The sequence below is a fragment of the Coregonus clupeaformis genome, chromosome 4, assembly GCF_020615455.1.
Source record: "Coregonus clupeaformis isolate EN_2021a chromosome 4, ASM2061545v1, whole genome shotgun sequence".
Taxonomy (NCBI): domain Eukaryota; kingdom Metazoa; phylum Chordata; class Actinopteri; order Salmoniformes; family Salmonidae; genus Coregonus; species Coregonus clupeaformis.
The window spans coordinates 5231306-5372911 of NC_059195.1; the positions used below are offsets into that span (position 1 = coordinate 5231306).

Here is a 141606-nt window from a genome sequence, read left to right on the forward strand (position 1 = left end):
TTTGGATAGCCAGAGGCGCACTCCAACACTCAGACATCATTTACAAAAGAAGCATTTGTGTTTAGTGAGTCCGCCAAATCAGAGGTAGTAGGGATAAAGTAATCCTTCTTCCCCCACCCCCCCATAAAAAAAAAAGTGCTTGTGCCACTGGCTATCATAAGTTGAATGCACCAATTTGTAAGTCGCTCTGGATAAGAGCGTCTGCTAAATGATGTAAATGTAAATGTTGATGGATGAGCAGGGATGTTCTCTTGATAGGTGTGTGAATTTGACAATGTTCATGTCCTGCTAAGCATTCAAAATGTAACAAGTACTTTTGGGTGTCAGGGAAAATGTATGGAGTAAAAAGTACATTTATCTTTAGGAATATAGTGAAGTAAAAGTAAAAGTTGTCAAAAATAGAAACCCCAAAAAATTACTTAAGTAGTACCTTATAGTATTGTAACGACCCTGTATTGTGTTCTGTGTTCATGGATGTGTTATCGTTCTCATGGGTACTAGCAGGGGTTAAATATGCCAGGACAGATGGAAAGGTTGGGGGGGTATGATGGGTAATCCCGCGGGGTTTTGGAATGATTAAATAGGGGTTACGGTCTCATCTCTCTCTCTTCTGTTCGGGACCATTGATTTGACATGTTCTATTTGTGTATGTTCGAGGTTTAGCGGCGTGGGCTGTGGCCTGAACAATAGCCCATTCAGGAATAAACCTGTGTTCTGCCTGTACACCTGGTGCCCGTCTCTCTTTTACTTTATGACCCAGCTGGGTCATTACATTGGTGTCAGAAGTGCTTTCGAACGACGGGATAGATCGAGATTAGGCGAGTTAGCTGTTTCAGTATAGGCCGTGGTTAGCTTTAGCGTGACTCGCATCTACGGGCAGGATGATCGGGCGAGGCGGAAAGTTAAGGAAGAGTCGGACAAAGTGTCCGTTGTGGGCTCGGGTGTACCCGGTCGGGAGGGTCAGGCGATGACGGCTGTAGGAGAGCTGGAGAGCCACATGGCGGGAGTTAAATTGTCAGTCAGCAAGATGGCAGAACGGGCGGGTTTTCCTCCAAACCGCTCGACCAGAACAGACGTCACGGCGACGGAGATATCGACGTCACCGCGTGCGGAAATGGCTGGACCTCCTTATGTAAACAGAGATGGCAGCGCCCTATTGCCATTAGCCACGGTAGCGGCTAAACTTCCAAAGTTCAATGGACAAGGTAAATGGGAAGTTTTTTTCACTCAATTCGAGTTGTTGGCTAGAGCCGGGAGGTGGTCTGACGAGACGAAAGGGTTACAGCTTGCCCTGAGCCTGGCAGAGGAGGCGTCGGAATGCCTGCTAACGCTAGCCCCGGACGAGAGGGGCGACTACGGTGCGCTAGTGGAGGCATTGGGGGTCCGTTTCGGCAGCGATGCACAGCCCAACTTGCTGCGGATTGAACTGAATAACAAAAAGAGACTTCAGGGGGAATCATTAAAGGCGTTGGCAAGTGATATTCTGAGCCTGACCAGGCGGGCTTATGCAAATATGCCGATTGGGGTGCAAGACGAGCTGGCACGGGACAGTTTTATTAGAGCGCTCTCCCCACCGAACTGGGTAAGCATGTGCAGATGTCGGACCCAGCATCTCTGCGGGCTGCAGTGGAGATAGCCAGGAAGAGGGAGCTGATCTGGGGTGAGGGGAGTGAGAGTGGAGGTTGCCAGTCAACCAGAGGTGAGAGCAGCGGCGGCCGGGTGCCGGGGGGTCACCAAACCAGAGTGGGTCGACGAGTTGGGAGGGTTAGTCAAGACCGCTCGCTTGTCATTGAGAAGGGCTCCAGACAACATCGCAGTGTCAGCTCAACTTCCATTGTCTGCTGGGGTTGTGGCCAGCCTGGCCACATTCAGCGGGGAGTGTGGCAGATTCCCCAGTCAACAGGGAAACGACAGCGGGTTCTCGCGCAGGGGGCAGCGCGGGCCCACCCCTCCGCCCCGAAACCACAGTAAGCAGAAGAGGTACCCAGCAGCGCAGGCAAGAGGGTGGGGACCTGCTTCCCCAGGGTGTGGCTGCCACCGTGTTTCCTAGTCCGGTAGTTGTGGTGGGACGTACCACCATTGGGGACTTCTGCAATGTCATCGTCAAGGTAGAGGGGGTGGAATGTTTGGCCCTGGTTGACACGGGCTCTACAGTAACCCTGGTGAGACCAGACATACTACCTGTTGGGGTGCGGGTGGAGCCGACCCTTGTCCAGCTACGGACTGTCACGGGGGAGCTAGCCCCCATGTTAGGGAAGTGTTGGTTGTCTGTGACTGTAGGGGGGAGAACTGTGGGGTGTCCGGTGTGGGTAGCAGCGGTACAGGACCCCTGTATACTGGGAATGGACTTTTTGAAAAACTGTGGGGCTCAGTTGGACTTAGCTTCGGGCACTTTGAGGCTGTCGGGGGTCCCACAGTGGGAATGTCGCCTTCGGGAGGTCCAGCAGGGGCAGGGCTGTCCCTCCGTCTTCCTCCAAGCTTGCCGAAACTCCACTGGTCGTCCCGGCTGCTCCCTTGGTCGTTGTGCCATCCCAGCAGCTGTCTCCGCGGCAACGACCTTCACTCCCCATAATGGTGCAAGCACAGGCATCCCAGTAGCCCAAAACACACTGGCTCCTTCACCCCATCAGCCCGACGGGGGAAGGAGGAAGTTATCGACGCCCGTTGAGGCTGTGTGGCTGAAAAACTGTCAAGGTCTGGATGAGAGACAACAGAGACAGTTAAAGCAGCTGCTGTTTGACTTTAAAGATAGCTTCGCTTGGGGGGAAGATGAGGTAGGGCAAACGCACCTGGTTCAGCACGACATCGACACTGGGGACAACCAACCCATTAAAATTCGGCCCCGTCGCATTCCCCTTGCCAAGAGGGAAGCAGCAGCCACAGCTATTGCTGACATGTTGCGGGCGGATTTCATTGAGCCATCAGATAGCCCATGGTCCGCGCCGGTCGTCATGGTGCCTAAGAAAGGGGGTAAACTTAGGTTTTGTGCGGACTACAGGGGTCTAAATTCTGTCACCACTAAAGACGCTTACCCCATACCGAGGATCGATGAGTCGCTAGACCACGTCAGAGGGTCCTCGTGGTTCTCTTCCCTTGATCTGCGCAGTGGCTACTGGCAGGTGCCCCTCTCGCCTGGGGCACGTGAAAAACGGCCTTCTCCACGGATAGGGGCCATTGGCAGTTCAAGGTGCTGTGCTTCGGGCTTTGTAATGCTCCTGCCACCTTTGAGAGGCTCATGGACAGAGTGCTGGCGGGGGTTCCGAGAGACGAGTGTGTCGTGTACCTAGACGACATATTGGTGCACGGCACATCGTTTGAGGGGGCACTGGGGGCACTTAGGCGAGTGCTGGAGAGGATCTCGGGGCGGGGCTAAAATTACACCCGGAAAAGTGCCATTTCATGCAAAGGGAGGTGGCGTTCCTGGGTCATCAGCTGGGTGGTGAGGGTATCAGCACGATGCCAGACAAGGTGGAGGCTGTGAGGGGGTGGCCAATTCCAAGTGGAAAAAAAAGAGGTTAAGAGCTTCCTGGGTCTGGCATCCTACTATCGTAGGTTTGTGAAAGGGTTTGCGGGGATAGCAGCTCCTTTGAACCACCTTCTCAAGAAGGACACTGTTTTTCAGTGGACCGAAGAGCACCAGCGGGCGTTTGAGGCCCTCAAACGTGCCCTGGTGGAGGCCCCTGTCCTGTCCTCACCAGACCCGAACCGGTCCGTTTATCCTGGACACCGACGCAAGCAATGAGGGCTTGGGGGCTGTGCTGGCTCAGCGTGGTTCTGACGGGGAGCACGTAGTAGCTTATTACAGCAGAACTTTTGACAAGGCTGAAAACGCTACTGCGTGCCAAGGAGGAGCTTTTGGCTGTCGTGGCAGCAGTACGCCATTTCAAGTACTACCTGGGGGGCCTGCCGTTTGTGGTGCGGACGGATCACTCCGCCCTGCAGTGGCTTCTCTCCTTCAAGGAGCCAGAGGGTCAGATCGCCCGCTGGTTGGAGGAGCTGCAACCCTACGACTTCCAGGTGGAGCACAGGGCCGGCCTTCGCCACAGCAATGCAGACGCCTTGTCCCGTCGCCCGTGTGCTGAGGACGGCTGTGGGTACTGCGCCAAACGGGTGGAGCGAGAGAGGGAACTGTGCATGGAGGAGGGAGTCACCGCCACGGTGAGTCAGCTGAGGGTGACAGAGTGCCGGGAGCTTGAGGCTGTGGACGTTGGGGAGTGGAGGCGTCGCCAGGAGGAGGACGCAGAGCTGCGTCCTGTGCTGGGGTGGGTGGAAGAGGGAAGACGACCGCCATGGGGGGAAGTAGCCCCTCTATCACCAGTCACCAAAGGACTCTGGGCTAAATTCTCAGTCCTTAGAGTGGCTGAGGGGAGTGCTCCAGAGGGGGTGGAAAAAGCCAGCTACTGGAGAAATGACGTGGCAGGTAGTGGTTCCCAAAAGGCTGCAAGGGAGCGTGTTACAGCAGCTTCACGGGGGAGTAGGCGCAGGGCATTTTGGGGTCTCCAAAACGTTAAAGCGCGTACGTAAAGGCTTCTATTGGGCCAGGCACAGGAGGGATGTGGAGGACTTTTGCAGGCAGTGCGATGAGTGTGCTGCTAAGAAAGGACCTCCAGGTCAGTCACACGCCCTCCTACAACAATTCCCAGTAGGGGAGCCCATGGAGAGACTGGGGGTAGACATAGTTGGACCGTTTCCAACCACAGACAGCGGTAACAGGTGGATTCTAACTGCTATGGACTACTTCACCAAGTGGCCAGAGGCTTACGCTCTCCCAGACCAGGAGGCAGAAACAGTAGCTGATGCATTGGTAGGGGGAATAATCAGTCGGTTCGGGGTGCCACAGTCTATACACAGCGACCAGGGGAGAAACTTTGAGTCACGGGTGTTCTCAGAGTTGTGTAGACGGTTAGGCGCGGAGAAGACGCGCACTACTCCGCTTCACCCCCAGAGTGATGGGCTGGTGGAAAGATTTAACAGAACATTAGCACAACAGCTGGCTATCGTTACCTCAAAACACCAGAGAGATTGGGACACCCACTTACCGTTTATTCTTATGGCATGTAGGTCGGCTGTTCAGGAATCGACTGCGTGCTCCCCAGCGCTACTAATGTTAGGTCGTGAGTTGCGCACCCCAGCCGAACTGACGTTTGGCCACCCTCCTGATAACGACGACAGGGTTTTGCCTGGCCCGAACTATGTTCGTCGACTGCAGAACCGGTTAGAAGCGGCTCACACCTTCGCAAGAGAGCAACTCGAGAACGCAGGAATGCGCCAAAAGCGCCACTATGACTCACGCGCGAGGGGGAGGCACTTTGGAGCGGGAGAACGCGTGTGGCTTCACAACCCCACGCGCAAGAAGGGGGCGGTGCCCAAAGCTGGACAGTGCCTGGGTGGGGCCGTGCCTGGTGATAGAGAGAGTGGGGGAGGTGACGTACCGGGTGGAGGTTCCCCACGGGGCAGGAGGGTGGTGGTCCACCGGGACCGATTGGCGCCCTACAGAGGGAGGAAAACGGTAGGGAATGGAAGTGAGGACTCTGATGTGAGCACACGGGGACAGTCTAGCGAGGAGACTCTAGTGCAAGCTGAGCCTGGGACGGGGGCTGCCTCTTCGGGGGTGCTGGAAATGACATTGGGGCAGATGAGTGTTCTGGGGGTCCACCAGTGAGAGTCAAGGGGAGGCACAAGAGACTGATGCGACCTCCGGGTCGTTTTAAGGATTTTGTTTTGTAACCCTAGGGGCTAGGGTTTAGAAAGGGGGGCTATGTAACGACCCTGTATTGTGTTCTGTGTTCATGGATGTGTTATCGTTCTCATGGGTACTAGCAGGGGTTAAATATGCCAGGACAGATGGAAAGGTTGGGGGGGTATGATGGGTAATCCCGCGGGGTTTTGGAATGATTAAATAGGGGTTACGGTCTCATCTCTCTCTCTTCTGTTCGGGACCATTGATTTGACATGTTCTATTTGTGTATGTTCGAGGTTTAGCGGCGTGGGCTGTGGCCTGAACAATAGCCCATTCAGGAATAAACCTGTGTTCTGCCTGTACACCTGGTGCCCGTCTCTCTTTTACTTTATGACCCAGCTGGGTCATTACAGTATTTTTACTTAAGTACTTTATACCACTGGTTGTATTTACATTGACATTTTAGTAATTTAGCAGACGCTCTTATCCAGAGCGACTTACAGTTTCAGTGAGTGCATACATTTTTCCTACTGGCCCCCCGTGGGAATCAAACCCACAACCCTGGCGTTGCAAGCGCCATGCTCTACCAACTGAGCTACAGGAGGCCCTATTCAGTTATTTATCCGAGGACCTCGTTAAACAACCTCGTTAAACAAGGTAGTGTAGCGGCTACACCTTTTCCGTCACAATTGGAACATCAAAACCATTTCACTATAAAAATTACTGTTTTTTGTTTATTGCAAAACGTTTTTGAATGGTCAACCCTGTGGTCTGTCTAGTCTAGATATCTCTCCGGTTCCTTGCAAGACATGTGACTAACACCAGAGGGAGGCATTGCTTATAGGCCAAGTAGATTTATGAGACATTTATTGAGAGGTTTCCAAGTTTGAGGACACCCAGGCCAGTAGCTAGGTTTCCATCCAATTGACGACAGATTTTCATGCGAATATTCAAAAATGTGCATAAAGAAAATATGTGAATTTTCTCACCAGTGGTGTTTCCACCAAACTAATTTATTGCGGATATAAATCAGTGCGTGATGACAGTGCACACAACATTTACTTTTTCGCTTAAGTGTACCGAATAAAAATCAAAAGGTCAATGTGTTTCCATCGCATTTTCAACTCTATGGATAGTTTTGTCACAAATACTGTTGCGTTACATAGCAAATGTGCCTACTCTGGTCTTGTCGAACGAACAAATTATCTGTCGGCATTGATCAAATTGTACCGAAACTTCCTGTTTCCATCACAGCTGTCATGAAATGTAGGTATGATGAAAAGGCATGGTATGTATGATTATTATGGGCATAAAAACTGTGGGTGGAAACATGGTTAATGTTCCGGGTTCCAATAACTTTAACTACACTTCTCAATATGTTATTGTCTGGGTTTTATCACGTCTATGATCAAGTCAATGAGTTTATCGGACTTCCTATAGTGATCAGAGTCAAATTAGGCAACACGGATCAACAATTAGGCAACAGTTTGGCTTATGGAGCAACAACCATGACTCAATAGAATTTAAGTTACCACAATATTACCTACCATATTTGGTAGTTTATTGCTAGTCTACAATCTGCATAGGCTACTACTTGGAAAGCACATGATATAATTCCAAATAAATACAAATACCCCAATCACGTTGAGATACTTCATAGGAAATTAATAGAATGAACATGGAGGGAAAGGATATTAATAACATTCTACAGAACATATAGTATGGGCACTTTTAACATATATGTGGATCAAATATAATGTTATTGTTGTTAAATATGCATAGCCATCAGTCATAGTCTATGCCTTTAAGAAGTAGCCTACAAGATAAGGTTTCTGTTTTTAGCTCTCACCACTCATCATTAAAAATAGCGGAGAGGGTGTGAGAGAGTGCGATAGCAGCATAGCCTCGCCGCCCTCTATGGCAATTTGGTGGCCGGAGAAGGCTGCATGAGCCCCGGAACATGTATTTCGCTCATGTCCTCATCCGGGACTGACTCAACTTTAGGATACTTTGACAGCATCGTGGCTCCTTCCAAGCGTGTTCACCAAGTGTATTATTATTTTTTTTATTGTATTTTTATGTTTTAAAAAAATGTTACATAGACTATAAAGTTATTTTGATTCCATATCTGAATAGATGTATTGCCAGTCAATGTATCTTTATGAAACGTGTTTACGAAGTAACGTTACTCAACTATTTGTGAATTCCTCTGGGAAGCACAGGTGTTACAAATGTGCGGATTCAATACAAACGAAGGCAAAAATTTGTTTTGGATAGAAACAACACAGGAAGAGGTATTGAAGACGGATGTAACTCCATGACCAATGTTGCGCTCGGTAACGAACGGTTTGCCCACTCATTTGTGATTTGACAAATGTTGCTCCCAACATTGTGACAGTAGTACTTTCCTCGAGACGTGCTTTGAATTTATTTTCTACGTTAAACGAATTGGACCAGTAGCCTAATTATCGGGCAGAAACCAAGACATGGGGACTCAGGGCACGGGACGAAAAAGAAATCCCAATAAGGACAGGTCGACGGCCGAGGATGATGCCCTTAATCTCATAGCAAGAGAGGTACGTCTTTTAGATGAGAACTTTACGAAAGATACTTTGCACTTCCATGCAACTTCCACTACTCTGTATTTGTATAATTTCACCCTCATCTTGTTCCCTTCCTTTCACCCAGCGGCAGGAATATATATTTTGGCTTTATTGACACAATGTGCGCACGAGGAAATAAAGTATAGCCTACACTGCACCCCAAAAGTGAACATTTCCTCCTCATACTACATTGGTTTGCTTTTCTCTAGCAGTCTAGCCAAATTATTGGTTTGTAAATTCACAGTTCAGGGTTGCCTTGGGTACACATTTAAAAGTGCCTGTCCAGTCCCAGACGTGCCCAACATAAAGAACAAATTGTGTGTATTAATGACTAATTCATTGGCTAACTCATAACTATAGTTTTAATCCTACTTTATGTGCACAAAAGCACTGAGATGTATAAATTCCCCTTGATGAATGTAGACTAGGCTACATGTTCTAGGAGCAGGTGGCAATGATCACACCTATCCTATTTGTGGCCATGTTTAATGCAAAATGAAAGTGAAATAAGAAGGTAGTGCTACATGTGCTAACCTCCAAGGATCCCTTCCCAGTATGGTTTAGTCTTGGCAGCAGTGACATGCGGTCATATGCTGTTGGTTCTCTGACAGGTGCTGAAGTCATGTTGTGACTGGCTCACTCACTCTTCCTGGTGGACCCGCAATTCAAGTCTCTTTGTTAAATTCAAAAGAAACTGGATCCCGCACACTGGTGATCTTGATGCTTCACAGATTAAACCCTGATGAAGGTCTATTGAGACCAACACGTTGGTAATAGATCCATTAGATCTGTGGAGCATCAAGATCTCTAGTGTGCTGGAATTTCTTTTCAATTTAACAGAACATTTTCTCTGTGCACGGTAATAGGGTAGGTGTGCGATCTACAGGCCTACGTTTTTTTAATCAGTCCCTGTGTTGTCATATCTCAACTCTTTGTTAATTTTAAATGTACATTTTTATTTCTTAAAGACATGCTCCGGGACTTTGCCGAATTGTGCTAAACTATGTCAGTATTTTTTTAAACCTCCCGCTTTGGGCTGGATGTGTCAATGTGTAGTTTGTGCATGCATAATCTATGAGCAGAATTACTGTTTTACCTCAATTAGCCATGAAATCACATGCACGGAAGCAGAGTTACAGCATTACCTGTAAACCAATGTTATCCTATGGCAGAAACTCAGATGTGTCAAACTATATGAACCGCCGAGCGCAGCTAGAATAATCACCCAACATCGGGCACTGATGTTGGGTGATTAGGCCTAGCTCGCAGTCTGCGTTCCAATTCATCCCAAAGGTGTTCGATGGGGTTGAGGTCAGGGCTCTGTGCAGGCCAGTCAAGTTCTTCCACACCGATCTCGACAAACCATTTTCTGTATGTACCTCGCTTTGTGCACGGGGGCATTGTCATGCTGAAACAGGAAAGGGCCTTCCCCAAACTGTTGCCACAAAGTTGGAAGCACAGAATCGTCTAGAATGTAATTGTATGCTGTAGCGTTAAGATTTCCCTTCACTGGAACTAAGGGGCCTAGCCTGAACCATGAAAAACAGCCCCAGACCATTATTCCTCCTCCACCAAACTTTACAGTTGGCACTATACATTCGGACAGGTAGCGTTCCCAGATTTGTCCATCGGACTGCCAAATGGTGAAGGGTGATTTATCACTCCAGAGAACGCGTTTCCACTGCTCCAGAGTCCAATGGCGGCAGGCTTTACACCACTCCAGCCGATGCTTGGCATTGCGCATGGTGATCTTAGGCTTGTGTGTGGCTGCTCGGCCATGGAAAACCATTTCATGAAGCTCCCGATTAACAGTTATTGTGCTGACGTTGCTTCCAGTGGCAGTTTGGAACTCGGTAGTGAGTGTTGCAACCAAGGACAGACTATTTGTTTGCGCTTCAGCACTCGGCGGTCCAGTTCTGTGAGCTTGTGTGGCCTACCACTTCGCGGCTGAGCCGTTGTTGTGCCTAGAATTTTCCATTTCACAATAACAGCACTTACAGTTGACCAGGGCAGCTCTAAAAGGGGAGAAATTTGACTAACTATCACTGTGCCACGTTGAATGTCACTGAGTTCTTCAGTAAGGCCATTCTACTGCCAATGTCTGTCTGGAGGTTGCATGGCTGTGTGCTCGATTTTATACACCTTTCAGCAACGGGTGTGGCTGAAATAGCCGAATCCACTAATTTGAAGGGGTGTCCACATACTTTTGGATATGTAGTGTATTAACTTTTCTTCCCTGGAGAAGTCACAATCATGTGATCAGTTCCAATGAAGTTGCACCATAGACATTAACCTTTTACATGTACCAACAAACGGGTGTGATCATTCTATAGTGGTCCCTGCAGCGTACGCTCAAACCGGTGTGCTTAGAACGCTGATTTAGAACGTCCAGTTTCGATTGACTCAGCATTTGAGCTAGCCACACTGTTTTTTCACAGAAACATTTTGCACAAACACACTTCTTACAAAGTTATGTCCTGAATGTGAGCAGTTTATTTTTGGATGCAATGTTCAGACATTCACAGAAGTAGTGACAGCATACACAATCCTCCAAACCGGAAAATGTAGGCTACGTTAGTCCTAGCGCTAACTGAGGAAAGATTGACGTAACACAAGCGGTCATATTTAGAGAACTCTCGGCTGACAGAAACCACAATATGAATTACTATTTATAGTTCATCACATCACGGGTGAGCTGAACATTGATAGAAATAATTGAGTAAAACACTTTCTAGAAATCGAAAGTAATCCGACGATGGGTAGTTTGTGCGCGCCGCCATGTTTGTTTTTTCACGTCGACCAAAGATAATAAGAGGAGACAAAATAAGTTGGTCTGTTTGCAGTATGCAAGTGGAAGGGGGTATGTCGTCTACGATCATTCATTTCCGGAAGTTTATTCGAAAGATGAGTGAACCATTATAACATCTTTGGTCTGACAGACGTTTACGTGACACCCAGAATGCATTGTATAATGTCAACAAACATGGCGCCACACATAGCTGGCAAATAGCTTAGCATTAGCGCATTATAATCAGTACAACCTTCAAAAAAGTATTTTACACACATCATAGGTGTTCATTACAATCTAGGCAATAATCGGAATGCATTATTTGTCACCAGTACTTGAAAACGTGAATAAAACTTTAAGTACGTTATGCTCCATGCATATGCTACAGTAGAAACGACAACACGATATACAGCAAATAAGGCACTTACTTTGATAGGAACGCACACATGTCTAAAGTTATTATTTGTAAGGAAAACAACAATGCAGCAATGTGAGCTCTAGCCAGAAAATGTGCCAGTTCGTGCAAGACTGCGCAAATGTCTGCATACTTGATGTGTGGGAAAAATGTGGAAGGGCTCTCCTCGAAGAGGGAAGTTTGTCCGGCTCAGTAAAGCCTCAAACATAAATTGGCTGCAACACTAAAATGCTACTTATATGTGAATTAATGAGGAGGTAGAACACACCTCAATTCAAACTGTTGTTAGAAAATACAACTTGTTAGAGAATAATTTGAACTTGACAAGTTGAAACATAGCCTGTAGATAATTAGCAGGCAGCACGTGTTAACTGTCCTGTTGCGTAACAATCACATTTTGGAACAGTGAGTGCATTCTGACATCACGTGCATAAAACAACTCACGCTGGGGCGACCGTTAGAGATATTTGGAACTCACATGTGAAAAGGTTAAAACCAGTAGATAGTGATTAGCGCTGACGTCATCCACGTATTCCTATGGAAAACTCCCGGTGGCGCATGAAGCAGGAAGTATTTTAATTTGAAGGGAGCCATTTTGCTGAATGATACCAAAAAATCGCTAAGGATCATGGTCAAAGTGGCCGTAACTAGTAAAGGATCATGGTCAATGTAGTCGTTTTCATCCTGCCTGAGAGAGTCAACCGGAACCTCCTCATAGCCTGCCGACCCGTGATTGGTCTCTCTCAGCACGTGGTCCTGTGTAACGACAAATGTAGTTGTCAGAATGGATCACTATTTAATTAAATATCTCAATTTGTAGCAAACTTCAAAATAATTCACAGTGGGGGATCGAACTTGATCATAATAAACTAATTTTAGAGGCCAAAACATCCGTAAATTTTTTGGGGGTTTGGCCGTTTTGGCGATCGTCATTTACGTAGGCATTCTAGGGCAGACCAGCGCTTTTGGCACCGTTAGGTTGGCACCGTTGGGTTGCACAGTGAAAGAAGGGGACCACTTTTGGCTCGTGAGCGCCACTTTAAGAACTACTGACTTACACTGCATTGGCTACAGGATTTCATGAAGTGTGATGCCTCATGCCACTCATTTGTGAGGTGAAAGGGCACTGCTTTCACATTTCAACTATAAACTCTGGGTCTTCGAGACCTCCCTGTTTGAAGTGTGAAGAACACAGGCTGAATGTAGCACTTGAAATGCAGTCCCATATGGTGACTTCCTGAGAGTGCCAACACACAATCTTTATAGTTCTTGTTGTTAAACAGTCATATCATGCTGTACAAGCCAATCATATTGAGTCACTGTCTTACAGGTAATACAGCTCAGGCAGTTTTTTTAGAAGTACATAATAATAATAATAATAATATGCCATTTAGCAGACACTTTTATCCAAAGCGACTTACAGTCATGCGTGCATACATTTTTTGTGTATGGGTGGTCCCGGGGATCGAACCCACTACCTTGGCGTTACAAGCGCCGTGCTCTACCAGCTGAGCTACAGAGGACCACATGTCTAGAGGGTGTACTTTACTTTACCAGTGTGCTTCCAGGGTAGGAACACCACTGTTGAATGGAAGGAAGTGCAGTCTGTTCAGACTCATACCGGATGTTGCATCACATTTGCATATCACCTCACACACAGACTCTCACTGGTGACTGTTGCTTCATCATTACCCTTGCCAAGTCGGTAGCAGTTGGCTATTTGAATGTTATCATTTTCTGGTATCAAGTTAGCAGACTGCTATTTACTTTACAGTCTGGGGGTATTTGTCTGGGGTTACACTTTCCTGCAGTTTAGTCATTGTTGCTTGCTGTAGACCATGTGCAGTGGGCAGAACATGCTGTAGTTGGTGATGTCTGCTAGTCGGTTTTAGGGTTTGATAAGGACAGTTTGTCAAGGGGCAGTTCCCCACAGCTGCCCTTGCACATTTCCTGAGTGGTTAAACAATCTTTGTCAGTGGACAGTTTGCTGTTGTCATAGAAAGGTAGCTTGATGTAGCTTCAGGACAGTTAATTTTAAAGGCAGTATACTGTAACTGCTATACACAGACAGTAGAGAAATACTGTGCCTTTAAGGGCAGGCTGGGTCGAGTCCCACAATGGCAGTATGGTATGTCAGTCCTGATGAGCAGGCCAATTCTGCAACACAGACTTTAAAAATAGAAAGCCCCTTAAAGATCAGCTGTTACTGCACCCTGTGTTCAGATTGCGTCTGTCGCGGGGGGTGGGGGTCCAATGGCGCATGCCGATAGTTAACTGGTCCACATGAAATGGCCACTCCATGGAAAAGGCATGGCAAATGACTCTTCGGTAATGGAGCCTTTTTAAATGCAGGCTTCGAGGCATCAGGAGCTTGAGCTGTTGTGGTGGTTCAACTGTATCTTGTTTCTATACGGGTTGTTGTGCAGAGCAGTATTAGGCTCAGGAAAAGTTCAAATGTATGGTTATAATATAATGTGTATCCTTTACTTAGTATGGACAAGGGAGAGGAGACCACACAGTAGGAAGGAATGTTCTGGCTCAGGAAGCTTGCACACTTGTAATTCTGTACTTTTTGCCAATCTTTTCTTTACAATGTCAAACACTTTTATATAATAATTCAAACAAGGATTTCTGGCACGTCACCATAATGAATCTAGCCAAGGTAAAAGTTCTTAGAATATTTTGAAATGCGTTTAATTCAATGGTGCATTTGAAAGATTAACCATGGCTCTAAGGCTGCATCAATCCAACTTTTCACGTTATTCTTATAAACTAACACCAAGAGGCAGTTGATCTGAATTAAACTTATATTTGTATGCCATTAATGATAGGGATCTTATGGCTACACCAGAGTTACTCATATTAACCATTCAAAACGTATCCACATGAACATTAGTGGTGGGGGAAAATTCGATACAGTTACATATCGGGATATAAATTGACGATATATCGTAGTTGGCTGTACCTGCACCAAAACGCTAGTATTTTTCCTTCATAACTTGTTCTCCATCTTATTTTTAATAAGAGAGACGATTTGTTTTCAGCACTTTTATTTCCATGACTGATCAAAACTCACTATTGTCCCTCGGCAGCAGACATGGTGAGCAATATGTTTGGAACATCAAATCACAATAAAATCACAGTATAGAGTCACTACATATAGAATCATGAGAATCACAATACATATCGTATCGGCACCTAAGTATCATGATATCGTAACGTGAGGTCCCTGGCAATTCTCTGTACCAATTGTGCGCTGCCTCATGGGTCTCCCGGTCGCGGCCGGCTGCGACACAGCCTGGGATCGAACCGATGCAGAGCCTTAGACCGCTGCGCCACTCGGGAGGCCCCAGCCTGTAAAACTGACATAGCAACCTTGGTTAGACATCAAATGCTAACCTAATTTGATTTGTTTCCAGTGTTCAGACCCTGAATTGAATGTCCTAAATGAGGGATTTTAGCAAAAGTTAAAATTAGTCACATTTTGACCTTGTTTTTATCTGTCTGTATAGGTGTCTTACATTCTGCAGTTGGAGTTAAATAGTGAAAAGTGTGAACACGAAAGCATGTATATTGAGTACCTGTCCTCCTACTGGATTATGTTTGTAGAGGGTGAAAGCTTTACAGTGGTTGAGGTTGATTGACCGCAGCAGTCCCCACACTCTACTGGGGATGTCTTTCTCAGTGATGGTGAGGGAAGATAACCTTTCTCTGGGTTTGAATGGTGTTAAAATAAGTTCCCATTCGTCCTGCTGCACCCGCGTGACACTTTCTTTACAAACCGGCATGTCTTGGATTGCGGTATCTTCTTTGCTGGATTAGGCTACCATTCACGAGAGTGGTGGACGGGCATCCTCAGGGCAGGGCATCCTCCCACCTTGCCAAGTACCTCAACTACACAATGATTTTATCCACAGAGTTGAGCGCAGACCACAGTTTTTTTTTAATGAACCTCCAACTGAGTCTCAATGCAGTCGATACTTTAACAATTTGAATTCTTAAAACCATACTGTGTACCAGTGGAGGCTCCTCAGATGAGAAAGGGGAGGACCATCATCCTCAGTGAATTAAAAAAAAACATTAATAAAGGTGTCCTTTTTAGATAAAACTATACTAAATATATATGTCACCAAATAATTGATTAAAACACACTGTCTACAGTAGGTCTACAGTAGCCTCAACAGCACTCTCTGGGGTAGCACCATGGTGTAGCCGGAGGACAGCTAGTTTCTTTCATCCTCTGGGTACATTGACTTCAATACAAAACCTAGGAGGCTCATGGTTCTTACCCCCTTCCATAGACTTACACAGTAATTATGATAACTTCCGGAGGACATCCTCCAACCTATTAGAGCTCTAGCAGTATGAACTGTCGACCCAGTCAAAGGATCAGAGAATGAATCTTGTACTGAAAGCTAAAGCTAGCTAGCGCTGCAGTGCATACAATATGGTGAGTAGACTCAAAGAGAGAGAAAAACAATAGTTGAACAGTTTTGAACAAATTCATTTTTTCAAAAATGAAGGAGAAGCGAGAGGGAGAGCTAGTTGTATTTTTTTTCACTTACCTAGCTAGGGAATGCAGCTAGCTAGTTTAGCTTCCTCAAACACCCGGCTCAAACAGAGAGCGATGCTATGATAGCTAGCTTGCTATGGCTATCCAACACTGGAACTCTTCCAAGTCAAGGTAAGCTTTTGGTTTTATTCGTTTATTGCCTCCGGGGCCCGCCAGTGTAACTGCTAAACTGCTTGCTGTACTCTGTACTGCATGATTGTAGCGGGTTTATTAATGCATAAGTTCTAGTAGCTAGCTAAGTTGAATATGACGTTAGCTAATATGGTGACAATGATGTAGGCTCTGTGTAGAGGTTAGCGGTTATGGTATGAAGGTTTGGCTTGGAAAGGTTTTTTTCACCTGTTCACAGACAGCTTTTGACAGCTTTTGTATTGTACTCTGAAGTCCACAAGCGAAGGGAAAAGGTGAGAGGAGGAGAGCACATAGATAGATGCGAGAAGGAATTATACAACGAGCAAATGATCATGCTGTTTGTATGTGGCTACTATGAAAGTGAACTGTGCGGTCATCAGGGGTGTATTCATTCCACTGATTCTGTTGAAAAATGTTTCTTAAATGGAAGCAAACGGAACAAAACAGGGATACCTGCATTTGTCCAATAGAAACTCACATTTACTAAAATGTTTCTCTCGACCAGTGCACCTACGTTGTAAACCTTAATTCGTAGGCTAGATTGTAGCAACCTCATGATGGGTATAGATATTTGTATCATGTAGTAGCCTAAACCTATCGATGTTACATTGAGCTGAGTGAATGGAATATGAATGACAGTCATCCAATATGCTGTAATAGAAATAAGGCCATGCTCATAAAAAAAAATGGTCCTCCCTCATCTTAAATGTCACCGACCGCCACTGCCATGTACCTATGCTTGTCCTGTTGTTGCATGCCTTTCTTTGTTTGCTGAAATCCATACTTTTTAATAAAACGTGAATCAAATACAACATTGACTGTTTCCTCATTGCTGTTGCTCTAAGATGGCAACTTAGCGTGAATGTGCATGTGCCAATTGAATCTCAACAAGGAAAGTTTTATTAAAAAGTATGGATTTCAGCAAAGAAAGGCACTCAACAACAGTGCCTTTCTTTGACGTATTGACTGCATAGTGACTCGGAGTCGGAGGTTAATAAAAAAAACTCTACTCTGCTCTCAACATCCGTGGATGAAATCCTCGTGGAATTGAGGTACTTGGCAATCTCCCGCCAGTCTCGCATTATCTGTCGAGGATTCTGTTGACATTGGTGTGTGTTGTCTCAGTGCGGTCGGGAGACAACGTAAGCCGTGGATTAAGTTGCCAGGTCGGCGTTAGGTGACAGACCAAGGGGGAGTAGAGAATCAAGGGAGAATCAAGTGTTTAGAGGATTAGTCTGGGACTCTGAAGCAAGGAGGGGCACAACCCCCATCTTCCTTAATGTCACTGTCATCAATGGGACAGGCCAGATAGTTGGCACATTTGAAAGTCCTAAACACACGTGCGTACGCAGTCACGCACACAGGCACAAACATAAACACAGATAAATGCAGAGATTCATTTTAAAACTGCATACACACAGACATCTAGGCTACATTGTGTCACAGAGACACAAATGCATGCATGCACCAATTACAAGTAGGCCATGTTTCTAAACTACTTGATTATAAAAAATTTATAAAAATTTTTAATGGAACAATGAGCTGTAATTTCACTCCTGTTTCAACTTCAGCATTTCCAAATCCATTAGCTCAGCTAAAAAGTATGCCAAATAAAGAAGCAAACTGAGGTTTACACAAACATGCAGATGCAAACATTAATTCTCTAAACATTTCCTCCATATTTCTTCATATGTTTAGACATGGACGAGTGGGTTCGGTTAGCCTAGCCAGCTCTGACCTCCAAAAAGGGACGTTTCCATAAAAGGATGTGGAGGCACTGTGCTTTTGCCTTCTCTTGATGACATCACACACAGGGCCCATAGAGATAGTTATCACACGCCTTCCTGTTTATTCACTTCTAAACCCAGGGAGCACTGTTCATTGGTCAAAATCTGTGCATGCTTGATTGGTTGGTAAGAAGGAAGAAAGGACATGTCAAGAATTGACAGTAGGGGAGGGTGGGGTAAGTTGAGACACCCTTGTTTCTAAGAAACCTTACCCAAAATTAGCTTACCAAATATATTTAGGAAGATCAGGTCATCATTTCATGGAGTCTGTGAAGCAAGAAACCACATGGAAAAGGTGGTAAGCAAGTTAGGTACAAAAAACTGATTTTCACCAAGTCATGATGCAAAGTATATAATTTTAAGATTGTTCTATACATCAGTTGGGGTCTCTATAAGCTTCAATATAGTTGAATCCTAGCATGAAAGTGCATCCTTGTAGCTCTGTGGGCTTATATAGTCAATGTTTGCCTTGGTGTAAGTTGAGGTATTGGCCATGGGGTAAGTTGAGCCAATGGCAAGATGAGCAAATTAAAGTGTTTTCTTCCCAGGCGTAATGCTAATGCGAGGCATTATGGCTGGGATATGAGATAACAACAGGGCCTGGCCTATGTTAAAAGTGTAAAAGTAAAAAGTGATTTTTTTTTTGTAAAGGTGTTACGTTACAGCCTTATTCTAAAATGTATTAAATAGTTTTTTGCCCCCTCATCACTACCCCATGATGACAAAGCAAAACAGGTTTTTAGATATGTTTGCAAATGTATAAAAAAAAAAAAAACAACTGATATCACATTTACGTAAGTATTCGGACCCTTTACTCAGTACTATGTTGAAGCACCTTTTGCAGCGATTACAACCTCGAGTCTTCTTGGGTATGATGCTACAAGCTTGGCACACCTGTATTTTGGGAGTTTCACCCATTCTTCTCTGCAGATCCTCTCAAGCTCTGTCAGGTTGGATGGGGAGCGTCGCTGCACAGTTATTTTCAGGTCTCCAGAGATGTTCGATCGGGTTCAAGTCTGGGTTCTGGCTGGGCCACTCAAGGACATTCAGAGACTTGTTCCGAAGCCACTCCTGCGTTGTCTTGGCTGTGCGCTTAGGGTTGTTGTCCTGTTGGAAGGTGAACCTTCGCCCCAGTCTGAGGTCCTGAGCGCTCTGGAGCAGGTTTTTATCAAGGATCTCTCTGTACTTTGCACCGTTCATCTTACCCTCGATCCTGACTACTCTCCCAGTCCCTGCCGCTGAAAAACATCCCCACAGCATGATGCTGCCACCACCATGCTTCACCGTAGGGATGGTGCCAGGTTTCCTCCAGACCAGGTGATGCTTGACATTCAGGCCAAAGAGTTCAATCTTGATTTCATCAGACCAGAGAATCTTGTTTCTCATGTTCTGAGAGTCCTTTAGGTGCCTTTGGCAAACTTTAAGCGGGCTGTCGTGCCTTTTACAGAGGAGTGACTTCCGTCTGGCCACTCTACCATAAAGGCCTGATTGGTGGAGTGCTGCAGAGATGGTTGTCCTTCTGGAAGGTTCTCCCATCTCCACAGAGGAACTCTGGAGCTTTGTCAGAGTGACCATCGAGTTCTTGGTCACCTCCCAGACCAAGGCCCTTCTCCCCCGATTGCTCAGTTTGGCCGGGCGGCCAGCTCGAGGAAGAGTCTTGGTGGTTCCAAAGTTCTTCCATTTAAGAATGATGGAGGCTACTGTGTTCTTGGAGACCTTCAATGCTGCAGAAATGTTTACCCTTCTCCAGATCTGTGTCTCGACACAATCCTGTCTCGGAGCTCTACGGGCAATTCCTTCGACCTCATGGCTTGGTTTTTGCTCTGACATGCACTGTCAACTTTGGGACCTTTTATATAGACAGGTGTGTGTGCCTTTCCAAATCATGTCCAATCAATTGAATTTACCACAGGTGGACTCCAAGTTGTAGAAACAGCTCAAGGATGATCAATGGAAACAGGTTGCACCTGAGCTCAATTTCGAGTCTAATAGCAAAGGGTCTGAATACTTATGTAAATAAGGTTCTGTATTTTATTTGTAATAAATTTGCAAAAATTTCAAAAACCTTTCGCTTTGTAAAGATGGGGTATTGTGTGTAGATTGAGGAAATGTTTTTATTTAATCCATTTTAGAATAAGGCTGTAATGTAACAATGTGTAAGAAGTCAAGGGGTCTGAATACTTTCCGAATGCACTGTATATTTGACATTTGTATTTTTAAAGCATAATTGAGAAATTATGAATAGAAGTTGGAATATTTGTGACATTTTGGCCTTAACCAGGCCTCTTTTAAGGCTCCATAATGTTTCATATGTAGGTGCTACAAAGCAAAACAATTGGCATCATATGAAGCTTTACCGCTTGCTCTGTAATATGAGTAGTATTTTGATTTCAATAACAATTTTTTTATATTAATTTATGAACATTGAACAATTTAAACATGAATATTGAGAATATTTTTTTTTTGATTTGGCAAATGTTTAAATATATTGCTGAACATAATGTACTCTACGGGCATATCAAAGTTTGAGTGGGATCTCTGCTACTTTTAGCGTTATGATCCAATTTGTAAGCATTAACAACAGAGTGAATGTGAAAATAGATTCAAAATGGTCTCCCTCTGCTGGTAATTTGTAGTATGTGTAATTATACAAGTCAAATCAAATCAAATCAAATTTTATTGGTCACATGCGCCGAATACAACAGGTGCAGACATTACAGTGAAATGCTTACTTACAGCCCTTAACCAACAGTGCATTTATTTTAAACAAAAAAAGTAAGAATAAAACAACAACAAAAAAGTGTTGAGAAAAAAAGAGCAGAAGTAAAAATAAAGTGACAGTAGGGAGGCTATATATACAATAGAATAAAGTGACAGTAGGGAGGCTATATATACAGGGGGTACCGTTGCATAGTCAATGTGCGGGGGCACCGCTAGTTGAGGTAGTTGAGGTAATATGTACATGTGGGTAGAGTTAAAGTGACTATGCATAAATACTTAACAGAGTAGCAGCAGCGTAAAAAAGTATGGGGTGGGGGGGCAGTGCAAATAGTCCGGGTAGCCATGATTAGCTGTTCAGGAGTCTTATGGCTTGGGGGTAGAAGCTGTTGAGAAGTCTTTTGGACCTAGACTTGGCACTCCGGTACCGCTGCCGTGCGGTAGCAGAGAGAACAGTCTATGACTAGGGTGACTGGAGTCTTTGACAATTTTGAGGGCCTTCCTCTGACACCGCCTGGTATAGAGGTCCTGGATGGCAGGGAGCTTTGCCCCTGTGATGTACTGGGCCGTACGCACTACCCTCTGTAGTGCCTTGCGGTCAGAGGCCAAGCAGTTGCCATACCAGGCGGTGATGCAACCAGTCAGGATGCAAGTAGGAGGGAGGCTGGGATTGCAGGGCCGGCTCCAGCCTTTTGCAGGGCCGGCTCCAGCCTTTAGTAGCCCCCCTCTTGATGGTGGAGAGAAATGTACATTTTAAAGTTAATCGCCTTGGGGCGTAGACAGGAGCGTAGTTTGCGGGGGGTTCATGCCCCCCCCCCCAGTGAAAATATACTCTACGGGCATATCAAATTTCCAGAGCGGGATCTCTGCTAGATTTATACTTTTTAAGTAAATGCCTGCAGTCAACATCAAGTGTGCAATACGTTAGGAGATAAAGCAGATTGCGTTCTTCATTTCTCCTGTCACAGTATTTTTCATGATGAAGCTTACTGGCAGTTTGTCAGAGACTGTATAAAATGTTTGCATGTGCTCGTTTGCATTTAGTTGGCATTCGCTATGGGGTTTTACGTGTACACTGAAAAAATATATAAACGCAACATGGAAAGTGTTGGTCCCATGTTTCATGAGCTGAAATAAGATACTAGACATTGACATTTTCCATACGCACAAAAAGCTTATTTCTCTCAAATTTTGTGAACAAATTTGTTTACATCCCTGTTAGTGTGCATTTCTTCTTTGCCAAGATAATCCATCCACCTGACAGGTGTGGCTTATCAAGAAGCTGATTAAACAGCATGATCATTACAAAGGTGCACCTTGTGCTGGGACAATGAAAGGCCACTCTAAAAGATGCAGTTTTGTCACACAACACAATGCCACAGAAGTTTTCAGGGAGCGTGCAATTGGCATGCAGACTGCAGGGATGTCCACCAGAGCTTTTGCCAGAGAATTGAATGTTATTTTCTCTACCATAAGCCACCTTCAACGTCGTTTTAGAGAATTTGGCAGTACGTCCAACCGGCTTCATAACCACAGACCACGTGTGGGCAAGAGGTTTGCTGATGTCAACGTTGGGAACAGAGTGCCCCATGGTGGCGGTGGGGTTATGGTATGGGCAGGCAAAGCTACAGACAACGAACACAATTGCATTTTATCGATGGCAATTTGAATGCACAGAGATACCATGACGAGATCCTGAGGCCCATTGTGAGGCCCAGATGCATATCTATATTCCCAGTCGTGAAATCCATAGATACATCCTTATATGAACTGTAACTCAGTAAAATCTTTGACATTTTTGCGTTAATAATATTTTTGTTCAGTATACTTGTTACCATTGCTAATCTTCGGATTAGCGGCTCAGTGGGTTCTGAAAATGGCACCCCTTCAGTGCCGTTATTACCGGATATCCCGGGATGGCACAAGGTCGGTATGAAGGTACTATATGACAATCTGGATTCCACCCAAGCCTAAAGTCAGTCATCAAGTTTGCTGATGACACAACAGTGGTAGGCCTGATTACCAACAACGGTGAGACATCCTACAGGGAGGAGGTGCGAGCCCTGGCGGAGTGGTGCCATGAAAATAACTTCTCCCTCAACGTCAACAAAACGAAGCAGCTGATCATGGACTACAGAAGACCGCACGCAGAGAGAGCACGCCCCCATCCACATCGACGGGGCCGCAGTGGGTCTAAAGCTTCAAGTTCCTTGGCGTGCAGATCACTAACAACCTGAAATGGTCCCTTCACACAGACAGCGTGGTGAAGAAGGCGCAACAGCGCCTATTCAACCTCAGGAGGCTGAAGAAATTTGGTTAAAGTTGATTAAATTGTTTTTTTGTCTCATCAATCTACACACAATACCCAATGATGACAAATTGAAAACAGGTTTTTACAAATGTTTGCAAATGTATAAAACATTTTTTACGTAAGTATTCAAACCCTTTGCTATGTGACTCGAAATTGAGCTCAGGTGCATCCTGTTTCCATTGATCATCCTTGATGTTTCTACAACTTGATTGGACTCCACCTGTGGTAAATTCAATTGCTTGGACATGATTTGGAAAGGCACACACTTGTCTATATAAGGTCCCACAGTTGACAGTGCATATCAGAGCAATAACCAAGCCATGAGGTCAAAGGAATTGTCTGTAGATCTCCGAGACAGGATTGTGTCGAGGCACAGATCTGGGGAAGGGTACCAAAAAATGTCTGCAGCATTGAAGGTCCCCAAGAACAGTGGCCTCCATCATTCCTAAATGGAAGACGTTTGGAACCACCAAAATCATTCCTTGTGCTGGCCGCCCGGCCAAACTGAGCAATCGGGGGAGAAGGGCCTTGGTCAGGGAGGTGACCAAAAACCCGATGGTCACTCTGACTGCAGCACTCCACCAATCAGGCCTTTATGGTAGAGTGGCCAGACGGAAACCACTCCTCAAAAAAAGGACTCTCAGACCTTGAGAAACAAGATTCTCTGGTCTGATGAAACCAAGATTGAACTCTTTGGCCTGAATGCCAAGCATCACGTCTGGAGGAAACCTGGCACCATCCCTACGGTGAAGCATGGTGGTGGCAGCATCATGCTGTGGGGATGTTTTTCAGCGGCAGGGACTGGGAAACTAGTCAGGATCGAGGGAAAGATGAAGTACAGAGAGATCCTTGATGATGATCTGCTCCAGAGCGCTCAGGACCTCAGACTGGGGCGAAGGTTCACCTTCCAACTGGACAATGACCCTAAGCACACAGCCAAGACAATGCAGGAGTGGCTTCAGGACATGTCTCTGAATGTCCTTGAGTGGCCCAGCCAGAGCCCGGACTTGAACCTGACACAACTTCTCTGGAGAGACCTGAAAGTAGCTGTGCAGTGACGCTCCCCATCCAACCTGACAGAGCTTGAGAGGATCTGCAGAGAAGAATGGGAGAAACACCCCAAATACAGTTGTGCCAAGCTTGTAGCGTCATACCCAAGAAGACTCCAGGCTGTAATCGCTGCCAAATGTGCAGTAAAGGGTATGAATACTTTTATGTAAATATATTTTTTAAACCTAATATTGTGCAAGCCATTTGAGCATTTGAATGCTGAAGGTGCCTCGCAGATGTGCAAGATCAGGAACAGGCCGTTGGTTAGCGTGCGAAGCTGAGCAGAGTGCTCAGTTTGGTTAGGCTACTGATATTTATTTTATTTTAAACCTGTTTTTGCTTTGTTATTATGGGGTACTGTGTGTAGACTGATGATAAAAATAAATCCAGGGGTTTGAATACTTTCCAAATGCACTGTATTAATATTCCGGTCTGTTCTGATATTTCTAAATTTTTCTGGATTATGTGTGTTTTTCATAATTTTTTTTATTGCTAGGTATTGCTGCACAGTTGAAGCTAGAAACACAAGCATTTCGCTGCACCAGCGATAGCATCTGCAAATCTGTGTACATAACCAATAAACTTTGATTTGATTTGAAATGTTGCAGTTTTAGAACACATTTCCTGCCATTCTACTCATTTTGCCATGGTTTTGAGATACATTTTTGCAGTTTTAAAGCAAATTTCCTGCAATTCTACACATTTTGTAATGACTTATGCCATGTTAATATGATATCTGAGTGAGAACGACTAACAAAATCAATGGGGGCTCTCTGGAGGTCAGGTGCCCTGCACAGGTGCCCTGTGTGCCGGTCGGTATTCGGCCATGATTACTACAAGTTCAGATAGCTGGCTAGACTAACTACCAATCAAAATAATGTTAGGTGACATGGCTAATTGAGTGATTGTCAGTGACTGAAAAACTATTATTTCGAAATTGCACTTGGTGTTTCCTACTATTCTTACTCTCAATAGTAAGTTGAGACCCCGACTACAAATGTCAAATATATGTCAACAATCCTTGCTCCAAAGGACCATTTAATGGATTCAATGTTCAAGGTCACATTGTCAGTTGCCTTGGTGATAAGCCTGTTTTTCTGATAAGTGGAATGCATTTCTGTCTTGTTTTGTTATTTTAATAAGCACGCTTCTCTCCATCAAGTTGCACAAAACAAATTATAAGAAGAAGCAAAGCACCAGTGAGGGGAAAGCCTATAACTGGACAATGTCACGGATCATCCCACCCCTCCTAAAATCATATTTCCTCTTATGTCCCTTTATGCATCTCTAACCTTGGGTTCCCCAATATCAGACACAGTGCCTTCAGAAAGTATTCACACCCCTTGACTTTTTCCACATTTCGTTGTGTTACAGCCTGAATTTAAATTTGATTACATTTAGATTTTGTCACTGGCCTACTACATAATGTCAAAGTGGAATAATGTTTCTCAACATTTGTGCAAATTAATTCAAAATAAAAAGCTGAAATGTCTTGAGTCAATAGGTATTCAACCCCTTTAAGGCAAGCCTAAATACGTTCAGGAGTAAACATTTTGCATGGACTCACTCTGTGTGCAATAATGGTGTTTAACATGATTTTTGAATGACTACTTCATCTCTGTACCCCCCACACACAATTATCTGTAAGGTCCCTCAGTTGAGCAGTGAATTTCAAACACAGATTCAACCACAAAGACCAGGGAGGCTTTCCAATGCCTCGCAAAGAAGGGCACCTATTGGTAGATGGGTAAAAATGTTTTTAAAAAGCAGACCTTGAATATCCGTTTGAGCATGGTGAAGTTATTAATTAAACTTTGGATGGTGTATCAATACACCCAGTCACTACAAAGATACAGGCGTCCTTCCTAACTCAGTTGCTGGAGAGGAAGGAAACCACTCAGGAGAAAATTGAGGATGGATCAACAACGTTGTACTTACTTCACAATACTAACCTAATTGACAGAGTGAAAAGACAGAAGCCCTTACAGAATAAAAATATTCCAAAACATGCATCCTGTTTGCAATAAGGAACTAATGTAAAATGGCAAAACATTTGGAAAATAAATTAACTTAGTCCTGAATACAAAGCGTTATGTTTGGGGGCAAATCCAACACAACACTGAGTACCTCTGTGCACAGTTGCACACTACAGCACTGTGCACAGTTGCACACTACAGCACTGTGCACAGTGATTACAGTGAGGAAAACAAAAATACCCCCAAAAAATCCACTCTCAAATTGCTTCCTCTTACCAATCTCCTGTTTTTCCACCATAGCTTTTAGTACCACGTTTGAGTAACTTCCTGTGTGGATTGATACTAATGCTTTGGCGACTTACCCCAACATCGGTTAAAATCAATCAAATCAAATTTGATTTGTCACATGCTTCGTGTAGATAGACTAACAGTGAAATGCTTACTTACGATTCCTTTTCCACCAATGCAGAGTTAAAGATAAATATAAAATAAAAAATAGAAATAGTTGCACAAGGAATAAATACACAGTGAATAATGAATAACAATAACAAGTAAAAATAGCATGGCTATATACAGGGAGTACCAGTACCAAATCGATGTGCAGGGGTATGAGGTAGCTATGTACATATAGGTAGGGGTAAAGCGACTAGGCAACAGGATAGATAATAGACAGTAGCAGCAGCATGTGTGTTGGGGTGTCAGTGTAAGTATTTGTGAGTGTGCTGGTAGAGTCCAGCATGTGTGCATAGTCAGTGCAAGAGTTGGTGTGCAAAAAAGGGTAAATGCAGGTAATCCGTGTAGCCATTTCATTAGCTATTTAGCAGTCCTTTTTAGCAGTCCCCCCACTACTTTGGTTCTGAAATTACCATCGCCCACTAATTAACTTTTCATTTTTGCAGATTAAGTGTTTGAGCTATATGCCAATGAACATATAGTACAACTTTGGATTTCACCCCCATCTCAAAATTGAATGCTTTTGACCGTTTTTGAAGTTTTTAGTGAGATTCTTTTCTCCTCCCGCTTTGGCCATGAGTGTGACTAGTAAAAGTTATTCCTCGTTATGAAATTATCAACTTTACCCTGTATATCTAAAAATGTCCATATACTATGATTGTTTAAAGTAAAACTACCAAACCTATTGCTGATGGTGAACCTGAACAATCAAAATAAAATCTATTGTAAGCCCCGTTCAGCAGGTATAGCCAGATGAGAGTTGTATCTGGTAGCTTACTTTTATTCCGGTAAAACACAATTTTCAACAGCGTATAGATAACATTAACCTAGCAAATTATACTGAACAACAATATAAATGCAACATGCAACAATTTCAACGACTTACAGCTCATAAGGAAATCAGTCAATTGAAATGGTAACACATGGTCTGCGGTTGTGAGGCTGGTTGGACGTACTGCCAAATTCTCTAAAACGACGTTGGAGGCGGCTTATGGTAGATAAATGAACATTCAATTATCTGGCAACAGCTCTGGTGGACATTCCTGCAGTCATCATGCCAATTGCACGCTCCCTCAACTTGAGACATCTGTGGCATTGTGTTGTGTGACAAAACTGCACATTTTAGAGTTGCCGTTTTGTCCCCAGCAAAAGGTGCACCTGTATAATGATCATGCTGTTTAATCATCTTCTTGATATGCCACACCTGTCAGGTGGATGGATTACATTGGCAAAGGAGAAATGCTCACTAACAGGGATGTAAACAAATTCATACAAAGAATTTGAGCGAAATACACTTTTTGTGCATAAGGAACATTTCTGGGATCTTTTATTTCAGCTCATGAAACATGGGACCAACACTTTACATGTTGCGTTTATATTTTTGTTCAGTTGTCAATAAACTAATAAAGCCTAATATTGCGCAAGCCATTTTAGCATTTGAATGCTTAAGGTGCCTCGCAGATGTGCAAGATCAGGAACAGGCCGCCTACCCTGCGTCGGTCAGTGCGCGAAGCTGGGCAGAGTGCGCAGTTTGACTAGGCTACTGATATTCCTTAGGGTTGTTCTACAAGTCATTTTGCATGCTGATCAATGACTGTCAACATAGTTATTTGCTTAGTTTGACACTGAAGGAGAGGATGCATCAGTTATTTTAATAAAATAGTTTTTTTCGGAAGGTAGAAAAAGTAATATGAGCGATTTCGTAACGTTTGAATAGATTTTCTGATCAATGCATGCTACATTTGGATCGGTTTGGGGTCCGTGGACCAATGTAGTCGTATTTTAAACATTTGAATTGGGACCGATGTGTATCTGTGAATCGTTACATCCCTAGTGGTCTTTGACAATTTTTGAGGGCCTTCCTCTGACACCGCCTGGTACAGAGGTCCTGGTTGTAGGGAGTGTTGCAATATAAACCGCTACTGCCTTAAATCTAATGCCACTCTGTCTTTCCTCCCTACCCTGAAATGAAAGGCCAGACTGAGTTATGTAGTTTCTCCTCCTGGACAACAGGGAGGCCCGTACTGTGTGGTATGAGAAACATCTGGACAACCTTCCCAGAACTATTTTTAGCTTGGTGATGCTCGCCTTGGTTGCAGTACCTTCCGCAGTAGCCGCAACTGCTTTTCTGCCAAATACTAACATGCCAGCTTCATGTTACGACTCTGTATTATACCACGCATTGAAGAATTTTCCAAAATAAGCTCCATTGTCTGCGGGTGAATGTGCTATCAAATTGGGAAAATAGGTGAGCTATTTTTGTAAGCACAGTCTTGTGACCATGCTTGGATGCCAGAGCACACTTCAGTGTTCCACTGAACCTCATCAAAATACATCAAAAACTTTCACTGCTGTCTAGTTTTGTAAATTGCACTGGACTATTTCACAGATTGAATTACACTGCCCCCTTGACGGAAGCCTGAAGCCTACTATTTAATTTACCCTGGTGCACTCGCGCACACAGTTTCTGACTAGTTCTTCTGAAGAGCTGAGAAAGCGGAAGCTGGTGTGTGTGTGTGTGTGTGTGTGTGTGGTAAGGCCTCGGGTGACACGTTCTGTCATTGAAGATCAGGGGGGCAGCTGACAGTTTATTTTCCGTTTCCTCTGACCCATGGGCCTGTACAGAACTTTTGCACATTCTATCCTATCCTACCCTAGACCAGGCCTAACCATCATAATACCAGCCATGCCTAACTATTAGGCTGATCGGCATGCTGTTCATGTTCAACAATGCATGTGTCAAGTGGGTTCCGCTACAAAGCTCTTTTCTCATCCACAGAATGAATTATTTGACCGTGACGAAACCATGTGAGATAATCGTTTTTTAAACCTCTGCGCTCAGGGACTGGCACTTTGTTTTGGATGTCCCAGAATCCAATTGTGTTGTGTACCCTGGCTCTGTTTGTCCAGGCAGGCTGGCTCTCTTACCTGTCCACGTCCCTACGCAGCCATATTTTGGTCATTTAAAAAGGTTAGCTTGTCAAAACAAGGAGTTGTTTTAGCCAATATTGCTCCTTGTCTGGGTGTGACACCGTCTCTTGGTTAGTGTCTGGTATAGAACCTTGAGTCACTATGTCTGTGGGCATAGAATAGGCTGGGACTTGGCTGTACTGGGCAGCTATTGCTAGGTCATCGCTAGTGCCTGCTCAGCGCCCACAACCTGTTGGAAAGCAACAGAGCTTGTGCAAGTTTGTAGCATTACCAGTACATCTATACTTGGTAATCAATGTTATATTATAGACAACCGTGTCGGAGCAGTGTTTCAGCCTCTGTGGGTCTTACAAATAGGCCCTAAAGCAGGTTATAATTATACTCTTGACTGTGCCAATCAAAGATACTCTGCTGCTTGAATCCATTTTGTGGTTTGACCTCATTTTCCAAGTTATTTTAACCTCCACTTAATCGAATATCGGAGTCGTTTCTGTGTCCTCCCTTTGTCCAGTCTGTCAGCGCCCTCTCCCTTTAAAATGCCCGGACATGTTGGTAGGCTGGCAGTCAGGGTGGAGGGGCTTGGGAGTGAGCCTCACTGGGGACACAGGCCAGACTGGCATTCAACTGTGGTGGCACTGAGACCTGCGATAAGGGCTCTGCACTCCCTGAGAACGGTCAACGACGGGATCAGAGTGACGGGACCCAGGTCAACACCCCTGCCCCTAGAACCAGATGCAAGGCACTGAAGGCAGCAGGGCCTCATTTGAGAGCCATGGTGTTGAGAGCCATGGTGTCTTCTGGTTTTGCTGATCCTCCTTGGCACTCTAGTATTTATTTGGTGTGGGGTCACCCACCACCAGGTTATTAATTGTTGATCAAAGTTAAGGATTAAAGCTAGTTATCAACGAACCTACCAGGTACAACCCTAAATCCGTAAACATGGGTACCCTCATAGATATCATCCTGACTAACTTACCCTCTAAATACACCTCCGCTGTCTTCAACCAGGATATCAGCTACCACTGCCTTATTGCCTGCGTCCGTAACGGGTCCGCGGTCAAACGACCACCCCTCATCACTGTCAAACGCTCCCTAAAACACTTTAGCGAGCAGGCCTTCCTAATTGACCTGGCCCAGGTATCCTGGATGGATATAGATCTCATTCCGTCAGTAGAGGATGCCTGGTTGTCCTTTAAAAGTAATTTCCTCTCAATCTTAAATAAACATGCCCCATTCAAAAAATACAGAACTAAGAACAGATATAGCCCCTGGTTCTCCTCAGACTTCACTGCCCTTGACCAGCACAAAAACATCCTGTGGCGTACTGCATTAGCATCAAATAGCCCCCGCGATATGCAACTTTTCAGGGAAGTTAGGAACCAATATACACAAGCAGTTAGGAAAACAAAGGCTAACTTTTTCAAACAGAAATTTGCATCCTGTAGCACTAACTCCAAAAAGTTTTGGGACACTGTAAAGTCCATGGAGAATAAGAGCACTTCCTCCCAGCTGCCCACTGCACTGAGGCTAGGAAACACTATCACCACCGATAAATCTACAATAATCGAGAATTTCAACAAGCATTTTGCTACGGCTGGCCATGCGTTCCACCTGGCTACCACTACCCCGGCCAACAGCTCTGCACCCTCCGCTGCAACTTGCCCATGCCCCCTCCGCTTCTCCTTCACACAAATTCAGACAGCTGATGTTCTGAAAGAGCTGCACAATCTGGACCCCTACAAATCAGCTGGGCTAGACAATCTGGACCCTTTCTTTCTAAAACTAGCCGCCGAAATTGTCGCAACCCATTACATTACATTTGACATTTTAGTCATTTAGCAGACGCTCTTATCCAGAGCGACTTACAGTTAGTGAGTGCATACATTATTTTTATTTTATTTTACCCACAACCCTGGCGTTGCAAACGCCATGCTCTGAGCCACATCCCTGCCGGCCATTCCCTCCCATACCCTGGACGACGCTGGGCCAATTGTGCGCCGCCCCATTGGTCTCCCAGTCGCGGCCGGCTACGACAGAGCCTGGATTCGAACCAGGATCTCTAGTGGCACAGCTAGTATTGCGATGCAGTGCCTTAGACCACTGCGCCACTCGGGAGACCAACCCCTATTACTAGCCTGTTCAACCTCTCTTTCGTAACGTCTGAGATCCCCAGAGATTGGAAAGCTGCCGTGGTCATCCCCCTCTTCAAAGGGGGTGACACTCTAGATCCAAACTGTTACAGACCTATATCCATCCTGCCCTGCCTTTCGAAAGTTTTTAACAAACAGATCACCGACCATTTCGAATCCCACCGTACCTTCTCCGCTATGCAATCCGGTTTCCGAGCTGGTCATGGGTGCACTTCAGCCACGCTCAAGGTCATAAACGATATTATAACCGCGATCGATAATAGACAGTACTGTGCAGCCGTCTTCATCGACCTGGCCAAGGCTTTCGACTCTGTCAACCACCGCATTCTTATTGGCAGACTAAATAGCCTTGGTTTCTCAAATGACTGCCTCGCCTGGTTCACCAACTACTTCTCAGATAGAGTTCAATGTGTCAAATCGGAGGGCCTGTTGTCTGGACCTATGGCAGTCTCTATGGGGGTGCCACAGGGATCAATTCTTGGGCCGACTCTTTTCTCCGTGTATATCAATGATGTCGCTCTTGCTGCTGGTGACTCTCAGATCCACCTCTACGCAGACGACACCATTTTGTATACATCTGGCCCTTCATTGGACACTGTGTTAACAAACCTCCAAACGAGCTTCAATGCCGTACAACACTCCTTCAGTAGCCTCCAACTGCTCTTAAACTCTAGTAAAACTAAATGCATGCTCTTCAATCGAACGCTGCTGGCACCCGCCCACCCGACTAGAATCACTACTCTCGACGGGTCTGACCTAGAGTATGTGGACAACTACAAATACCTAGGTGTCTGGTTAGACTGTAAACTCTCCTTCCAGACTCACATTAAGAATCTCCAATCCAAAGTTAAATCCAGAATCGGCTTCCTATTTCGCAACAAAGCCTCCCTTCACTCATGCTGCCAAACATGCCCTCGTAAAACTGACTATCCTACCGATCCTTGACTTCGGCGATGTCATTTACAAAATAGCCTCCAACACTCTACTCAGCAAATTGGATGTAGTCTATCACAGTGCCATCCGTTTTGTCTCCAAAGCCTCATACACTACCCACCACTGTGACCTGTACGCTCTTGTTGGCTGGTCCTCATTACATGTTCGTCGTCAAACCCACTGGCTCCAGGCCATCTATAAATCACTGCTAGGCAAATCCCCGCCTTATCTTAGCTCATTGGTCACCATAGCAACACCCACCCGTAGTATGCGCTCCAGCAGGTATATCTCACTGGTCATCCCCAAAGCCAACACCTCCTTTGGCCGCCATTCCTTCCAGTTCTCTGCTGCCAATGACTGGAACGAATTGCAAAAATCTCTGAAGCTGGAGACTCTTATCTCCCCTCACTAACTTTAAGCATCAGTTGTCAGAGCACCTTACCGATCACTGCACCTGTACACAGCCCATCTGAAATTAGCCCACCCAACTACCTCATCCCTATATTGTTATTTATTTTGCTCATTTGCACCCCAGTATCTCTATTTGCACATAATCTCTTGCACATCTATCATTCCAGTGTTAATACTAATTGTAATTATTTTGCACTATAGCCTATTTATTGCCTTACCTCCATAACTTGCTACATTTGCACACACTGTATATATGTTTTCTGTTGTATTTTTGACTTTATGTTTTGTTTTACCCCATATGTAACTCTGTTGTTGTTTTTATCGCACTGCTTTGCTTTATCTTGGCCAGGTCGCAGTTGTAAATGAGAACTTGTTCTCAACTGGCTTACCTGGTTAAATAAAGGTGAAATATATATATTTTTTTGAGCAGTGTATATATGGTATACCGCCCTCTGCTAGGCTTGGGCGGTATACCATATATACACTGCTCAAAAAAATTAAGGGAACACTTAAACAACACAATGTAACTCCAAGTCAATCACACTTCTGTGAAATCAAACTGTCCACTTAGGAAGCAACACTGATTGACAATACATTTCACATGCTGTTGTGCAAATGGCATAGACAACAGGTGGAAATTATAGGCAATTAGCAAGACACCCCCAATAAAGGACTGGTTTTGCAAGTGGTGACCCTAGACCTTCTCAGTTCCTATGCTTCCTGGCTGATGTTTTGGTCACTTTTGAATGCTGGCGGTGCTTTCACTCTAGTGGTAGCATGAGACGGAGTCTACAACCCACACAAGTGGCTCAGGTAGTGCAGCTCATCCAGGATGGCACATCAATGCGAGCTGTGGCAAGAAGGTTTGCTGTGTCTGTCAGCGTAGTGTCCAGAGCATGGAGGCGCTACCAGGAGACAGGCCAGTACATCAGGAGACATGGAGGAGGCCGTGGAGGGCAACAACCCAGCAGCAGGACTGCTACCTCCGCCTTTGTGCAAGGAGGAGCAGGAGGAGCACTGCCAGAGCCCTGCAAAATGACCTCCAGCAGGCCACAAATGTGCATGTGTCTGCTCAAACGGTCAGAAACAGAATCCATGAGGGTGGTATGAGGGCCCGACGTCCACAGGTGGGGGTTGTGCTTACAGCCCAACACCGTGCAGGACATTTGGCATTTGCCAGAGAACACCAAGATTGGCAAATTCGCCACTGGCGCCCTGTGCTCTTCACAGATGAAAGCAGGTTCACACTGAGCACATGTGACAGACGTGACAGAATCTGGAGACGCCGTGGAGAACGTTCTGCTGCCTGCAACATCCTCCAGCATGACCGGTTTGGCGGTGGGTCAGTCATGGTGTGGGGTGGCATTTCTTTGGGGGTCCGCACAGCCCTCCATGTGCTCGCCAGAGGTAGCCTGACTGCCATTAGGTACCGAGATGAGATCCTCAGACCCCTTGTGAGACCATATGCTGGTGCGGTTGGCCCTGGGTTCCTCCTAATGCAAGACAATGCTAGACCTCATGTGGCTGGAGTGTGTCAGCAGTTCCTGCAAGAGGAAGGCATTGATGCTATGGACTGGCCCGCCCGTTCCCCAGACCTGAATCCAATTGAGCACATCTGGGACATCATGTCTCGCTCCATCCACCAACGCCACGTTGCACCACAGACTGTCCAGGAGTTGGTGGATGCTTTAGTCCAGGTCTGGGAGGAGATCCCTCAGGAGACCATCCGCCACCTCATCAGGAGCATGCCCAGGCATTGTAGGGAGGTCATACAGGCACGTGGAGGCCACACACACTATTGAGCCTCATTTTGACTTGTTTTAAGGACATTACATCAAAGTTGGATCAGCCTGTAGTGTGGTTTTCCACTTTAATTTTGAGGGTGACTCCAAATCCAGACCTCCATGGGTTGATACATTTGATTTCCATTGATCATTTTTGTGTGATTTTGTTGTCAGCACATTCAACTATGTAAAGAAAAAAGTATTTAATAAGATTATTTCATTCATTCAGATCTAGGATGTGTTATTTTAGTGTTCCCTTAATTTTTTTGAGCAGTGTACTAGGCTTGGGCGGTATCCAGATTGTCATACCTTCATACCGACCTTGTGCCTTCCCGGGATATTCGGTAATACCGACACTGAACACAAAGGGCACTATTTTCAAACGCCACTGAGCCTCTGTAATCCGAAGGTTAGCAATGCTAACAAGTATATGTAAATGTTAAGAGATAGATGGGAGGTATTGAATAGAGTTGAAGGATGGGACTAATAACAAATAACAACAAATAATAACAAAGATAGCTAATAATGTAAGCATACTGTGTCCATAATAAGTATATAGGTTGTATGTTGGGAGCTTTTGGGAAAGAGCACAGTTAGAAAGATATGGCATTTAGAAGCAAACCGGATGGACATCATGAAAATGATCGGAGAGGTTGAGAGTAGAAGAAGTTTAGGAGCAAAAAAATAAATATATATATATATATATAGATATAGATATAGATATAGATATAGATATAGATAGATATAGAATTATTGTAAAATTAACTCTGTCTATAAGGTGTAGATAGTAAGTATAGACCGGAAGTAGAGGCCTGGGCGTTGTTGTTCACTAATTTACTCCAAGTAGGGAAAGGATGGTGGGGTTGAAAAGTAATAAAGGGGAATATATATATAAAAAAAACATGGGGGATTGGAAGTGATGCAGACAATTACATTGATAGAAGATACAATCTATCTGCAATATTAAGCTGATCCATCCCCCCGAAGAAAATTAAAAAAAAAAAAAAAAAGTATCTGTAAATGTGAATGCTAGCTAAATGCTAACGAGTGCATGCAAACATTTTATACAGTCTCTGACAAACTATTTGATGGACAGACATCCCAGCTCATAAAGTTATAAAAGTAACAAAAAAATGCTACTCACAGTTTGCTTCACACACAAAACAAATATTAGACAGCAAGGCTCTTCATCCAGGAGGGGATTCTCTGCTGTTACCAAGAAAAGCTTGAAGCTATCTAGCTAGATAACTAGTTACTAAGTTAGCAAACCAAATGCACAACTGCAGAGCATTTAGCACATTTTAGACAGTTAACTTAATAGTTAAGATATCTAGCTCGCAAATATTTACTTTTGAATTCCATGCTGTAACTAGATCACCTGGCGCTTGCTGTCTCTTGTTGTTGTGTGCATGTAAACAAACAACGTGACTGGGGACTACTGGTAAGCTTCATAATGAAAAACAATGTGACGGGTGAAATGAAGAACGCAATCTGCATTTTCTCCTAACGTATTGCACAAGTTGACTGCAGGTATTTACTTAAAAAGTAGCTACAAATATATAAAAAACTTCAATGGTATTGAAGGTATTGAGAAAACCAGTGTTTTTTTTGACAAGAAGTTATTGAAAATCATACCGTCTGTATTTTTAAATACCCCGGTATGCAGTATATACTATGCTTGGGCGGTATGCTGTATATACCGTATACAGGGTATTTGGAAATACTGATGGTATGATTTTCAATACTGTACAAAAAAGAAAAAGATCAAGTTTCTTGTTTACAGTAGAGACAATTCCCTCCAGGATCAGGATCCCTGCCTAAAGTTTGATAATTTGATAATTTTGATAATTTTTTTTTGGAAAGAAAGCGCCCCTTGTGTGCACTGCCGGTAATACCGTATACCCCAGTATTGTACAGGAACGGTATGTAGGTATGAAAATATCTGGATACCGCCCAGCCCTACCCTCCGCACATACTCACAACGCCCACCTTCTCGACCATGTTTTTTTTCCAAGGTCCCATCTCAAGTGCAGCATGTTTATGCGCATCCTATCTTAGATGTTCTCCATGCATCCTTGAACCCATCGACAATACCTTTTGGCATGCACTTTGGATCTCACACCAAACGTAGATAATTGAGGGACAGGTGAGGTTACGGTTCCTGCAGCACTTCGTGAAATGGCACCGAGGTGTGTCAGCATCACCCATTTTTGATGCAGTGAACTAACGCTGGGTCTCCAGAGGACAGTCACGCTAATGAAATCCAACTGAATTAGAGCGTTTTTTATGGAACTCAGGTCCATGTAGGTCATTAAAAATAGCTGTGCAGAAGGGGAGCAGTGGGAGGGGGAGAAAGAGATTATTTCTCTCTGTCGCTCTTCTCCGGCCCAGTTAGATGTGGCGTTTGTACTAAGTAGCAGCCATTAAGAGACTTGTTTATGTTATCATACCTGCTGTGTGATGCAGGTTTTGTTGGATAGGTGTTGTTACAATACCAGAATTTTTACTTTGATACCGATACCAAGTCTAGTACTAAAGTACTTGATATCATCACGATACTCGATACCAAAACGATACCACGGCAAAAAAAGCGTATTAGCCAGTCACAGAATGGCACATGATCCAGACAAATCTTTTGAGTTCAATATCATTACCTTTTTGAGATTTTTAAATGTATGCATTAAAGAATCAATTATACAATAAATTTGTCTTCATGTTTTTATGGAGTTAGATTGGTAAAAAGCAATGGTAATTCTTTATTTGAATGGTAAATCTCTAGTCTATTGATAAACTGGGTAAATCAAGATGTAGCCTAGGCCTATTCATAATGCAGGTGAATGCATACTCAATGGGAGTGTGTGCATGCATTATTGAGCTTGTTCTGGCTGATTTCATGGGGCTACAGATGACAACCAATCTGTTTCCCTTCCATTTGGGACTTATTTTATTGAACTGATCAACAAAATTTGCATAGAAAATGCAATCTCTTTTTTTAGTGTGCGCCGTCTCTTTAAAACCCATGATGTCATTCACCCACAGAGTCAGTTCGAGGCTCAAGCACTAAGGTATAATAAGAACTGGAGCATGCGTCCAAGATGTCCGACCATCGTTTAAGATAATCTACTCACGTTCGCATACGCCGATTCATGGACTGTCTATATCCAGGTTGCATTCGGTTTATGCAGACCAACATCACATGCGCAGACATTGGATGAATTTAAACCGTTAATATCTGAGAAGGGGGAAGCTACATCCTAATATGGCGACCGGAGTATGGGCGAGTAGGTGGGTCGAAATGAAAGTAGTGGGCATGTGGAAAGGAGTGGGTGTGTCAAGTGCTCTGCTATAGGTTACAGTTTTGATTGAGCAGTGGGTTTTTTTCTTTCAGTTTCTTGCCACGCAACTACCGTACATTTAGCTAGCGTATCGTCAGAGTTTGGACTTAGTCGAATTTCACTGTTAGTTTTTCACAAATAATTGTATGTTTTGTTATAAAATTGACGATTGTTAATTTTTCGGATTAAAAGTTTGATGTTATACTGTTACTTCATGCATTGTATGCGTGTGTTTACTGTGACTGTCACCCCGATATTGGCTACTAGGTAGCTACTTCCCACGCCGTTGCCTGACAGTAGTGCTTGTCAAGTGGGAACGAAAGGCACTGTGTCCCGGTGTTGCCGTTCATGCCCTCTCCATTGAGAAGTAGACTGTAGGCTATGTATCAAAGTGACATCTAGATATTAGTAATTTTTTGTATAGGCTGCTATCCTACTTTAAATAAAATTGTCTGAGAGAAGAAAATGCCACCAAGACACGACCGTGATACCCAGTAGGAAGCACTTCGAATCGGCAGGCAGGCCGATACAACACCGGTGCACTGGTCGGCGGCTTATCGACTCGTCGTGCAGCCCAAACAGCAACGCAAAACTTCTTGATTGGCAACAAATCTGCCCAATTAGTTGTTTCGCTTTCCATACACCCACTCCTTTCGACACACCCACTCGCGTACTCCGGTCACCATATTGGGCTGCAGCTACCCATACTTGTAATATCTTCGGCTGTGAGTGATGGAAAAAGAATTGGCCTCAGCAACAATTATTTGAATAATTCACTGGATGTTTTGTGCACAAAGGTGATGACTAAAGGGTCTTATTAGGAGTTTTCTAATCTGACTTGTCTATATGGCCGTCTATGGAAATTGTCTTTCTGGGCGAGAAGGGTCTATCTGCAGACTGTGTTTACTACATGCCACTACGCGTCACTTACTACAGGCCGTGCCCACTGCCATTAAGGCTGCTAGCTAGCTAGGACACCGGCACACAGTGCTCGGCAGGCGGGGGCGAAGGACACTGTGTACTGGTGTCCCCTACCTAGCTAGCAGCCTCCTTCTTCGTTGGGGTTTTTCGACAGTTGGCATCCACCGTTGGTGCATTACCGTCATCTACTGTGCTGGAGTGTGGGCCAGAGACAGTGCCAGCAGCCTCATTCGTAATGGGCGCGGCATGTAGTAACTGCAGTCTGCAGATAGACATTGTTCTGGGCCGGACGTCAGTTAAACTGCAGTACCGACGCCAAAGTGTAGGAGCATTTGAAGCTGTGCTTCTAGACCAAAACCCTGGACCCTTGGGCTGGAGCAAAGATGATCTTGACTGGGAGAGACGTGAGTCGGGGGAAACTAAGTGAATGAATAAAGCTTTTGGTGACAATCAGCTTTGAAATCAGCAATATTTTGCATTGTATCACAAACAAGATGCTAGGGTAGTGAATTGATTTTAGCTTCAGCTGTAAGCTAGAAAGGAAAGTTGGCCTACAAAGCTGGAACCGGTATCTTATTGCATTGTAAAGTGATCTAGCCTGTAATGGACATTGTTTTGCAAACATGAATTAAAGCTGCAATATGTAACTTTTTGGGCGACCCAACCAAATTCACATAGAAATATCAGTTATAGATCTGTCATTCCCATTGAAAGCAAGTCTAAGAAGCGTTAGATCTGTTCTATGTGCGCTATGTCAATGCTTCCCATTTTTGTGTCTTTTACTTTCGATTTTGTACACCAGCTGAAAATACAATATTTATGGAAAATATATTTTACAGCAGTTTAGATACAATGATTCTCTACACTATACGTGCTTGTTTTGTCTCACAAACTGAAATTAGGCAAACTATTAGAATTTTAGCAACCAGGAAATGGCGGAGCGATTTCTGCATAGTGCACCTTTTAACAGTTTCAACATTTCTACATGCCATGTTGCATTAATGAAGTATTTTTGTTTATTTTTTATTATTAAAATGTTTTTCCAAAAATTGCCCCTATGGAAAAAGGATAGGAGCAGGATAATGCATATGACCGGAGCAGGTATTTGATCCATACAAATCAAATAAATGGAAACAAGGTTCACTAATAAGAAGTACAAAATGGCAAATTAGTACTAAAGACCATCTACCAAGTATGCAGCTATGACCATATAAAAAATATCCATAATTATATACAGTGCCTTCAGAAAGTATTCACACCCCTTGATTTTTTCCACATTGTGTTGTTACAAAGTGGAATTAAAATGGATTTAATTGTCATTTTATATCAACAAACTACACAAAATACTCATGTTAAAGTGGAAGAAAATTTCTAACATAAAAAAGGGAAAATAACACTAATATATCAAGATTAGATCATTATTCAACCCCCTGAGTCAATACATGTTAGAATCACCTTTGGCAGCGATTACAGCAGTGTCTTTCTGGGTAAGTCTCTTTGCACACCTAGATTGTACAATATTTGCACATTGTTCTTTAAATTCTTCAAGCTCTGTCAAGGTGGTTGTTGATCATTGCCAGACAGCCAGTCTTGCTATAGATTCTCAAGCCTATTTTAAGTCAAAACTGTAACTAGGCCACTCAGGAACATTCAATGTCATCTTGGTAAGCAACGACAGTGCATATTTGGCCTTGTGTTTTAGGTTATTGTCCTGCTGAAAGGTGAATTTGTCTCCCAGTGTCTGTTGGAAAGTAGACTGAACCAGGTTTTCCTCTAGGATTTTGCCTGCGCTTAGCTATTCTGTTTGTTTTTATTCTAAAAGACTCCCTAGTCCTTGCAGATCACCATAATACCCATAACATGATGCAGCCACCACCATGCTTGAAAATATGAAGTGGTACTCAGTGCTGTGTTGGATTTGTCCCAATAACACTTTGTATTCAGGACATAAAGTTTGTTTCTTAGGCACATTTTTTTGCAGTTTTACATTAGTAACTTATTGCAAACAGGATGCATGTTTTGGAATATTTTTATTCTGTACAGGCTTCCTTCTTTTCACTCTGTCAATTACATTTACATTTTAGTCATTTAGCAGACGCTCTTATCCAGAGCGACTTACAGTTAGTTTATTTTTTTTCATACTGGCTCCCCTTGGGAATCGAACCCACAACCCTGGCGTTGCAAACGCCATGCTCTACCAACCGAGCTACATCCCTGCCGGCCATTCCCTCCCCTACCCTAGACGATGCTGGGCCAATTGTGCGCCGCCCCATGGGTCTCCCGGTCACGGCCGGCTACGACAGAGCCTGGATTCGAACCAGGATCTCTAGTGGCACAGCTAGCACTGCGATTAGGTTAGTATTGTGGAGTAAGTACAATGTTATTGATCCATCCTCAATTTTCTCCTATCACAGCCATTAAACTCTAACTATTTTAAAATCACCATTGTCCTCATGGTGAAATCGGGGAGCGGTTTCCTTCCTCACCGGCAACTGAGTTAGGAAGGATGCCTGTATCTTTGTAGTGACTGGGTGTATTGATACACCATCCAAAGTGTAATTAATAACTTCACCATGCTCAAAGTGATATTCATTGTCTGAACCCTGTCTCTTTGGAGCCAGAGACAGCAGGGGGTCAAACTGTAAAACCAAGTTCCTACACAATGGATTTTATCAAAAAAAACTATGCTACATTTTATCTCTGGGACCCTCAGGATGACAAATCAGAGCAAGATTACTGAATGTAAGTACATTATTTACCTTCAGAGGTGAATGTACCAGTTGCCGTGACAAGTGTTTTGTTGTGCACTATCCTCAAACAATAGCATGGTATTTTTTAGCTGTAAAAGCTACTGTATATTGGACACTGCAGTTAGATTAAGAATGTAAGCGTTCTGCCCATATAAGACATGTCTATGTCCCGGAAAGTTGTCTGTTGTTTACAACTCCATTCTAGTCACATATCGCATATTGAGCAGCAATCCTGTAGAGCAGTGGTTCCCAAACTTTTTATAGTCCCGTACCCCCTCTAGCACCAGGGTCACCGCACTCTCAAATGTTGTTTTTTGACACCATTGGAAGCCTGCCACACACACACTATACGATACATTTATTAAACATAAGAATGCGTGTGAGTTTTTGTCACCACACGGCTCGTGGGAAGTGACGAAGAGCTCTTACAGGACCAGGGCACAAATAATAATACACTGCTCAAAAAAATAAAGGGAACACTTAAACAACACAAAGTAACTCCAAGTCAATCACACTTCTGTGAAATCAAACTGTCCACTTAGGAAGCAACACTGATTGACAATAAATGTCACATGCTGTTGTGCAAATGGAATAGACAACAGGTGGAAATTATAGGCAATTAGCAAGACACCCCCAATAAAGAACTGGTTTTGCAGGTGGTGACCACAGACCACTTCTCAGTTCCTATGCTTCCTGGCTGATGTTTTGGTCACTTTTGAATGCTGGCGGTGCTTTCACTCTAGTGGTAGCATGAGACGGAGTCTACAACCCACACAAGTGGCTCAGGTAGTGCAGCTCATCCAGGATGGCACATCAATGCGAGCTGTGGCAAGAAGGTTTGCTGTGTCTGTCAGCGTAGTGTCCAGAGCATGGAGGCGCTACCAGGAGACAGGCCAGTACATCAGGAGACGTGGAGGAGGCCGTAGGAGGGCAACAACCCAGCAGCAGGACAGCTACCTCCGCCTTTGTGCAAGGAGGAGCAGGAGGAGCACTGCCAGAGCCCTGCAAAATGACCTCCAGCAGGCCACAAATGTGCATGTGTCTGCTCAAATGGTCAGAAACAGACTCCATGAGGGTGGTATGAGGGCCCGACGTCCACAGGTGGGGGTTGTGCTTACAGCCCAACACCGTGCAGGACGTTTGGCATTTGCCAGAGAACACCAAGATTGGCAAATTCGCCACTGGCGCCCTGTGCTCTTCACAGATGAAAGCAGGTTCACACTGAGCACATGTGACAGACGTGACAGAGTCTGGAGACGCCGTGGAGAACGTTCTGCTGCCTGCAACATCATCCATGACCGGTTTGGCGGTGTGTCAGTCATGTTGTGGGGTGGCATTTCTTTGGGGGGCCGCACAGCCCTCCATGTGCTCGCCAGAGGTAGCCTGACTGCCATTAGGTACCAAGATGAGATCCTCAGACCCCTTGTGAGACCATATGCTGGTGCGGTTGGCCCTGGGTTCCTCCTAATGCAAGACAATGCTAGACCTCATGTGGCTGGAGTGTGTCAGCAGTTCCTGCAAGAGAAAGGCATTGATGCTATGGACTGGCCCGCCCGTTCCCCAGACCTGAATCCAATTGAGCACATCTGGGACATCATGTCTCGCTCCATCCACCAACGCCACGTTGCACCACAGACTGTCCAGGAGTTGGCGGATGCTTTAGTCCAGGTCTGGGAGGAGATCCCTCAGGAGACCATCCGCCACCTCATCAGGAGCATGCCCAGGCGTTGTAGGGAGGTCATACAGGCACGTGGAGGCCACACACACTACTGAGCCTCATTTTGACTTGTTTTAAGGACATTACATCAAAGTTGGATCAGCCTGTAGTGTGGTTTTCCACTTTAATTTTGAGGGTGACTCCAAATCCAGACCTCCATGGGTTGATACATTTGATTTCCATTGATCATTTTTGTGTGATTTTGTTGTCAGCACATTCAACTATGTAAAGAAAAAAGTATTTAATAAGATTATTTCATTCATTCAGATCTAGGATGTGTTATTTTAGTGTTCCCTTTATTTTTTTGAGCAGTGTATAATAATAATCAATAACTTTGCTCTTTATTTAGCCATCTTACATATAAAACCTTATTTGTTCATCAACAATTGTGAATAACTCACCACAGGTTAATGAGAAGGGTGTGCTTGAAAGGATGCACATAACTCTGCAATGTTGGGTTGTATTGGAGAGAGTCTTAAATAATTTTCCACACACAGTCTGTGCCTTTATTTAGTTTTCATGCTAGTGAGGGCCGAGAATCCACTCTCACATAGGTACGTGGTTGCAAAGGGCATCAGTGTCTTAACAGCGCGATTTGCCAAGGCAGGATACTCTGACCGCAGCCCTATCCAGAAATCTGGCAGTGGCTTCTGATTTAAATTCAATTTTCACCCAGATAGGCCAGTCGTGTGAGAAACTCGTCATCATGCAAGCAGTCAGACAAATGAAAATTATGTCAGTAAAGAAAACTTTAAGCTCATCTCTCAATAAAAACAAAACGTGTCAATTCTTTGCCCCTTGATAACCAGTGCACTTCTGTACGTTGTAAAAACATTACATGGTCGCTGCCCATATCATTGCATAATGCAGAAAATACACAAGAGTTCAGGGGCCTTGCTTTAACAAAGTTAACCATTTTCACTGTAGTGTCCAAAACGTCTTTCAATCTGTCAGGCATTCCCTTGGTAGCAAGAGCCTCTCGGTGGATGCTGCAGTGTACCCAAGTGGCATCAGGAGCAACTGCTTGCACGCGCGTTACCACTCCACTATGTCTCCCTGTCATGGCTTTTGCACCATCAGTACAGATACCAACACCTCTTGACCACCAAAGTCCATTTGATGTCACAAAGCTGTCCAGTACTTTAGAAATATCCTCTCCTGTTGTCCTGGTTTCCAGTGGTTTGCAGAAGAGGATGTCTTCCTTAATTTACCCCACATAAACGTAACGGACATATACCAGGAGCTGTGCCAGGCCCGCCACGGCTGTTGACTCATACAGCTGTAATGCATAGATTTCACTGGCTTGTATGCAAAGCAGTAATTGTTTCAAAACATATCCTGCCATGTCACTGATGCATCGTGAAACAGTGTTGTTTAATGAAGGCATTGTCTATAGTTTTTTTGGCCTTTTGCCCCCAGCATTGTCCCAACCATATCCGCGACAGCAGGAAGAATTAAGTCCTCCACAATAGTATGGGGCTTGCCTGTCCTAGCTACTCGGTAGCTCACCATATAAGACGCTTCTAGCCCCTTTTTATTAATGGTATCTGTTGCTTTTATAGATGTCTTACTTCTCGAAAGTCATCTTAAAAAACTCCAGTGGCTTATTTTTCAAATTGGCATGTTTCGTATCTAAATGTCTGCGCAAGAGGGAAGGTTTCATGGAGTTGTACTTTTGCACATATAACACACTGTGGCTGAGGAAAGGCACTACTCCCAATATAAGTGAATCCCAAATCAATGTAGTTCTCATCATATTTACGCCTCTTCGATAATCCAACGTCCCTGTCTGTTGTTCGGTGCTTTCCTGGGTAAGGGGGCAGTAGCTCTTCGGCTGAATCAGATTCACAACTGTCAGTGTCCATGCTAGCTGGGCTAGCAACAAATGTAGAATTACTGATGCTAGCATTGGATGTGCTCGTGGAAGCAGACCAACTTGTGTCGTCGACAGGTGCAGGTGTAGTACTGCTGGTAGTAGCAGTACTACAAGTAGAGCTGGTATGTGTCTCTATGGACGCGGGCCTTACTTTTTATAACCATTTATAAATTTTCGAGCAAACGGAATGAGCAGCAGCTACGTTTGGCTACATACGGACCGTTAGTGGAATTACCGCGAGAGAGTAACGGTTAATGTGATTGGATGTTAATTATTTGACTAGGCTACCTGTATTTGACATTGTGTTGTTATTTGGCTGAACAGTAGATGGTTTAATTTTGTTTTTGGCAGTGAAACGAGGCTACTCAGGCGAGAAAAAAACATCACCCAAATGTATAGCCCCGTTGGAAAATCTAAATGGACTGTTTGAAAATGTGAATCACATTTTTATTTGGCGTACCCCCGACGTCATTGCGCGTACCCCTGGGGGTAGAGGTTATAATCAAGTGGTGATGCAGCCCAGACTCTCAGTGAGTGCATTGGTTCCTTAGGACAGGCTAGAGCTAGCAATGAGTGGAGCAGGGATGGTGCCCTCACACTAGAAGGGGACATCAGCCGCGCTGATAAACAGACTTGATCCTCTCTCAATCAGTAGAAAACAGACACATTTTACAGAATTACCGAAAGTAACAAATTCTAGTACCGAGTTTGTTCTACTATCAAAAAAGTACAAACGTTTCAGTATACTGTGCAACACTAGTGTCTGTGGGTCTACATTGTTTTTGCATAAAACGTGAAACCCTAATAGAAAGATTGGGTGGGAGACTACTGTTAGCATGTTTTTCTCTCTAAATAGTATAGGAAAGGGTGTGTTAGTGTGACTGGTTGCGAGACCTGACCACTGTATGTGTCAGCTTTCTAACTTCCTTCTAATGGTTACAGTACTTGAATAAACAATGGTTTTCTGCCAGCAGGACCAAGAAACAAGTGTTCGGCAAAATGATACTTGGGGGAGTGAAGTGCAAGTATAGTTTATTTTCATTTTATTTTTTTATTTTTTTTTGGGGGGGGGGGTCGAGGTGAGGAGGGGGATTATTTAAGATACTCTTTGAAGAGGTAGGGTTTCAGGTGCTTTCGGAAGATGGGACTCTGCTCTCCTAGCTTCAGGGGGAAGCTGGTTCCACCATTGGGGTGCCAGTACAGAGAAGAGCTTGGACTGGTCTGACATGGTAGAACTTGGGAAGGTTGAAAACCAGGCGGGCTGCAGCGTTCTGGATAAGTTGCAGGGGTTTGCTGGCACAAAAGGGGAGCCCAGCCAACAGCGAGTTGCAGTAGTCCAGACGGGAGATGACAAGTGCCTGGATTACTACCTGCGCCGCTTCTTGTGTGAGGTAGGGTCGTACTCTACGGATGTTGTAGAGCATGAACCTGCAGGAGCGAGTTACTGCCTTGATGTTTGCAGAGAATGACAGGGTGTTGTCCAGGGTCACGCCAAGATTCTTTGCACTCTGGGAGTTGGCAACTGTGATGGAGAGGTCTTTGAGGAGGCAGGCTTCCCTGGGAGGAAGAGCAGCTCCGTCTTGTTGAGCTTGAGGTGGTGGGCCAACAACCAAGCTGAGATATCTGCCAGGCACGCAGAGATCCGTGTCGCCACCTGGGTGTCAGAAAGGGGGGGGAGGAGAAAAGTAGTTGTGCCATCTGCATAGCAATGATAGGTGAGACCATGTGAGGATATGACGGAGCCGAGTGACTTGGTGTAGAGAGAGAAGGGCCAAGAACAGAGTCCTGGGGGACACCAGTAGTGAGAGTACATGCTGCACACACAGATCCTCTCCACGTCACCTGGTAGGACCGGCCTGCCAGGTAGAATGCAATCCAAGAGTGTGCAGAGCCTGAGACGCCCAGCCTTGAGAGGGTGGAGAGGAGGATTTAATGGTACACAGTGTCGAAGGCAGCAGATAGCTCTAGGAGGATGAGAACAGAGAGGAGAGTGAGTCTGCTTTGGCAGTGCAGAGAGCTTCCTTTACACAGAGAAAAGAGTGACCTGTCTTGAAGCCTGACTGGTTAGGGTCAAAAAGATCGTTCTGAGAGAGATAACGAGAGTGGATCAGTGTTTTGGAAAGAAAAGGGATACATGTCTATAGTTTTTAACAGAAGTGTTTATTTTTTTATGTGATTGTACCCCATTTTCTCCCCAATTTCATGATATCCAACTGGTAGTTACGATCTTGTCTTCTCGCTGCAACTCCCCAACAGGCTTGGGAGAGGTGAAGGTCAAGTCATGAGTCCTCCGAAACGTGACCCGCCAAGCCGCACTGCTTCTTAACACCTGCTCGCTCAACTGAGGATTGAATTCAGCTTTCAGGCGCCTGGCCCGCCACAAGGAGTCGCTAGAGTGCGATGAGCAAAGGAAAGCCCCCCGGCCAAACCCTCCCCTAACCCGGACGACGCTGGGCCAATTGTGCACCGCCCTATGGGACTACCGGTCACGGCCGGCTGTGACACAGCCTGGGATCAAACCCCAGCCTGTAGTGATGTCTCAACACTGCGATGCAGTGCCTTAGACTGCTGCGCCACTCGGGAGGCCATGAGTGTTGGTTTCTTGAGGGCAGTGGTCAAGGATGAGCTGATGACGGAAGTGAGGAATGGTAGAAGGTCTCCAGAGATGGTCTGGAGGAGGGGATGGGGTCGAGCGGGCTGGTTGTCGGGTGGCCAGACCTTACTAGTCGCAGGATTTCATCTGGAGAAAGAGGGGAGAAAGAGGTCGAGGCGCAGCCCTGTTCTGTAAGCTCGCAATGAGTCCCTCTGCCACGGAGCAGGAGGGGAGGGCCGAGCCGGCCGGGAGGAAAGGGGACAGTGCGAGTCATAGGATGCGGAAAGGGAGGAGAGTAGGGACGAAGAGGCAGAATCAGGAGGCAGGAGGGAGAGATATAAGAAAAGAGTAGTGGGAGAGAGAGAGAAGATTGCGACGGCACATGACCATCTGGGTAGGGGCTGAGTGTCTAGGGTTGGAGGAAAGGGAGACAGAAAAGGAAAGAAAGTAGTGATCAGAGACCTGGAGGGGGGCTTGCAGTGAGATTAGAAGGCAAACAGCCTTTAGTGAAGATGAGGTCAAGCGTATTGCCTGCCTTGTGAGTTGGAAGGGATTGGGAACGGGTGAGGTCAAGAGACAAGGAGGGGCAAGAGTTGGAAAGAAATGAATCGAAGGCAGACATCAGGAGGTTGAAGTCGCCAAGTACGAAGAGCGATGAGCCATTGTCAGGAAATAAGCTTATCAAGCTGTCAAGCTAATTGAGGAACTCTCCAAGGGCACCTGGTAGGCGATAGATGACAACATTAAGCTTGAGTTGAAGTGTCAGTGACAGCATGACATTCAAATGTGGAGATGGACAGGTGAGAGAGTGAGAAAATAGAAGATCTCCAGTTAGAAGAAATGAGTAGCCCAGTGCCACCACCGCGATGACCAGATGCGGTAGTCAGATGAAGAGAGAGCAGCTGCTGTAGCAGTGTTCTCTGGGGTGATCCATGTCTCCATCAGGGCCAAAAAGAGCAGCAAGGGACCGAAGGGCAGCAGAGGTTGAAATGAATTCTGCGTTCTTAACCGTAGATCGGCAGTTCCAAACGCTGCCAGAGACCAGGAATTCCACATTGGTTGTGCACGCAGGGTACACTAAATTTAGAAGGGTTGCAGGTTAAGGGATGGGGAGCGTCTGTAAAGCCTACAGGGAGAGGAGCGAACAGGTATAGAAAACACAGATAAGTTGCCAAAGCTGCAAATGAGAGAGTGGTGTGGAGCCTTCCTTGAAGAACTCTGCAGAATAACTCTGCAGAACCGTCTTTGTTTCAGCAACGGTCTCAGTTTTGCCAACGAGATAGCTACTGACACGAGCACCACAGCTGCCGTTCTTGAAATCCTTGTGCTGCCGCTGTGAAACCAGGGGAGACTGTAGTAATTGCTGATTGCCTAAGAGAGGAGAAACCACTCCCCCTCCAATAGAGCCAATGATTACCAAAACAAGTCACAAATTGCTCTGCCCCTTAATCCTGGTTGATGTGTCAACAATCATCTGCAAGTTATGAGCAGTCAGCAGTTCACACACCAAGTAGGATGCTGGGAAGACAAGCAGCACTTAAAGGAGATGGCCCTAGCAATTAAAAAGACAGTACTAGAAAACTGATAGACAAAAATTATACTTATTACTCCTGGAGATATCAGGAGTCCTCTAGCAATAGAAAGACTCTAGACCCGCACTTAAACACACCAAGTATAATGCTATAGGTCTACACAGAATATATCAACTAGATGTTAACCAACATGTTTCACATTTACATTTTAGTAATTTAGCAGACACTCTTATCCAGAGCGACTTAGTTAGTGCATTCATCTTAAGATGGCTAGGTGATACAACTACATACACTGCATGACCAAAAGTATGTGAACACCTGCTTGTCGAACATCTCATTCCAAAATCATGGACATTAATATGGAGTTTGTCCCCCATTTTCTGCTATAACAGCTTGGCATTGCGCATGGTGATCTTAGGCTTGTGTGCGGCTGGTGATCAAAAACTTGTCCGGGACAGCTAAATTGTGGTCAAAATCATGTAGTGTACACCCCACACATTTTTTTTTTTTTTTATAGCGCCCCTTCCAGTAATAACGTATACCCCGGTATGGTACAGAAACTGTATGAAATGCGGGATACCGCCCAACCCTAAATACCTACAGTATAGCTTACTGGAGATTGGAGAATGCCAAAGAGGAAGAGATCCACCAATCTTCTTCCTTGAACTGAGCGCGCACGCACACACAGACATAACACACTCCCACACTCTGCTTTAGAATTACAAGTACACTGACCAATGATTAACTGAGGGACCAACAATTAAACCATAAAAAAAACATAAAAATTGTCAGTACTATTCAATTAATGACCACCAATGATCTGAATGAATACCTTCTAGCCACTTAGCATCGCTACCGGTTGTTCATGGAGGTTTACCACTTTCCCAGAAGTGGGTCTCTCTTGGCAGGCACTAGGCAGCTTTCCACTTCTCTGGAAAATGATTCTGTGCCAGACGCTTCCAAGCGCAGACTAAGGCGGATGGGCTTGTCAGAGTCCTATTTAAACCCCCTGAGCTGACATTTACACATCCGCTAACTACTACTACGTCATCCACCTTTCCTCAATTGGACTCTGTGTCCTCTGCCAGTGGTGTATGCTGGTACAGAAACAAAGGCCCCGTTCGAATCCTATCGTAAATGCATCCTGCTTCCTTACAGTAATCCCTGATCTCACACGGTTGAATAGGTGAAGGCAGGGCTAGCTTTCATCTATCTAAACATGTGAGATCAGTGATTACGTCAAGGAAACGGGAAGGCAGAACTAATTTCAACAGGGCCTAAATCTGCAGTGTGGAGTTGACAGTTCAAGGCAGTGGAGCGTAAACTGGTCTGGTATGTGTCACAACGACAGGGAGTTCTCTTTCACTCTGGCCTGTATGTCACACCCATAAAAAATTATGCTAACAAAATAAATAAGGAGGACCTTTTAAACACATTGAAATGTATATATAAAATGCAGGGCATAAGTAATATATTTCTGTTTCAGTGTATGTGGGAGTGTGTTTTTGTGTGTACCAGACTGTTGCTTTGTGGGGTTTTTCCTGTTACTTGGGCAAATGGGCCGGAGTTGGGGAAACGCAGAAGGGCGAGGGAGGAGGGGTTACAGCACTCTGTGCATGTCTAGCTTGCACAGTGACCCCGCCTAGAGGCAACATCCCCTGGCCACATTCTGACAGCCTCAGGGGCAGGAAGGAAGTGCTTACTCACTCTCTCTTACACACACGCAGACTCCTCTCTCTCTCTCTCTCTCTCTCTCTCTCTCTCTCTCTCTCTCTCTCTCTCTCTCACCCTCTGAGACAGAGCCTTTTAAGGAAAAAGCCCTACTCTCACTCAAGTGGAGCCAAGTCAACACACACAAGTACACACTGCTTGCGTAAACACACACACAGACACACAAACATAAAGCATGGCCACACCCAAAGTAATGCTTTCACGTACATATACAAACAGGAATACACAATATAAATGTGGAGGACTGCATATAGATTTTTTAAAATCAAGGGTTTCATGTAGGGCTGTGATGGTCATGGGATGACGGTAATTGGCCAGCCAAATGGCCGAGGTCTCCGTAATAATCGTTCAAATCGATTTTCTCCTCTCATCTGCTCCTGACTGAATGTCCCACCATATGAATAGAACGGGCGTCACCATTCAAGTCAATGGTGGCATGTTGGGCGGACAGGCGGCCATTGCGAGTGAACCCATAGGAGCAGAGCAGGAAGTAAAAGCAGGATGTGTACCCATCAGTATGTACTGTGATTTGTTGATTCAACTCAACTGACATTACAAAAAATGCATTCCATTGCATGAGCCACATCAGTTAACATAATTCTAATGAACATTCTACATTTCAGGAAGGAGGAACAAAGTTTCATCACGTTGTGAAAAGTCTGTTACCGCAGAAACTAAATCAACTGCACGAATGCCCCGCCGTCCTGTCTTCAGTCAGCTGTTCGTTTCAAATGTTTTATTTTAATTTTAATTAAACGGTTAGGACAGTTGTTTTATTTTCATGACGGTCTTCATCCATAACCGCCGGTTACACGTTATACATTAATTGTCCCAGCCCTAGGGAACATGAACCCTATCTAGGAAAATAATGTCTGGTCACATCCTCTCCATTAATAGATGTTGGAGTTGATGCTAAACTAACAATCTCTCTCTCTCATTCTCCTTTGCTTTCTGTTCATCCCATCTCTCCCTCTGTTTTCATCTTTCTCTCTAACTTAGGCAGAGGCCAGGCTGGCAGCGAAGAGGGCAGCCAGGGCAGAGGCCCGAGAAATCCGTATGAAGGAGCTGGAGAGACAACAGAAAGAGGTACAACTAGAGGGCACTATATTCCCAATACACACATAATGTACACACTTACCTTATACAGCACATAGACCACATCCACACAGACATGCATGCAAAATAGTATCCATACCTTCAGAACTTCAATACAACTACAGTTCCAAATGACAGACATAACAGACCAGGTGCAATAATGTACCTTACAAAGACTTGGTCCAAAAAATACACCAAGCTTTAGGCACGGGGTCAGGGTTGGTCTTTAAAGACGAAGGCATTTCCTGTGAACACAGTGTTTCATTCTTAAGCTGAGGGGCCTTTCATCCTGTGCCAGGGTGGGGACAGAGGTCACCAGTGTTAATGGTGTACCGTTATCACCATAGCACAGCCCAGCACTATGAGTGCACAGCTGGGGATTTCTACCAAACAAATTAGCATACACTCTTAACATCATGAGTATTAACAACAAGCAAAAACATTGTCATTAGAGATCCAGGGAATAGTATTTTCTTAATAAGATGATTCTAATCTTAAAAAGTGATCTTGAAGTTATGCAATCTTTACATCTAGAATATTCTGGAACACATGGTGCTAGCTAGTTGCCAACCCTGATTTTGGTTTACCCTTTGTACGTACGGTAGCAGAAGCTGTCAAATTGGTGGGAAATAGGGCTGCTTATACTCTTTGACCCAGTGAGAGAGCATGATGAAATCCAGTTGACCTGGATGTCTTAAGCACTTAACCCCCACCTGAGCTTGACCAGTGCTTGACCAGTACCTGTACTGGCTGAACTCACCAATTAGCGTCGCTAATTGACCCTCTTGTTCAGTTGTCATAAACTCAGCAAAAAAAGAAACGTCCTCTCACTGTCAACTGCGTTTATTTTCAGCAAACTTAACATGTGTAAATATTTGTATGAACATAACAAGATTCAACAACTGAGATATAAACTGAACAAGTTCCACAGACATGTGACTAACAGAAATTGAATAATGTGTCCCAGAACAAAGGGGGGGGGTCAAAATCAAAAGTAACAGTCAGTATCTGGTGTGGCCAACAGCTGCATTAAGTACTGCAGTGCATCTCCTCCTCATGGACTGCACCAGATTTGCCAGTTCTTGCTGTGAGATGTTACCCCAGTCTTCTACCAAGGCACCTGCAAGTTCCTGGACATTTCTGGGTGGGGATGGCCCTAGGCCTCACCCTCCGATCCAACAGGTCCCAGACGTGCTCAATGGGATTGAGATCCGGGCTCTTCGCTGGCCATGGCAGAACACACAGAACGAGCAGTATGGCTGGTGGCATTGTCATGCTGGAGGGTCATGTCAGGATGAGCCTGCAGGAAGGGTACCACATGAGGGAGGAGGATGTCTTCCCTGTAACGCATAGCGTTGAGATTGCCTGCAATGACAACAAACTCAGTCCGATGATGCTGTGACACACCGCCCCAGACCATGACGGACCCTCCACCTCCAAATCGATCCCACTTCAGAGTACAGGCCAAGGTGTAACGCTCATTCCTTCGACGATAAACGCGAATCCGACCATCACCCCTGGTGAGACAAAACCGCGACTCGTCAGTGAAGAGCACTTTTTGCCAGTCCTGTCTGGTCCAGCGATGGTGGGTTTGTGCCCATAGGCGATGTTGTTGCCAGTGATGTCTGGTGAGGACCTGCCTTACAACTGTCCTACAAGCCCTCAGTCCAGCCTCTCTCAGCCTATTGCAGACAGTCTGAGCACTGATGGAGGGATTGTGCGTTCCTGGTGTAACTCGGGCAGTTGTTGTTGCCATCCTGTACCTGTCCCACAGGTGTGATGTTCGGATGTACCGATCCTTTGCAGGTGTTGTTACACATGGTCTGCCACTGCGAGGAGGATCAGCTGTCCGTCCTGTCTCCCTGTAGCGCTGTCTTAGGCGTCTCACAGTACGGACATTGCAATTTATTGCCCTGGCCACATCTGCAGTCCTCATGCCTCCTTGCAGCATGCCTAAGGCACGTTCACGCAGATGAGCAGGGACCCTAGACATCTTTCTTTTGGTGTTTTTCAGAGTCAGTAGAAAGGCCTCTTTAGTGTCCTAAGTTTTCATAACTGTGACCTTAATTGCCTACCGTCTGTAAGCTGTTAGTGTCTTAACGACCATTCCACAGGTGCATGTTCATTAATTGTTTATGGTTCATTGAACAAGCATGGGAAACAGTGTTTAAACCCTTTACAATGAAGATCTGTGAAATTATTTGGATTTTTACGAATTATCTTTGAAAGACAGGGTCCTGAAAAAGGAACATTTCTTTTTTTGCTGAGTTTATATGTAAATAAAAGCCTTGGGTGGCAAGTTGATACAGTTCCAAGTCTGGAAGGTTAAAACCACCCTCAGACTTTGAGTTTTATTTGCCCATATAAAGTTTGTTATGACCGAGTATACTTTTTAAAAGAATGTCATCGGTAGGGTAATTGGTATTACCGAGAATAGATATAAAAGACAGGATCCTGAAAAAGGGAAGTTTCTTTTTTTCCTGAGTTTATGACCAAGGACATATCAGTGATTGTGTATTATTTTCTTAATGTAACGAGGTACTCTAAAGCATGTTGCTTTGGTCCACTAGATGTTTACATTGTGTTCAGCTGTTGTTTGGGCTGGGGATGTATTTGGAGTGTTTTTTTTTTATTGGCTGAGATTTGTATTTGTAACATCTCTAGGTTAGTTTCCAGCTGTGAGATTAAGTAATGGCTCTGATTGGACCATAGGATATTGTAAATCCCTCAGAGTCTCAGTAAGTACTCCATTAAGCAGGGCTGTGGTCAATTCCATTTCAGTCAAAATTCAATACTTGAATGGGACATTTCCTATTAGAAAATATTGGGTAATTTTCAGTTCATTAAAGTTCTGTAAATCAGAGTGATGTATTACCTGTGAGGGACTAAAGCATTGCATTATGCTAAATGCTCCCTGCTAGCTTTGCCTCCCTCTTGGTTCTGCAGACTCAAGCACCTTTTTAAGATTCATTAAATCACGATTGGGCTCGCTCTCTGCTGATAGAGGCTCTAATCTCTAGATTTTGACGTGTGTGTGTTCTGATGTGTTACATGGGGTGAATGTGTCTTGCTGTGGTTTAGCACCTCTGATCCCTACCTAAGGGAGCCTCACCTTTCTCGGGTCACTATTCTTAGACAACAATAATCCTACAGAGAGCTTTACAGTCACTGCTCACTCTCACTCCAACATTGCTACCCTGCACTAAGAAACCATATGTTCTTGCCTTAACGTACAGAATGATCACTATGTGATAGTATTTTAGCGTGTTGTTTAGTGTACAATGATGTGAGTTTCTCATTTATATTTAGCATTTGTCCCATTTTAGATGTGACATTTGCCAGCAATGAGACACATGACATATGCTCACACATTTATAACACATGTGGTTGAGCAAACATTGCACCATCCCTGTGTTATGGTAGACATGCATGAGCAGGCACACCCCCTCGTGTCATACTCACCAGATTAACAGTCAGTGTTCAGATTAGTCTAGTCAGGAGGTGTGTTTGGTGTGTGTGTATGTGAATGTGTATGTGTGCGCGGCTTAAACCCTCAACCCAAGTCCCAAAGTAGCTTAGCGGGCTGTCCTCCTTAGTGAAGCCTCTAGTTGACTAACAGTGGTTTGTTTTGCTGTTCCAACGATGTTACGTCTGGACAACACGAGCAGCAGGTGGCTATGCTTTCCACTACTGTCCGGATGATAACTTTAGGAGATATCCTCTTCAATTGAAGAAACACTCAAGCCAGAAGAGTGGATTGCTAGCTGTATATCTACAGTAGCGCTAACCTAAACCATCAGGTTGTCTTCGTAGCATCGTCTGAGCCTCTGAATTGGGAACTTTTAACCTCCTTGATCCTGTCTGCATGGCAGGCCATCGTCATTGGCGACATCTGTATGGGACACCCTAAGTTTGCATCGAGACCGCAGCAGGACGGCCGGGCGGTGGTTGGCGGGGAGGGGGTTTCGGGCTGCCCTTAAAGGGCGTCCGGGGACCCCTCCAAATAGAAAGGTGAGATGGTATGTTTGAAGATAGTTGGGACAGGAAGCGGGAGGTACAGTACCTAAGCTGATTGTGTAACTATAACTCATCCGATGAATGGTCTTGCACTGAACGAGGCAAGTTAATTGTTTACGTGTTTATTTACACTTAAAAAATGTATAGTGATGCTTTTAGTTCTTGACCATTTATCAAATACTTTGGTCGGACCTCGATATGAAGTGTTACCTTAATTTGCAATAATCTCTGCTTTGAAATCATCTTAAATCCAAAACAATTTTTGTAATGGAATCACCAGAACAATCTGTATTCTTGATTGACATGTTGCTGTGAGGCACTTTAAGCATGCTGGTTCTCAGAACAACTTTTCTAGAATGCTGACTCCAACGTGCCTCACAGACGCAGAGCCGAAAAGCTGATTGTCACGTTTTTTTTGGTAGAAGCTAGGTATCTTTTGCTCTGAGGTCAAAGCGAGCTCAGCTGTCAAAGCTTGGTCAAGCTTGGAAAAAGAGGTTCCAGTATCACCTTTGTTTCGTAATGTTTTTATCATAAAATGTGGCATACCTGTAGCAATGGGACATCAGTTTATGTACTGTAAGTACACATGTTCCTTCAATATATTTTGGAGATGAAATGGCAAACGCATTTGTTCAGCTCTCAGGTCCTTGAAGGTGACCAACTTCAAAAGAGAATCGCTGACACAAAGGCTAACTCTAACAATAAGTGCTTTTCCGACAGGTCTCAGGCATTACCCATAACAAAGGGTCAGTGAATCTGCCGTGAGGGGAGTTTCCCAAGGTTGGGGCAAGATCTTTTGGCCAGACCGATGGAGCAAGCACGGACATAGACAGTCAGAAAAAGCATTAATTGAGACTGATGGACTGGTGGGGTCAAGAAGTGGTAGGACTTTGTCTGAACAGCACTGTTAGTTAATGAATGAAGAGTAACAGTGGACAAAGGGTCAGCAAAACTGATGATGGAGCTGTAGAACTGATAATCGCACACCAGCCAAAGCATGGACTGTGCAGGGCTGAAAGCGAGAGAGTACTGTTAAATCTGGATTAGTGGTCCACTGACAGGCCAGTGAAACTGGAGGGGTATGGTGTCTTTAAAACCAGGAGAAGCATTGTTGGCTTGGGGATTGGGGGACTGTATAGAAGAGGTGGCACATTTTTCATGTAGTTCGTAGAGCGATTTTGGTTCATCAACCACAGCTTCTAGACTGAGCTCAAAGGTACAGCATATAAAACATTGAAACATGTTGTTTAACAAAATCGGAAAGAGTTAGCTTGTTTGCTCAAGTGGATCTCCACTGGGACCAGATCATACAATTTCAAATACTTTAAGGAACTCTTCAAGTACTTTAAGGAACCACTCATAAGAAGTGCATCAGACTTCGCTTGGGGAGTGCAATCACTAATGCATTTCATGATAAATAAATTTGTAAGCTTGTATGAAGTGAATGCATCTCATAGTGTGGTGGGAAGGTTTGGTCTCCATCTTTGTCTTTGGGGTCTGTTTTGGACAATTTAACGCTGTAGTTGCCTTTTTATTTTATTTTTACTGCGTGTACCTGCTAACGAAGATGGCTGGTGCCGTTCTGAGTGAAAACTGTTTTTGTCTATGTACAGTTGAAGTCGGAAGTTTACATACACTTAGGTTGGAGTCATTAAAACCCGTTTTTCAACCACTCCACAAATTTCTTTTTAACAAACTATAGTTTTGGCAAGTCGGTTAGGCCATCTACTTTGTGCATGACACAAGTAATTTTTCCAACAATTGTTTACAGACAGATTATTTCACTTATAATTCACTGTATCACAATTCCAGTGGGTCAGAAGTTTACATACACTAAGTTGACTGTGCCTTTCAACAGCTTGGAAAATTCCAGAAAATGATGTCATGGCTTTAGAAGCTTCTGATAGGCTAATTGACATCATTTTAGTCAATTGGAGGTGTACCTGTGGATGTATTTCAAGGCCTACCTTCAAACTCAGTGCCTCTTTGCTTGACATCATGGGAAAATCAAAATAAATCAGCCAAGGCCTCAGAAAAAATATTGTAGACCTCCACAAGTCTGGTTCATCCTTGGGAGCAATTTCCAAACGCCTGAAGGTACCACGTTCATCTGTACAAACATAGTACGCAAGTATAAACACCATGGGACCACGCAGCCGTCATACAGCTCAGGAAGGAGACGCGTTCTGTCTCCTAGAGATGAACGTACTTTGGTGCGAAAAGTGCAAATCAATCCCAGAACAACAGCAAATGACCTTGTGAGGATGCTGGAGGAAACGGGTACAAAAGTATCTATATCCACAGTAAAACGAGTCCTATATCGACATAACCTGAAAGGCCGCTCAGCAAGGAAGAAGCCACTGCTCCAAAACCGCCATAAAAAAGCCAGACTACGGTTTGCAACCGTACATGGGGACAAAGATCGTACTTTTTGGAGAAATGCCCTCTGGTCTGATGAAACAAAAATAGAACTGTTTGGAAAAAGGGGGTGGCTTGCAAGCCAAAGAACACCATCCCAACCGTGAAGCACGGGGGTGGCAGCATCATGCTGTGGAGGTGCTTTGCTGCAGGAGGGACTGGTGCACTTCACACAATAGATGGCATCAAGAGGAAGGAAAATTATGTGGATATATTGAAGCAACATCTCAAGACATCAGTCAGGAAGTTAAAGCTTGGTCACAAATGGGTCTTCCAAATGGACAATGACCACAAGTATACTTCCAAAGTTGTGGCAAAATGGCTTAAGGACAACAAAGTCAAGGTATTGGATTGGCCATCACAAAGCCCTGACCTCAATCCTATAGAACATTTGTGGGCAGAACTGAAAAGGCGTGTGCGAGCAAGGAGGCCTACAAACCTGACTCAGTGACACCAGCTCTGTCAGGAGGAATGGGCCAAAATTCACCCAACTTATTGTGGGAAGCTTGTGGAAGGCTACCCGAAACGTTTGACCCAAGTTAAACAATTTAAAGGCAATGCTACCAAATACTAATTGAGTGTATGTAAACTTCTGACCCACTTGGAATGTGATGAAAGAAATAAAAGCTGAAATAAATAATTCTCTCTACTATTATTCTGACATTTCACATTCTTAAAATAAAGTGGTGATCCTAACTGACCTAAGACAGGGAATCTTTACTAGGATTAAATGTCAGGAATTGTGAAAAACTGAGTTTAAATGTATTTGGCTAAGGTGTATGTAAACTTCCGACTTCAACTGTATAAGCTATAAATATCCCAGTGCTTAAGATGTTCACAGGGGTATACTACGTAGCGGGATTGAGGAGCTAACTTTGCTCAGTTCTGAGTTCAACTTGGGATAACCGTTGACACAAAGGTGGCTCACCTTTTAGCCAGGCCAATTTCTATGGCAACGAATACTTCAGCTCTAACCTGTTAACTCCACTTTATCCTGAATGAAGTCACTGGACTGCGAGTTGAGGACCAATTAAATCAGATTCCCTCCCTCTCACAAAGACTGCATTGTCATCCCTTCATCTGGATAATATTTTATGTTATTTTATGTAAAAGTAAGTAATATTCAAAGACCTGTCACACTACATATTTAGTAATGTCAGGATGCATTTGAAACTTCACGTGTAGTAAAACCTTCGTATGACTTAATACAATTATTTTATCAATAGTGGGGTAAAAAGGGTCCTTGTTCATCGATAAGCACAAAGGCTGCATTAACACGTAATAAAAGAAAGACAGCACGTCTAATAGCCTTTGTCTCACCATAGCCTGAATTTGCAGGATAACTTTTCTTACACGCAGTTACTAGCTTGGCTTGAGTTAGCAACAAGTGTGGGATCAATATCCACCTTCGTGACATGAGTTGGAATGTGAAGCTAACTGAAGCTGGCTAGCTTTAGAAAATCCTGAGTAGATCTAGCTAGTGTCGTAGTATACCCCTTCGTTCTTTAGGAAATCTGGCTATGAAAGTCTAGTTACTGGAGTTTTGACTGCTACCAATTTGTACAGCAGCACTGACTGAAATGCATGTCGTTTTTTAGGATCTCTTTCTTCAAAGGTAATTGAGATTTATAGTAAGGCAATATTGGTGAATCATAGAATAATGTGTTGACACTGTCGCTGAGAAACATCCCCTCCTAGAAAGAAACAGGCCATGTTTTGGATCTTGTCAAAACATGACTTGAGAAAAGTGTACAGGATTTTGGCTGATTGCCTCACGAGCCAGGTGACACGGGTCATGCTACTGTTGCGATGCCAACACGCTCTCACTAACCTGAAGGAGCCACGGTCGGAAAGAATCCTGCTTACCCTGGCGACTCCAATTACATGTTCCCTCCCGAAACCATCATGTGAACTCTTGAGACGCTCCTGGGATCGGTTACTGTTGGCCTGCCACACTATGTCCATGGCACATTCCACATTCCACAGCCATGTCCCTGTCATAAGCAATAACCTGCCTCTGTGTGGACACCACCCTAATTATTGTACTGTTCTCTCGCTTTGTATGTAGCTTTACATACTGTATACAGCTTTACATTCTCTCTCTCCCTCTCTCTTTGCGGTGGTCTATCATGTTTTATCGCTCTGTTTCCCAATGTCACTCCTATTTATTTTATTCTTTACCTTTCTGTCCCTGATTCCTGGTTCCTCTCCTCTCCTCCATTGCGCTGGCTGCTCCTCCTGTGGTGTTAATATATAGATCTATCAGGTTCAGAAGGTAGGCTTCTTGCTTCTTGTCCCCCCCCCCACACACACACACATTTTCTGTACTGTTTTTCTACTTTCAGTATCATCTTATCAGTAGTAAACATTATTGTCAGTTTTTTTTTCTTTAGTTTAGACATGCATTCCAGTATAAATTTGTTAGTTATTTGTTACAGCAATTTATATGCAATATAAAGTCACCATGGTTTAGACCATGGTTTAGACTACTTAGTACATATAGCTAGATAATAATGATTGTTCGATGAGCTGTGAATCTCCACCCTTCCTTCCTCTCCTCTCACGCTCTTTCCTCAGAAATATTACGGCTTGGACAACAAATCAGACAAAGTAGACAGTGAATGGGGACACATCGAACAATGGATGGTACAGTCACCCCCTAGTTATGGGAGTCAATAACAAGAATGAATCTTTGACAAACTAAGCATCGTTAATGAATTAGCTGTACTAACAGTTGTGGAATAATAGCTTGTTTGAATAATGCATGAAGGTAATTCACTATCACTCTTTTTCAATATTCAAAGCTGTTAATAATGCCAGCGAGGCCGCGGTATGTTGTGAATGTTCTTAGCCAAGAGGAATAGCTGAGATTTAAAACCTATATGGCATTTTCTTTTCGTCTTTATTTGAGAGACTTTTGTGTGCAATATACCTTTAGCTTACGAATTCTAGAGTGTATTGTTGATTTATTAGGCCGCATATCTAATGATAATCCACATAATTGATGTGCATGTTGAATGGGTTTGGAACTGCATGTCCTTCTATCCCTTTCGTGTAGACTGCATGGATTGTGATGATCCCCTTGACTGCCAAGCGGCAGTCTTATTCTTGCAGTTTTCCTGGATGCTTCAGATTCACAAGACTGGACACTGTGTAACATAGGTCTCTCCTGTCATTGTGTTTTTAAAAGACAAATGCTGAATTATGTGAAGGTATTGGATAACAATACCAAGTAACCAACCACAGCATGTAGCAGTGATGAGAGCTACAGTTGCAGGACAGGAGCTAATCGCTGTGTGTGTGTGTGTGTGTGTGTGTGCGTACCTGTGTGTGCGTGTAACCATGTCTGCCTGAGTGGTTGGGTGACAGGATCAGTATCTATGGCCACAGTGATGTGTTGAACTGGATGCATGGCTGCTAAGGGAATGGATGCAGTGCACTTGACCATTGATAATTGTTCACTTTCAAAGGTTAGCAGGCAATTACCCTTCACTTTCAATTCTCCTCAGTTTAATAGCCACAGTTGAATTGGAAAAGGTGTGGGAAAAAAGTGAGGGAAAAAAGTATTTGATCCCCTGCTGATTTTGTATGTTTGCCCACTGACAAAGAAATGATCAGTCTATAATTTTAATGGTAGGTTTATTTGAACAGTGAGAGACAGAATAACAACAAAAAAATCCAGAAAAACGCATGTCAAAAATGTTATAAATTGATTTGCATTTTAATGAGGGAAATAAGTATTTGACCCCCTCTCAATCAGAAAGATTTCTGGCTCCCAGGTGTCTTTTTTATACAGGTAACGAGCTGAGATTAGGAGCACACTCTTAAAGGGAGTGCTCCTAATCTCAGCTTGTTACCTGTATAAAAGACACCTGTCCACAGAAGCAATCAATCAATCAGATTCCAAACTCTCCACCATGGCCAAGACCAAAGAGCTCTCCAAGGATGTCAGGGACAAGATTGTAGACCTACACAAGGCTGGAATGGGCTACAAGACCATCACCAAGCAGCTTGGTGAGAAGGTGACAACAGTTGGTGCGATTATTCGCAAATGGAAGAAACACAAAAGAACTGTGAATCTCCCTCGGCCTGGGGCTCCATGCAAGATCTCACCTCGTGGAGTTGCAATGACCGTGAGAACGGTGAGGAATCAGCCCAGAACTACACGGGAGGATCTTGTCAATGATCTCAAGGCAGCTGGGACCATAGTCACCAAGAAAACAATTGGTAACACACTACGCCGTGAAGGACTGAAATCCTGCAGCGCCCGCAAGGTCCACCTGCTCAAGAAAGCACATATACATGCCCGTCTGAAGTTTGCCAATGAACATCTGAATGATTCAGAGGAGAACTGGGTGAAAGTGTTGTGGTCAGATGAGACCAAAATGGAGCTCTTTGGCATTAACTCAACTCGCTGTGTTTGGAGGAGGAGGAATGCTGCCTATGACCCCAAGAACACCATCCCCACCTTCAAACATGGAGGTGGAAACATTATGCTTTGGGGGTGTTTTTCTGTTAAGGGGACAGGACAACTTCACCGCATCAAAGGGACGATGGACGGGGCCATGCACCGTCAAATCTTGGGTGAGAAACTCCTTCCCTCAGCCAGGGCATTGAAAATGGGTTGTGGATGGGTATTCCAGCATGACAATGACCCAAAACACACGGCCAAGGCAACAAAGGAGTGGCTCAAGAAGAAGCACATTAAGGTCCTGGAGTGGCCTAGCCAGTCTCCAGACCTTAATCCCATAGAAAATCTGTGGAGGGAGCTGAAGGTTCGAGTTGCCAAACGTCAGCCTCGAATCCTTAATGACTTGGAGAAGATCTGCAAAGAGGAGTGGGACTAAATCCCTCCTGAGATGTGTGCAAACCTTGTGGCCAACTACAAGAAACGTCTGACCTTTGTGATTGCCAACAAGGGTTTTGCCACCAAGTACTAAGTCATGTTTTGCAGAGGGGTCAAATACTTATTTCCCTCATTAAAATGTAAATCAATTTTTAACATGCGTTTTTCTGGATTTTTTTGTTGTTATTCTGTCTCTCACTGTTCAAATAAAACTACCATTAAAATTATAGACGGATCATTTCTTTGTCAGTGGGCAAACGTACAAAATTAGCAGGGGATCAAATACTTTTTTCCCTCACTGTACATGCTAGAAGTCCTCCTTTGGAATAATTGTGTGTATGAGTTTTTGCATGTAAGTGTGCCCTTGTGTGAGTTTGAATTTGGGTGTGTTTGGGTGCTTGCTGAAACCCCTCTCTGACATGCCTATATGAACATCTATGTTGACCTTGTCCTATGTGTTTCATCCTTCCCTCTCCCCCCTGTCATTTGAACCTTGACATCTCTACCTGTGTCCTATTTTCCTTTTTCATTCCTCCAGGAGGACAGTGAGAGGTACTCTCGCCCCTCACAGAGACATACCTCGGTGTGTATTCCTCTCCCCCTATCCACCATCTCTCTTTACACCTTCCTCTCTCCATCATCTGAAAAAAAAGCAGCTTTCATTTCTTTGAACAGTGACTTGATACCTTGGAAACTCAGGTGCTGGAGAGTCACAATGTCAAAAGGCTTTTGTTCCGGTCAGAAACTGATCCACTTGATTCAAGTGATGATGATATTAGTCTCCTATCAGTCAATACACTCCAAGTTCCAATATCCAATCCATACTAGCATACTATTTAGTATGGGTTGATTGGCAATATTTTCCCTTATATCATATAGTATGCTTGTTGGGATATACAGTGGGGTCCGAAATTATTGACACCCTTGATAAAGATGAGCAAAAATTACTGTATTAAATAAATAATTTAAATACTGAGCTATATTGTATGCTCAAAAAAATAGGGAAATTATTTTATACTAATACAATTGCTCAGAGAAAGAGATTTTGTTTAACAAGTAATACTTTTTTTCTCAAAAAGATAAGGGTCAAAATTATTGCCACTCCGGTTTTCAATACCTTACCTTGCGAGGATAACGGCACTGAGCCTTTTCCTAAAATGTTTTATGAGTTGGAGAACACATTGGGACCATTTCTCCATACAGAATCCTTCCAGATCCTTGATACATTTTGTCTGCGTTTATGGACTGCCCTCTTTAATTCAAAAAGGTTTTCAATGGGTTTCAAGGCCGGAGACTGAGATGGCCATTGCAAATTGTGGATTTTGTGGACAATTAACAATTTATTTGTGGATGTTGATGTGTGCTTGGGGTTATTGTCTTGCTGGAAGATTCACTTGAACCTAGTTTCAGACTTCTGACAGAGGCAAACTGGGTAAACTTCATGACCTTAACAAGGGCCCGGGACCAGTGGAAGAAAAATAGCCCCATAACGTCAAAGATCCACCACCATATTTTAACGGTAGGTATGGGGTTCTTTTCTGCTCATGCATTCTCATTTTGACGCCAAATCCACCGCAGGAGTGAGTGGCCAAAGAGCTCTATTTTCATGTCATCCAACAAATGTAAATCCTGGAGTTTGCTAAATAGCTTTGGCACTTGGATTGGAACTGGTGCTTAGGTCAGATGACATGAAAATAGAAACCCGTTGAAAACCTGTGGTTTGAATTGAAGAGGGCAGTCTATAAGCGCAGACAAAGGATATCAAGGATCTGGAAGGATTCTGTATGGAGGAATGGTCTAAGATCCCTCCCAATATGTTCTCCAACTCATGAAACATTTTAGAAAGAGGCTGTGCCGTTATCCTCAAGGTGAAGTATTGGAAACAGAGGTGTCAATAATTTTGACCACTAACTTTTTGAGAGAAAAAAAACAATACTCGTTAAAGACATGCTCCGGAACTTTGGCGACGACTAAGTATTTTTCAAACCTCACGCTTTGGGCTGGATGTGTCAATGTGTAGTTCATACATGCATCATCTATAAGCAGAATTACTGTCTTAACTCAATTAGCCACGAAATCCCTAGTTTGAAAGCAAATGTTTTTCTAGAAGGTGTGCTGCTCCATTTTCCCCCGCGTGGGCCAGCCCCCTAGCAATTCCAGTTGTAGCCAATGCGGTTCAGCCCTTCGCCATTTGAGTGACATCTAGCAAGAGGCACATCATGCACCCACAGCAGAGCGAAAGAAAGACCAATGATGTGGTGCACATATCTGCACAAGTGACATATTACGCAATTGTCGGGGACCACTTTTGGCTTGTGAGCGCTACTTTCAGAACTACTGGCTAAAAAGTATACAAAAGTACCGGAGAATCTCTTTAAACAACATCTCTTTCTCTGAGCAATTATATTAGTATAAATAGTATAATTTCCCAATCTTTTTGAGCATACAATATAGCTCAGTAATTATTTATCATTAATCATTTTTGCTCATCTTTATCAAGGGTGCCAATAATTTCAGACCCCACTGTCATTCACAAGTAATTCAGTGCCCACTCTGACTCCACTGCCCTGGGCCATTGAGCTGTGTGCTCAGGCACATTATCTGGGCTGTACAGCCAGTTGGGGAGCACATAGAAAGAGGTCAAAGGTCACAGTCAAGTCATTTACAGATGGAGGAGAGAGAAAATAATTTCTGCAGTGGTTCAGTGAACCATGTTAAACACCAGGGTTGGGGTGAAATTACATTTCAATTCAGGGAGTAAACTGAAATTCAATTTTCCTCATTGTGTTTCAAAAAATGTATTTGAATTTCAGTTTATTTCTTAAATTGACTGTTAAACCACATGTGAATATTAAACCTTTTTTCCCCAAGTACAGATGTTGTACTGGACAATCGAAGAACAACTACTTATTCTTAGATTTTTTTGTTTCCCACACAGATCTCAGACGATGATGAGCGGATGTCTGTGGGCAGCCGAGGCAGTGTGAGGGTCAGTATCACTCAAACGCCGCCATCTTTGTTTTCAATCCAATTGCAGAATTTCTGACTATTGGTAAAGAGGCTTGAGGTAGAAGTTGCCCCTAAACACAGATCTAGGATCAGATTTTCCAGTTACAAATCCTAACTGTAACCATTAGGGACAGTAAACCAGTAGTGGTTAGGGCAATTTCTACCAACTTGTGTAAAGAGGTAAGCATGAGTGTTTCCATAGCTGCTCAGAAGGGGGTAACATGTACAACCATCATTTGGTACTTAAACCCTTGGTGACAATGCTCTTATGTCTTTGGGCAGTCGGATCTTGATGCAATAGGGGCCTACGGAAGAGGGGTAAGAGTTATGAGATTAACCTGGAGTGATTATCTAACCTTACTGCATGCCATAATGGTCTTTGTCAGTTTTTAGTAAAAACATTTAGTTGTTAGTTTACCATTTAAACTCTATTCAGAGCAAGGCAATGATGGAGTACCAAAACATGACAGTCCTCTTAGGAGAAAATCAAGTATACCAGGATCAGGCACCAACCATGTAGTTTTGTCCCTTAGCGACAGCAAAATAGTTTCACAGGAAAGCCTACAAATTGTTGGGTAGATGTTGGCTCATTATTTACATTGTTAACTCATCGATTTGATTAACTGCAGACGTGATAGTTACGAATCGTGGTTTAATGTGTGTTGGGAAGATTGCAATGCATTTTTAACCTATCCAGTCTTTGGTTTGTGTGTCTGTGTGTGCCTGTGTGTGTCACAAACATTTGCATGGACAACTTATTGTAGCGTGTTGTTCAGACATGGTGTGTACTCAGTGGAGAAAGTTGGCATGAATGTGTGATGACACAAAGTCTGACTAATTGACGTTTGTGTTCTAAAGTTGTGTTGCATGTTCTATTTAAGCAATAAGGCCAGAGGGGGTGTGGTATATTGGCCATATACCACAAACCCCAGAGGTGCCTTATTGCTATTATAAACTGGTTACCAACGTAATCAGAGCAGTACAAATAACTGTTTTGTCATACCCGTGGTATACAGTCTGATATACAACGGCTGTCAGCCAATCAGCATACAGGCCTCGAACCACCCAGTTTATAATACTATTTACCATCTGAACCACTAATGATTGCCCTTCTGAGGCATGTGCTTCAAAGCTTAATAACCCTAAACAAGCACTTGCCTTAGATGTTTATTTAATCAAACCATAATTAGCTTGTTCGGTTACATTATTTAGTCATCTTGGGTGTTAGTATGGTTAATTTCTTCAGTGGACTACTATGTTTGTCCCTGGCTAGTGTGATGGAGTAAATCGACTGTTATAGAGCTGGCTAGCCTGACTGCCAACTGTCTGTTCCAACACAAACACAATTAGCATCCTAAATGGCACCCTATTCCCTTTATAGTGACTACTTTTGACCAGGACACATAGGGCTCTGGTCAAAAATAGTGCACTATATAGTGAATAGGGTGCCATTTGGGACTTATCACAGACTCTGCACTCTTTTAGGCACTGTTGTCTGAGTTCTCATAGAGAATTGTTTTATGGTGGGTAATCATGGAAAATATTGTAGTGTTAAAGAACTGTAGTTGAGTGAGACATAAATCCATAAAGGGAGACGCACGTTTTTAAAACCGAAAAAGGTCTAGGCCTAGTTGTCAGTTTGGGGTTTTCTTGGCTGATGCAATGGTTTGCTTGTTTGACCCAAACCAGAAAGTAACGTGTGGCTAATGTCTTTATCAGTTGTTTGGTGATGATGGGAATCAATAACCACGTTTTTATGCGAGTAAAGTCATACCGTATAAAGAAAATGAGGACAGCTGTGATGGAAACAGGAAGTTTCGGTACAATTTTATAAATGCCGACAGATCATTTGTTCGTTTGACATGGTGGGATCTTTTTGTGTCCTTAAAATGTATTATGCAAGAAATGGCAGTGGAGTCACATAGTGTATAGTCCTCCCACTACGACTCGGGAAACCATGCAGTTTATTAGGCTACAGATTAAATTAATTATGATGAACATCACAGGGTGGTGAAAGTGCACAGTGATCTTCATGCTCCTTTCCAATAAATATTGAGGGTCTTATTCTGGTGACATGATGATCGACGCTTGACTGCCGTTTGACAAAAAAAAATATTTTCTCCATAATAATATCATCATGTAGACTAGCCTACCCGCACTGTATCTGCTGTTGGCTAGAGCGCACGTGCCAAGACCAGAGTAGGCACATTTTACTATTTAAAGCAACAGTTTTTGTGATAAAACTATTGGTAGAGTTTATTTTTATTCAGTACATGAAAATGTAAGTGAAGAAGTACATTTAGTGTGCACTATGTCATCACGCACTGATTTTTATCTGCAACAAGTCCGTTTTGTGGAAACACACCACTGGTGGGAAAATTAGCATATTTTCTTTATGCGGATTTTAGAATATTCACATTAAAATCTGTTGCCCCATCCTGTCTTGCGCATGTGTTGTATTTTTTCTGTGACATTAATTTGACATATCAGTAATTCGTGGGTGTGGCTCCATGTATGCTGTTTCCATGATGGCTTTTCCCATGGGCGGAGAGGCGTCCTGACACACACCTTTACCCTCCTCTCCTCAATCCCCCTCTATCAGGGCTCCTCCTCCCTTTCACAGGAGAAGGACAAGAAGTCCAAGAAAAAGAAGAAACACAAACACAAAGATCGAGACGTATGTAAAGACTATGACCGTTACGAGTAGCCCAAATTGAAAAATGATTGCTGTTTTTTTGCTCATTTGCATGTCTTTTGTCCCTTACAGAGCAACGGCTATGACAATGAGTACAGTGCTATATCCAGTCGGGTTAGTAGTGTGTCTTTAACCTGTAGTACCTGGCTAGTCTCCAGCAGGGTAAATGGATGAATGCCAATAGGTTCAAGTGGACATGTTTAAAGTTGATTTCAGTTAAATGATTGCTGACGAAATGTGTGTGTTTACTACGTACGCATTGAGGGATTTTCACGATACTGGGGTTTCCATACCACCCAATTCCATACTGTTTGTTTCCGTATTCCTTATTCCATCAGTAGACTGTTTATATTGACAAAAAGGTCATTCTTGACCACACTGAACTATTCCCAAGATACTTGCAGTTTCTTGACTGTTTCGTTTTGTTCAAATTCGGCTTCAGTTAGGGTAGTTCTGGTTATTATTTTGCAGGCAGGGGGGTGCCGTGTAGCATGGTGTGCTGTAGTTAAGAGCCCTGCAGTTAATTAGGCTTTATCTCTCTCTCTCTCCTCTTCACCCACTCTCAGAGCTCCAGACTCGTTGATGAGAGCACTAGCAGGGTCTCTCGCTCCTCCAGACTAGATCTGCAGCCGGTGGGTTCCCTCTCTTCCTCTTTCCCTCTTTCTTTCTTTTAGAGTTCTGGCAATAGCCCTACTGCCAATAAGGAACCATTTGAATTCAATCATTTGAACTGTATAAGATAGAGTTAACTCCGCAAGTTCCGCTTTCTAAGGGCATGAATTGAGGCAGAAATGTGGAGTGTTTGGTAGCAGTCTTTTCTTTAATGTTGTTGTAGACACCAGGGGTTATCTCTCCCTCTCCTCCTCACCCACTCTCAGAGCTCCAGACTCAGTGATGAGAGCATTAGCAGGGTCTCTCGCTCCTCCAGACTGGACCTGCAGCCAGTGGGTGTTGTGTGACTGACTATGCATTAACACTTTGGTGTTAACTACTGAATGCTAGATTCCACTTCTGACCCCAAATGTATTGAGCGATATGTGTATCTTACTTTATACTCACTCCTCCCTCTTCTTCTCTCTTTCTCCGCATGGCTTGTCCACTAGCCATTGACTCAAGTGATATCTGCAAGTCTGACTCCTCTCACCCAGTGTGTTGTTTTTTTCTTCCAGTTCATCTGGGTGTTTTTTGTTGCTGTAACACTCTCTTTAGAGTAGCAGCCTTTAGCTTTAAATGGAGATATGTTCTCTTGTTCAGTATTTATGCCAAATGTATTTATGCCAAAAGTGTGTTTGACATGAATTTGGCTTAGTATGAGTCGGCATGGTTTCATTTATCACTATTGAAACTTTGGAAAGACACTATAAATTTGTGTGAATGTGAAATTACAGCTGCAAAAATAATGGTCATGGACAGAGACACCCCTTGAATTCATTATATACACTGAGTGTACAAAACATTATGAACATCTGCTCTTTCCACAACATAGATTGACCAGGTGATTGATGTCACTTGTTACATTTTTAAGCCTTGACAGTTGTGGCATGGATTGCGTATGTGTGCCATTCAGAGGGTGAATGGGCAAGACAAAAGATTTAAGTGGCTTTGAATGGGGTATGGTAGTATGTGCCAGGCGCACCGGTTTGAGTGTGTCAAGAATTGAAACGCTGCTTGTTTTTTCACGCTCAACAGTTTCCCATGTGTATCAAGAATGGTCCACCACCCAAAGGACATCCAGCCAACTTGACACAACTGTGGGAGCATTGGAGTCAACATGGGCCAGCATCCCTGTCGAAATCTTTCGACACCTTATAGAGTCCATGCCCTGGCGAATTGAGGCTGTTCTGAGGGCAAAAGAGGGTGCAACTGGGGGCAAGAGGGTGTTCCTAATGTTTTGTACATTCCGTGTACGTTCTGTAGTGTTGTTGTGTGGAGTGCCACTGAATGGTATTGTCATTGGCCGTTTGCCTTTACATCAAAACACATATCGACTAAGGTTTCTTAGTCATTTCTGTTTCCTCTCTCTTGCTGTGTTGCTTGTTTCTCTTTCAATCCCTCCCCCTCTCCCTCTTTCCCTCATCTTAGGCATCCTATGCTTCCTCTGACCTTAACAGCAACAATGGTCTGTCCTCTTCTAGGCAACGGCTTTCTTCCTACGAGGTCTGTTCACACACACGCATGCATGGGCACACACCCACACACATATACTTAAAATCCTATATCAAGGCAATATTACCTCTCCTGAGGCGTGCACTCCCAGAACTGCTCCCAGATCAGTTTTTGCAGTCTTGCCAACATGTTGGGCGTGACAATTACCGTTGTAGTTGGCAAGGCGGCACATACAGATCTTGGACCAGGCTAGATCACATGGTCTTAACATTGTTGTTACCCAGGCACTAACTACAGTGTGAATACATGTTGTGACAAGTATTCTTACCCCCTCCCTACTATACCCACACTCCATTTAGTCATCCGGGCTACTCAGCCAGATCTCCTACCGGCGCCATCACAGGGTTTGTGATGCCATTCATTAGTGTGACATTTGACCCCACCCATTATGATACTTAATATGCTACCTGTAACACATGCGTTGCTCACCAATGTGCCTATTGTCACCTGAAAGACACGGTTTTTATCACAAGATCATCTTGAAAATAAGCACTCTAGTACTTTTTTAGTTTCATAGTGTAACCAATGGCTATAGGAGCCATTCTGTAATTATCAAGAAGTTCTGATCGCACTTATAGTAGCAACAATTTACTTTTGGGTGTTTGGATTTTACTGGAGAAGTTACTGTGCACTGAAGAAGCGGCTATGATTATGTCACTGTGTCGTGTGGACTAGCAAATATGTCTCTGAGAGCACTGCTGCGAATATCGTTATGTTGTTTCAATCCTGTTTGTGTGTGTGTGTGCGCCTGCGTGTGTGTGTGTGTGTGACGTCCGATCCCACCCCTGCAGGGCTCTTTATATGAGGACAGTCTGTACAGTGGGGCTCGACGGGTCACCGGCTCCAGCTCTCGTGTAAGCCTCCCAATGCATTGTGGGATTGTGTTTGTGTGTGTGGCAGTAAACCCACGTGTCCTTACCTTGTAACATCTTATATCCCCTCTGCACCTAATAGATGACTAATAGGTCACTAACCTTTCCGTTTGAGTACTCAACCGAAAGATTGATAGGAATATTTTCTTCCGGGCCTATAATTTGAGATAGAGTTGAGGAAATTGCTTCACTAATTGCAAAGCAAGTGTTTGAATTGGGTTAATACAGTGAGGGGAAAAAAGTATTTGATCCCCTACTGATTTTGTACATTTGCCCACTGACAAAGACATGATCAGTCTATAATTTTAATGGTAGGTTTATTTAAACAGTGAGAGACAGAATAACAACAAAGAAATCCAGAGAAACGCATGTAAAAAATGTTATGAATTGATTTGCATTTTAATGAGGGAAATAAGTATTTGACCCCTCTGCAAAACATGACTTAGTACTTGGTGGAAAAACCCTTGTTGGCAATCACAGAGGTCAGATGTTTCTTGTAGTTGGCCACCAGGTTTGCACACATCTCAGGAGGGATTTTGTCCCACTCCTCTTTGCAGATCTTCTCCAACTCATTAAGGTTTCGAGGCTGACGTTTGGCAACTCGAACCTTCAGCTCCCTCCACAGATTTTCTATGGGATTAAGGTCTGGAGACTGGCTAGGCCACTCCAGGACCTTAATGTGCTTCTTCTTGAGCCACTCCTTTGTTGCCTTGGCTGTGTGTTTTGGGTCATTGTCATGCTGGAATACCATCCACGACCCATTTTCAGTGCCCTGACTGAGGGAAGGAGGTTCTCACCCAAGATTTGACGGTACATGGCCCTGTCCATCGTCCCTTTGATGCGGTGAAGTTGTCCTGTCCCCTTAGCAGAAAAACACCCCCAAAGCATAATGTTTCCACCTCCATGTTTGACGGTGGGGATGGTGTTCTTGGGGTCATAGGCAGCATTCCTCCTCCTCCAAACACGGCGAGTTGAGTTGATGCCAAAGAGCTCGATTTTGGTCTCATCTGACCACAACACTTTCACCCAGTTCTCCTCTGAATCATTCAGATGTTCATTGGCAAACTTCAGACGGGCCTGTATATGTGCTTTCTTGAGCAGGGGGACCTTGCTGGCGCTGCAGGATTTTAGTCCTTCACGGCATAGTGTGTTACCAATTGTTTTCTTGGTGACTATGGTCCCATCTGCCTTGAGATCATTGACAAGATCCTCCCGTGTAGTTCTGGGCTGATTCCTCACTGTTCACATGATCATTGCAACTCCACTAGGTGAGATCTTGCATGGAGCCCCAGGCCGAGGGAGATTGACAGTTCTTTTGTGTTTCTTCCATTTGCGAATAATCGCACCAACTGTTGTCACCTTTTTACCAAGCTGCTTGGCGATGGTCTTGTAGCCCATTCCAGCCTTGTGTAGGTCTACAATCTTGTCCTTGACATCCTTGGAGAGCTCTTTGGTCTTGGCCATGGTGGAGAGTTTGGAATCTGATTGATTGCTTCTGTGGACAGGTGTCTTTTATACAGGTAACAAGCTGAGATTAGGAGCACTTCCTTTAAGAGTGTGCTCCTAATCTCAGCTCGTTACCTGTATAAAAGACACCTGGGAGCCAGAAATCTTTCTGATTGAGAGGGGGTCAAATACTTATTTCCCTCATTAAAATGCAAATCAATTTATAACATTTTTGACATGTGTTTTTCTGGATTTTTTTGTTGTTATTCTGTCTCTCACTGTTCAAATAAACCTACCATTAAAATTATAGACTGATCATTTCTTTGTCAGTGGGCAAACGTACAAAATCAGCAGGGGATCAAATACTTTTTTCCCTCACTGTATGTGTGTGTAGGGCATGTCTGTGAGTAACTGGAATGTATGACAGGTGTGTTCTGTTCATGGTTATTTTATTAGCATTTGTATGATGTGTTCTGTTTTTCAGTCATGAGTTTTAGTTTCCAGAGTGTGTTTAGCTCTGGTGAAAGTCTGTGTTTGTGCTGTTGATATGACACACATTAACTTTGGCGCTACATTTCAGTTGGTTGGAGCATGGTGCTTGCAGGTTGTGGGTTCAGTTCCCTGTGAATGTTAATGTAGTGCACTGAATAACTCTGTTGGGCTTAGGAGTTCTCTACTTGTCGCCTGGTGTGCGTATGTGAGTGGGTACTGCAGACGTGCACGTGTGTGTTGTGTGCGTTGTGTGCGTGCACACTGATGATGGTGTGTATGTGCCCTCCCCAGCATTCGGAGTACAGTAGTTATCGCGGCAGCAGTTCAAGGGCCTCCTCCAGGGCCAGCTCAGCCCGTGCCAGCCCAGTGGTGAGCTCCCCTCCTCAGTCACACTGTCCAGCCATGGAGCATTAGAGTGGCACGAGCATTTAATCACAAACAGAGTTTTCTTTTACAGTGGACTAGTTATATTGTCTTAAGATTTAAAGGTAGACTCAGCGAAATGACGTTGCCATGAGCAACGATGGAGATATTGAGATGAGCGAGATGCAACATTTCGCTCTCACACAGTTACACACAGGATCTGCGTATGTGTATGTTTCGCTTCACGCTGTGTAAAGCGTGGTAGCCAGGGCACCAAAACAGCAGAGAAGTTAAGACTCGCGCTTCAACGCTCTTAGTAGTTGCAGAAATTGACCCATTATGCTGTTCACTTTTTGCATCTACGTCATATCGCTGAGTCTACCTTTAAAGTAAACCTTCATCGTTTTTGTTTGTTTTATGTATGGTGTTATACGGTGCATTCTGAAAGTCTTTGTCTTTTTCCACATTGTTACGTTACAGCCTCATTCTAAAATGGATTTTAAAAAATATATATCCTCATCAATCTACACACAATACCCCATAATGACAAAGCAAAAACAGGTTTTTAGAATTTCTTGCAAATGTATTAAAACTAAAAAACTGAAATATCAACTTTACATAAGTATTCAGACCCTTTACTCAGTACTTTGTTGTAGCACCTTTGGCAGCGATTACAGCCTCGACTCTTCTTGGGTATGACGCTACAAGCTTGGCACACCTGTATTTGGGGAGTTTCTCCCATTCTTCTCTGCAGATCCTCTCAAGCTCTGTCAGGTTGGATGGGGAGCGTCGCTGCACAGCTATTTTCAGGTTTCTCCAGAGATGTTAGATCGGTTTCAAGTCCGGGCTCTGGCTGGGCCACTCAAGGACATTCAGAGACTTGTCCCGAAGCCACTCCTGCGTTGTCTTGGCTGTGTGCTTAGGGTCGTTGTCCTGTTGGAAGGTGAACCTTCACCCCAGTCTGAGGTCCTGAGCGCTCTGGAACAGGTTTTCATCAAGGAGCTCTCTGTACTTTGCTTTGTTGATCCTTGCCTCGATCCTGACTAGTCTCCCAGTCCATGCCGCTGAAAAACATCCCCACAGCATGATGCTGCCACCACCATGCTTCACCGTAGGGATGGTGCCAGGTTTTCTCCAGACGTGACGCTTGGCATCCAGGCAAAAGAGTTCAATCTTCATTTCATCAGACCAGAGAATCTTGTTTCTCAAGGTCTGAGAGTCCTTACAGTGCCTCATGGCAAACTCCAAGCGGGCTGTCATGTGCCTTTTTCTGAGGAGTGGCTTCCGTCTGGCCACTCTACCATAAAGGCCTGATTGGTGGAGTGCTGCAGAGATGGTTGTCCTTCTGGAAGGTTCTCCCATCTCCACAGAGGAACTCTAAAGCTCTGTCAGAGTGACCATCGGGTTCTTGGTCACCTCCCTGACCAAGGCCCTTCTCCCCCTTGATTGCTCAGTTTGGCCCGGGCGGCCAGCTTTTGGAAGACTCTTGGTGGTTCCAAACTTCTTCCATTTAAGAATGATGGAGGCCACTGTGTTCTTGAGGACTTTCAATGCTGCAGAAATGTTTTGGTACCCTTCCCCAGATTTGTGCCTCGACACAATCCTGTCTCGGAGCTCTACGGACAATTCCTTCGACCTCATGGCTTGGTTTTTGCTCTGACATGCACCGTCAACTGTGGGACCTTATATAGACAAGTGTTTGCCTTTCCAAATCATGTCCAATCAATTGAATTTACCACAGGTGGACTCCAATGAAGTTGTAGAAACATCTCATGGATGATCAATGGAAACAGGATGCTGCGTCATGCCAAAATAAATATTGGATTTGCCCTGTGCTTTGGGATTTGTGTTTTGTTAGACAACAGGGATAGAAATACATAACTTTAGATAAATACTAGAGCTGTGACGGTCATGGAATTTAGGATGGTTACTGGCCAGCCAATTGACTGCAGTCACCGTAATAACAAAAATACAGATTTTTCTCCTCTCCGTTCGTGACTGCATGTGCTGCCATAGAAATACAATTAATAGAACAGGTGTCCGCGTTCAAGTCAATAGTGGTGTAATGGGTGGACTGGCGGCCATTGTGAGTGTACCCATAGGAGCAAAGCAGGGAGCAAAAGCAGGAAGAGTACTCATCAACATGTTATTCAACTCAACTGACATTACAGAGCCACAGTAGTTAACATCATTTGAATTAACATTCTACGTTACCGTGGAATGTAGAATGTTTGCTACAGCATCTTGCTTGTTTCAGAAAGGAGCAACAAAGTTTAATCATGTTGATAAGAGTCCATATTACCGCAGAAATGGACTCAACCACTCAAATAACTGGCCGTCCCGTCTTCAGTCAGCTGTTCGTTCCACACACAAAAAAAGTATATATACAATTTAAACAGTTATGACGGTTATTTTATTTTCCATAACTATCGGTTACGCGGTTATACAGTAATTGTGCCAGCCCTAATAAATACATAACTGGCATCTTTCAGACTGAGATTATTATTGTAACAGACAAGGTGATATCTGAGACCCAGTACAACTTCTTGCTGTACCTCATTTGTGTTGAGAGGTTGCCCAGAAAAGCCTCTGGTTTGAATAGTCAACTCTGGGCAGATATTTTATTAACCAGTGGCAAGAATATGAAGACTAGTTGACATCTGGTATGCTGGGTCATCCTCCCTTAACAAGTAATCTAACTTTAAAGTATTTCTTTACAGGAATTAATTTGCATGTGGGCTACTGTGTCTACTGTTTAGTATGCTCATTATTCTATACAGCTGTAGGCCGATCCTTGTTCCGTTTGACACAGATTCTCCATTTGGCCATGATTGTGTGTTCATTCATACACAAGTTTTGGTTGGAAAGAGGCAGTGTGAGAGATAGGGATTCATACAGTGCCCTACCTGAATATACTTTGTCCTATTGCACTCCCTGGTGGGCCACTAGGATGATGACTGCAACTCTGTGGCCAGCTTCCTGCGCAGCGTGGCCACCAGCAGTGGCCTGCCCAGAGACCTGGATCACATGACCATCCCCAATTTATCCAACGTGAGTGGGGCAGCCCTGCCCGCCCAGAGTCATGCCAGGGCATGGCTGTGTGGTCTCAACTTACATAGAAAGACTGGCTGCTTCTGTGTGGAGTGGAGGGTAGACCTAAAGAGACTAATTACTGTCTGACTTGCTGTGTGAACTGGTAGCCTGGATTGTGCTGTCAACTCCAACTGTATGGTCGTTGTCACACCTGGAAGATGGGTGAGAGGAGACCTTAGAAAGTGCTTTTAGAACTGAAGAGATTTCATCAACAGGGGCACTAGTGAATAAAAAAGATGAATTGCTGTTCTATAGCATGCAGTTGGATGGTGTCTTGTAGATGAAACGAGAGTCTTTGTAGAATGGGACAAATGGGACTAACAACAGTATGGTCTGTGTTGTGGACTAGAACTACCATGAACTATTTTAGAATGTAGGAACTCCTGTAACCAGTATTGATGCTGATTGATACTCATATTGTTCATTTCCCATACCTAACATAGCATACTGAATACTCAGGTACAGTTTGATTGTAATATGTTGCAGTTGTCATATGTGACGGAACATAACAATGAACATTGCAAGGCATTGAAATTCAGACAGCTGTAAAAAAATATATATAATTAGGCATGCACTCTTAACTTACCCAGTAATTGGTGTGTTATAACAACATTTAAACTGCTCATGGTTTATGATTGAATGAAAAGATTACTGACTTCCCCCTACAGCTTGTGAGGGATAATGTGATTAGACAAAGTGGAGTAAGGTAAAACAGTGATGGGGACATTGAGTGTGAATCCAAGGCCTTCCGGCCGCTATTCTAGGCCCTAAAGTCATGATGTGGCCCCTGTTCTAACAGTATCTCCCCGTTATTCCCAGGTGGAGGACAGAGATTACCTGGAAAAGGGATCTCGAGCCGCTTCCACCCTATCAGCAGCCACCCTCGCCTCGCTGGGCGGGTCTTCCTCTCGGAGAGGAAGTGGCGAAACGTCCATCACTGGCGACACAGAAACCTCCATACGAGAGATCAAGGTAAAGGTTACAAAAACATGGGGGTCCTAGCACCATTTTCCATCACTTCCACTCTTTAAGAGCCCATCACTGTACAGCACACACTGCTCTGCACGTCATTCTCTACCTATCATTGTGCTTGTCACATCACCTATCGAACCCTGTCGCAGCATGCTTCTGTCTCTCTCCTCAACCCTGCCACGCTCTTCACCCCAGGAGATTCATGAGCTGAAGGATCAGATCCAAGATGTGGAGTCCAAGTACATGCAGAGCCTCAAAGAAGTCAAGGTACATTACTGGACTGACCCAACGCAACCCAGTCTGAGGCCCTGTTAATATTCATATGATTTTAGTCTTCCCTTCCCTAGCTTTTGAGTTGACCAATGATAGGTTTAGTCTAAACTTTAGACTACCCTACAATTAACCATTAATAGTTTTGCACTTCCTCAGAATTAACCAATGGTAGTTTTAGTTGTCAGTGTTAAAGTACCTGAGAGCCTCCTATTAAGCAATGATTAGTCCTCCTGACTAATATTTAATGAATGTTTTAGAATTATTTTCTTATGTATCCCTTCAGGCTAGATGGCTTGCTTGTCTTTTCCTATGCATTTTTCAGCTTACTTTCAAAGCAGTCAACAAGTTAAGCTGTCCTGATGTCAAATTCAATAACCCCACAGGCATGTAGTAGGCAACTGTTGCTTGTGTCCTAACATCATCACATAATTTCCCTCTGAATACGAATTATGTCCATGGAATTCTATCCATGCCCTCCATTCTCCATGTTTCTGATCGTTCCTCCCAGTTGAAACCATCAGAACGGAGTATAGAGAATGGAAGTGGCAGCGATGTTACAATACCTCCTTGGATATTGGTCTGTGTGAGGGTCTGTGTGTCTTTCAGTCTGTCTGTCTATGTGTCTGTGTTCCCATGTGCATACACCAATGGGCATGTCTTCCTATAGGATACCCTAGTGGAGGTGGAGGAGAAGTACCGCAAGGCCATGGTGTCCAACGCCCAACTGGACAACGAGAAGAACAACCTGATGTACCAGGTGGACACGCTGAAGGACTCGCTCATGGAGCTAGAGGAGCTGCTGTCCGAGTCACGCCGCGAGTACGAGGGGAAGAGCAAGGTATGGGATAGATCAGAGGGAAGGAGAGATGGAGAGGGAGAGAAAGGATAGGGCCAGATCTAGAGAAATATACAATTACAGTAAGATGAAGGGGAAAGTTAGGATAGAAAGAGAAAGGGGTATTGAGGAGGGCGATATTAGGTGGAAACTGGGATTGACATTAGCCAGATGGTACCTTTTGGAAACTATAGGTGCCTATAGTAATGCAATAATGGATGATTATAAACATGAACTGTATATACAGTGCATTCGGAAAGTATTCAGACTCCCATCACTTTTTCCACATTTTGTTACGGTTCAGCCTTATTCTAAAATGGATTAAATTGTTGTTTCCCCCTCATCAATTTACACACAATACCCTATAATGCCAAAGCAAAAAACGTTTTTGAATTTTTTGCAAATGTATTAAAAATAAATAAATAAAATATTACATTTACATACGTTTTCAGACCCTTTACTCAGTACTTTGTTGAAGCCCCTTTGGCAGCGATTACAGCCTCAAGTCTTCTTGGGTATGACGCTACAAGCTTGGCACACCTGTATTTGGGAAGTTTCTCCCATTCTTCTCTGCAGATCCTCTCAAGCTCTGTAAGGTTGGATGGGGAGTGTCGCTGCACAGCTATTTTCAGGTCTCTCCAGAGATGTTCGATTGGGTTGAAGTCCGGGCTCTGGCTGGGCCACTCACGGACATTCAGAGACTTGTCCCGAAGCCACTCCTGCGTTGTCTTGGCTGTTTGCTTAGGGCCGCTGTCCTGTTGGAAGTTGAACCTTCACCCCAGTCTGAGGTTCTGAGCGCTCTGGAGCAGGTTTTTATCAAGGATCTCTCTGTACTTTGCGCCGTTCATCTTACCCTCGATCCTGACTAGTCTCCCAGTCCCTGCCGCTGAAAAACATCCCCACAGCATGATGCTGCCCCCACCATTCTTCACGGTAGGGATGGTTCCAGGTTTCCTCCAGACGTGACGCTTGGAATTCAGGCCAAGGAGTTCAATCTTGGTTTCATCAGACCAGATAATCTTATTTCTCAAGGTCTGAGAGTCCTTTAGGTGCCTTTTGGCAAACTCCAAGCGGGCATGTGCCTTTTACTGAGGAGTGGTTTCCGTCTGGCCACTCTACCATAAAGGCCTGATTGGTGGAGTGCTGCAGTCAGAGTGACCATCAGGTTTTTGGTCACCTCCCTGACCAAGGCCCTTCTCCCCCTTGATTGCTCAGTTTGGCTGGGCGGCCAGCTCTAGGAAGAGACTTGCTGGTTCAAAAATTATTCCATTTAATAATGATGGAGGCCACTGTGTTCCTGGGGACCTTCAATGCTGCAGGAATTTTTTGGTACCCTTCCCCAGATCTGTGCCTCTACAAAATCCTGTCTCGGAGCTCTACGGACAATTCCTTCGACCTCATGGCTTGGTTTTTGCTCTAACATGCACTGTCAACTGTGGGACCTTATATAGACAGGTGTGTGCCTTTCCAAATCATGTCCAATCAATTGAATTTACCACAGGTGGACTCCAATCAAGTTGTAGAAACATCTCAAGGATGATCAATGGAAACCTGAGCTCAATTTCGAGTGTCATAGCAAAGGGTCTGAATACCTATGTAAATAAGGTATTTCTGTTTTTTATTTGTAATACATTTGCAAATATTTATAGAAACCAGTTTTCGCTTTGTCATTATGGGGTATTGTGTGTAGATTGATGAGAAAAATATATATTTAATCCATTTTAGAATAAGGCTGTAACGTAACAAAATGTGCAAATGTATATTATGCAAATCCATTCAAACATCTGTCATTTCTCCCAGGACTTTGAGCGTGAGAAACATGCCCACGGCGTGCTGCAGTTCCAGTTCAACGAGATGAAGGAGATGCTAAAACAGAGCGAGGAGTTACTAACAGTGAGTCTGGGGGCATCCTCGAAATTAAACCCCCAAGCTTGTCAGGACAGCCAAAATGACTTTACCTGTCACCTTTCAGTTTTCTTATTTCTGAACTTCCCTGTCTCCTCACCTCCATGCTGATCATCTATTGTTCTCACTCCTTTCAAACACACTTCCTTCTCTCCTGTTTATTCCATCACATCTTGCTGCGTTTCCGCTGTCCAGGAGATCCGTCAGATGCGTCTCAAGCAGGACAGCTTTGTTAGGGAAATCTCTGACCTGCAGGAAACCGTGGAGTGGAAGGATAAAAAGATTGGGGTATGCCCTGTGAACTCTAATCCATTAGTTTTGTTAGTACATGTTCAATTTGGTAGCATTTGGTGTATGTATGCAAGTGTAAACCCCCACACATTGTGATATGTTCACCTGCTTTGTGGTGTTAAAATACACTTATTTACTTAGGCAGAGAAGTTGATGCTAGCTAAGTGCATGAATGCTTGATACTGTATACTGTACCTTCCCTCACTTTCTCTATGCTCACTTTCACTTACTTCACCCATATCTTCCTTTGTTCTTCACCTGCACTTCCTCCTCCCCCACTGGGGGCGCTGCTCAGGCCTTAGAGCGGCAGAAGGAGTATTCGGATGCCATCCGAAATGAGCGGGATGAGCTCAGGGATGAGGTGGTCCAGCTAAAAGATATTCTGAAGGTACTTTGTCATCTCATGGGAGTCGGAGCTCGGAATATGCAACAGTGGCCCCTGAAACAGGGTTTCTCTATTGTAGTTATGTGGCTAAAATGTACTGTTGTGAGATTATTAAGCCTGTCATCAGTTTGTGTTCATGTCCTGCCCAGAAACATGGAATTGTCCTCAGACCTGACCTGACCACCAATGGGGAAACGCTGGAGTTGGGAACTGAAGGGTCAGCCAGTGGAGATCCAGCTTCTCAATTGGTTCAGGACTCCCAGACGTCGCCCATGGAAGGGGGAAACAGCATGCTTGGTAAGCACCATTACTGGACAAAGATCGCTACATGTTGTAATCTCCTGCTTACCTCATAGCGTTTCCAAATTACACCTAACTTGTAAGCTTAAATCATGCCTAATGCAAACCTGTAGACTTAACCTGAGTTTGGTTGACTGACATAGGTTTTGGACTTCTTCTGCGACTAACTTCTAAGCTTTCACCACTGATTCTCCTCCCAACCCATTGCAACCCTTGCACCTGATGCATTTAAACTAATCCATGTATCTGAACCATGATTAAAGCAGATGGTGTAAACACCCTTGTTTTGGTGCCAAAATGTGTATCCTACATAGTGGTTTAATATTGAGGTAAGTCCAGGGTCATTAGGCTGATTGCTTTGGTGAAATTATGTTGACCTTGTGTTTATTATAAACTCTTTGCTTCAACCTGATAAATGTCAAAAGTGTTTTCTGTGGTGTTATAGTTGGTTGGTGTTTACACCAGATCATTACATGGATCACAATGAATAAATCCATGAATTGGGCTATTCAATGTAGGTTATCAATTATTTTTGTTTGTGTTGAAAGTCACGAACCTGTCCATTTCTGGCCAGTCCCAAAGCAATATAACACCACAGCAGACATTTTCAGAGTTTAAGATTTGCAGCTTGCTAAGGTACCTCTGACCTGCTCATCTGCCTTGACGATTAATCTGGGATCAAGGGCTTTGTTTGGTGCTCTCCTCCTGTTCTTCTTCTTCTTCATTTTCCACCTCCTCTTCCATGCTGGTTTGATTTTACCCAATTCTTTCAAATTCCGCTTTGCGCTAATTGGCCCAGGTTCAACTGAGAGATCTTGATCATCAGAAAAATGTCAACACTTGAAACTCCAGGTCACACTGTTTGGCCTATATCACCCTCATGGTATCCCCTCATGGTCTCCTAGGCAGAGCTCAGGAGATGGAGTTGGAAAGTAGAGGAGATAAGGTGGTGGATCCAGGAAGGTCCAGGCAGCAAGAGGATACATACGAGGAGGAGGCTCAAGAGAACCATCTGATCTCGCCCACCCCCTGTAGCCTTGCTGGTGTTTCTGAAACAGAAACATCAAGGGAGGCTCAGCCATTCTCGCCCACATTGGGGGAAGAGGTTGAGATTGAAAGCAGTGATGTCAACAAAGACTCTGACAATGGCATACCAGTAGTAGAGGTCAAACGTGGACCGGTCTGTGATTCTGAGGTACTTGGGCTTGTAACAGGTCCTGAGGAAGAGGTTACAGGAGCGGGGGAGGGGTACGAAGCAGCAAGTATAAAGGAGACAGGGCAAGGCAGAGTAGAGGTCGCAATTGAAGGGGAAATGGGAATAAAAAATGACAAGGCAGATGATGCAGAGACCAAAGTTGCCAAGAGTAGTGATGACACCAAAGAGACGTCCTCAAAAGAGCCTACCTCAGAATATGGTGTAGCAGCTGAACAAGAGAAAATCGAATTGAGTAAAGAGGTTGTGAAAAGTATAGATTCATGTCCTCCGCCTAGGGAAACCATTGAGGACACCATGAAAAATGGCACACAGATTAGCCAAGGGACCGACCTTGATACTAGTAAGAGCCCAATCAAATCAAACCCTGAGCCTCAGAAAACAAAAAAGGCTGAAGCGTTACCAGAGATAACTGACCTGCAGCCACAGGCCCAAGCAGGCAACAAGAAGAAGAAAGGCAAGAAGAAGAAGGGAGAGACACAAAGCGATGAAAAGCAGGAAGACCATAAGAAGAGCACAACAGAAACGTGTGTAGTCTCCATGACAAATAGCACACAGATTAGCCTAGGGACAGACCTTGATACTAGTAAGAGCCCAGTCGAATCAAACCCTGATCCTCAACCTGAGCCTCAGAAAACAAAAAAGGTGTGTGTATTACCAGAGACCACTGACACGCAGCCACAGGCCCAAGGAGGCAAGAAGAAAAAGAAAGGCAAGAGGAAGGGAGAGAAACAAGGTGATGAAACACACAGAGATAAGATGAGCAAAACAGAAAAGGATATGGTCTCCACCCCAACAGATAAGGAGCCAGTAGAGGAGCTAGGAGAGGGGGTTATCACAATAGAGACACAGCAGCTTCTAGAGGGGACCAGTAGATCACCAGAACGAGAGCTCCAAAGCCCTGAAGAAAAAGCACAAGAAGAAGAAGAACAACTAGCAGAAGAACGAGTAGAGGTTAAAAGCGAGGAGCCTACCATTGAAGTATCTCTGACTGACCAAGCTAAGAGTGAGGAAGTTGTCACGAAGAAGAAAAAGAAGAAAATTAAAAAGGACAAACAAAAACCTACCATGGAATCAGAGAAATCAGAAGGCAAGATATCAGTAGTATGCCTTGAGTCCAACATTGGTATTGCTGATCCTGTTGACCACTCCAAGTGTATAACCAGCGCTGAAAACCCTATGGAGGAATTAGAATCGACAACAAATACTGGTACCCAAAAGGACGAGTCAGGGTACACAACCAACCCTGATAACTTTATAGACTGCTTGAACTCTTCAGCTGACCCAAAATGTCCATTGGACTCGAAACAGTCCACAGCTGGGAATTCAAACAATGTCAAAGAAGAAGATGTAATCAAGGTCTCAGTTAAAGAGGCTCAAACAATCCAAGACACAAAGGAACAGGGGAATAACTTTCACAGTCCCATCGTTCTAAGACTGGAGCTCGAGAAGAGTGTGGAACCTGAAGACCTTATCTTCCATGATGGTGTCACTACTCACCCAGACCATGCTAGCGAAAATGCGACACAAGACCTAAAAGAGGCAGGTCAGGATAAACAAATTGGGAGCCCAGAAGAGTGTACAAATGCACTTGAACATGAAGACATGGCAAATGTAGAGAAATGCAACAATTCATCAGATGAGAAATGTTGTAGCACATCGCTCGACAGCAACTGCCCTGCTGCTGAGACCATAAGACGGCCTGAACAATTGGTGGATCTACCTGGTTGTCCAGTCACTGACAAGCACTTGCATGAAAACAACAAGCTAGAAACACTTGATGCAGAAGAGGCATCAAATGGAGGGATCTCTACAGAGACTGAGCTGAATTATACAGAAACACGACCACAGGACCCTTTAAAAGAAACTCTGGTGACAATTGACTCTTTTAGGGAACAGAGCCACAATGAAAGTGGACCATGCACTATGGTGGCCAAAGCAAAAGAGCAAGATGATCCCATTGAGGCCAAGCTGGAGAGTAACAAGGTACCTGGACCCAGTGAGCAGGGGAATGACGAGGAGAAGGACGGTGATGAAAATGAGAAGGGTCAATCGTTTGACTTTTCTGACATATATTCGGTGGTTCCTGCAAATGTATTCCCAATAATATCCCAAGAGGAGGTCAGCCAGGAGGTGAGAACGATGTCGGTAGGATACAAAATAGAGGTAGAGCCAGGTAGAGCGAAGGCTAACAATAAAGAGGAGGACGACAAACCGCAGCACACAGTAGAGGGAGTTAGCACGATAGTGGCACAGCAATCAATTGAAGGGTGGTCAGATAGTGCACCAGAGGAGCTCCAAAGCCCTGAAGAAAAAGCACAAACCATAGTTGAGGGCCAGAACGTGAATGAAGAACAACAGCTAATCACTGTAGAGGAAGGGGTTAGTGTAACATATGAACAGAAAGACATTGCACAGGAGGGAGTGAGTGTGACTGTTGAACAGCATGGTGTAGAAGAGAGCGAGAGGCAGCAGAATGCAACAGAGGTAGAGGCTTGGCCACTAGAGGAGGGGGAAGAGGCAATCCAGTATGGGTCACAGCAGGGTAGAAGAGAAAGTAGTCAAAGTACAGAGGATTCAGCAGGGGGCGACAATGAGCAATCTAGGACAGGCTTGAAAAAGGGCAGCAAGAAAGGAAAAGGCAAGGGGAAAGAGGACTGCCGGATGGCCTAGTTTTTAGGTCTGCCCTCAATATAAACAACAGCAAATATTTATGAAAGTAAGTGCAGAGTCTCAACTACTACAGCCAAAGCAAGAACCATTCAAATTCCTTCCAAAAGTATTATTCAATGTACTATATAGTGAGGTCCAAAAGTATTTGTGACATATTTTTTGTTTTGGCTTTGTATTCCAGCACTTTGGATTTGAAATGATACAATGAATATGAGGTAAAGTGCAGACTGTCAGCTTTAATTTGAGGGTACTTTTTGTTCAGCACTTTTTGTACATACTGTAGTCCCCCCATTTTAGGGAACCAAAAGTATTTGGACAAATTCATTTGTGTGTTAAAGTAGTCAAAAGTGTAGTATTTGGGCCCATATTCCTAGCACGCAATGACTACACCAAGCTTGTGACTCTATAAACTTGTTGGATGCATTTGCAGTTTGTTTTGGTTGTGTTTCAGATTATGTTGTGCCCAATAGAAATTAAAAATTGTAAATAATGTATGTCACTTTTAATAGAATATGTTTCTAAACACATGGATGCTACCATGATTACGGATAATCGTGAATAATGATGAGTGAGAAAGTTAGAGGCACAAAGACCATAACCCCAAAACATGCTAACCTCTCACCATTACCAATAACAGGAGAGGTTAGCATTTCTGGGAGGGATTATATTTATGCCTCTAATCCATATCCATTATCATGGTAGCATCCACATTAATGTAAAAGTGTTTAGAAATATTATATTCTTATTTACAACAAAAGTAAATGACACAATACATTATTTACCATACATTTCTATTGGGCATAAGCTTGATGTAGTCATTGCTTGGAATATGGGACCAAATACTACACTTTTGACTACTTTAATTCACACAAGTCAATTTGTCCAAATACTTTTGGTTCCCTAAAATGGGGGGACAATGTACAAAAAGTGCAGGCATTTTTAAAAAGGTACCCCGATCTGGATGAAAAACCCTCAAATTAAAGCTGACTATGATGGACATTAGAAATATGATGGCCATGCAACAACAAATATGCCACTGTCCAAATACTTTGACTTCACTGCATGTGGGTATTTTAGCTCATTTTTAGGGAAGTTTGCCATAAGGGGTGAATAATTACCAGGCAGGCTTCTTTCCCCAAACAAGCAGCAACACACCTGATTCAACTAAGAACCTTGACTTAAGACTAGTAGTAGTTCATAAGTAGAATCAATCAAATGTGTTACTACTTGCCTGGAACGCATTGGCCCTGGTAGGTTACATTGCCCATACTCTCATATAAATCTGCAGCACCTATATACCTATACTGTAATAATATAATATTGATTGATTGCCTTTTTTTTTTTTTTGCATTTATTCAAGGCACGATGTTTACCTTACAATGCATGATATTCAGATTTTCATATTGTCATACCGTCCTTCTCTCATCCCGTGATTTACGGAATTACTTGCCTAGTACACAAGGGGGTGCCAAAAAAAAAAAAAAAATGCCTGTTGGGCGTCTTACCAGAATGCTAACAAAATTAGCACAAGTAATAGTGAATTTCCATGGAGGCTGCTAGATAAATATGTTAACAAGCCCAAATGAAAATAAACTAATTGCAAAGACAGGCAATCCAGCTTACAAAGTTATACATATATCGGTAGGAGCTACCAAATGTCATTCTTGGTGAGTTTGGACATTTACAAGCGAATGTGAACGACCGACATTGTGCAAATGAATAACGTTTTGTTGCATGCACGGCAGAAAGCTAACGCCATACGTTGCCCCGTCACCTTACTAATTCAGCCACTTACTTAGATAACTAACAAGTTAAACTTAGGTGTCGTGTTAACGCTGAATTCTGTGTTTTTCATGCAGGAAAAAAATATAAAACACATAAGACATATCTTGCTGCATTTTGTAAACGCAGATCTAAAATGCTTATTATAATTTCTGCTCAGCATCAGACTACTTTTGTGCTTCAGTTTCACTTCTCCACTCAGATGAGAATTCTGTATTTTCTGTGAAGGAAAACTATAGTTGCACCTCCCTGATCACTCTTGAAGCAAAAAAAACACTTGACTTTCCAAATAAAACGCGACCCTTGTCAATACACAGCTGGACTGCTCCCGCTTTCTCCCATTGTGCTATTTACAAACAAACATATTAAGAGTAGGGGTGTTAACCCCGGTGTCCTTGCTAAATTCCCAATCTGGCCCTCATACCATCATGGCCACCTAATCAGCCCCAGCTTCCAATTGGCTCATTCATCCCCAGGACGTTGCTTTAAATGAGAATGTGTTCTCAGTCAACTTACCTGGTAAAATAAGGTTTAAATTAATAAAAATAAACTGGCTCAACTGTTCTGGGGGAACTACGGTAAGCTTCATAATGTAAAATAATGTGACAAGTGAAATGAAGAACGTGATCTGCTTTATCTGCTAACGTATTGCACAAGTGGACTGCAGGTGTAGCTACAAATATTATGATTATTTGAAAAACTTCAAAGAAATAGTTTCAATGGTATTGACTGTATTGAAAAACCATCCCCTGGCTATTTCCAAATACGGTATACCGCCCAAACCTCGTCAAAAGTTTGCCCAGAACTAAAAATATATTCTAGCTTGGTGGCTTTTGATGAAGAGAAAAACGAACCGATTGGGATTAAGTCTCTCATGCCATTAAAATAATTGGCAGAAAGATCCTCCATGTTACAAGTCAATTCCATGTAGGCTATGATATCAGGTCAAATCCAAGCCCTAGGCTGTCATGTGCACACTGTACAATTGCTTTGTGTTCAGTATATGCCATGGCTCCTGAATTCATATGATATGACTGCTAGACAAATTGTATACAGTGTAAGAATATGACTCCCTTGTTAATCACTGGTCTAAATGTTTATTCATGTGCACTTTTTGTAAGGAAATACCTTGTGACCCTTTTCATGATTGAATAAAATAAGTCATTACCAACTTTGAGAAAGAATCTTTAGTAATGTATCACAGTATAATACTAATTATGTAGTGTTATATTATAAGTGTTGTCTGCCTGTCAATAGAAGTCTCATTGACTCACAAACATAATATCTTAGGCTCAACTTCTCTCATCCATTAGCTGTTTAGCCCTAGAGGCTGTGTACCCTCCTCTTCACAGTTTCTGCATGCTAACCATAACCCCACCCCTCACCTACACTCTCCCAATGGACACCTGCTCCATTGCATGCATCTAGTGACTAAACGCCTCCCACCCTGACTCAGCCCCTCCCCGTCCATGTACTTGGCTCCTCCAACCCCTGGTATGTTAACATTGGTTTTACTGTATGCTCAAGTTCTTATGATTGTTCTTGCATGAACGTAATGAAAGTGTGTATTGATTGAGTTATAGATGCTTACTCAAAGTTATACAGATAATGCTGAGAAGTTATGTGAGACATTTAATACTGTAAGCAGTTGTCCAAACTTGTTGCAAACATTCTCAGCAATACTGAAATGCAGCAGATCAGCTCTAAAGCCAGTTTTTCTTTCAGAGATCCGTCTGAGGAAGCTGGTTGACGAGCGGGAGAACTTGATAGGACAGGTGAGTAAGGACATCCATCCATAGTCTGTCACCCATTACGCTAGCTGAACTCACTGAATTGGCCATAGACCTACAGGTAAATCACATAAAATCAATAGAAAAATGTGACATCCGCCAAATATAACAGGTGTAGACCTTACCATGAAATGCTTACTTACAAGCCCTTAACCAACAATCCAGTTAAGAAAATGGTTAAGAAAATATTTACTAATTAAACTAATTAGTTTAATTAGTAATTAGGGGGGGGGGGGGTCAATGCAAATAGTCCGGGTGGCCATTTGATTAATTGTTTAGCAGTCTTATGGCTTGGCGGTAGAAGCTGTTAAGGAGCCTTTTGGACCTAGACTTGGCGCTCGGGTACCGCTTGCCGTGTGTTAGCAGAGGGAACAGTCTATGACTTAGGTGACTGGAGTCTTTGACAATTTTTTGGGCCTTCCTCTGACACCGCCTAGTATATAGATCCTGGATGGCAGGAAGCTTGGCCCCAGTGATGTACTGGGCCGTACGCACTACCCTCTGTAGCGCCTTACGGTCAGATGCAGAGTAGTTACCATACCAGACGGTGATGCAACCGGTCAGGATGCTCTTGATGGTGCAGCTGTGGAACTTTTTGAGGATCTGGGGACCCATGCCAAATCTTTTCAGTCTCCTGAGGGGGAAAAGGCATTGTCGTGCCCTCTTCACGACTTTCTTGGTGTGTTTGGACCATGATAGTTTGTTGGTGATGTGGACACCAAGGAACTTTAAACTCTCGACCCGCTCCACTACAGCCCCGTCGATGTGAATGGGGGCGTGTTCGGCCATCTTTTTCCTGTAGTCCACGATCATCTCCTTTGTCTTGCTGACGTTGAGGGAGAGGTTGTTGTCCTGGGACCACACTGCCAGGTCTCTGACCTCCTCCCTATAGGCTGTCTCATGGTTGTCGGTGATCAGGCCTACCACCGTTGTGTCGTCAGCAAACTTAATGATGGTGTTGGAGTCATGCTTGGCCACGCAGTCGTGGGTGAACAGGGAGTACAGGAGGGGACTAAGCACGCACCCCTGAGGGGCCCCCGTGTTGAGGATCAGCGTGGCAATGTGTTGTTGCCTACCCTTACCACCTGGGGGCGGCCCGCCAGGAAGTCCAGGATCCATTTGCAGAGGGAGGTGTTTAGTCCCAGGGTCCTTAGCTTAGTGATGAGCTTCGTGGGCACTATGGTGTTAAACGCTGAGCTGTAGTCAATAAATAATATAATATAAATAATATACCATTTAGCAGACGCTTTTATCCAAAGCGACTTACAGTCATGTGTGCATATATTTTTACGTATTGGTTGTCCCAGGGTTCGAACCCACTAACCTGGCTGCTCTACCAATTGAGCTACAGAGGACCAATGAACAGCATTCTCACATAAGTGTTCCTTTTGTCCAGATGAGAAAGGGCAGTGTGGAGTGCGATTGAGATGAGGGTTCTAGTGGCTCTGTTATGGTGTGGGGTGCATTTTCCTGGCATGGTTTAGGTCTACTCAACGCCTTAGAGGGCAAGATAAACGCCAATAAATACACAGCCATTCTGAGTGATCACCTTCAACCTATGGTGAATAATTTATATCCTGATCGGTGTGGTCTCTTCCATGATGACAATGCCCCCATCCACAGGAAACGAGTGGTCACTGAACGGTTTGATGAGCATGAAAACGATGTATGCCATAGCCATCTGTCACCAGATCTCAACCCAATTGAACACTTGCCTGTGACTGCGTTTTCTACCACAATCAACAAAACACCAAATTATGGAATATCTCGTGGAAGAATGGCGTCGCAACCCTCCAAAAGAGTTCCAGACACTTGTAGAATCTATGCCAAGGCGCACTAAAGCTGTTCTGGCGGCTCGTGGTGGCCCAACGCCCTATTAACACACTTAATGTTGGTGTTTCCTTTATTTTGGCAGTTACCTGTATGTTCGTGTTGCTGTTTCATACAACTGCAATTTGAATATGTATGACCTAAAATGAACTTGCTGCTAAATTGTGTAGAGATTAACTGATAATGCTTGACTCAAATGATAAGCCGATAAGCCTAGATTGCATGGGTGACTGGTCCGAATTGTGAAGTCACTCACTTACATACAGACAGATGTTTTAACTATGTCCTGAATGTGATCCTCCTTATAGGTGAAGAAACTGAAGGCCCAAGTAGAGCAGAAGAAACAGAGGAACGGGACTGAGGAGGACTCCAGCCCGGAGGGCGAGGTTCTGGAGAACGGCACATACCCACACATACAAGACCTGCAGAGTAAGATCCACAGATACTGTAACGTGTTTTGACTATGAAATTAATGACTCAAGACAAAAATGAATGTTAGTTCTAGCAATGTTATTTTAATATGATTCATATTCAGTATCTACTGCATTGGCACATCAGACCTTGTTTTCTTTTTTCCCACATTTGCAGGAGATGCCAGCAGGCAACTTAGTGACCTAAAGTTCAAACTTGTCAAATCGGAGCAGGATGTGACAGCTTTGGAACAGAATGTAAGCGTACTGTCATTAACCAGGTTGATTGGAAAGAGATAATTATCACAGATCCAATTACTGCTAATTTGACTCGTTATTGGCTGAGATTCTCATGTACTCTATCCAATCACCAATCTGCAGGTTACTAGGCTAGAGGGTCAGGTGACCCGCTACAAGGGTGTGTCAGAGAACGCAGAGAAAGTGGAGGACGAGTTGAAGGCTGAGAAACGCAAGCTGCAGAGGGAGGTATGGCCCCCAGCTGTCAGTTATGTGGCTTGAATCAAGCTCCTATGCAGAGACCAGATGTCAGGGGTCTGCAATGTTCAGAACATTGCTTCTGATATAATTTAAATAGATAGAATTCCATGGTCATGTGGAAGAGAATAGAATGGAATAGTTTCTCCCTCATTTACCTGAACTGTACACTAATAGACTTCCCTGCATGGATTTAAAAGGAATGGACTAATCCTTTAAAATCTTAAGGGGAGTGAACAAGTGCACACTTGGGTTATAATGTACACAATTTGTTGTGTTTTTGATTCATTGTTGATTTTCTGAATTCTGAATAAAGTCTAATGATTGATCTTTGTTCTTTCTGTTCCTTCCTTGACGGCAGTTGCGGTCAGCGCTGGACAAGATAGATGAACTTGAGTCGAACAACAGCCACCTCTCCAAACGGTTGGACAAGATGAAGGCCAATCGCTCCACGGCAACGACTCCCTAACGATGACCTGGCAGCATAACTCCACCCCTATCCTGTCTGTCCACCAATGGCTGCCCACGTTGGAGGGAGTGTCCCGCCTTGCATTGGGCTTGCCTTTCCATCTGCTTCGCAACCATATGAAAAAAACTTTAAGAAACTTGAGTTATCCTAATCGCTAGCGCACAGAACAGAAACACGCGCAATGTGCCATTTTCTTAATGTCTTTGTTTTTGTTTGTTTTTCCAATTATGAGAATTCTTCATAGGTGTATATATGACACAGTAAATGACACCCAGAAAGCCCCTACCAAGCACTAATTGGCGGGGAAGAGTAAGTCTATATGTCTAATTTTCTGCTACCAGGGGATGGTGCTGCTCTGCACCAGAGAATTGTGGGAAATGCGGTGCGACTGGGGGCGACTTGGGACTAGATGGGTTTTTTTGGACCGCGACTGGCTACATAACTTTCCTGTCCACCCCCCAACCCCAGTGTACAGACTAACACTGAATGTCCCTCTGTCCGGAACCATCCGCCGCCTCACTCAACCCCCTATGTTCACCTTTACTTGGACATGGCCCCAAGTCTCAGTGGACTGAACTGAACTGGGTTAACATGGTGTGCTGTGGATGTGAGAGCATTTTTGTGTGTGTATTTACATTTTTTCTCTTATACCCTGCATTTCTCTTATCTGTGTCCTAAAGCCAAAGTATGAGCACATTTTACCATGGTTGGGTGTGTATGTTTACCTGTTGTCTCTTAAAGGGCAACTCCACCACTTTTCAACCTCGTTTTCATTATCTCCAGCACAATACCAGTGTCAACATATGTGAAAATGGTGCATTTGTAAATTTAGTTAAAAAATTTAAAATAAAGTTAAAAGGTGACAAGTTAGAACATTTTAAAAACAGTGATTTTCAAACAGTCGCGATGACGCGGGGAGCAAGAAAATACCCTACCTTTCGTTAGAAACTCTGAGGTTTTGAAAATCAATTTTTACTTTTAATCCTACCCTGTAATGTCACATAGAAACATTATTTTAGGACCACAGGTCATAGAAACGTGCTGTTTTCACATACGTAGACACTGGTTTGGTGCTGGAAATTATGAATTTGAGGTTAAACTGTGGTGGAATTGCCCTTTAAATCCAAGGGCTTGTGTAGTCGATAGGCCACAGGAGATTGTGTGTGCATACCACCTTCCCAAGCTACACCTTCTCTCTTACCACAATTGATATAATCATTGTCACACAAACAGAATGTACAGTATTTAACTTCACCTGTGATTTCACCCGCTTTCTACGTTTTTTGGGGGGGGGGACAAAATAATCTAATTGAAATAAATATTTGTCTTTGAATGTACCTAGATCACGTTCATTAGGCGCCAAACAGAAGAAAATTGTCAAACAGGGAGGGACTACCTGGAATTGTCCAATAAGATACGCTTATTTTAGTTTTCTGTTGCCATCGGTTTGAAACGTTTTGCTACAGTGTGCAGGTGCCCTAATGAACACGACCCAGTTGTTAGGTCCTAAACAGCCTGCCTAAACTAATTAACCAATCTGCTACAGCCACAGCTATGAGTGAGACTCAAAGCAGCCAATGACATGAAGACTCAGAGCAGCCTGCGTATCTCCCCCCTTCCAATCAGGTAGAGCCTCACTGATGTTTGTCTGTCTCAAGCAATAATGTAGAAAGGCCACTGGTTGGCCTTCAACCTCACATACTCTTGCTTGTTGAGACATGCTGCTGATGATGACGCTTATGGTGATGAAGAAGACTACACAAATAGGGAGGAAATGTTGATAGGATACCCCCTCAAACACACACACTCTGGGGAGACGCTGCTTCACTGTTTACAAAGCTTTAAAATGTTTGTAAGGAGACTTAAGGAATTATAATATTTGTGCAATAAAATGTCCAACCATGCTGTACTGGCAGTTGTGTGTTTAAATCATGGACCTCCAATAGATGAGTGATCGCTGTGCCCACTTTCAATGTATTGTTTTCAACCAGTACAAGGGCCAAATCTATTCTTCCCATATTCAACATGAAGGAATGTGAAATAGAATTTATGATAAGCTAGCTCACTTACACACACATTCACAGAGGCTTCTTTAATTCAAAGTCCATGGTGCCTCCAATTCATATTTTGAAGTCACTTGTGGTATTCATGTGAGCCTCCGATTTGGAAATAAAAGTGGGAATTTCATGTTTCGGTTTTGTACTCCAAGGCCATGTCCAGAAACAACCCCTAGCTCCTACCACTTACATATCTATTAAAGCCGGTCAGATATAACTGCAAACATTTCTCACCACCCTATGGCAAAATGTTAGAATTGCAGGAAATTAGCTGTAAAACTGCAATATTTTCTCTACACCCTGTGGCAAAAAGCTGCCACCGGGTCCTTGTTCTTACCATAGGGGTCCTTCTTGTTGTAACCTTCTGCAAGCAGGTGGCACCAGAAGATGTTGACACCCACACCAATCTGTAACGCCAGGGTCTTATGAAACCACAGGTCTGAGGGAGAAACAGGGACAATATTGAACTGATGTAACTCATGTACAGTAACTGCACACTGCTGTTTACAGTGTAGATTCTGGTAATTACACTGTTACCCAGGACATTCCATACTATTTAGTATTGGGGCCAAATTCAATTTGTTTGACTTGTGTGTAATCAGAATTTAGGGCTCTATTCAATCCGCATTGCGGAAGTTCAGCTTTACAACGTGATTGAAATTTAAAGGCAATGTTCTCCCTTTAGTGGAGACAGCATTCACGGTAAACGCTGCATATGTCTGCTCAATCGTAAATTACCTTTACATTTCTAGTGTGGGGTGTGTAACTCTTCAGCTTTACAGATTGAATAGAGCCCTTAATTTCCTCATCCAGTCTGCCCATACCAGGGATGAAAAGCAAGTCTCCAGGTTCCAGTATACTCGTACCACCGAGCCTTCACAAACTCTGGGAACCACCCCAGGTCTGGAGAGTCTATGACCAGAACCTCAGATTTGTCACCTGATACAAAGTTAGATGTGAAAGAAATAGACAGGTATGTACACGTAGAAAATTTGCTTTAGTTACTGTGGAAGTATACCATTTTCCTGACAGAAGGAGCTCATTTTCCTGACACAAGGAGCTGCAATCTCCCTCCAGGGGACTCACCCGACAGGTAGAGGTGCAATGCATCCTGTGGGGCTGTAGAGCACCACATGCTTCCTCCCCATCGCCTGGGCCAGCAGCTTGTCCATCACCTGACCACGAGGATAGACAGGAGGACACCACAGAACAGAGAGCGGAAAGGACCCAGAGGTAATGATTGAGTAGCTTTGAAGTATCCTATTAGGGATCATCCTATGAAAGTGGAACTGACAGTGTTTTAACTACTTTGCAGATATGAAACAAACAGACAATCATAATAATCAAAAATATCAAATTCCCAGTTTATGCTTCAAAACCAACTATTTGACTACAAATTCCATGACATACAGTTAGGGATTGTTGGCAGAATAGATATATGCAGTTCATATCATTCACCAATACATTTCTTGGTAGTCCAAAAATTATTGCTATCAGGTTGTAAATCACAGCTGGCCTGGAACATTGTTTGCTGCCACAACGCATTCGGGATACACCATTTCAGTTTCAATGACTCAATATTTTGAACAAAAATGGACGACTAACTAAGGCTTGGAATGTCAATACAATCAAACTAGCAAGGGCAATGATCACAAGTCAGTCATTACGTGGCTAATAGGCTAGCGCACATCTACTTAATGAAATTACAGACTGGTGCTCTTGCGTCAATGAATTCAACTTCTTGTGTCCCTTTTACTGGGCGCATCGGAGGGAAAATGTACAGACATGCCACAGTCCTAGCTAGGACTAAAATGTTGCAGTCTGGCTTCAGTTTTTAAAGCTTGACAATGAATAACCAAAAAACAAAACACCATACAAAAGATTAACGTAGGCCTATTGCAGCAACATTTGAGCAGTAGCCTAGATTGGCTACTCAACTACAATAGCTACATATTGAGTGCACCATACAGCAATGCTGCATTCAACCGCACTGGTGGTGATCCATGCAGTGCAAAAAAATTAATAACATGTTTTAAGTTCACATTTTACAACAACCTATAGCTACATTTTTGTTATTTGGAGTTATTAAATACTTTTTGATTAGGGTCGTAGCATATTATGCACATCTGCAAGCATAGCAGCAAAGGCTGGACAAATAAGATTTATCTATTTTATTTTAATATGTTAAAATGCTATATACAGCATCCTATGTACATAAGTGGACATTATAAAGGGCCATATTTTTCAAATAAAACAATGGCCAGTTTGAGTCGCAGTTGCTATGTCTGGCATGCGAATTCAATGTGTCTTTTCAATATGGCCCGTGCGCTGATTGAGTTTGACACCCCTGGTCTTGTATTTATGTAGCTAGCTATTTATTTAGCAAGCTAAAAACATGGAGCCTAACGTTAGCTAGCTAGCTGCTGGGAGGATGTCATGTCATTGGAGGAGTGGGTGAATGACCGACTTTCCCCCCGTTTTTCATTAGCTAGCTAGCTGCTGGGAGGATGTCATGTCATTGGAGGAGTGGGTGAATGACCGACTTTCCCCCCGTTTTTCATTTGCTACAGCTAGAGATGCAGGTGTCATCTAGCAATACATGGGAATCGCTTGCTAGCTACTAACTAGCTATGCTGAACTTGAACGACTGTTATCCTAAATTAGCATATCTATTAGTTGTCAATCAAATGTATTTGGCATCGATCAAATGGGTGGGAAGGCAGGCTAGTTCCCATTCAGTTGTCAAAACGTCGGTTGGGACAAGCATGCATTGGCAGGTAAACTGCATAAGGGCGAGCAGGCTACTTGCTATTTATTCCCCATCGTTTCATTGCAATTTTGACGAGCAACTAGCTTAAAAAGTTTGAGAGGGTTTATCAATTCTTCCCTCATTAGATTTTTAGCTTATCTCACTCTGGCTCACATTAGTTGTTGATCTTGTCGTTGTTGGTGTGCCTAGGCAACTGAGGGAGAGAGAGCCTACCTTTTCATGGTTGTTTGATCAATAGGACTGTGATGTTCTCAAGTGTAAGAGGACTCCTGTGGTATTTATATATTTACTCTACAAGATCATCTGCGGACTCTATCACCATCATCTACCATCCTCTGACCAGCTCTCTCTGCTCAAGCCATGAACGGACCCTCTCCATCTTCGGAGGATGCAGCTTTCAAAGACATCGTCTCTATTGGTTGACCTGTCATGATATATTGCTTGTTTGTTTTTTGGTCTTGAAGCGCTTTGAGATTCTATGAAAAGCGCTATAGAAATATAATAAATGATTATATTTGCAGAAATCCATTCAGGTGTATTTTGTGGCTTTTGGCTAATGCATCCTAATTATCTAAATTTGCGCTGTTGCTACTGCCTGTAAACACACAGTCCAGTTCAAAGAGAATGATGGCAGGCCCGTGTGGCAAATGACTTATTTGCATATAGGCCTACTGTAGCTCTGATTGGCTATGGCGCACCGGTCTGTGTAGACTCAGGTCCTGGACAATAAATGTTTTTATTAGGTTTTATTTACTGTCCAAACGCACGGCCGCTTTCCTACTCTATATTGCTAAAGAATTTTCAGAAATGCCTTACTATATGTAATTCCCAAACATTCTGTGGGTTTATGAAAAAGTGAAAATTACCATATCTAAGTGCTTGCTTGTCAGGAAATGTAAAACATTTTTTTTTAAGTGTTATATTCATCCTGGGGGTGTATATGAACAGATTTTAGGTTTGGCCGGTGTAGGCCGTCATTGTAAATAAGAATGTGTTCTTAACTGACTTGCCTAGTTAAATAAAGGTAAAATAAAATAAATAAATTGCATGCTCCCTCAAAACTTCAGACATCTGTGGCATTGGGTTGTGTGACAAAACTGCACATTTTAGAGTGGCCTTTTATTGTCCCCAGCACAAGGTGCATCTGTGTAATGATCATGCTGTTTAATCATCTTCTTGATATGCCACACCTGTCAGGTGGATGGATTATCTTGACAAAGGATAAAATGCTCACTAACAGGGATGTAAACAAATTTGTGCAAAAAATTTAAGAGAAATAAGCTTTTGTGCGAATGGAACATTTTGGGGATATTTTATTTCAGCTCATGATACATGGGACCAACACATGTTGCGTTTATATTTTTGTTCAGTATAGGTTGCCCAATCGTCAATACTGCTGCTATCAAAAGTGGCAATAGTTCCAATATATCCCGAAATGTTTATTCAGGTAAAGGTTTTCACATTCATTAGCTAACTTTCATGCAAAGTCATTCTATGCTTTTTCACTTGATTCACGCATCCCTCTCCTTAGAATAGACAGCGCATTCTGACGCTGCATGTATCGGGGTGGCACATCGGTAAGATGCAGGTTCAATCTTGTCGTCAATTAACCCTAACCCTTATCAACACATCTACATGAAATAAATAAGACCTTGCTTCAATGACACACACAATAGATAAATAATTCTGAAAATCACTCCACTCTCTGTAGCTATGGCTACTATGGCAAACTGTGGCAAACCATGCTTGATCAGCTGAGCAAAATTGCTCCAGCTAGCAGCCTAGCGCAAGCTTGTTTGAATGGCCATATGGTAGCTAGTTTGCCAGCTTGTTGATGTTGATGAAGTTGTATGGCACCAAAGTTATGAGACTGTTCTCAGAAATCAAAATGTATCTGAGTCTGTGCCTCGCTACTTTGTAACATTTGGCCAATGCAATAACGTCACAGAGAGCAGTCAGCTGTGCTGTAGAACTCAGCGCACTAATCACGGCAGAACAGATAATGAAAAATAATTTGTTTATTAGCTAGAAGTTAACTACTTGTTAAAATGGCCAGCTTCTGTCAGGTGATTTTAGCCATCCCTTCTGGTAAGTTCTAGTTCTGGCAGGTTAGTCTCCCATTCAGAGGACCCCCACTTTTGTTAGTGTCTTATTGGTCAAGGTCACGCCAAAAATGTATCACCACATCTCCTATAGCCTATCAATGGCCTTGGTTCCCGGGACTTCAGTTTCAGTTAGTCTATGACCCCAGCACGCTGTGTGGTTAGAAACGTGCTTTCCCCATTCTGATGAGCACTTCCACAGTTTCCCTCCTGCTGAACTTTCCCTCATGTGGACTGAATCCCTGTATGTCTGATGTTTAATTGTGCGTGCATATAAACCTAAGTGCCTTGAGATCTGTGTCATATTATGTGGAGATTAGTTTTGTGGTCTATTGTGTATAATTACCATGTGTTGAGTTTGTTAGATAGCTCGCACTCCCACTAGAGTTAGCACCACCGTTAGCATTTTGCATTGGAATGCATGAGCATTTTAGCATGACTTAGTGATTAGTCATTAATTAGCATTGCTCATTTATAGTGCTAGGCTATTTTCTATTCTATATATATATATATCACTCATGCTCATTGTAATTATATTATGTATACATTTCAACATTACTGTAATGTTTATTTGAGTGCATTTGCCTGAGTTTCATGTGTACAAGTCCAATAGTCTGTTTAGTCTATTGCCATGTGATTAGGCCTTATGCCTGCTGTAGTGTATAGCCCTTGCAGTTACCTGTGCTAGCCTATACAGCTATGTCATTCATATTATAGCAGTGCTATAGCCTAAGTTTTCTTTCTCCTCTTTCCTTTCAGAACCATAGTTAATGTCAGTTCTCACTTGACAGAATGGCACCGGAGGAGATGGCTGCCGTTTTACGGGCTCCTAACCAATTGTGCTATTGTGTGTGTTTCTTTGCGTTATTTGTAACTTATTTTGTACATAATGTTTCTGCCACCATCTCTTATGACCCAAAAAGAGCTTCTGGATATCAGGACAGCGATTACTCACCTCGAACTGGATGAAGATTTTTTTTCTTTAACGAGTCGGACGCAAAGGATTTTCTTCAGACACCCGACAAGGCCCAAATCCCCGTCATTCGCATGAAAAGAGACTGAGATATCAGGGACGTAGGTCGGGTGCCTTGTAAGGATCCGTCGGTGAGTGCGTAATCTGTCTCAACCATCAGTCCTATTAGCCAACGTACAATCATTGGACAACAAAATAGACAAACTTAGATCACGGATATCCTACCAACGGGACATTAAAAACTGGAATATCTTATGTTTCAGAGAGTCGTGGCTGAACGACGAAATGGATAACATATAGCTTGCGGGATATACGCTGCATCGGCAAGATAGAACAGCTGCCTCCGGTAAGACAAGGGGTGGCGGTCTGTGTATATTTGTAAACAACAGCTGGTGCACAAAATCTAATATTAAGGAAGTCTCGAGGTTTCGCTCGCCTGAGGGAGAGTAGCTCATGATAAGCTGTAGACCTGTAACGAGTGTCAGTGTAATGCGGTGGATCGAAGTCAGGCGCAGGACACAGAACTCGAGGAAACGTACTTTACTGAACTTGAGTAAAGAAAACAACACAGCAATACCTTCACGCAGGAAGGAACTAACCCGCTCACCAAACGACACACACGAAACGAAAAACAACCACGCACAAGACACATTGGGAGCACCTGGGTTAAATAGGGTAGGCGTGATTACACAGTGCAACATAGACACATATAACATAGATCGGCAGTAGCTAGTATTCCAGTGACGACGAACGCCGCAGCCTGCCCGAGCAAGGAGGAGGGGCAGCCTCGGCAGAATCCGTGACAGTACCCCCCCCCCGCCCCCGACGCGGGGCTCCAGCCGTGCGTCGACACAGGTGCCTCGATCTGGCTCTGATGCCAAGGTGCCAGAACCGGCTGATAACCTAATACACACTGGAAAGAAGTAAGGTTAGTGGAGGAGTGGCGGAGTGAGTTTTGGGCTATCTCTGCCCAGGGGAGGAACGCCGACCACTCCCCCCGCCGGTCCTGGCAATACGACCTCAGAAACCTACCCACCTCCTGGTTGACTCTCTCCACCTGCCCGTTACTTTCGGGGTGAAACCCTGAGGTAAGGCTGACCGAGACTCCCAGACGTTCCATTAACGCCCTCCAAACCCTCGAGGTGAACTGGGAACCCTGATCAGACACTATATCCTCAGGTATCCCATAGTGCCGGAAGACGTGTGTAAATAGGGCCTCAGCAGTCTGTAGGGCCGTAGGGAGACCGGGCAAAGGAATGAGGCAGCAGGACTTAGAAAACTGATCCACAACGACCAGGATCGTGGTATTCCCTGGTGTGGGAGGAAGATCCGTCATGAAATCCACCGATAGGTGGGACCACGGTCGTTGTGGAACGGGTAGGGGTTGCAATTTCCCTCTGGGCAGGTGTCTAGGAGCCTTACACTGGGCGCACACCGAGCAGGAAGAAACATAAACCCTCACGTCCTTAGCTAAGGTGGCCACCAGTACTTCCCACTAAGACAATGCACCGATACCAGGATGACCAGAGGAGGGTGACGTGTGAGCCCAATAGAACAACCGATCGCGGACCTCCAGCGGAACGTACACACAACCCTCTGGACACTGGGGAGGAGTGGGTTCGTTACGCAACGCCCGCTCGTTGTCCGCGTCCACTTCCCACATCACCGGTGCCACCAGACACGACGCCGGAAGTATGGGAGTGGGCTCCACGGAACTCTCCTCCGTGTCATACAGTCGGGACAGAGCATCTGCCTTAGTATTCTGGGAGCCTGGTCTGTACGAAAGGGTGAAACAAAAATGGGTGAGAAACATTGACCACCTTGCCTGGCGAGGGTTTAATCTCTTTGCCGCCCGGATGTACTCCAGATTGCGGTGGTCAGTCAAAATGAGAAAAGGGTGGTTAGCCCCCTCAAGCCAATGTCTCCACGATTTCAGGGCTTGGACCACGGCCAACAGCTCTCGGTCCCCCACATCATAGTTGCGCTCCGCCGGACTGAGCTTCTTAGAAAAGAACGCACAGGGGCGGAGCTTGGGTGGTATGCCCGAGCGCTGGGAAAGTACAGCACCTATCCCAGCCTCCGACGCATCCACCTCAACCGTGAAGGCCAAGGAGGGATCCGGATGAGCCAGCACTGGAGCCGAGGTAAACAGGCTCTTCAGACGATTGAAAGCCCTGTCCGCCACAGCTGACCACCACAAACGCACCGGTCCCCCCTTCAGCAATGAGGTAATGTGGGCCGCTACCTGACCAAAGCCCCGGATAAACCTCCGGTAGTAATTGGCAAATCCCAAAAATTGCTGCACCTCCCTCACCGTGGTTGGAGTCGGCCAATTACGCACGGCCAGAATACTGTCACTCTCCATTTTCACCCCAGACGCGGACATGTGGTACCCTAGGAAGGAGATGGACTCCTGAAAGAACAAGCATTTCTCCGCCTTGGCATACAGGTCATGCTTCAACAGTCGTCCAAGAACCTTACGCACCAGGGACACATGCTCGGCCCATGTAGCGGAGTATATGAGGAGGTCATCAATATACACCACTACACCCTGTCCGTGCAGATCCCTGAAAATCTCATTGACGAAGGCTTGGAAGACTGATGGAGCATTCATCAACCCGTATGGCATGACGAGGTACTCATAGTGTCCTGAGGTAGTGCTGAAAGCCGTCTTCCACTCATCTCCCTCCCGAATACGCACCAGATTGTACGCGCTCCTGAGATCCAATTTCGTGAAGAAGCGCGCTCCGTGCGAAAAACAACCACGCACAAGACACATTGGGAGCACCTGGGTTAAATAGGGTAGGCGTGATTACACAAATGGGAAACAGGTGTGTGACATAGACAACAGGTGCAACATAGACACATATAACATAGATCGGCAGTAGCTAGTATTCTGGTGACGACGAACGCCGCAGCCTGCCCGAGCAAGGAGGAGGGGCAGCCTCGGCAGAATCCGTGACAAGACCACACTATTTACCAAGAGAGTTTTCATCTATATTTTTCGTAGCTGTCTATTTACCACCACAAACTGATGCTGGCACACTCAATGAGCTGTATAAGGCCATAAGCAAACAGGAAAACGCTCATCCAGAGGCGGCACACCTAGTGGCCGGGGACTTTAATGCAGGGAAATTTAAATCTGTTTTACCTCATTTCTACCAGCATGTTAAATGTGCAACCAGAGGGGAAAAAAACTCTAGACCACCTTTACTCCACACAGAGATGCGTACAAAGCTCTCCCTTGCCCTCCATTTGGCAAATCTGACCATAACTCTATCCTCCTGATTCCTCCTTACACGCAAAAACTAAAGCAGGAAGCATCAGTGACTCGGTCAATAAAGAAGTGGTCAGATGACGCAGATGCTAAGCTACAGGACTGTTTTGCTAGCACAGACTGGAATATATTCCAGGATTCTTACGATGGCATTGAGGAGTACACCACATCAGTCACTGGCTTCATCAATAAGTGCATTGATGACGTCGTCCCCACAGTGACCGTACATACATATCCCAACCAGAAGCCATGGATTACAGGCAACATCCGCACTGAGCTAAAGGGTAGAACTGCCGCTTTCAAGGAGCGGGACTAACCAAGAAGCTTATAAGAAATCACGCTATGCCCTCCGACGAACCATCAAACAAGCAAAGCGTCAATACAGGACTAAGATTGAATCGTACTACACCGGCTCCGACGCTCGTCGGATGTGGCAGGGCTTTTAAACTATTACAGACTACAAAGGGAAGCACTGCCGCGAGCTGCCCAGTGACACGAGGCTACCAGACAAGCTAAATCACTTCTATGCTCGCTTCGAGGCAAGCAACACTCAAGCAAGCATGAGAGCATCAGCTGTTCCGGATGTCTGTGTGATCACACTCTCCGTAGCCGATGTGAGTCAGACCTTTAAACAGGTCAACATTCACAAGGCCGCAGGGCCAGACGGATTACCAGGACGTGTACTCCGAGCATGCGCTGACCAACTGGCAAGTGTCTTCACTGACATTTTCAACCTGTCCCTGACTGAGTCTGTAATACCAACATGTTTCAAGCAGACCACCATAGTCCCTGTGCCCAAGAACACTAAGGTAACCTGCCTAAATGATTACCAACCCGTAGCACTCACGTCTGTAGCCATGAAATGCTTTGAAAGGCTGGTCATGGCTCACATCAACACCATTATCCCAGAAACCCTAGACCCACTCAATTTGCATACCGCCCCAACAGATCCACAGATGATGCAATCCCTATTGCACTCCACACTGCCCTTTCCCACCTGGACAAAAGGAACACCTACGTGAGAATGCTATTCATTGACTACAGCTCAGCGTTCAACACCATAGTGCCCTCAAAGCACATCACTAAGCTAAGGACCCTGGGACTAAACACCTCCCTCTGCAACTGGATCCTGGACTAACTAGAGGGAATATTCAGCATTGAATGTGTGAACTTGCGTTGTTAGCATCCCTGCCTTTCGTTTCATATGGGTTGATTTCAGACTGGTTCAGCCAGCAAGCAGAGACACATTTGTGCCATAAGAGAATTTCATAAATACTGATTTTACCACCACTAAACACCTTAGCTAGATGTAGAATTAGGTAGTGAAGACTTTCTCATGAAAAACCCCTGTCAATATTAGTTACAGGTTTACCGTTTTTGGTAAGATTAACTCTGACTCTTTTGAAGATGAAAGGGGGTTCAGCGGACGATGTCACCTTGGTAACATTTTCGAATGTTAGGACAGCATATTGTAGCATAACTTAATTTGAGCTATCCCATGAGTGTTTTGCGAGTTATCAGACAGATCAGAGCAGACGGCCGTCACGCTATCTGACGTGAGACTGCAGAAAGATTCCATTGGCAGTAATGGACAGACTGAAAAGCTAACTGAATCGGCTACTGGAGGCTGATGTCGTCTAACGTGTGACAGAGCTCGCCCCAATCTCCAGCACCCTTATCACTTTCTGCCACATGGCCTCACTGCATGATTTGTTTTCTCTCCATCGCCCACGCTCTTTCAATTTTTTTACAATAAAGCATTGGACCTTTCCATTGCGTGAACGACGGAGGATTGGCTGATTTCCTTTTTTTGAGTATACATTTTTTAAAGATAATTGATGAGAATAGTATTGTCCAACCCATCGGGTAACTCAATGCACCCTCATATGTCAGGACAGATGAATTAAAGGTAAATTTACATTGCAATACCTCTGACATCTTTCCAACTACGCCAATAATTTTTGAATTATTTTGTAATATTCCCAGAAGACATGAATTATTGAGTCATTAGTAGTTTTACACAGTTTTAAAATAACTGATATTGGCACAAGGTGGAGATTATGTTGGAACATAACTAACGAGATTACAGTTAACAAAAATGTACGCTTAATCCAGTATAAATGTATGTATAGAATGTATTATACAAGACACAAAATTCACAAATTGTCTGAAGTGTAAAACAACTAATGACTAAATGATTCAAATCAAACTTTATTTAAAGTGCATTTAAAATCGCAACACACTTTACATTAAAACAATAATAAAATAACATAAAAGACAGGATCTGTAAAAAGTTGGGTTTTTAAAAGTGATTTAAAAACCTCAATGTGTCTGCCCCTCCTAACTGACAGAGCAAGCTGTTCCACAACTGAGGTGCTTTAATACAGAATGGTCCGCACCCCGCCGTGGTTCTGCATCTAGGAACCATAAGCAGACCGGCTCCTTGGGAGTGGAGTGCCCTTCACTGGGCATTACAGTACTCAAGCCTAGATTAAACAAATGCAGGGACCAATTCTTCGGCATCTAGCTGAGAGATGACGTGTTTAATTCTGGAAATGTTCCTGAGATGGAAGTATGCTGTTTTAAAATCAATTCAAATGTTATTTGTCAAATGTGCCGAATACAACAAGTGTAGACGTTCTGTCACGACTTCCTCCGAAGCTGCCACCTCTCCTTTTTCGGGCAGGCTTCGGCGTTTGTCGTCACCAGCCTTCTAGCCACTGCCGCTCCTCATCTCATCATTCCATTTGTTTTGTCTTGTTTATTACACACACCTGGTTCATATCCCCTCATCAGTACCTGTATAAGTGTTCCCTCTGCCCCCTTGTCTTTGTGTGTGATTGTGGAGGATAGTGAAGCTCGGTGGAGCTCTGTGTATTTTGTATCGCCGGGATATTTCCCTGTGTGCCTTGTATGTTCCAGTGAGTGTTTTTGACGCATTTCTCCGTAACTCTGTCTTTGTGGAATAAAGCCTGTTATTCTGTGATTTACCCTCCTGCGCCTGACTCCTTCGATATCACCTCATCACAGTTACCGTGAAATGCTTACTTACAAGCCCTTAACCAACAATGCAGAATCTTTTTAAAAAGTAAGAATATATTTGCTAATAAAATAAACTAAAGTAAGAAAAAAAGTTACACAATAAAATAACAATAGCAAGGCTATATACAGGGGTACCGGTACCTAGTCAATGTGCGAGGTAATTGAGGTAATACACTACATGGCCAAAAGTATATGGACACCTGCTCTTCGAACATCTCATCCCAAAATCATGGGCATTAATATGGAGTTGGTCCCCCCTTTGCTGCTATAACAGCCTTCACTCTTCTGGGAAGGCTTTCCACTAGATGTTGGAACATTGCTGAGGGGACTTGCTTCCATTCAGCCACAAGAGCATTAGTGAGGTCAGGCACTGATATTGGGCGATTAGGCCTGGCTCACAGTCGGCGTTCCAATTAATCCCAAAGGTGTTCGATGGGGTTGAGGTCAGGGCTATGTGCAGGTCAGTCAAGTTCTTCCACACCGATCTCGACAAACCATTTCTGTATGTACCTCGCTTTGTGCACGAGGGCATTGACATGCTGAAACAGGAAAGTGCCTTCCCATAACTGTTGCCACAAAGTTGTAAGCACAGAATCATCTAGAATGTAATTGTATGCTGTAGTGTTAAGATTTCCCTTCACTAGAACTAAGGGGCCTAGCCCGAACAATAAAAAAAACTGCCCCAGACCATTATTCCTCCTCCACCAAACTTTACAGTTGGCACTATGCATTCGGGTAGGTAACATTCTCCTGGCATACGCCAAACCCAGATTCGTCCGTCGGACTGCCAGATGGTGAAGCATGATTCATCACTCCAGACAACGCCTTTCCACTGCTCCAGAGTCCAATGGCGGCGAGCTTTACACCACTCCAGCCGACGATTGGCATTGCGCATGGTGATCTTAGGCTTGTGTGCGGCTGCTCGGCCATGGAAGCCCATTTCATGAAGCTCCCGACGAACAGTTATTGTGCTGACGTTGCTTCCAGAGGCAGTTTGAAACTCGGTAGTGAGTGTTGCAACCGAGGACAGATGATTTTTACGCGCTACGCGCTTCACCTTTCGGCAGTCCCGTTCTGTGAGCTTGTGTGGCCTACCACTTTGTGGCTGAGCCGTTGTCGCTCCTAGACATTTCCACTTCACAATAACAGCACTTACAGTTGACCGGGGCAGCTCTAGCAGGGCAGAAATTTGACGAACTGACTTGTTGGAAAGGTGGCATCCTATGACGGTGCCAGGTTGAAAGTCACTGAGCACATCTGTAAGGCGATTCTACTGGCAATGTTTGTCTATGGAGATTGCATGGCTGTGTGCTCGAATTTATACACATGTCAGCAATGGGTGTGGCTGAAATAGCCTAATCCACTAATTTGAAGGGGTGTCCACATACTTTTGTATATATAGTGTAGGTAAGGGTAAAGTGACTATGCATAGATAATAAACAGCGAGTAGCAGCAGCAGCATAAAAAAGGGGGTCAATGCAAATAGTCCGGGTAGCCGTTTGATTAACTGTTTAGCAGTCTTAGGCTGGGGTCAAAGGTAACACCAAGGTTTTTAACAACCATGTTTGGTGTAATGAGGCAACCAGAGGACGTGCTGGAAAGAATATATTCACCATCTTGGATGAAAAGGATGGCTACTGGCAAGTGAAGCTAGACAAGGAGTCATCACTGCTGTGTACATTCAACACTCCATGGGGAAGATACATGTTCAAAACACCTACCCTTCGGGTTCAAATCAGCAAGCAAAGTGTTACTGTCACGAGTTGCTAAGCCAGAACCCAGAAGCAGACCAGGACAAGGTAAGTTGAAACGAAGGTGAGTGTTTATTACAAATTCAAGAGTGATGCTGAATAATCCAGGGAACAGAGCGGGCGGCGTTGATTAGTTGTTGGGGGTGCAGTGGTTGATCCCATCCTGGGTCGGCAGCCGCCGACCACCAGGCAGAGGTTGGATGAAGGTTCCGGACGGGTGACTGCAGATGGAACAAAACGGGGGTAAGTAAGCAACAAACCAACAAGGTGCAAAAACAACAAAACTAACGCTAGGCTCTAAGACTGATACTCTGGTAAACCTACTGTTCATGGCTAACGATCCGGCAGGGAATGGATGTTAGGCCAGAGCCTAAGAAGGGTGATGATCAGGACCAGGTGTGCAGATTGCTGATGGGATGCAGGTGCGGAAATCAAGAGAGCTCCCCGGAGCGTTCCCGAACCCTCGGGAAACTGGAGATCACGAACAGAAAAACTAGTCACCAGACAGGACCCGACTCAGACTGCCGGGATCGTTACAGTACCCCCCTCCGACGACGCCACCGGGCGGACTCCCCGGAGCGCCAGGATGGAGGCGGTAGAAGTCACTGATGAGGTCAGCATCTAGGACCTGTCGCCGCGGAATCCAACTCCTCTCTTCAGGACCATACCCCTCCCAGTCCACGAGATACTGGAAACCCCGGCCCCGCCGTCTGGAATCCATGATGCGACGCACCGTGTAGGCAGGACCACCTCCGATCATCCGAGGAGGAGGAGGAGGAGGCGGAGGAGGCAACAGAGGACTGAGGAAAACAGGCTTGAGGCAGGAGACATGAAAGGTGGGATGGACTCTGAGCGTCCTCGGGAGTTTGAGTCGAACTGCCACCGGATTGATCACCTTCTCCACCACAAACGGACCAATGAACTTCGGTAACAACTTCCTAGACTCAGTCCGTAACGGAAGATCCCGTGTGGCCAACCAGACCCTATCTCCGATGGAATAGGTGGGAGCGGGGATCCGGCGACGATTCGCCTGGAGCTGATACCGGTCCGAAACTCTAAGGAGTGCCTTTCTGGCCCGATGCCAGGTCCGGTGGCAACGACGAATATGGGCCTGAACAGAAGGCACTGAGAGCTCCTTCTCCTGAGAAGGGAACAGGGGAGGTTGGTAGCCATACAGGCACTGGAAGGGAGACATCCCAGTGGCAGATGTAGGGAGAGTATTGTGGGCATACTCAACCCAAGGCAACTGAGAGACCCAGGAGGTGGGGTTGGAAGAGACCAGGCAGCGTAGCGTGGATTCCATCTTCTGGTTGGCTCTCTCCGCCTGACCATTGGATTGGGGGTGAAAACCCGATGTGAGACTGACTGTAGCTCCAATGGCCAAACAGAAGGACTTCCAGACAGCAGAGGTAAACTGAGGGCCACGGTCGGAACGATATCACTGGGCAAACCGGGTGGACCCTGAAAACCTCCCTAACCAGGATCTCGGACGTCTCCGAGGCAGAGGGAAGCTTGGCAATTGGCACAAAGTGGGCGAACTTGCTGAATCTGTCCACGATAGTCAGAACGACCGTGTTCCCCTCAGAAGCGGGCAACCCAGTGACGAAGTCCAGGGCCAGATGCGACCATGGTCGCCGGGGAATAGGAAGGGGGTGAAGTAGTCCAGAGCTGGGCCGATTGGTACTCTTATTCTGCGCACACACTGGACAGGCAGCAACAAAACCCCGAGTATCCTCGGCCATGGCAGGCCACCAAAAGCGTCTGCGAAGAAACGCCATTGTCCGAGCCACGCCAGGGTGACAAGCCATCTTGCTGGCGTGGGACCATTTGAGGACAGCAGGACGAACCGACTCAGGCACAAACAACCGACCGGGTGGACCGTTACCGGGACCGGGCTGAGTCCGAAGGGCCGCCAGCACCTCCTCCTCAATCTTCCACATAACTGCTCCCACGACGCAGTTCCGGGGGAGAATTGTCTCGGTCTTGGACCCACTCTCCTCCGTCTTGGAGAACATCCGGGACAAGGCGTCCGCCTTGCCGTTCTTAGATCCAGGTCGGAACGTCAGGGAAAAACTTGAATCGTCCGAAAAACAACGCCCACCTGGCCTGGCGGGAGTTGAGACGTTTAGCCGATTGCACGTAAGCAAGATTCTTGTGGTCAGTCCAGACAATAAACGGTTGCTCCGCCCCTCCAACCAGTGGCGCCACTCCTCCAAGGCAAGTTTCACCGCGAGAAGCTCCCGGTTACCCACATCGTAATTCCTCTCCGCAGGCGAAAGGCGACGAGAGTAGTAGGCGCAGGGATGGAGTTTACTGTCCGTGGAGCATCGCTGCGACAGGATGGCGCCAACTCCCACATCAGACGCGTCCACTTCAACGGCGAACTGACGGGCCGTGTCCGGTTGAGAGAGAATCGGTGCGTTGGTGAATCGCCTCTTCAAATCCAGAAACGCTCGATCCGCCTCCGGATTCCACTTGAAGGTCCTGATACTGGAAGTCAAGGCAGTTAACGGAGCGGCCACACGGCTGTAATCCCGGATGAATCTGCGGTAGAAATTCGCAAACCCCAAAAATCTCTGGAGCTGCAATCTCGTACCGGGCTGGGCCCATTCCAGAACCGCTCTAACCTTCTCCTGGTCCATCCTAATCTCTCCCCTGGAGATGATGTACCCGAGAAAGGATGTCGTGTGGGCGTGAAACTCGCACTTCTCGGCCTTCACGAACAGGCGATTCTCCAACAATCGCTGCAGAACCTGCCGGACATGCTGGACGTGGTCGGAAGGTTCCTTCGAGAAGATCAGAATGTCATCCAGGTAAACAAACACAAAGCGACCGATCATATCTCTCAGGACGTCGTTCACCATACTCTGGAATACCGCTGGAGCATTGGTCAGTCCAAACGGCATCACCTGATACTCGGTGACCCATCGGTGTATTGAAACCCGTCAACCACTCGTCCCCCTCTCTGATCCGGACCATGTGATACGCATTGCGTAGGTCTAGCTTGGTGAACACCGTAGCACCCTGTAAGGAGTCGAAGGCAGAACTCATCAAGGGCAGGGGATACTTGTTCTTGACCGTGATGTCATTCAACCCCCGATAATCAATACACGGTCGAAGAGAGCCATCCTTCTTACCCACAAAGAAGAATCCTGCCCCAGGGGGTGATGACGAGGGACGAACGAGACCAGCAGCTAGGGACTCCTTGATGTAGGTCTCCAAAGCCTCACGTTCAGGTCGGGAGATACTGTATAACCTTCCCTTGGGGTAGACAGCTCCAGGGAACAGGTTGATGGCACAATCATATGGTCGGTGGGGAGGGAGTGACAGAGCCTTCTGCTTACTGAAAACTTCCCCCAAATCGTGATATGTCTCGGGAACCAGGGACAAATCTGGCAGTCTTGAGACAGTTAGCATGACAATCAAGGCTCCAACTCGTTACCTTGCCCGTCACCCAATCGAACGTGGGATTGTGTTCCTTCAGCCAGGGGTATCCAAGGACCAGAGGAACATGGGAAGACGGCAGAATGAAGAATGAAATCATCTCAGAATGATTCCCCGACAACCGCATCTTAACCGGTTCAGTCCTCATCGTGATACGTGCCAGACTACTGCCGTTCAGAGTGGTCGCTTCAATGGCTTCCGGCAATTGCTCCTTGGAAAGCCCCAGCTGTTCCACCAACTCGGCATCAAGAAAGCTTCCATCGGCACCTGAATCGATAAAGCGTTAATCGCTAAGCTCTGATTCCTGTTCACAAGGGTAGCCGGGAAGCGGGGTCTGACAGAGGTACTGAGAGGTTGAAACTGGCTCGCTAAAAGTCCTCCCAACTTTAGCGAGCCGGGCAGTTTGACGACCGCCGGGAACAAGTGGAGATGTAATGTCCCGAGCTACCACAGTAGAGGCAGCAGTTGGTCTTACGTCTATGTTGACGCTCCTCCTTGGTTAACCCGTGCCGCCCCACTTGCATGGGTTCAGAATCGGGAGAGAGGACCTCTCCACTAATCCTTTGTGGTGGAGAATGATCGACGTGTTCTGGTCCACCACCCGACCCGACTGGGAACTGAGAAGCTGATCGATTGGACGGACCCCATTGCTTCTCCCTCCTTCGCTCTCGGACTCGATTATCCACCCGAATAGACAAGGCTACCAAGCTGTCCAGGTCACTAGGCTCCGGATAGGAGATCAACTCATCCTTGAGCTGCTCCGACAGACCCTGGTAAAAGGCCGCTTGCAGAGACTCCTCGTTCCACCCACTCTCCACAGCCAACGTCTTGAACTCGATCACGAAGTCGGCCCACGCTGCGAGTTCCTTGGTGAAGCGAAAACAGGCGCCTAGCTGCGTCCCTCCCTCGGACGGAATGGTCGAAGAGCTTCCTCATCTCGGCCGTGAACCCCTGGTATGAAGCCATGCAGGGGTCTTGTCGTTCCCAAACGGCTGAAGCCCACTCCAGCGCTCGACCACGCAGCAACGCAATCACAAAGGCTATCCTAGCCTTGTCTGTGGCATAAGAGTAGGGCTGTAGATCGAACACTAATCCACACTGCATAAGGAAGGAACGGCATCTTCCCAGCTCCCCCTCATATTTATCCGGCGTCGGAACCTTGGGCTCACGGAAGGACACAGCTCCAGAAGCGGCAGGCGAGATGGGTGAAACCGGTAGTGGATCCTCCACCGGAAACTTGCGTTGGTTCTGGACCTCCGTCAGACCGGTAGAAAGGTTCCGAACTGACAACGCGATCTCCTGTAGTACCGTGCTATGATGGCCCAACATCTTCTCCTGATGGGTAATGGCATGGCGAACAGAGTCCAGGTCCGCTGGGTTCATTACTGGCCGGATCGTTCTGTCACGAGTTGCTAAGCCAGAACCCAGAAGCAGACCAGGACAAGGTAAGTTGAAACGAAGGTGAGTGTTTATTACAAATTCAAGAGTGATGCTGAATAATCCAGGGAACAGAGCGGGCGGCGTTGATTAGTTGTTGGGGGTGCAGTGGTTGATCCCATCCTGGTCGGCAGCCGCCGACCACCAGGCAGAGGTTGGATGAAGGTTCCGGACGGGTGACTGCAGATGGAACAAAAACGGGGGTAAGTAAGCAACAAACCAACAAGGTGCAAAAACAACAAAACTAACGCTAGGCTCTAAGACTGATACTCTGGTAAACCTACTGTTCATGGCTAACGATCCGGCAGGGAATGGATGTTAGGCCAGAGCCTAAGAAGGGTGATGATCAGGACCAGGTGTGCAGATTGCTGATGGGATGCAGGTGCGGAAATCAAGAGAGCTCCCCGGAGCGTTCCCGAACCCTCGGGAAACTGGAGATCACGAACAGAAAAACTAGTCACCAGACAGGACCCGACTCAGACTGCCGGGATCGTTACAGTTACAGCAACTTCAGAGACGTCAAAGGGGTTCACATCATTGCAGATGACATGATCGTCGCTGCCGCCATAAAGATGGAACACGACAAGATACAGTACTACAAAAGGTGATAGAAAGACCTGAGCAGGTCAACGTGAAGTTCAACAAGGAGAAGATACAATACAAGGTGAGCACTGTCAAGTTCATGCGCCACGTGATCACACAAGACGGACTGAAAGCAGATGAAGGGAAGGTGCGAGCAATAGCTGAAATACCGCCACCTGCTCACAATGCAGCGCCACAACGACTGCTGGGCATGACAAAGTAACTGAAAGTACATCCCTGGTGAGGCATCACTCACAGCACTACTATGACAGCTGCTACGCAAAGACATAGCCTGGCAATTGCAGCAGGAGCACAAGAATGCTCGGAAGAAGCTCAAGACAGCTCTGATCCATGCTCCCAACACTCAAATTCCACAGAAACAACTCGTCATACAGGCAGACGCAATTCAAAACTGTATTTCAATTGAATTCAAGTTAAAGGTCGAATGCAGCCGTTTTTATCTCAATGTCAAATCATTTCTGGGTAACAATTAAGTACCTTACTGTGATTTATTTTATTGAAAACAAGGTCAAAAAGAAACAAATTGCTTCTTAGCAAAGAGCAATTGCTCAAGCAATAACTTTGCTAGGATTGTCTGGGAGTGGTCTGAGTGGAGAGGGGAACTAGCTGTTATTGGCAGAGATGTTTGGAACTCTTTCGTATTGTTCTGTTAACTAATTTACAGCATGGTGATGTCACCAGGCAGGCCAAAACTCCATCCCATCAATGCAGGCTGAAATTTCAGGCGGTCTTTTCAAACAGCTCTTACACTAAAAGGGCATTATTAGGTACACCACCCCATTCATGAAAATGGTTCGCTCCAAAAGACAGTGAGTCGTGGCCATGGCTTGCTATATGAAGCAGGCAGATATGCATTGAGGCATTCAGTTACTGTTCGATTCAAGGTTAGAATGGGCAAAATGAGTGACCTAAACGACTTTGAGCGTGGTATGATCGTCAGTGCCTGGCGTGCCGATTCCAGTATCTCAGAAAAGGCCTCCTGGACTTTTCACACACGACAGTGTCTAGGGTTTACTGAGAATGGTGCGGCAAACAACAAACATCCAGTCAGCTGCAGTTCAATCGAGTACAGGCTTAACTGAATGACAACATAGACAGAATAGAATATGGAATTTTATTAAATTGTTTGGGGTAGGCCTCGCCTCCGAGGAATGCTCCACAGAGCCAGATGCTGATGACAGGTAGCCCTATGCTGGGCATCTGGCATCGAAACCCACCCCCAAATAAATAAGTTACTCAACAGGGAGAAGGGACACAGCGGAGCAATGGTTGTATCTAAAGATTGAAGACAAGATAAATAGATGTAAAAGAGATGCATGCGAAGAATAGAACAAAACTGCAATTAAGTTGTAATGGAAAGTATCATATGGAATGTTTATTAATGCAAGCGCGCTGAGCACAGAAAGAAAATAGTGCAATGTGTATGGTCGAAAAGAGATGTCTGCGTGTACGTCTACCCATCCATACATACCGTAAGATATATGCGTGATTAACATGAAAAGCTAACCGAGCGTTAGACCCAATGGTGCACACCGAGATACGGGAAGATATGGGCACCTGCCCAAGTCCCGGCCGAATGCTGACCTGCTGAGTGACTCGCATAGTTGTGCTGATTTGTTTAGAAGAAATGTTACACGTGACCCGTTTCAGGAAGCTAGGCATATGTCGCACGTCACTACTTCACAGGAGAGGCATTTAAACATATATTTTTTAATCCAAATGCATTTTTTGGAAGAAATGCCATCTGGAACATGTGAACTTTCATGTGCCTTAATAACAAATGTGTATGCCAAATAAAATTGTTAAATTACGAGCCTAGTTGGTTTAGCCATGGAAAAAGACAGGTGTTGCTACTGCTCTCAATATTGCTGCCCTGAATTTAACAGGCACTATCAACAAAGATCAGTGGGAAAAGGTTGTGTTGGACTACAGTTCACACTAACTGCGTGCAGAAAGCAGTGACTTGACACAATGGGACTAACAAGGTGTAGCTACAAACAAAACGGAAACGACACAGGATGTCTTACTAAGTTAAACTGGGGTTCCAGTCTGCCGTGAAGCATTCATCCATATATATGGGTAAGAGTCTAGCTACATTTTCAGATATATGTTTCTAATTTAGTCAGAAAGTCCTTTTCATTGCAAGTTAAAGTGTACTGTTAGCTAGCTAGCAAAAGTTAGCTTGCTGGCTCGTTACGTGTATGATCTTTGTAATAATATTATTAGTAGCTCAGAAAACATTTGCATTGCTAGTTATAGCCTAATGTTAGCATTGAACCTAGTTGGTTAGCTTTAGCTACCTGCAGATTCATACTACATCATTTCATGCATGGTGGCTAGCTATTATTATTATTATTATTTTTATTTTTTTGTCATTTAGCAGACGCTCTTATCCAGAGCGACTTACATGAGCAATTAGGGTTAAGTGCCTTGCTCAAGGGCACATCGACAGATTTTTCACCTAGTCGGCTCTGGGATTAGAACCAGCGACCTTTCGGTTACTGGCACAATGCTCTTAACCACTAAGCTACCTGCCGCCCCACAGAAGTTTACATACACCTTAGCCAAATACATTTAAACTCAGTTTTTCACAATTCCTGACATTTAATCCTAGTAAAAATGGTCTTAGGTCAGTTATGATCACCACTTTATTTTAAGAATGTGAAATGTCAGAATAATAGCTATGACAATCTCTTTGTGCTGTATGGGCTGGGATTATGGTTCATTGTTTAGCTAGCTAGCTAGCTACTTGTCTAAATAAAATACTCCACTTCGCCAGATGATTACATGACCCATCAAGTTAGCCATGTGTCTGGGGGTGATTATGGCCCTCTATTGTATTTCATGAACATGTGTACATGTCTAGACAATAGTGACCCATCCACTTAGCTAGATGTGGCTGGGGGGTGGTTATAGCATTTATTTCACATGACCCATCAATTTAGATAACTGTGTCTGGGTAAGCATCATCTAATAATTATACTGAAAAAAATATATAGCCCTATTTGGTCAAAGACCAAGTCCATATTATGGCAAGAACAGCTCAAATAAGCAAAGAGAAACGACAGTCCATCATTACTTTAAGAAATGAAGGTCAGTCAATATGGAACATTTCAAGAACTTTTAAAGTTTCTTCAAGTGCAGTCTCAAAAACCATCAAGCACTATGATGAAACTGGCCCTCATGAGGACCACCACAGGAATGGAAGACCCAGAGTTACCTCTGCTGCAGAGGATACGTTCATTAGAGTTTACAGCCTCAGAAATTGCAGCCCAAATAAATGCTTCACAGAGTTCAAGTCACAGACACATCTCAACATCAACTATTCATAGGGGACTGTGTGAATCAGGCCTTCTTGGTCGAATTGCTGCAAAGAAACCACTACTAAAGGACACCAATAAGAAGAAGAGTCCAAATTGGAGATTTCTGGTTCCAACCGTGTCTTTGTGAGTCGCTGTGTGGGTGAACGGATGATCTCTGCATGTGTAGTTCCCACCGTAAAGCATGGAGGAGGAGGTGTTATGGTGTGGGGGTGCTTTTCTGGTGACACTGTCTGTAATTTATTTAGAATTCAAGACACACTTAACCAGCATGGCTACCACAGCATTCTGCAGCGATACGCCATCCCGTCTGGTTTGGGCTTAGTGGGACTATCATTTGTTTTCAACAGGACAATGACCCAACACACCTCCAGGCTGTGTAAGGGCTATTTTACCAAGAAGGAGTGATGGAGTGCTGCATCAGATGACCTGGCCTCCACAATCCCCCGACCTCAACCCAATTGAGATGGTTTGGGATGAGTCGGACTGCAGAGTGAAGGAAAAGAAACCAACAAGTGCTCAGCATATGTGGGAACTGAGAGAATGCCAAGAGTGTGCAAAGCTGTCATCAAGGCAAAGGGTGGCTATTTAACACTTATTTTTGGTTACTACATGATTCCATATGTGTTATTTCATAGTTTTGATGTCTTCACTATTATTCTACAATGAAGATAATAGTAAAAATAAAGAAAAACTCTTGAATGAGTAGGTGTGTCCAAACTTTTGACTGGTACTGTATGGTGCGTAGAAATCCAAAGAGGGTGGGCAGCAGAGATAGTTGGGATGGGCTGAGGGAAGCTGAGGGTTGGGATGTGGAATTGGAGACAAGTGGGCAGGGGATAGAATGACGGTCAAAGATAAAAGTAAAAAAATAAAGTAAAAATAAAACAAAACGTTTGTTTGAATGACACTGAGGGGCAGTGTTGTTACAGTAAATGCCTGTTTGCCTGAGGCTGATGCCGCGCAGGTGTTTGCACACATGCATATACAGTCTCATTCAAATGCACACACGTGCACTTACATTTACATTTTTAGTCATTTAGCAGACACTCTTATCCAGAGCGACTTACAGTTAGTGAGTGCATACATTTTCATACTGGCCCCCCTTGGGAAATGAACCCAAAACCCTGGCGTTGCAAGCTCTATGCTCTACCAACTGAGCTAAGGGGACCACACCTGTACCCGGACACGGACACGGACACGGACACACACACGGACACACACACACACACACACACACACAAATAGTGCCATACATGCACTCAAACATATTCAGTTGGCCTTGCTGTTGAGATATTTGTTGTCCTTGATGTCTTTTGTTTTTTGAAATGTTATTTTCTGCTTTCGTTTGTCTTTCTCTTTTTTGTCTTATGTTCATTTTGTTGGTTGTTGGTGCATTGGGGGACGGGGGCTTGGGGACGGTGTGTCTTTTGGGTGGGGAATGAAATTATTTTATTTTTCTCGGGGTGGGTCTCTGGTGGTTTAGCGGCAGCTCTTGGGGAATTGTGGGGGGTATCTTGGAGGGCTGGTGGCCTGGCGGTTGGGAGCTTGGGCCGGTGGCTGATAGGTCGCTGGTTCGGGTCCCCGTTTTTGACCTTGTGGGAGATCTGTCGACCTGCCCTTGAGCAGGGCGTTGACCCTGGTTGTTTCTGTGGGTCGCTCTGGATGGGAGTCTGTTAGAGGACTGAATGCGATGTAGATGTTATGCGGCTTCACTGCAAATATATTGTATGTTTTAATATTCAATGAAGGAATAGTTGTATGACGCCTGGATCAGACTGTGTCACGCCCTGGCCTTGAGAGCCCGGTTGTCTTTAGTTGGTTTGGTCAGGGTGTGAATTTCTCTGTCTCTGATTGGGGATCATACTTAGGCAGCCTGGTTGCCTACCTTAGTTGTGGGATCTTGTTTGTGTTCCTGTTAGGCTTGTTGTGTGTATAACCCATAGGACTTCACATTTTCGTTGTTTTGTTATTTTGTCAAGTGTTTATTCGTCTTAATAAACATGTTTGCATACCACGCTGCACCTTGGTCTGACCCGTCTCTCAACGACCGTGACAGAAGATCCCACCGTAAAAGGACCAAGCACCGTGCCCAGAAGGAGAAAACGCCTGGGACTCAACAGGAGGTAACCTTGGTAGATGTCCTCCTCGGATGGGGGAAAATTACTGAGGAGGAGGCCGTCCGTTACCGGGAGGCAATGAAAGAGAGTGTAGCCGATAAAGGACCCTGGGCGAAGGAAGAAGCCCGGGTAGGAGAGGATCAACGGCGACATCAACGGTGCCGGCCGAAGAGGAAGCCCGAGAGGCAGCCCCAATAAAAATGTTTGGGGGGGATAAAGGGGTGGTTGGGGATCGAGAGAGAAGAGCCCCGACCATTGCACACGTGGGGGTTCCAGGTGGATTCCCTACAACCATGGAAGCAGGAATGGGAGCAGTTTTACACAGAGGAGTCGGAGGAAGACGACGACGATGAATTTCTGTTCCCTCACTCGTGGGGGCTCCCGGAGGAGTCCTCACTGGAGGGGGATTGGCGGTGGAGAGAGAAGGACTGGAACAGTCGTGGATCTCCAACGCCAGTTCCCAGCCCGGAATGCCCCGTGCCTGCTTCTCGCACCAAGCCAGTGGCGCGTGTTCCCAGTCCGGCACGGCCCGTGCCTGCTCCTCGCACCAAGCCGGTGGTGCGTGTTCCCAGTCCGGCACGGCCCGTGCCTGCTCCTCGCACCAAGCCAGTGGTGCGTGTTCCCAGTCCGGCACGGCCCGTTCCAGGACAGAAACACGCACCTAAAATGGAGTCAGCAGGTACAGTCGGTCCGTCCAGATCTTTGGAGGAACGTATCCAACGGCAGGCGAGCAGGATCCAGGCTCTCGGCAGCGCAATGGAGCGTGTGGTGAGTAGATTGGAGCAATGGGAGAGAGGTGGTGTTTCTACACCTCCTCCAACCACACAACTCACCTGACCTCCAGCGACGGTCCACTGCAGGGAGCACTTTAGCGTGTCGGTGCCCAGTCTGGGGCCGGCAACCAGCCCAACTACAGGGTTGGAAACCACCTCTGCGTCGGTGCCCAGGGTGGGCACGACGTACAGCCCCGTTTTGGAGCAGGAGCTCCTAAACATGTCGGTGCCCAGTCTGGGGCCGGCAACCAGTCCTACTACAGGGCTGGAATTTTCCTCTGCGTCGGTGCCCAGGCTGGGCACAGCGTTTAGTCCTGTTCCAGAGATGGGGATGGATACGGGTCCGGTCAGCTGCTCCACTCCGGAGCCAGAGCAGTCCGCTCCACCGGTGCCAAGTCCAGCTCCGGTCAACTGCTCCACTCCTGAGCCAGAGCAGTCCGCTCCACCGGTGCCCAGTCCAGCTCCGGTCAGCGGTTCCACTCCGGAGCCAGAACAGTCCGCTCCACCGGTGCCCAGTCCAGCTCCGGTCAGCTGCTCCACTCCGGAGCCAGAGCAGTCCGCTCCACCGTTGCCCAGTCCAGCTCCGGTCAATGGCTCCACTCCGGAGCCGGAGCAGTCCGCTCCACCGGGGTCCAGTTCAGCTCCGGTCAGCGGCTCCACTCCAGGCCCAGACGTCAGCCCCTCTCCAGGGTCGGGGCCTCCCACACCAGGGTCCAGACAGGGCTTGGTGCATCGCGGGAGGATTGCCGATCCAGGCCCAGACGTCAGCCCCTCTCCAGGTTCGGGGTCTCCCACACCAGGGTCCAGACAGGGCTCGGTGCATCGTGGGAGGAAGGAGAGGGGAAGCATCGTGCCGAGGTCCAGACCAGACCAGGGGCGCAATGGGGAGGCAGAGAGGGAGAGTTCGTCACGCCCGGAGCCGGGCCTCCGAGGCTGAATGCCCACCCGGACCCTCCCCTAATGAGTCAGGTTGGTGCGGCCGGAGTATGCACCTTTGGTGGGGGGGGGGGCACTGTCACGCCCTGGCCTTGAGATCTAGTTTTGTATATCTATGTTGGCCGGGTGTGGTTCCCAATCAGAGGCAGCTGTCGATCGTTGTCTCTGATTGGGGATCATACTTAGGCAGCCTGGTTGCCTACCTTAGTTGTGGGATATTGTTTGTGTTCCTGTTAGGCTTGTTGTGTGTATAGCCCATAGGACTTCACGCTTTCGTTGTTTTGTTATTTTGTCAAGTGTTTATTCGTCTTAATAAACATTTATGCGTACCACGCTGCAACTTGGTCTGACCCGTCTCTCAACGACTGTGACAGACTGACAGCGTCATTGCTAGGGCTGGCAATATTACTATTTAACAATGTAACCGACAGTTATGGATGATGACCGTCATGAAAATATAATAACTGTCATAACTGTTGGAAAAAAATCAGTTTTAATTTTTAATTTTGGGGGGAATTAACAGCTGACTGAAGACGGGACAGCCGGGAATTAGTGAGGTTGAGTCTGTTTCTGCGGTAACATGGACTCTTAACAACGTGATGAAACTTTGTTGCTCCTTGCTGAAACAAGCAAGACGTTATAGCCATAGAGATCCTATTAAATTATCAGAGGGGCTATGTCATGAACACTCAAAGTTCAGGGAGAATGGATCAGAGCTGTTTTGAGCTTCTTCAGAGCTTTCTCGTGCACGTGCTGCCATTACCAGGTCATATCTTTGCGTAGCAGCTGTCGTAATGGTGATAAACACATCTCTGATAGGTATGGATTTCTCTCTAGCACAGATCCTCATGGGCAGAGTACTCAGGAGCAGTCTTCCAAGCTCCAGCACAGGCCTCCAACCTGCAATACCACAAGGTGTCCACACAACGCTGCAGCAACTAAAACTCAGCAAAAAAAGTACAGGATGTCAACAACAACTGCCTGAGTTACACCAGGAACGCACAATCCCTCCATCAGTGCTCATACTGTCCGCAATAGGCTGAGAAAGGCTGGACTGAGGGCTTGTAGGCCTGTTGTAAGGCAGGTCCTCACCAGACATCACCAGCAACAACGTCGCCTATGGGCACAAACCCACCGTCGCTGGACCAGACAGGATTGGCAAAAAGTGCTCTTCACTGACGAGTCGCGGTTTTGTCTCACCAGGGGTAATGGTCGGATTCGCGTTTATCGTCGAAGGAATGAGCGTTACACCTTGGCCTGTACTCTGGAGCGGGATCGATTTGGAGGTGGAGGGTCCGTCATGGTCTGGAGCGGTGTGTCACAGCATCATCGGACTGAGCTTGTTGTCATTGCAGGCAATCTCAATGCTGTGCATTACAGGGAAGACATCCTCCTCCCTCATGTGGTACCCTTCCTGCAGGCTCATCCTGACATGACCCTCCAGCATGACAATGCCACCAGCCATACTGCTCATTCTGTGCGTGATTTCCTGCAAGACAGGAATGTCAATGTTCTTCCATGTCCAGCGAAGAGCCCAGATCTCAATCCCATTGAGCACGTCTGGGACCTGTTGGATTGGAGGGTGAGGGCTAGGGCCATTCCCCCCAGAAATGTCTGGGAACTTGCAGGTGCCTTGGTGGAAGAGTGAGGTAACATCTCACAGCAAGAACTGGCAAATCTGGTGCAGTCCATGAGGAGAAGATGCACTGCAGTTCTTAATGCAGCTGGTGGCCACACCAGATACTGACTGTTACTTTTGATTTTGACCCCCCCTTTGTTCAGGGACACCATTATTCAATTTCTGTTAGTCACATGTCTGTGGAACTTGTTCAGTTTATGTCTCAGTTGTTGAATCTTGTTATGTTCATATAAATATATACAGTGAGGGAAAAAAGTATTTGATCCCCTGCTGATTTTGTACGTTTGCCCACTGACAAAGACATGATCAGTCTATAATTTTAATGGTATGTTTATTTGAACAGTGAGAGACAGAATAACAACAAAAAAATCCAGAAAAAAGCATGTCAAACATGTTATGAATTGATTTGCATTTTAATGAGGGAAATAAGTATTTGACCCCTCTGCAAAACATGACTTAGTACTTGGTGGCAAAACCCTTGTTGGCAATCACAGAGGTCAGACGTTTCTTGTAGTTGGCCACCAGGTTTGCACACATCTCAGGAGGGATTTTGTTCCACTCCTCTTTGCAGATCTTCTCCAAGTCATTAAGGTTTCGAGGCTGACGTTTGGCAACTCGAACCTTCAGCTCCCTCCACAGATTTTCTATGTGATTAAGGTCTGGAGACAGGCTAGGCCACTCCAAGACCTTAATGTGCTTCTTCTTGAGCTACTCCTTTGTTGCCTTGGCCGTGTGTTTTGGGTCATTGTCATGCTGGAATACCCATCCACGACCCATTTTCAATGCCCTGGCTGAGGGAAGGAGGTTCTCACCCAAGATTTGACAGTACAAATGCGGTCCCTTTGATGCGGTGAAGTTGTCCTGTCCCCTTAGCAGAAAAACACCCCCAAAGCATAATGTTTCCACCTCCATGTTTGACGGTGGGGATGGTGTTCTTGGGGTCATAGGCAGCATTCCTCCTCCTCCAAACACGGCGAGTTGAGTTGATGCCAAAGAGCTCGATTTTGGTCTCATCTGACCACAACACTTTCACCCAGTTCTCCTCTGAATCATTCAGATGTTCATTGGCAAACTTCAGACGGCTCTGTATATGTGCTTTCTTGAGCGGGCCCTGCAGTATTTCAGTCCTTCACGGCGTAGTGTGTTACCAATTGTTTTATTGGTGACTATGGTCCCAGCTGCCTTGAGATCATTGACAAGATCCTCCCGTGTAGTTCTGGGCTGATTCCTCACCGTTCTCATGATCATTGCAACTCCACGAGGTGAGATCTTGCATGAAGCCCCAGGCCGAGGGAGATTGACAGGTCTTTTGTGTTTCTTCTATTTGCGAATAATCGCACCAACTGTTGTCACCTTCTCACCAAGCTGCTTGGTGATGGTCTTGTAGCCCATTCCAGCCTTGTGTAGGTCTACAATCTTGTCCCTGACATCCTTGGAGAGGTCTTTGGTCTTGGCCATGGTGGAAAGTTTGGAATCTGATTGATTGATTGCTTCTGTGGACAGGTGTCATTTATACAGGTAACAAGCTGAGATTAGGAGCACTCCCTTTAAGAGTGTGCTCCCAATCTCAGCTCGTTACCTGTATAAAAGACACCTGGGAGCCAGAAATCTTTCTGATTGAGAGGGGGTCAAATACTTATTTCCCTCATTAAAATGCAAATCAATTTATAAAATTTTTGACATGCGTTTTTCTGGATTTTTTTGTTGTTATTCTGTCTCTCACTGTTCAAATAAACCTACCATTAAAATTATAGACTGATCATTTCTTTGTCAGTGGGCAAACGTACAAAATCAGCAGGGGATCAAATACTTTTTTCCCTCACTGTATGTTAAGTTTGCTGAAAATAAACACAGTTGACAGTGAGAGGATGTTTCTTTTTTTGCTGAGTTTACAAGAACGACAAGAGCACTACTGCAACAGAAGTGCAAAACCACTCAACCAGGTGCTTCAGTGCACATGGAGACTCCACAAGGGTGGCGTCCAGCTGTATTTGTGACCCAGAGAAGTAAGCAACGGTCCTACAGCATCGAATCATCATCATCAGGTCAGCAGTACAGACGCAAAATGAGACACCTGAGAAAAACACCAAGCAACACAAACTTGTACACTGACTTACCTGAAGAAGAACCACACATCACATCCACCACAGTTCCAGAACACGAGCGTGAGAACAGAGCTCTAACCAGTGCCCCCGCACATTGACTCGGTACCCCGTGTATATAGCCTCACTATTGTTATTTTACTGCTGCTCTTTAATTATTCGTTATTTTTATGTGGTAATATTTTATATAATATTTTTTTGAGTGATTTTTTTTGGTATTCTTTATTAAAACTGCATTGTTGGTTAAGGGCTTGTAAGTAAGCATTTCACTGTAAGGTCTACACCTGTTGTATTCGGCGCATGTGACAAATACAATTTTATTTTATTTTATTTGACCAAGCACCACACACACCTGGTGTGTAATCAATAGCCAAACAGTTGCAAAACTAAAATGAGAGTTTCTATTGGATAGATTCAGGTAGGTCCCTCCCTGTTTCATTCCGTTTGCTTTCGTTTAAGAAACATTTTGCAACAGAATCATAATGAATACGCCCCAGAAGTGGCAGAGAAATCAAGCCAACGGTAAGGTATAAAGACTTCCTTGTAAGCCAACGGTAAAGGTCGTGCTCCACCATAAACCAAGCCTAAAACCCCAGAGAGCAAGCAATGCAGATGTAGAAGCAAGGTGGCTATGAAAACTCACTAGAAAGGCAGGAACCTAGGAAGAAACCTAGAGAGGAACCAGGCTCTGAGAGGTGGCCAGTCCTCTTCTGGCTGTGCCGAGTGGAGATTAAAAGAGTACATGGCCATTAAGGCCAGATCATTCTTCAAGATGTTCAAACGTTCATAGGTGACCTGTAGCTCAGTTGGTAGAGCATGGTGCTTGAAACGCCAGGGTTGTGGGTTCGATTCCCATGGGGGGCCAGTATGGAAAATGTATGCACTCACTAACTGTAAGTTGCTCTGGATAAGAGTGTCTGCTAAATGACTAAAATGTAAAATAATAATCACAATGGTTATAGAGGGTGCAACAGGTCAGCACCTCAGGAGTAAATGTCAGTTGGCTTTTCATAGCTGACTGTTCCGAGGTCAGATGAGAGAGAGAGAGAGAGAGATGAACGAACAGGGCAGAAACGTACAAACTGGATCAGCGGACAGCCAGGAGTCGTCAGGCCAGGTAGTCCTAGGGCTCAGGCCCTCCAGGAGGAGAGAGCGAGATGGGAGCATACCTAAGATAAGACAGGAGAATTACACCATCTATGACAGACTGCTCCAATTAGTCTAATTTGCTCCATAGGAGTTGGGAAATAAAGTTGACATCATGAGAAATATGATCTTCTGTACAGTAGGTATGTGATTCAAAATTTGTTTATTCTGTTGTTGCTAGCAACATTCATAAATAAAATAAAAACATTGTGTGGACCCCAGGCTGAATACCCCTGGTCTATCGGTCTTCTTATCATGGACAGATTTTGAAGGTAGTAAACCTTCTCACTTCGCCTCTTCCTCTCTGGTTCAACATGCAATCTGAGGTCCACTAATAAAGTTGATTGTTTTTTATTTAAAGTCGAGCTTCACTAGTCATCTATACTTACCTTCGGTCATAAGAATCTACAAGAACATTGTTAAGTAAAGTACGAATTATATGGCATTAGCTCATACTCTTGAAATGTATGTCAGAGCTTTTATAAAGTAGGAACCAAGTAATACGTACCCATGTTCGCTGTCGGATGATACAGAGTGAAGAGCAGAGATATTGTAGGAGGAAAAAGATGGCGCTGCCCATGTTAAGAGGTTGCAACTGTAGCAGACTGCCTTCAGTACTGAGTCGTTTCTTGAAACCCGAGCACGTTGTACTTCCCCGGCCCAACAAGACCACCCGCCTGGCTCCTACTTTGTCCGTTGGTGTTGTATCTACAGTCCGAGCTTACAGCTCTGATCGAGGTGGAGGTAAACAAATCCAGAAGGTGGTTGTGCTTGGCTTTCCCAACCCTTTAATATGGTTCAGAACCCGAATATACTACTTTTTGATTCGGGTCTATTTTGACAAGGAATTCAAGATCGAAGAATTCACAGAGGGATCGAAACAGGTAGGTAGGTTACAATCTGTAGAATGGGTGGTCTCTAGCTAGTGGAAGCTAGCTAGAACAGAAGTACTTTATTTCTTAAGGTAATGTTATTTAGACAAATCCAGCTAGACAAGGTGGGCGTTACTGCAATCCAAGTTTTGTGCACAGTTCAGTTCTGGTTAAATAAGTGACTGGTCCCCCCCCCACTGTGCCATTACATTTCAGATTGGCAAATGGGAGCTCACCAAGGGTTGAGGGAAGGGAATGAATTATCACAGTAGTCTCATTCTCCAGACCCTGCATGCCTGGTGTGCCATACATTTATTTGCCATAAGCACTGAATGACCTAGAATATTCGTTTTGTCATTGTTGTTCTAAAAACATTTCTCTCCTCTCTCAGGGCGGAAGTTTGCCAGCATTCTGATGAGGTACTGGTATCTGACAAGTGCCCGGTTGCCTGAGGAATCATTGGAGGGAACACGTATCTTTCAGGTGGCCATAGGTGGTGAGGGTGAGCCAGAGACTAAGAGACTGCTCACAGCCAACTATGAGTGAGTTTTCTTTTTAGTTTTTTTGCTAAAGTGCAATGTGTCACAGTTGATTTAATGGTCTGCAGTTGGAGGTGGCTGTGATAAAGCATTCATACTTAGTATCTCTCTGACAAAGCGAGAACACTGAGGATGTGTTTACACAGGCAACCCAATTCTGATATTTTTGCCACGAATTGGTGTTTTGACCAAACAGATCAAATATTTTGCCAATAATTGTGAAAAAGATCAGAATTGGGCTGTCTGTGTAAATGCAGCCTACGTCTGCAAACAGTCTCTCAGGGATGAGCCCACTGAGATCCTAGATCTGTTCCCAAGGAACAACTACCTGCATTAACCTCCTTTGCATGACTGTCAAATGTCTCAAGTGTTTAGACTTCCTGTTTAACAACTCTTATCTATCATGGCTGTTGGCAGATTCCAAAGGGAGTTTACTAGGGGGGTGTCGCCAGACTGGACCATCACCAGGATAGAGCACTCCAAGCTGCTGGATTAAACTTGGATTGAGTGGAGATTGTAGGGGAGATGGAGAGTGGCAGAGAAGCAGGGAACGGAAGACCATCCTTCCTGCTGACCCTACATCAGAATATCCCCCCACCTGCTAAAATCTTGCAATGCCCCTCAGGAGAAAAACGACTCTCAAAGCCAAGACAAGGAGAGACATGGGGAATATTTGAGGCCAACTTTCTATCTGCCAGAAGTCACATACTATCCACTGTAGAAAAAGTACAAAAGTCAAACATGTCTGTTTGTAGTTTACTACTGTTCAGACATCCGTGCAAGACCAGTTTTTCCCACTTGTCTCAGGCAGCACCGCAATCCGTGGTCAAAACTAGGCTTTGTTTGTTAGCTCTGCTTTTAGGGCCTGAGATTCTTCCTTCTGTTTAATGGGGAGGGTAGACAAGGGGCATACAGAAAGTGTGGAAAAAAACAGAATAAGGTCCGTATTGAGATTCTGTAGTCAGTCTTAGATGTACTTCTGTCCACGCTTTGGTGCACACAGACTAAATAAAATGTCACACTTTGATACAGATATGAACACGTTTAAAGCGTTCCCTGAGCAAACTTACTCTAACCTACTTGTACTCTTGTTTCACACTCAAGTTATTTAGTGGAAATAATTACTGCTGCTATGGAAAAAATGACTGTGCTGTTTCTTGAGATGTGCTTTGTCTCCAGAATAGTCCATCAGCTGAAAATAAGTGATTGCTAATTACTGTTGCCGACAAAGTATTGGTGTTATTTCTTACAGTGGGTACTCTCCTGTGTGCACATGACTAGTAGTGGTGCAATTGTTGTCCCACTAACACAAATGAAAAGAAAACGGCTCACTCGGTCCATTGTGCAATTGTCTTTGGCAGCTTTCAGATGCAGAACTCTGACTGTCACACATTGTTGTTATCATAAACATTTGAGTGAAATTAATATAATGTTGAAATGTATAGTCTAAATTGTGCTCCTCCCTCCTCCCCTCTTTCTCCCCCTGTTTTACCAGTGATGGCTGTACCACAGGGAGTGTTATCGATAGTTCCATGGCTGTGTGCATGCAGTAGTATGCTCCCCACAGTCACCTTGAACTCTCCAAGCTCTCTGCTCCCTGGACACAGAAAGTCTTCAAACACACTGCAGTGCTGCACTGCACCTCCGCTGTTCCTACACAGAGCACACACACTCAGTTCAAGTAGCTATCAAGCAAACACATCATCACATGATTAGCTAGTAGCCTATAAATAAATAGGCTGTGTATAAATGGTTAGCTAGCTATCTTTTTCACAGAGACACAATAGCAAGTCGCAAGCCCACCGGTACAGTAATGTTACAGTAGTGTTAGCTAGCTAGTTCATAGGCTGTTAGCTAACTATCTTTTTCACAGAGACACACAAACCCTTACTAACATTGGCTAGATAGCAAGTAGAAAGCCTACCGGTACAGTAACGTTACAGTAGCGTTAGCTAGGGCCGTAACTAGTTAGAACAGCCACAAAGTCATAAACCCTGCCTATTTCTAAAATGTCTCTTTTTAAAATCTGATTATAACCATAACCTCACTGCTAACCTTATGCCTTACCCTTAACTTAAAGTTCATTTTAGTTTTCATGAATTTTTACAATATAGCCAAATATATTTTGACTTTGTGGCTGTACTATCTATTGGAAACCGTTAGCTAGCTCACTAGCTTCAAATGCTATCCATAGAATTAAGTTTATTTATGTGCACAGCCGCTAGGTTAACTTTAGCTGCCTAGATTACCATTGTCAAGTCACTCAACTAACTAGCAATCTTGTCTAGCCAGAAACAGTTGTGATCATTTGGCCACAAACACAAATTAATACACACTTGTAGATGTGTGAAATATAACAAATATAAGCACATACCCAGTGGTGTAAAGTACTTGAGTAAAAAATACTTTCAAGTACTACTTAAGTCTATCTTTACTTTACTATTTTTTATTTTTGACAACTTTTACTTTTACTTCACTACATTCCTAATGAAAATAATGTACTTTTTACTCCATACATTTTCCCTGACACCCCAAGTACTCGTTACATTTTGAATGCTTAGCAGGACAGGAAAATGGTCCAATTCACACACTTATCAAGAGAACATAACTGGTCATCCCTACTACCTGATCAGGCAGATTCACTAAACACAAATGCTTTGTTTGTAATTTATGTCTGAGTGTTGGAGTGTGCCCCTGGCTATCCGTAAATTTTAAAAAACAAGAAAATGGTGCCGTCTGGTTTGCTTAATATAAGGAATTTGAAATGATTTATACTTTTACTTTTGATACTTAAGTAAATGTGATCAATTACATGTACTTTTGATACTTAAGTATATTTAAAACAATACTTTTAGACTTTTACTCAAGTAGTATTTTACTGGGTGACTTTCGCTTTTACTTTGACTTGTCTTCACTTTTACTCAAGTATGACAATTGGGTACTTTTTACACCACTGCACATACCAAATTATTATGTGTGGCAGGACTTAGAGTGGGTGCAGAGTTCTGAACCAGCTTATGGAGGGAGCTTGAGTTGATGCCGGAGAGTAATGGGTTGCAGTAGTGGAGTCGGGAGGAGATGAATGCACGGACAGTTTGATTAAAGATTTTTCATTAAACTGTCATCTTTTTATGTCACCATCCTCATAATTGCTTTCATTTTTAGTGCAATTCTAATTTCAAGATAAGGCTTAAAATCAGGGGCGCAACTTTAGAAGTAGGGGGGCATTATTTTATATTTTTTATCCAGTTGGATAAACACTTCAAACAGCCTACCCGACCGCTCGGAGGCGTCCGCATGATCCTAAAGCACACCGTTACCTCGTTTTGTATCACATTCCAATGATAAAACTGGGGGGGGGGGACAAAAATAGTCCCCCTCGTCCCCAGTGAAAGTTGCACCCCTGCTTAATATACAGGATAAAGTATTGCTATGTCACATGATTGCGCAAAACACAAGGCCCTAATTATAAACCACATTCGTTGCAGTGTGCTGCTGTAAACCTGAGGTTTTAGGTTTGTGATTCAGCCACATCTTGTCCGACTCGCGTGTCACTGACTGGGTGCCCTCGATGTGCTCTATCCACAGCTGCTTGGCCAGGTTCTCCGACAGGCCCTGCACCTTGCCAAAGTAGTTTAGAATGAGGTTCATGTTGTGTGTGTTCTTGCTGTCTATGCGGTACTTCTCATACATGAGGTCATTCCATGAGCACTCCAGGTTCATCAGCTTGTGGTGGCCCTCCAGCAGCTCGGCTTGCTCTACGGAATCTCTGCCACCATCTGAGGCACTGCACAGCAAGGAAGGAGGAATATTAATACACAAATACATTGTTACTGTACAGGAGGGCGCTCCAACCCTGTTCCAGGAGAGCTACCCTTCTGTAGGTTTTCGATCCAATCCCAGTGCTAATTTACCTGATTTAGGTTATCAACCAGCTAATAATTAGAATCAGGTGAGATAGATTATGGTTGGAGCGAAAACCTACAGGACAGTGGCTCTCCAGGAACAGGGTTGAAGAGCCCTGCCGTACAGTCAAATGCAAAGCAAGCCAACAATGATGAGATGAGACTAAAATTGAGCTTTTTGGCCATCAAGGAAAACGCTATGTCTGGCGTTAAACCCAACACCTCTCATCACCCCGAGAACACCATCCCCACAGTGAAGCATGGTGGTGGCAGCATCATGCTGTGTGGATGTTTTTCATTGGCAGGGATTGGAAACTGGTCAGAATTGAAGGAATGATGGACGGCGCTAAATACAGGGAAATTCTTGAGGGGAAACCTGTTTCAGTCTTACAGAGATTTGAGACTGGGACGGAGGTTCACCTTCCAGCAGGACAATGACCCTAAGCATACTGCTAAAGCAACACTTGAGTGGTTTAAGCGGAAACATTTAAATGTCTTGGATATTTTTTTAAAATAATAAACGTATGCATTCAATAACTGTAAGTCACTCTAGATAAGAGCATCTGCTAAATGACTAAAATGTAAAATGTAGAAGCTTATAGAGACATACCCCAAGAGACTTGCAGCTGTAATTGCTGCAAAAGGTGGCTCTACAAAGTATTGACTTTGGGGGGGTGAATAGTTACGCACGCTCAAGTTTGCTGTTTTTTTGTCTTATTTGTTGTTTGTTTCACAATAAAAAAGATTTCACATCTTCAAAGTGGTAGGCATGATGTGTAAATCAAATGATACAAACCCCAAAAAAATCCATTTTAATTCCAGGTTGTAAGGCAACAAAATAGGAAAAATGCCAAGGGGGGTGAATACTTTTGCAAGCCACTGTAGCTAGCTAGCTAGCTAGCTCATTTCAATACAGTCAATGCAAGTAGCTCGCTAGCTCAACTAGCTAGCTAGATAATGTTTCCACCTAGTTATATTTAGCTAGGCTAGCTTAATATCGTTCATAGGAAGCCCACAGATATACGTTGGAAAATGCAAGATAATATTAATATAACAGCCTTATAACAGTTCCACCCAAAACAAGCTGCCATTTATGGTTTAAAAAATTGACTGCAAAAAAGGCTGAGGCCACCATGGCATTAGCTATCGCTGAACACTGTTCCGTGCTGGCATGTGATCACATTGGAGAAGCATGTAGAGCTGCTTTCTCAGACTCCACTGCTGCTACCCACTTCAAAATGCACAGGACAAAGTGCACAGAAATGGTTAATGGTGTTCTAGCACCATACTTTCTGAAAAAGTTGGTCGCAGATGTGGGTGACCAGTGTTTCAGCCTCCTCCTCGATGAGTCCATGGATGTAAATGTTTCTAAGTACCTGGGGGTTGTGATAAGGTACTTTAGTGACACCAAGCAGACAATTGTATCAACATTTCTGGGGCTTGTTGAGTTGGAGGGAGGAGATGCCAAATCTATAGCCCGTGCTGTTGTGGCTTTCCTCAAGAAGTGTTGTCTTAAAAAAGAGAAACTCCTGGGGATATGGACTGACAATGCCTCTGTTATGACGGGGATTAACAATGGGGTCCATAAAGTGCTGAAGGAGGAGTATGGCCTCAAAGATCTGGTTCTAATTCGCTGTGTGTGCCACTCTCTGAAGCTTGCTGTAAGTCATGCTTCCAATGACACCGTCCCTTGTAGTGTGGAGTACTTGGTAAGAGAGACTTATAACTGGTTTTCAGTGTCTCCAAAGCGCAGGGAGGCCTACAAGGCCATATATGAGACCATCAACTGTGGGGAGAACCTTTACAGATAACCAAGGTGTGTACTACACGTTGGCTCTCCATTGAACCCACGGTTTCACGCATTTTGGACCAGTGGGAGGAGCTTAGGCTGCATTTCGCAGTCACCAAGTCCAGTGAACACTGCTACATGGCTGAGGTTTTATACTCCATGTACCGTGATCCTCAAAACATATTGTATCTGACTTTTTTGAAGTCAGTGCTGGGTGAGGTACAGTTGGCCATCAAGGCTTTTGTGGGAGAGCAAGTAGATCCTCTTAAACTACTTGACAGCTTGGTTAGCCTGATCAAGTCTGTGAGCAGCAGGGTGCTGAATCCACTGGCAAATGTTTATGTACTCAAAGGGCCAATAGATGGATACATCAGTCCCAAACCGTACCTTGGTTACCTTTTTGAGTCAAAGGCAGCTGAGCTCCACCTTGCGCCTGAGGATGAAAACAATGTCCGAAAGCGGTGTGTAGCCTTCACCATCTCCCTCACTAATGAGTTGAGGGTGAGACTGCCAGACAACATCGAAGCATTGCAGTACATGTCAGTTTTCAATGTGGAGGAAACTATAAAGCACAATAAGAGCCCTGGAGAAATAGAAAAAATAGCCAAGCTCCTTGGCTAATCCCCTACAGAGATAGACAAGATTGTCCAGCAATGGCGTGCCATCCGTCTTAGTAAATGGAATGAGACAAAAAACACACTGGGCTTCTGGAGTGAGATTTGGAAGTTCAGGGATGCAGCTGATATCAACCCGTTTCAAGAACTTGCCATGGCTGCTGTGTCTGTGTTGTCCTTGCCACACTCGAATGCTGAAGTATTCAGCCAGATGAGTGTGGTAAAAAGCAAACTTAGAAATCGGATGTCCTTGCAGACCCTTAACTCCATCCTGTACATTCGATATGGACTGAAGCTGTCTGGTGAGGCTTGCTATGAGCACCAGCTGCCTGATAATGTTTTGCAGCTTTTTGGCACATCAGCTGCTTACTCATTTAAGTCAGTTCCCTCAGTTACTGAACCTGCCATAGAGACCCTTGACCAAAATGACGATGACCCACTAAAAATTGTCATGTTTTACTGTGACTTGTTGTAGGCTCCTAAGTGGAACATAAGGTTAAAAACCAAACCAAACTTTAGAAAACTAAAATACATAAAAAATATATAAATAAAATCCTTACAAAAAAACGAAGTAACTCCGCCAGAGTGTCTCTTTTGGGTCACTTTTGCCGGTCCCAAGCCCGGATAATGGAGGAGGGTTGTAATTGTGACATAAAAAAAAAAAAAGATTAGACAGAAGAAAGTTCATTTGTAGTTCTAAACATATTTAGGGTGTTTTTTACTCACTTTTTGTCTCTCCCACGACGTTATTCCTCTCTCCTACAGCGTCCATCACAATTACATGCACATGGCCAATTATGCAAATGAGGTGATGACGTCATTTAGAGACTTCTAGCGACTTTTAGCTACTTTCCTTACTGAGGAGTTGGCAACACTGCTCTGAAGGAAAGAGGAGAAGAGGAAAAGTGCAGCTACCTGCTCCTCTGGATCGGTGAAAAAGGGAGAGACATTTACAACACATGGACGCTTACCAAGACTGAATCAAAGGTACTGAAAACATACATGATCGTTTTTAAGCATATGTTGTGCCAAAGACCAATACAATTTTCGCTAGGTACAAATTCCATGAGAAAGTACAGGGAGCTAGTGAATCGTTTGAACAGTTTTTCACTGAGCTGCGTCTGCTTGTGAAAGACTGTGGTTATGCAAACAAGGATGAGATGATCAGGGACCGTATTGTATTTGGAATACACTCACTGCGAGTGAGAGAGAAACTTTTGAATGTTGGGTCTGAGCTAACGCTGGACAAAGCTATCGACATAGCCAGATCTCACGAGCTAGCACAGGTTCAGATGAAAACCATTTCGGGCGGCAGCACGAGCCCATCATGTGAACAAGCAGTGCACGCAGTCACGCAGACATCCAAGCACAACTCAGGTACTCAGAGAGCATGTTTCAGAACGGAGAGAGACAGAACTCCAAAACAGAGCGACACAGACTCCAAACGCTCCAAAACATGTGGATATTGTGGATACAAAGTGCATGGCGAACAGGGAAATTGCCCATGGACCTCATCAAGCTAGTTTTATCAGTGACAGCACCAGTAGAGATAGAGAATGTAATGGAGGAGTTTGCTGATGTTTTTACAGGAATAGGACTATTCCCAGGAGAATGTACCATTCACCTTGACCCAGATGCAACCCCTGTGGTCTACCCACCTAGAAAGATTCCACTTGCTCTCCGCGCCCATCTGAAGAAAGAGTTGGAGAGCATGGAGCAATCTGACATTGTCACCAAGGTTACAGAACAGACGGATTGGGTCAACGCGTTAGTGGTGGTGGAGAAACCACGCACAGGCAAGCTCAGAGTATGTCTCAACCCAAAATACTTGAACAAGGCTATCAAACGCCCCCATTACCTCTTACCGACGCTAGATGGCATCACACACAAGCTAGAGGGCGTACGCTACTTCAGTGTCATGGACGCCAGATCAGGCTACTGGGCTATCAAGCTCACAGAAGAGTAATCTAAGGTCACAATGTTCAACACACCGTTTGGACGCTACAGGTTTTGTCGCCTGCCTTTTGGGATTATCTCAGTCCAAGACGAGTTTCAGTGAAAGATCGACGAGTTGTGGCAATTGTGGACGACATCCTTGTCTATGGTCGAACAAAAGAGGAACACGACAGAAACCTCAGAGCGATGCTGCAAAGGTCCCGCGAGAGAGGAGTCTGGCTCAACCCCGAGAAGAGCACAGTCGGCGCTACAGAGGTCAGCTACTTTGGACATCTTCTCACAGCGAATGGAATCAAGCCAGATCCGCAGAAGATCTCAGCCATAAAAGAAATGGAGCCACCAAAGAACCGCGCAGAGCTGGAAACAGTGCTTGGCATGGTCAATTACTTAGCCAAGTTCGCACCCAGCCTCGCCAATGCTAATGCACCCCTGCGTCAGCTGCTAAAGCAGTCCAGTGAGTTCCTCTGGGACAAGCAACACGACATCACTTTCCAAAAAGTGAAAGACTTGATCACGAGAGAACCAGGACCAATCCTGCCTACTACGACCCCAACAAAGAGCTCAGACTCCAGGTGAACGCGTCAAAGTATGGACTAGGTGCAGTGCTACTGCAAGAAGGAAAACCCATCGGCTACGCTTCCAAATCTCTCACAGACTGTGAAGTCAACTACGATCAAATCGAAAAGGAGCTGTACGCCATTCTGTTCGGATGTAAGCGTTTCCATCCGTATGTCTATGGACGACAAGTCATTGTGGAATCAGACCACAAGCCCCTCGAGTCAATCATGAGGAAACCGTTAGCCGCAGCCCCGCCAAGGCTACAGAGAATGATCCTTCAACTACAAAAATATGACTTCACAATCACTCACCATCCAGGCAAAGACATCCCTGTCGCAGACACACTCTCCAGGAAGTTTCTTACCTACAAGGACAGCAGCCTCAGTGAAGGCATGGACATGCAGGTGCACACTGTGTACAGCAACTTACCAGTTAGTGACACAAAACTGAAGGAGATCTGAGCAGAAACAGAAAAAGACACAACTCACACAGCTGAGGAAAGTCATACAGTCAGGATGGCCTGAGGAGAGGAGAAAATGCCCTCAGAGCGTCTCAGAGTTCTGGAACCATCTTGACGAACTATCACAGATCAACGGAATCATTTTCAAAGGAGAGAAAATCATAATTCCTACCAGTCTCAGAGAAGAAATTTTGACAAAGATCCATGCTGGACACATGGGCATGGAAAAGTGAGCAGAGAGCACAGGACATTTTGTTTTGGCAAACAAATAGAGGACATGGTTGGTAAATGCCCCACCTGTCTTGAACGACGCCCCTCAAACACCAAAGAGCCAATGTTACCTCACCGTATCCCAGACCGACCCTGGCAGGTCGTGGCAACCGATCTGTTCACCTGGAACAACGAGGACTACATTATAAGAGTGGACTACTACAGCAGATACTTCGAACTCGACAAGCTTCACAACACCACATCTGCAGCTGTGATACACAAGCTGAAAGCAGCCTTTGCCAGGCATGGCATTGTAGATACTTTAATATCTGACAATGGGCCCTGTTACTAATCAAATGAGTTTGAATCCTTCACAAAAGCCTGGGAGTTCACACACGGACCACAAGCCCACATTACCCTCAAAGTAATGGCCTTGCTGAAAAATCTGTGCAGATTGCTAAATCACTCATGGACAAAGCAAAAGCAGACAAGAGAGACCCCTACCTCAGTCTCCTTGAATACCACAACACTCCAGTTGACAACTTCAAATCACCAGCCCAGCTGTTGATGAGCCGCAGACTTCGCTCAATCCTTCCCAGCACTAACTAGCAGCTGCAACTTGAGGTCGTCAGCTACAAGGAAATTCAAGCAAAACGTGCACAGAGACAACACCAAAAGCGATACTACGACAGGTCAGCTAGACCACTGCCACCACTGAACGACGGAGAGTCAGTTAGAATCCAGGAGCATGGCTACTGGAAGCCAGCAGTCGTCATCCAACGAGCTAACACTGAACGTTCATATCACGTTCGCACCGCAGAAGGAGCAGTGTACCGCCGCAATCGTCGTCACCTACTGAACACAAAAGAACAACACACTGACGAGATGAACTGTTCCCCTGAAAGAGAACGGGATGGACTAAACACACACACCACACACCATACACCATACTTGCCTGCAACACCACAAGAACTGTTGACTGACACAGAAGCATGCTCAGCTTCAGATCACACAAGGTCAGGAAGAGAGGTCAAGCCTAGAGCTGTCCTAGACCTGTGAAATGTCAAAGGTTGTAGGCGGATCGCTGCCCTAAAAGAGTTCCGGACTGTAAACTTGTTATTGAAAAGTTAACTTGAAATGCTTTGGTATTGTATTTGTTTGAAATGTTGATGTCATTGCTACAGTGAAAAGCTGAGTTGCTGAGAAATATTTGTTCTAAAAGTAACAGTATGCTGAATCATTGTTTCAGAGTCTGTTATGTTGATGCAGTTGGTGCAGTATAAATGGTTACTTACCTCGAGTTCAAACTACAGAGCATGTATTCAAAAGAAGCACTTAAAATATGTAGAACATTTTTCTTTTTTTTAAAGAAGGGGGATGTATTATTTATGTGTCAGTATACTGAATTGTAATTGGATGCAGTCTACCGTCGTAACATACTGCGCTATGATTGGTTAAGACCACCCAGGTGGTGAGGTCATTCTTCAAGATGATCATGGCCGGAGACACATGAACATGCCAGTTTAAGCTAGCTAATAAAGAGCTACGTTTATAAAGAGCCTGTCGTGCTGCATTTTATTATTTTGTACAAAGCATACAAAACAAGGCAGGGCTTGTTCGTGAAATTTGGACAGTTGGATGGGTAATTTTGCTGGAGAATAGTTGCACTTCCACAAAAATGTAAGAACATCAATTTCTTAAAAATATGACAAGGAATAAAGTACCATATAGATTCAGAGCTAAGCATACATATTTTTATTCAGTTTACTTTAAAGGTATTGTTGATATCATTGAAATATATTACTTCAAGCCCACCATCAGCTCTTTGGTTTGATATTACAGATTTCTTAAGTTTGTGTTGTTTATTTTTCCAAATAAAGTCTAGGAAAGTTTTGTTGATATCGTTGCTGGTTTGATCAGCTACAAATAGGGACAAAGCAAGGTAGACAAAACATGACAGACCCTCTGCTTTGGACAATAGAAACCTTCCAATAATAGAGAGGTCATGCTGGAGACCGTTATTAAAGATGGATTTAGTTTTCTTTAATCTCTGAGAAAAATTGAGAGGTTGATGGACAATATGGTTTTTCGCCATGTGCACCCCTAAATATTTCACATTATCTTTCATTGGAATATTCTCAATAGATTGGTAATTTGAGTTATGCAGGGACAATATTTCACATTTATTTAAGTTAAGTTTCAGACCATAAGCTGAAGAGAATGATTTGATAGTATTAAGTGCAATAGCAACTTGAACCTTATCTTTTAGAAACAGAGTTGTATCATCTGCTTACTGAGATATTTTAATTTATTTTCAAAATATAGAAATAACTTGTAATTCAGGGTTGTTTAAAATGCTAATAGATAGTAATTATACAACTACTGTAAAAGGAATAAGAAAGCTGAAATAGGGCAAACCTGGCATACACTACGTTGAATATTAAATATTTTAGATTAATAGTAGCTAGATTAATAGTAGCTCAGCTGGTAGAGCACGGCGCTTGTAACGCCAAGGTAGTGGGTTCGATACACACACAAAAAAATAAAATAATGTATGCACGCATGACTGTAAGTCGCTTTGGATAAAAGCGTCTGCTAAATGGCATATTATATTATATTATTATTTTATAAAACATATTGATAATAGATACAAAGCTAGTCCCAAAACCAAAATTGTACAACAAATGTATTGGGAACTTGTGTTCTACTGTATCAAATGCTTTGCAAAAGTCGAGGAATAAAATAATAGCATCGGAGTCCTATGAATCAGCGTAATCAATCAAGTCTAAAACAAGTCTAATGTTACAGTTGATGTGGCGACCTTTCATGAAACCAGTTTGGGTTTCATTAATACGGTGGTTTAGACCCATTTTAAGTCTATTAGCATATGCTAAAGTTATCAATTTATAAAATGTATGTAATAATGTCATAGGTCTCCAACTATCTATGAAAAGGGGATCTTTATCAGGTTTTGGTATTAAGGAAATAACCCCTTGTTTCATGGTAGTTATCATCTCACCATTAGCTAGGCATTCTTGGAACATGTTGATTACTGGTTACTCTAAATGTTCCCAAAAGTGTAAATAAAATTCCACAGAAAGACCGTGTGTTCCAGGTGCTTTGCCCTTCTTCATAGATTTAAGAGCATCTCTAATCTCTACTATAGAAAACAAATTTTCACATATGGATTTGAACTCATCAGAAATAATTGGAAAATGACCATGGAGATGTTTCATAAAATGTTCACATTCAATCCCATTAAAACTAGATTTAACAGATTTTCATAGAAAGAATACACAAAGTTAGAGATTATCTAAGGGTCTTTACAAAAGGTATTGTCAATATTCAAGGCAGAAAGAGATGTTCTTTTTTTCAAGTGCAAAAAAATGCCTAGTGTTTTTCTCACCCTCCTCAACCCATTTTGCTCTAGATCTAATAAAGGCCCCTTTAACTAAATCAATGTACATTTGAACTAGTTCTATTCGAGATGTATTCAAATCTGTTTCTTCCTCTGCTGAAAGGGTATCCTTTTCTAAAAGAACATTCCATTTATTCATAAGCTCATCTTCTTTCAAAATGTTTGCTTCTTTAGCTCCTTACTGCGTGTAATGGCGATAGATCTTTGAATTTAAATATTTCCCAATTAATTCCATGCCTTGGTTCTGGGCTCGGTGTCAGTTAAACTGCGGTCTCCTCTGTGTACAAGGGGTGACGTGCTTTCCAATCGGAACCCTGAACCCCCTGGTTCACTCGCGTATCTGCCCTCTCATTGGCTAGAACGGTCACACCTGCTCTCGCTTCTTCTCGCCTGCCTTCCATCTTTGAGGACAAACATTTCCATTGTTAGAACGGTCACTCGAATATCTTGTCAATATAATAGAACATCTTTGGTTAACGTCATTTATTGAGGCAAATCCACTCGAAGT

At 44.5% G+C, this 141606-nt stretch overlaps 2 protein-coding genes and 1 non-coding gene across 17 annotated transcripts; all 3 read left to right on the forward strand.

The window, feature by feature from the left end:
* The first annotated feature begins 7554 nt into the window (after positions 1-7554).
* On the forward strand, positions 7555-94099 carry lrrfip1a (leucine rich repeat (in FLII) interacting protein 1a). Of its 15 annotated transcripts, XM_041863055.2 has the most exons (28): positions 7555-8256; positions 52150-52236; positions 60938-60955; positions 61258-61326; positions 64065-64109; positions 66465-66515; positions 66818-66853; positions 69138-69212; positions 69303-69344; positions 69797-69862; positions 70109-70174; positions 71313-71387; positions 71696-71740; positions 72188-72250; positions 74498-74575; positions 77519-77620; positions 78482-78634; positions 78830-78901; positions 79575-79745; positions 81543-81635; positions 81843-81935; positions 82234-82326; positions 82473-82620; positions 90017-90066; positions 92220-92340; positions 92500-92579; positions 92703-92807; positions 93178-94099. In XM_041863055.2, exons 1-28 carry the CDS (start codon positions 8167-8169, stop codon positions 93283-93285), a joined length of 2295 nt encoding a protein of 764 aa, XP_041718989.1. In that variant the 5' UTR covers positions 7555-8166; the 3' UTR covers positions 93286-94099. The 15 variants fall into 15 exon arrangements, with proteins under 15 accessions (XP_041718989.1, XP_041718891.1, XP_041718913.1 ...); XM_041862957.1 differs by lacking the exons at positions 90017-90066; positions 92220-92340; positions 92500-92579; positions 92703-92807; positions 93178-94099 and adding an exon at positions 83529-86760; XM_041862979.1 differs by lacking the exons at positions 78830-78901; positions 90017-90066; positions 92220-92340; ... (1 more) ...; positions 92703-92807; positions 93178-94099 and adding an exon at positions 83529-86760.
* A 32321-nt stretch (positions 94100-126420) lies between these two features.
* trnas-uga lies at positions 126421-126496 on the forward strand. The gene has a single exon. It is a non-coding gene; the product is annotated as a tRNA-Ser (tRNA).
* Positions 126497-127343: 847 nt separating this feature from the next.
* Positions 127344-130578, forward strand: LOC121555651 (m-AAA protease-interacting protein 1, mitochondrial-like). Its single transcript, XM_041869478.1, has 3 exons — positions 127344-127521; positions 128041-128191; positions 128606-130578. The coding sequence occupies exons 1-3, from the start codon at positions 127344-127346 to the stop codon at positions 128682-128684; spliced, it is 408 nt and encodes a 135-aa protein (XP_041725412.1). The 3' UTR covers positions 128685-130578.
* The last annotated feature ends 11028 nt before the right edge of the window (positions 130579-141606 follow it).

What these genes read in the sequence shown, in the direction of transcription:
- lrrfip1a (XM_041862957.1), top strand. Translation starts at nt 8,167, where the DNA reads ATGGGGACTCAGGGCACGGGACGAAAAAGAAATCCCAATAAGGACAGG. An exon ending in GACACATCGAACAATGGATG is followed by an intron (nt 61,327 to 64,064) that starts GTACAGTCACCC and finishes TCATTCCTCCAG; the next exon opens with GAGGACAGTGAGAGGTACTC. An exon ending in AGCTAAAAGATATTCTGAAG is followed by an intron (nt 82,327 to 82,472) that starts GTACTTTGTCAT and finishes TGTCCTGCCCAG; the next exon opens with AAACATGGAATTGTCCTCAG.
- LOC121555651 (XM_041869478.1), top strand. Translation starts at nt 127,344, where the DNA reads ATGGCGCTGCCCATGTTAAGAGGTTGCAACTGTAGCAGACTGCCTTCA. An exon ending in CAGCTCTGATCGAGGTGGAG is followed by an intron (nt 127,522 to 128,040) that starts GTAAACAAATCC and finishes CTCCTCTCTCAG; the next exon opens with GGCGGAAGTTTGCCAGCATT. An exon ending in CTGCTCACAGCCAACTATGA is followed by an intron (nt 128,192 to 128,605) that starts GTGAGTTTTCTT and finishes GGCTGTTGGCAG; the next exon opens with ATTCCAAAGGGAGTTTACTA.